The 135,117-nt window shown below is 38.6% G+C and overlaps 1 protein-coding gene and 1 non-coding gene across 4 annotated transcripts; both read left to right on the top strand.

Moving 5' to 3' along the window:
- Positions 1 to 44,101: 44,101 nt before the first annotated feature.
- On the top strand, positions 44,102 to 132,990 carry LOC150089391 (ARL14 effector protein). Of its 3 annotated transcripts, none has more exons than XM_090368561.1 (4): positions 44,102 to 44,187; positions 101,092 to 101,164; positions 118,977 to 119,098; positions 132,741 to 132,990. In XM_090368561.1, exons 1-4 carry the CDS (start codon positions 44,132 to 44,134, stop codon positions 132,958 to 132,960), a joined length of 471 nt encoding a protein of 156 aa, XP_090224687.1. In that variant the 5' UTR covers positions 44,102 to 44,131; the 3' UTR covers positions 132,961 to 132,990. The 3 variants fall into 3 exon arrangements, with proteins under 3 accessions (XP_090224687.1, XP_090224688.1, XP_090224686.1); XM_090368562.1 differs by lacking the exon at positions 44,102 to 44,187 and adding an exon at positions 44,221 to 44,634 and having other exon boundaries at positions 118,977 to 119,073; positions 132,741 to 132,853; XM_090368560.1 differs by lacking the exon at positions 44,102 to 44,187 and adding an exon at positions 44,238 to 44,634.
- LOC150089392 (Nuclear RNase P) lies at positions 84,847 to 85,153 on the top strand. The gene has a single exon (XR_016546715.1).
- Positions 132,991 to 135,117: the final 2,127 nt, after the last annotated feature.

Raw genomic sequence — 135,117 nt, 5'->3', positions numbered from 1 at the left:
ATTTTATGCCAGGTAGTTACAATCAGAAAATCGATGTGGTGATTGTTGTTGCTATTATTGGTTTTTTAGGAGCATCAGCGACTTAGACCATATAGCTCCGTTGCATATTGTGTCTACAATAGTGTGTTCACGGGCCGATAAATATGGAATAACTTAGAGGGAATCCCTACTCCCTCCGCCTGAGATCAGCTATCTACAGCCCCGATTGAAAAACCTTTAGAAATTCTTCCAGTCGTCAATGGGACTCGAACGCAGACTTCTCCGAACGAATGACAAGTGGAAAAACCATTATGGTAAAACGGAGAATATCGGGTGATTTGCGAATTTCCTGCTCTGAGAAGCAGGAAACAAATTTCCTGCTTCTCAGAGCAGGAAATTTTTGTTTTCCTTTCGAAATATTCGTGAGTTATTTTTCAGTTATGTTTCTTGCGTTTATTCTGTATAGTTACTGTGCTGTATTGCCAAGAGCATCCGGATGCCCATAGGATTAGTGAAAATTGAACCATACTCGCCGTCCATGTGCAATAAAAGAAACTACATGCACGCCAGAAGTAAACGGATCAACCAAATAGCGTAGATGGGGTAAAGGCGTGGAGCTTAGACACGTCATCATAGGATGCCATATTATCAATCAACTTGTTCATGCCTTTGCAGAAATCCTGCAGCACTGTGGTTCAATGGCAGCTGATGTAATCAGCAACTGGAAGGGTCATGGTGCTATTTACAACCAGGAAACGTTCAAGCAGACCGCAGGGTGCTCAGAAGAGTTTGATACGTAGATCTATCAGTCCTCCTCTAGTACTACCAGAAAGCAATTCAGGAAGGCCACAGCAACTGATATTAATATAAGAACGATATACAGACAACGATATACAGACGTCATAACATTGGATTTTACGATAGAGTTGCACAACACAATACACTGTGTGTTGACTGTTGCCTGCGGAGAACGGTGATTATAACCACTGCTGCCGATAAGTAGGAATGCTATATGAGCGCGGTTCAGTGTGAGAATGGCCAAGATGAAAGATTTAAATGTTTTTTTTGATTTTGGCACGGTTGTCCGTACCGGATGGTGTAAATATCTCGGAAACTACAACCGTGCTAGGGTATTTACGTACGCCTGTGTTTTCGATGTATCGAGATGGACCCAATAACATAATAACATCTGCCGAACGGTGATACCATGCACAAGTGTTATTAAATAACAAACCAGTACAATAGTGGTAACCAAAGAGACGTTTCAAAACGCACAACTCGCCGTGCCTTATCACGGATTGAGGTATCGCAGCGAATGATCACACCGGATTCCTCTCCTGTCATCAAAAAATAAGAAGGTATGGTACGATTATATTAAGGCCACCCGAGAATTACCTCATCTATCCGTGTATATTATATCAGCAAATAGTGTGTTCTCTGGTCGGTTTGCGTGTTTTGCTGGAAAAACCCGAGTTTCTGGGATAGGAGAACCTTGCTATTCTTGCTATTTTCACCTGACATTGACTAACTCAGCCACTTAAAAATACCCATAAAAATTCCTCGCGTCATTGACCGGATTCGTCAATGATGCTATATACAAGATGATCAGGGCCGGATTAAGGATGAAATGGTCCCCTGGCGCCATATTTAAATTTGAGGCCCCTTTAATAAATATATATATATATATATATCTGATAATTAAAATAAATATGATATTTAAAATAAAAACATCAGCCATCAGATATAATTAGGCATCATGTGGAGGATGTGCATTTGCTGCCTCTAATGATAGCTACATATATATATATATATATATATATATATATATATATATATATATATATATATATATATATATATATATATATATATAGTAGCGTGTTGCTCCTCCTTTAACCTTCAAAACAGCCTGAATTCGTCTAGGCATGGATTGAACAAGATGCTGAAAACGTTGTGCAGGAATGGAGTACCATGCAGACATGAGTGGGCCGTTCCTTGAGATTCGACAGAGGTGTAGTCTGCAGAGAACAGCCCTTTCCAGCTTATCCCAATGATGTTCAATAGGATTGAAATCCAGGGGACTGAGCGGCCCACTGCAGCAAAGAAAAGTCATTGTCATGTTCCTGGAACCATTCCATAATGATTCGGGCTTTGTGCACCGGCGCATTATCCTGCTGGAAGTAATCATCTGACTGGGAATAAACTGTCAACATGAACGGATGTACTTGTTCAGTAACGAAGTTTAGGTACGATATGGCATTCAGACGTGAATATATGGTATCAATGGACCCAACGTGTACCAAGAAAACATTCCTCACACCATAACACAGCCCCCATCACCTTGCACAGTAGTGGTCAGACATGACGGGTCCATGGATTCATGTTGTTTTCGCCAAATTCTGAGCGTTCCATCAAAATGATGCACCAGGAACTTCGACTGGTCAGACCAAGCAACTGTTTTCCAATCCTCGATAGTCCAGTGTTGGTGTTGCTGTGCCCACAGGAGGCGTGCTCTCTTGTTCTTCACTGATAACAAAGGTATGCGATGTGGCCATCGCTGTTGGCTGTTGTAGCCCATACGCGACAAAGTGCGACTAGTGGTCCGTTGCGATATTTTGTTCTGCGTACCAGGGTTGTATTCTAACGTGATGTGGCTCGACATTGTGGCTCGTCTGTTTGCTTGCACAATTCTAGCCATCCTCCTCTGACCTCTCTCATCAACAACCGATTTTCTTCCACAGGAGTGCCGTTGAGAGGATGTTTTCTGTTCGTTGTACCATTCTCGATACACCCTTGAAACTATGGTGCGTGAAAAGTTCAAGAGAACTGTCGTTTCAGAGATGCTTTGTCCAGTACGTATTGCACCTACTACTACTATGTCACGTTTGAAGTCCGTTAGATCACCCCTTTCCCCCATTTTTGCTATGGTTTGTACGCTTAACTGATACTAGAAAGGTTGTTCTGCTACATTTATATCCACAACTGTGGTCATGTGACTTGCAACGTTGTGTGGCAAACCATTTGTGTGCACAGCAGGGGTGTACCTAATAAAGTGGCAGCACATTGTATATATATATATATTTTTTTTTTTTTTTTTCACACATACCTATAAATACAAACATTACGTAGGTTTTTATATTTATATTGTGAATAATAATTCCTTGATAAAAATGTAAACTAAAGAGGTCAAAAATGTTTTTTGTTTTTTGACTTTAAAAATAAAGTAATAATAAAAACAATTTTAATAGAAACTTTTAACTTATTTATTGTACAATAAAAAGGTACAAGAATAAAATTGAAACACTTAAAGTTAAGTTTAAGAATGCTTTTATATTACTCGTTTACTTTGTTTATTATTATTATTAGAAATTTTTATCACTACATTGGAAAATATTTACACTAAAAATGAGGCTCCCTCTTTGGGTGAGGCCCTCGGCAATGGTCTGTTTGGCCGTAGCGTTAATGCGGCCCTGAAGATGATGATATACAAGAACTTTGCTAGCAGGTATAAAGAGGAAGATGATTATCTCATTATATAAGGCAATGTTTAAGTCGCACCTTGAGTGCTGCATATAGGTCTCAGTCCTCGTCATTGACGGGATTCGTCAATGATGTGAAGAATTTTTATGAGTCTTTTTTACAATGCGGCTGAGTTAGTCGGTCTTAGGCGAAAACAGCAAGTTCCCCTACCCCAGAAATTCGGGTTTTTCGTCTAGCAAACAGAAAACCGATGCAATTTCTTGGTGATTCCCTTCTACTTCTTTTGTTCTCTCTCTCTCTCTCTCTCTCTCTCTCTCTCTCTCTCTCTCTCTCTCTCTCTCTCTCTCTCTCTCTCTCTCTCTCTCTCAGTTGTGGTGTTTTCTGGCGCAAGGGCAACTTAGGCCATATTGCGCCTCCCAAATCAACTGAATTTACATATAAGAACTGCTTGTACAGCAGTTATAAACGGTCATACATTTAAATTTGTTTTAAATAGAAAAAGAATTCAGAGAGATTTGCTTCTTTACCTATGATGCTATTGAGAGACAGAGGTTATTTCAGATCTGAAATGAAACTAAAAGCCATTCGTCGGCGTTGTTAAACAAGCTACATTCAAGGAGTATATGTTTTATTGTAAGTGGTTTGCAAGCAGTGCACACACAGAGGAGGATCATTCCCTGTAAGCAGATATAGATAGGTGAGTGTGACCTATTCGGATTCTGGCTAAGATTACTTCTTTTCTATTTTTACGAAGGCTAGAAGTCCATAATTGTGGTTCAGGTTTTATTTGGAATAACTTGTTATTTGTTTGCATTTTCCACAGAAGTGTCCATTGTTCCATGCATGTTCTCCGTATTTTGTGTCTTAATCAGGATATGGGACTAGATCATTTGTTGAGGCTATGTTGGAAGGATGCTTTGCAGCATCATCTGCACGTTCATTTCCTGGAATACCACTGTGGCCAGGGATCCAAGAAAAGATAACAGTTTGTTGATGCTCATGAAGCTGCATCAGCTTATGTCTTCTGAGTTTTAATAAAGGATTGTTAGGCGAGGAAGTGCCTTTGAAAGCTAAAATAGCACTTTGTGAATCAGTATAAATTATACTTTTATTTATTGACAGCAGTGAGATATTTTTCAGAGCAAGCTTAATGGCATGAAGTTCAGCGGTATAACTGCTACATTCAGCTGGAAGTGAAAACTAGACAGTTGAATTAGGGAGGACAGCAGCAGCACCTACTTGATTGTCAGACTTTGAACCATCAGTATAGATCTTTGTGAATTGGGGGTTCTTTTGTGTATGAGCATAATGTAGTTGTTGTTGGATGTTAATCTTTGCTGTGGTACCTTTACCCCATTGCTCAAAGTATTCATTAGAAGAAAGTGTGAAGGTAGTCCATGGTGGATCTGGATCTTTTGATTCTCTGAGAATATTAGCAAATTGGATGTTCCAGCTTTCTGCTAGAATCTGCAGTCTGATACCAGCAGGCCGAATTGTTCTGGGTTTATTTGTATAATGGGTTTTCCACTGAGGATCATGCAGGAGTGGCTAAATAAGATGAGTAGGAGTAGATGATCCTGCACTGCATCTTTGCCCAGTGACTCCATGATTTTCTCCAGAAGTTAAACTAACAGGTCTGTAATTACTCGTGCCACTCTAAGGTCCCCCTTTGTAAATTGGGGATACATTTGCACATCTCCAGTCCGTGGGGACTTCCCCTCAGTCCAAGGATGCTTTCATAATTATTGCTAAAGATTTGCTTATTTCCTTTGCCGCCTCCTTTAATATAACTGGATAGATACCACACACCCCAGGTGCCTTTCTTATGTTTATCTTCAACAATTTCTCCTCCACTTTGCGCTCAGGTATTACAAAATCATTAAGCACCCTGTTACAATTTGATAAACTTCTGGGATTTTCCTCTCTTAATAACTCCTCATGTTTGAATGTAGATACAAAATACTCATTCAGATTATTAGCTATCTGAGCAGGATCATCAAAAGTCGAACCATCGATATCAAGTGGACCAATCTGATTCATCCCATTCCTTCTAGACTTTATATAAGCAAAGAAGTCCTTTCTATTTTTCTTAGCATCGTTTTCCAATGATTTCTCGTAATCTGCTTTCGCTTGCCTAACCACCTTTGTGACTTAATTACTGACTAACTTATATCTGCCATAGGCTTCTGTGTCACCATAATTTATATGTATCCCGTGCATTTTTCTTCTCTGCCACGAGTCTCATTAGTAAGCACAAATTCAAATTATTATATTAGGGCCACCCGTAATTTCTTACATATACCCATTTATTTATTATGTCTGTAAATTGCGTGTGTTCTCAAGTCGATTTGTCTGTTTTGCTTAACGAAAAAACCCCAGTTTCTGGCGGGGGAAAACCAAACCTTGCTATCTACGCCTGAGACCGACTAACTCAGCCACGGAGTGAAAAAAGCACATTAAAGTTCCTTGCGTCATCAACGGGATTCGAACCCGGGCCTTTTCCATCCGGTGTGGGAGGACGGTGACGATACCACTGTGCTACCCGCGCAGACCATCAGTAAGCACGGGCAGAGAAAAAGCACGACAAGAAAGCCCTCGCGCGTAGCACAGTTGATAGGATCGCCGTCCTTCCCACACCGGGTGGAAAAAACATGAGTTCGAATCCCGTTGATGACGAGAGGAATTTTTATGGGTCTTTTTCACAACGTGGCTGAGTTAGTCTGTCTGAGGCGAGGATAGCATGGTTTTTCCTCCCGGAAACTCGGGTTTTTCGTCCAGCAAACAGAAAATCAACCAGAGAACACGCAGCAATTTACAGACAATATACACAGAGAAAACATGGCCTTAGTTTCCGATGCTCGTAAAACTCAATGACAACAGCAAGGAAGAGTTCTCCTTGCCTATAATGAACCCCCTCCTCCCTTGTTAGGATTTGGGTCCTTTTCCATGCAGGGCGGAGCAATATGGCCTTAGTTGCTAATGCTCCTAAAAACCAAATAACAAACAAACAACCATGCAGGGCTCGGTTATACTGCTTCGCCTACGAACTGGCCCTTAATGTAGTGACGATTAAAGTAGCCGTAAACTGTAAATAACTAGGTAAAACTGTGTACGATAATTAAAAGTTCCATCCGTATATACAGTTTCAGCTTCGCACCAAGCATTTCAAGTGTTTTACGCAAAAAAATTACTAGCCTGCAGTTCCCATCGTTAATCATTCAATGTGAACTGCAGACTAGTAATTTTTTCGTAATGGCCCCGAGAGTCTCGTTTCGATATATTTTTTTTATTTAAGTTTGTATTAGTATAAGCCATCACCTGTCCATCTCCTTCAATAACACTGTACAACAAATTTTGGGTCATATCTTATTACGGGCATGAAAGTAAGTTTCCTTTCTAGATTTTGGGGTGCTAAACAGGGAAATAATGATTAAAATGGCAGATTTGATCTTGTTTTCGAAAAAAGTAGTTTTTTTTATATTTATACAAGGTATTTTTTATTCACATGGCAGTAAGATGTAGTTACGGACATACCTGTATCAAACACGCGACCTTTTCGCCGCTTTCGCTTGTATTCAGCTTCGGGAGCATTCCCTTTCACCATTCAACAATAATTGGCGAACATGGTGGCACTCCATTTGCTTTTGTATCTTTGTTCTGTCGTTGTGATGTCGTGATGGAAGCGTTCACCATGTTCGTCGCTGACGGCACCACAGTTTGGCGGGAAGAAATCCAGGTGTATGCGTGCAAGAAATGCATCTTCAATGACATGTTGCACTTCACTTTTTCTTAAGAAGTAATGAGATCTTCCACAAGCTGCCTGTAGTTTCCTGCTTTAACATTGCCTAAAAAACCAGTCGAAGCATTTCGAAAGGCTTTCCACGCTGATTTCTCGCTATCACTAAGGAAACATTCGAACTGTTCATCTTTCAAAAAGTTGCTTTTCACACACACACACACACACACACACACACACACACACACACACACACACACACACACACACACACACACACACACACACACACACACACACACAAGCCTGGATGATGGAAATGTATATATATATTTGTATATAAATCTATGTAAGTTTTGTATATATATATATATATATATTGAATGTATGTGAACTGTGTGTATTAATAATTGGGAAAAAAATGTGCTAAGTCTTGGGAATTTCTCTTGAAAGTGTGTGAGTTCACTTCCAAAAAAGCCTTAACGAAATATTTCATGGGTCCCAGTCTGATGTGGAGCCATGGAAGCAAAACTTTATTTGGATCTACCAGAGGTTCAAATGCTGCGTTCTTCATTCCAGGTGTTTTTGATTTTCGTTGAGGCCAACTTCTCTTCTCGTAGTCATATCCTTGGCACGACTATCCCACTCGCAGAGATAGCAACAATGCTTAGTGTTGTAACCCTTTTGTAGTCTTAATGAAATGGCGAACAGCCGGCCCGCGGGCCACATCCGGCCCGCGACGATGTTGATTCTACGCAGCGTCAAAGAGTTATTTCCTAATTATTATTGTAGCATCGATCGAACGAAGTTCCTTTGGGTTTGACTTCTTATTGAAAAAAATAATATTGGTGCGAGATATTTTATATTTTATGCCTTTTCTAATTATTACAATTTTTAATTTAATATAATTTATAGCCCATAAAATGAGCCAATTAAAAAAAAAAAAGAAAAATTGATGCCGAATGCCGCATTTTCAATGATAATTGGACATTCAGATATTTTTTTTTAAAAATACATTAATAATTTGGTAATTCAAGTAATATAACATTTTTTAGGTTCTGATTTTTTTTATTAAATCGTTCAATCTATTCCGGCCCGCATCATGATGCGAAAATTTCATTCGGCCCGCATCATGATACGAAAATTTCATTCGGCCCACTGACGAAAAAAGTTGCCCACCCCTGCCTAAGAGGATGTTCTCCATGTTTGCGTATGTTTCTTTTATTGTGGACGGCATACGCAAGAGGTATTGAAGACAGCATTGTTCCATTGTGTAATAACACAGCCTTAAATCCTTCCCACACCGGGTGGAAAAGAACCCGGTTCGAATCCCGTCGATGACGCCAGGAATTTTAATGGGCTTTTTTTTTTCACTCCCTGGCTGAGTTAATCGGTCTCAGGCGTAGATAGCAAGGTTTTTTTTGTCCAGGAAAACAGGCAAATCGACCAGAGAACACGCAATTTACAGACACAAATACAGATTTATGAATTAAATTACGGGTGACCCTAATATAATATTTGAAAATTTTTTAACCTTAGAAGCGTCTATAAATAGTCGCAATTCTTAGGGAACGTGCCCCATTTTCATTTCTGTCATTAGATTATCAACATCCTTACAAACAAATGTATTTCACCTTCTGTTTGACAGAATTTATCATAGTCTTTATTTCGAGTACGAAATGTCACTTTCGCAGAATGATCTAGAGAAGATTCCACTGTTGTAGTCTCGAGGCCAAAAGCTCTGCCTTATTTTTCGGCAGTTCGAGATCTCTTGACGTAGACGGCTGCTGTACTTCTTCGAGTATACCAAGTTGCTGATCATCAGTGTCTTCATCTTCAGTGTACAGAAAAACGGTCGGGTGGTTCAGGAATAAGCAGTACTTCACCACGAGGCACGGACGAATTGCAGACGGTATATTTGGGTACGTCACTGTCCACTTTTTCTTCATTGTCATCCCTTTTCTAATAGGAGGCACCATACAAAAGTAACAGTCTATGACGTGATTTGTTGCTCTATATCTGGGCACTTTGAAAGGCATAAAACGTCCCTTTCCATTCACCCACACGTATGTGTGGAGCCCAGTCTGATATCTTCCTGGTTATGCAGCTGGTCAGGATCTTGTAGATTGTTGGGAGGCACGTGATTGGCCTGTATTTCGCGGGGTTTCTTGTACCTTCGTCTTTAGGCTTCAGATTTGTGATTCTTTGAGTGAAAAACTTCGGGATTGTCTCTGGGTGCCTTATCATTCGGGTGAACTGCTCTGCCAGGTAGTGCTTGTGTATGCAAATGAGCTTCTTGTACCAGTAGTTGTGGACGTTATCTATTCATGGAGTTCGCCAGTTGTGAGAGTTCTTGATCGTCTGTTTTGTTTCTTCTTCTCGAATCTCCCACTCTCTCATCTCTTGTACGTCCTTGGTTTTCTTGCGTTCTAGTTCTATCCAGGGGGCTCGACTGTGATGTCTTACTTCCCTGGTCCATATGTTTCCCCAGAACTCTTCAAGCATCTTCTGCTTGAGTGGTCCGTTCCCTTCTTTCCCGTCTTCTCCGCGACTCCTGTAGAAACCTCTTTGGTCCTCATCGAAGATTCGGTTGTTTATTTTCCTTTGGGAGCTTTCTTTGTATCGGCGTAGTCTCTTGCTGAGTGCGAGGAGGTTCTGCTTCAGTGTGTCCAACTAAAAAAATAAATAGATTTTCTGTTTATACTACGGGACGACCAAATGGTCAGAGGAGTTCACAAGATAGGCAGAATACAAGAAACAGTACCGTATTCAGCAGTCACGGGCTTGAACCCCGGTCACTCAAGGCATGTGTACTTATGCACTCGCGCGCCTGACCACTAGGCTACGGCAGCCTCAAGTACTCTCCTATTCTCTATTTTTTGTCTCATGCTTGCTGTGGACGCTGTCTGTTTGCAGGGTAGCACACATGGTATCGTCACCGTTCTCCCCACACCGGGTGAAAAAGGCCCGGGTTCGAATCCCGTCGATGACGCGAGGAACTTTAACGGGCTTTTTTCATTCCTTGGCTGAGTTAGTCGATCTCAGGCGTAGATAGCAAGATTTTTCCCCTGCAACTCTGGTTTTTCGTCCAGCAAAACAGAGAAATCGATCATAGAACACACGGAATTTACAGACATAATACACAATGCACGGCAGATGAATTTAATTATTCGGGTTGCCTAAAAATTATAGTTTGATTTTTTTTTTTTTTTTTTTGTTTTTTTTTTGTGCACGCTGTCTCTCTTGAGGGTGCTCTTCATTTTTCTAATCAATTTCTTACTCCTATTATCCCGTTGGTACTGGGTCAATTGGCCTATCTTGACTCTTAATTCTTCTGCTGAGGTCTTCTTTCCGAAGCTTGCGGTTCCTTCTGTTTTCGGTTCTTCTGCTGCTGGTCTCTCGTTTCTCTTCCATTAATCCTAGTGGCTGCTATGGCAGCACAATACACGGCTGTGTGGATGGCCTCCAGTGTTGCAGCATTGTTGTCGAGATAATGTGGTATTATATGCCGATTGAGGTGGTCTGTGACTCTCCACAAGGTTCTATTGGGCATCTGCCTCGGTATCACGTGGGCAGAGCGAGACCCAATAGAACCTTGTGGGGTCCATTACTTCGAATTCTGTTGGGGCCCTTCGTCCACTCACCCTCTATTCTGGATATCATGGCATCGTCTCTTTCCACTTCAGCTGCTGTGGGTTGTATTTCTTCTTGCTCTTCTTCCTCTGGTTCGGTGGTGGTATCTTCTTCCTCCTCTGGTTCCGCATTGACCATATTCTTTATCCTTTGTAGTTGATCGATCACGTCCTGCTTGATTTTTTCCAAGATTGCAGGTGCTATCAGGTTCTTCGTGACGATGGTCCTTCTCTGGTCCGCCATTCGCCGTTCGGTGACTTGAATATCCGGGAATCATTCCAGCCACTTGGTATGTAGTCTCACCCTGTACTTTGTCACATCGGTCTCCAGCTTCGTTATTTCGTAGTATGCTTGCATGATGTACGTATTCATTTCGATGCTCCACTTCATGCGTTGGCATTTTCTTCCTTTCTGGGCGGTCACTAGCGTATTTGCGCAGGAAGCACTCCAGTTGATGGGGCTGGAGGGTCTTCCCCTTCTCTTGTGGTAGTCATACGGGGGACAGCGCCACTTGCTCCACTGTCTTCCTCAGGAGACCGTCTGTGAGTTTTCGAACCGACCCCTCTGCCTGAACGCGAGTGACTTTATCCTACGCCACACTCGATGCAGTATGCTTAATATTTCTCTGCAACATCATCCATCTATGAAGGTGGACTTGTTTAGCTTCGGCTTATGTTCTAGGGAGTGACGCCACAATCGGCCCCAGCTGCCACTCCGACCTTGGGGGTAGGTAGGTCCATTGGAGCAACTTTCACGATGTTTATTTATTTATTAATTTTTATTACTATTATTCTGATTTATTACTATTAATTAATTTATTATTATTGTGATTTATTACCATATTATACCTGTCTCTTAGAGTACTGTCTCTTAGAGTACTGGAGCCGCGTTCGCTTCCGCCAAAGTGGGACTCCAACCCAGGTCCATCAGGCTGCTAGTCCACTGTCGTAAGACTCGTAACCACTGGGCCATCGCGCCTAGTATTGTTATTATTATTATCATCAATATCATCAGCCATATGGTGCAAGGAAACCTGAGGCTTTTGCTGCACCAGCCAAAAAAAAAAAATTTCTGAGTTTCTGAGAGAGACGGCCCCGAGTGCCAAGCAACAGTGACAAGCGATTTTCTTCCTGCGAATATATAGTGCTCTCCCAAAGTGTTAGTGTTTTTTTTTTCTTTTCTAGCGTCAACTGTTCTTTTGTTTACTTCAAGTGGTTCTGTACTTTAAAGGTCAAAAGTAAGAACCGAGAAAGGAAATCCACCTTTCTTTTTTATTCTATATATTCATTACTAACCCTCTACTTACTTCTACAACCGCTTGCTCACTGGTCGCACCGCTCCTACCTCCACGTGGCAGGGCCAGTAACCTGAGGGATAAGACAACCCCTAGCACTAAAAGGAGCAGAGATGGAAACAAGTGATTTCCACGTTTAGATCCGAAGAGCTCTCAACAAATTGACATACTGACCATAACTTCTCTATCTCAAAGAGAATGAAGAAAGACACTGGCAGACAGGAATTACCAGCATTCCTGATTATACATTCTCTGTCAACGCAACCTGTCGACAAGCTCTCCCCTCTTCAGCATTCAGAGATGCCTCGAACATGTTGCAGATTCACCAAAAATGGTGAAACGTCTTCAATTCGAATATTTGTTAATAGAGACCACCAATTCTAGACACTCTGAACTACTACTACGTCTGACATCCTTGAGTGGAATCCCAGTTCAAATCACACCACATACCACCCTCAATTCTTCAAAGGGAGTGATCGCTGAATGGGATTTATTGAAAGACGAAATAGTTCAAGAACTTAAAGAACAAAACGTCACTCAAGCAAAAAGGATCATGATCCGAAAAGATGGCAATTTAGTCCCTACCCGGAGTATAATTTTAACTTTCAGTTCTCCAAACCTACCATCTTCAGTCAAGGAAGGATATTTAAACTGTCGCTTTCGGCCCTATATCCCGAACCCTCCAAGATGTTTTAAATGCCAGAAATTTGGCCATTCCCAGACAGCATGCTGTGGAGATGCAACATGTGCAAACTGTGGGTGTAAAATTCATACACAAACAGAATGTAAGGCACCAACTCCACAGTGTCCAAATTGCAAAGGCAACCATCCGGCATATTCCAAAGACTGCGACCTCTGGAAGTTGGGGGAAAAAAATACAAAAATATAAAATTGAAAATAGGGTTTCCTTTCAAGAGGCAAGAAAACAAGTAAAATTAAGTATGCCAAAACACACCTGTGCTTCTGCTACTCACAGTCACCAATCAGTAGCATGTCAGACCGAAGTGACCATTCCTCCAGACGCATCGATCTCCAACTGGGCTCGATCAGTCCTCTCGGTCAGCATCCATCTCCATCAAACGTAGTAGACCAATGCAATAATATACCACTAACAGTTCCAACCCAGAGACCGCCTCGTTGTCAAGCAGTGGATAATTTGCAGAAATCAGATCCTGTTGAGGCGAAGCAATCTCATCTATCAAGCATGGACACAGATGACATAACCAACAAAGATCTGCTTGCTTGAAATACATGGAGATGGCGATATGGAAGAAAGCAATGACTCAGAACGCCCTTATTTTTCAAGAAAAGAAAAATGAAAACTCGAAATATGTAAACAAGCTACCCACAAAAACAGACAGACTCAACTTCTACCCACAAAACTAAATAATGGAACAAATCATACAGTGGAATTGCAGAGGTTTTCGCAGCAATATTGACGATATCTATGAATTAATTCACCATTTCAAACCTGCTGCCATGTGCTTATAAGAAACGAATTTAACACAAAAAATCTCTGTTTCAGTCAAAAATTATACCATCTTCAGAAAAGATCAATCTGAAGCTAGCAGCCCTCATGGAGGGGTAGCTCTTCCCCTCCAGGCGCATTCCTTTGAAAACACCATTAGAAGCTGTTGCTACACGTATAGTTATCGGTATCACATCGACAGTAGTCTCGATATATCTTCCGCCGAACCGTGCACATTTCAGTAGCTGGAAAACCTTATTTCTCAATTACCATCTCCGATCTTATTTAGGCAATTTTAATGGACATCATCCATTGTGGGGGTTCTCTGGTCTCAGATGGACGTGGTGAACTTATTGAAATGCTATTTGATAGAGAGAATCTGACACTGTTGAATACTGGCTTACCCACCTACATCCATTTTTCTACTGGGTCATGCACTGCTATCGATCTCTCAATCTGCTCTCCGATCCTGTTCCCAACCATAGAGTGGATAGTACACGACAACCCTCTAAACAGCGCTCATTTTCCGCTGATTTGTACTATTCAAACCACCCATTCCAAATAAACAGAAACAAAAACGCAGGGGGATATTCAGGGATATTCATGTGTTGTTGTGGCGGATCCCAGGGTTTCCCCCATAAGCCGCTATTGTACTTCTTGTGTTGAAGCGTATGCCAAAACCGGCCAATTGTATGTAGTGTGTTGGACGTGTAAGTGTTATGATGTGTTCTGTTGATATGTTATCGGCCGGTGCCTGGCTCTTAGCAGGTAAGAAGCAGTAACACCTGGTCACTACGTCTCACCCCCCATCCCCGCCACGTGGAGGCGGCCAGGATCAATTATCTCCTGCTGGGCAAGCCCAGGGCATAACACCTGAGAGTGCCCGAAAAAGAGAGTGGAGTGGAAAAAAAAGGAATACAGAGGGAGAAGTTTGGGATCTGGGGAGGTAAATGGATAGAATAGAGGAGAATCAACAGAGGGACTCTCCAATAGTTAGAAGTGAGAAGAAGTTAAGCAAGAATAAAGTAGGAAGAAGTGGAGAAGTGGACTAACTTCTCTAACCATGGAGACCTATCTCATGGAAAATCCCATCCTAGGAACTAGGATCAGCAAAACATCTTAATTTACCGTTTGCCTAACCCCTTGTAGGCAGAACGTCTTCAGTTGTTGAAGAAATAATTGATCTTCTAACAAAAAACACAGTGAAAGCAAATTCCACGAATTCTGAAAAGCTCCACAGAAAGACACTATGTGCAATATGTACAATATCCTCTTCTTCAGGAACACAGCAGAATATACACTATGTACAGATTCGTCCAATGTAATGTCAGGGTAATGCCATAACCTGGCCCAATAAATAAAATGTTTCACGGTTAACGCAAAAGTAATATACATGTCCAAATCCTAGATGAGATTACATTAGGCAGGGTTCAAAATTATGTTTTAAAAAGTTCTTGCCTAAATACAATTTGTGTGTGGTATTCACTCACAAAGAAATATTAATTCCAAAAACTATAAAACGCTAAAGGCCAAATAGTATCTCGATGAGTAGAGCAAAATTCCTTATACAGTAAATACCTATTCTGCTGAAAACAGTTCCACATCAAGAACAAGTCTATTATAAAATCCAGGAAAGTATAGTGTAGCACTTAATGATACTAATCAGTTGCAAATATCGAATCCAATCAAAAATGAGAGATATTTCTTTCCTAATCCAATAAAGGATCCAAGAAATCGCAGGAACAGTAAAACTAGGACCTAATTTCGGTTCTTCTTTTAAATGCACGAGAATCAAACACATTCATAGCATTAAAAGCTGTCTGAGACTCAACCAGAATTTTATTGTTGCTGGAGTCCAAGTTAGGAACTACACTAAGTAGGTCACGTCGAAGATCGTTATAATAATGACATTGATGAAGAATATGGTTAACAGTTTCTTCCTGGCCACACAAACAAGATGTTGTTGGTGAAAGTCCCAGTTTGTGAAGTTTAGTATTTATACTTCCGTGGCCAGTTAATATAAACATACCATATAAGCCCGGCGAAAACCACTTTAACTCCTCCTTTTTAATTTCACTTGCTACAGGCAGAAAGTCCCTTGTGACTGCACCAATATCAGATGAAGACCACTCCTGCTGCCATTTTGCAATAAAAATTTGCCTTAATCTTGTCTTCTCAGTCTTAATGGGAGCACTTAGATCTAATTGGATGTTATCATAGGTCAATGGTATTTTCTTCAAAAGGTGATACTTAAGGTAGCGGTACTGAACTTCAAAATGGACAGGTAGTTTCCCAAGCAAAACCTGAAGAGCCATGGTGGAGGTAGTTCGACAAGCTCTTGACATGGTCAGGAGGGCAGCCCTCTGTGCTTGTAACAGTTGCTTTACTACAGCAACTTTATTAGCTCTAAAGCCCCATGCTCCATAAGAAATTATCGACAAAAACACACAATTATAGTGAAGTCGTAAGGTTTGGCCTCTAAGACCCCAGTCTTGTCTTGTTATCTGTTTAATTCGGCTCAGGAACAATTTAGCCTTTTCTTTCACATACTGAACATGTGGTAGGAAACTGAGAGCATCATCAATATAAATGCCTAGGTATTTGGTCTTCGATAAGTACTTAATGGATTGTTCCCTATATTTAATAACTGGAGGTCTTCGATGGTCAAGCTTTCCCTTAAGCAACATCTGAGACGTTTTTGCAATAGAAATCTGCAATTTATGTGTTGAAGACCAGTTGGAGAGTTCTAACAGCACAGCATTTGCTGATTCTTCAAGGCTTTTCCTAGAATTACCCTGGATTAATATTGTAAGATCGTCAGCGTATGCGATCATATGAACAGCTGGAAAACTCTTAACCAACCAGGAATCAAAAACAAGACATTCCAGCACAAGAGACCAAGTATTGACCCCCTGTGGACATCCTCTTGTAACTCTGCGAGAGACCTCCTCCAGTCCAGATTTGACAGAAATGGTACGATCAGAAAAATAGCTCTTTAAAAGCTTATATATATTTATGGACACTTCGGCCTCCCGGAACCTCGCCAGGGCACTTTGCCACCAAAGGGTGTCAAAGGCCCCTTTGAAGTCCACAAAGAGGCCGAGCAAATACTTGGAATCTGTATCAGCCTGAATATCTAGAAGTCTAACTAATGCATCTTCTGTCCCTCGTCCTTTGGTAAACCCATACTGGTCTCCAGAAGCAAGTCTTTTGTCGGCATATGCTGCAATTAATCTACTGGCAACAACCTTCTCTAGCGCCTTTCCCAGAACTGGGAGAAGGGCTATAGGCCTATATGATGATGGATCCTCAGCCGGTTTTTTGGGATTCTTAAGCAAGATTTTGAGCAAAGCTCTTTTCCACACTCTAGGGAATTCACCACTTCGTAGGCATGAATTAAACAAAATTAATATTAAAGCTGGTACAATTTTCCAGACTCTTTTAACAACATCTACTTCAATTTTATCATACCCAGGGGATTTACCTGAGCGCATGGATTTTATTGCGCAATAATAAAATCAAACAAAAACAAAAACGCAACGGGAATTTTCCAAAGCAAACTGGAAAAAATTTACCACTCATGTATCTTTTGATGAGGATATCATTATGTCTTCTGCTATTGACGCTGCCACGGAATATATTACAAAGCAGATACTAACAGCTGCAACAGCCGCCATCCCACAGTCTCAAATAAGAAACCATCGGCATACCAATCACTGGTGGAATGGCGATTGCAATAAAGCGAAAAAGGAAAAAAAAATGATGCAGCATGGAATACCTTCCGCAAATATCCCACCACTGCCAACCTTATTAACTGCAAGAGACCGAGAGCCAAAGCTCGTTTCATCCGGCGAAAGGCCAAAAAAGATTCAAGGGTAAAATTCGCCTCCTCGATCAACAAAGATACTGATACCCGAATAATCTGGGAAAAAATAAAGAAGCTAAGTGGAAAATATCATGTATCACCTTCTCCTATTATTAACTGGAATGGGAAGGAGATTTCCTCTCCTGGAGAGATAGCCAATGCCTTAGGAACTGTGTTCTGTGAATTGTCCGCCTCAAGCGCATATCAACAGGCTTCTCAAAAAATTAAAGCCGAAACTGAGAAAAGGAAACTGAACTTCAAAGCTACATGGCATTTACCCTATAACCAACCATTAACAATATCTGAACTGAAAGAATCTATATATACCTCAAGAAACAGTGCTCCTGGCCCTGACAGAATTTACTATATAATGCTTCAACATCTCAATCAGAAATCACTGTCTTCATTGCTTAAACTTTACAATCGTATATTCTCAGAACATATATTCCCCACTTCCTGGCAACATTCTTATATAATAGCTATACCGAAACCTGGAAAAGATCATTCAATTCCACACAAGATTTTTGGAAAAAATGGTTCACCATCGTCTCACCTGATATCTTGAATCCCGAAACATAACCAGTAACAATCAGTTTGATTTTCGTAAGAATAGATCTTCCCTAGACCTCATGACAAAAGCTGAATCAATCATAAGGAACGCATTCATCAGAAATCAACATCTCGTCATGATATGTCTTGATATAGAGAAGGCTTTTGATACTACATGGCGATACGGCATCCTAAGAGATCTCCATTCTATTTATATGAGAGGGCATTTACCACATTTGAATACCATATTTTATTCAAAGCTTTTTCGACACAGATCTTTCCAAGTTAAGTACCGGCAGGTTTTATCTCAAACATACATACAAGAAGAAGAAGTACTACAGGGCTCTGTTCTTAGTGACACTCTGTTCTCACTATGAATAAACAATATCACAAACCGCATTCCAAACACCGTTGACTCATATCTCTATGCGGATGACCTTACCATATCCTACCATTCCCAGAATATGAGCTATATCGAGAGGCATCTACAAATATCCATAAACAACATTGAATCATGGATGGCACAAAATGGATACAGACTGTCATGCCACAAATCTACAGCCATACATTTCTGCACAAAGCACAGAATGCATCCTGAACATGAGTTGCACTGGCCAATCACCCTCTACCAATCGTGAACAGTATTCGTCTTCTAGGGTTAATTTTTGATAAGAAATTAAACTTCCAGAAACACATAAAATATCTAAGAACCACGTTCGCAAAGAAAATGAATATACTCCGGGTCATCTCCAGTACATCTTGGGGTGCAGATCATTGTACCCTGCTCGACTTATATGTCTCTAATTAGATCTCGGCTAGACTATGGAGCACCTGTTTATGACTCAGCTAGGGAAAGCACTTTAGCCCGTCTTGTGGCCATCCAACATTCCTCTCTTAGGATAGTTTTAGGTGCATACAGAACATCACCAGTTCAAAGTCTTTATGTTGAGGCTCAGGAACCTCCACTTAGTATCTGAAGAAAGATGGTGCTGATGAATTACTCATTTGTACCTGGGGGAAGTGATGGCGCCTGGATGCACCATGGGACGAAAACAAACCGGTGGCGGCGGTGTCATGCTTTGGGCGGTGTTCTGCTGGAATTCCCTGGGTCCAGTCATCCACGTGCCGGGAACTCTGATGTCTACCACCTAAAGCAAATAACCTACCCATCTTCTCCAGCACTCTTTGGGAGGCGACCATTGATGTCACCTTCGCAACCAGATCACTAGCAAGACATATCTCCAATTGGACTGTACAAGACAACTGGTCAACATCAGACCACCGTGCAATCACATTCCAAATGCCAAGATCCCTACACTGCACAATCATTCCCAGACAACAAATGCAAAGATACTCTTTGCCAGTCTGGCAAAAGCAGACTGGCTCCTCTTCCGGGAAAACCTAATCGCTGGCACCCAAGCCCAAGATACACAGGCTGGTTGCCCAATGTAGGCGTACACTTTTACTCTGTGTACTATATATATATATATAATTGTTTAATTAATTTATATATATATAATTGTTTAATTAATTTATATATATATTTTTATTACCTACTGTTATTTTATTTTGGTAATTATTTGTTACCCTTGGGCCTCAGACTCCATAGGGATGTACCGTTACAAAAGTTCTTTACTAAATCTCATTACCACGAAGAATAATTTACATTTCTTTTAAGACATCAGTTGGGTTTTATCCTTCCACTGTATTGGTTAATCATGTCCTTCGCAGGTAGGAGTACCGAATGCCTTATATTTTATTCTCTTCTCCCCAGGGACTATATATCTTGGCTAGGTATAATAATCATAAACAGTACTTACAATTAATTTTCCCTTTCTCCAGGTTGGGCCAGCTCCTTGATTTTTGGGCGACTTTCCATTATGGTCTTCAAATCGGGTTCCTTTGTTCTGTACCAAAAAACTCACCAACCGACTCACTGTAATACGGCCTACTCACTCTAAAACTGCCTACTCACTTTACAACTGCCCACTCACTTAAAACCACCAACTCTCTCTCTCTAAAACGACCAACGACTATCCCGTTTTCCCGCCGAACAAATCCTTATATATCATTTTCGTCCTAAATTCTCTCCCCCCCCCATCCCTTATGTTAATATAATCCCTGATTAGTTCCAGAGTCGCCCGGAGGGATTGGGATCTCAAATGGAGAACTCCAAATCTCTTCTACAAGACAGTATTCCTACCCGCCAAAACCTACGCCGCTCCGGTATGGTTCAGAAAAGTCACGATGGCAGCAACCAAAGAAAACTGTAGAGCATACAACGCTCAATCCTATTGACCATCTTCCGGGCTTGCCACACTGTCAGCGCTCGTGCCCTCCAAACCCTGGTGGACGCCCTACCCCTGGACCTGGAGGTTGTGCGGTGTGGCATGCTCTACAACCTGACAAAAGGAAGATCGACCACCTTCATGGACCACACCACTGACCGCACAATGGGTTAGAGCGGTGCCGACCAGGTCAGAGTAAAACAGAGGAGGAAAATGCAGACATTATACTACTCCAGGAGCCATATATACATGAAAAGCTGGTCAGGGGCTATCCACTGACCTACAAAATTATTCAGAATGATGAGGATACCTTGTGGGTGGCCATACTGATCACAAATCAGAACATCACGGCCACCAGGATCACGCAGTTCTGCACGACGTGGGCCGCATGCGCACACCTTATCACAGCCCTGGGCACCTTCTACGTGGTGGCGCTATACTGCCGACCAGAAGAAGAAATAACCTTATCAATAAACTATTTACAACGACTTTTGGATACACTGCCTAACCAAAAAATTATCATCGGCGCGGATGTTAACTGCCGTTCGCCAGCATGGTATAGTGCTACACCGGACAGAAAAGACACCAGAAACAGCCAGCGTCTGGAAGACTTCCTCATGGGCTCCCAATTTACTATTCTAAACCAGCCACATCATCTGCCAACCTATTGTAATACCCTGTGGGAGGCCACGATCGACATCCCCTTGGCATCGAGAAATCTTGTTGGATTCGTTACTGATTGGAGGGTCGAAGATTCGTGGACCACCTCAGACCACCGGGTCATAACCTGCAAGATAACAAGAGTCCTAACAAGAACACCACCAGCCAAGTGGATGATAAACAGATATGCCACCATCAGTGCTAACTGGGAGCTCTTCAGAAACCTGCTGAATGAAGCGGTGGAAAGCAATCCAGGTGGTTTAAACTCACAAGCCAACACGGACGTACTGCAAGATAAGACAACTAAAATAATCACAGATATAAGCAACGAAGCTATCAAAAAGAAGAACCTGAAACCTGGAGCCATCCTGGTGGACTCCAAAAATCAATGCCCTCCGCAAAGTAGTAACCAAAAGAAGAAAGGAGTTTCAACGAGTGCGCAGGACATGGCCAGAAGCTGAAGTGGAAGCCCACAGGCAGCATTATAGGGAAGCCTGAAACCGATACACGGACGCCATCCGGAAAAAGTAAAGAACGAACTTGGGAACGCTTAGTGACAACAACTGGAAATGATGACCCCTGGGGAACAGTCTACAGGGTTATTACCAACAAACTCCCTAGGTTGGAGGGAGTTTGTTGGTAATACCACACAAACCACACAAACCCCACAAGGTCAAATGACAACAACTGGGAACAATCGGTGGACAACATCTTGAATGCCATATTCAAGGAACCGGCGGTCCCAACTCTACAAGAACAAAATCATCTCTGTCAAGAAAACCGGAACTACAACACGCAAACCACTGAGCCCCCTTCACCATGTGGATCTCAGTGCTGCTGCCGCCCGGATAAGAAACAGAAAATGTCCCGGCCTAGACATGATAGAACCCGAAATACTTAAAAAAGTAATAGAATATACACCGCAACTTCTATTGACCATGTTCAACAGATGCCTAAAGGTAGGGAAATTCCCAACAAAATGGAAAACGGCCAAACTTAGCATCAAGAGTCCGAAGCCGACTAAGAAATCAGAGTGCTCGAAATCCTACAGGCCTATCGAACTTCTTTCAGTAGTTAGCAAATTGTTTGAAAAGCTACTGCACAAACGAATCCTCCAACATTACGAAGCAGCTGGCCTCCCAGCTGGGAATCAGTTTGGATTTAAACTGGGATCCTCCACAACAGAAGCCCTCAGAAACCTACTTAACAAGGTAAAAGAATGTGACAACAAGTATTTCCTCGTAATATCGATTGACTTTGCAGGGGCGTTCGACTTACTCTAGTGGCCAAGCGTCCTGGGCACACTCAGGGATGCTAAAGTACCCATCAACCTCTATAGAGTCATAGAAACCTGCCTCTGACAAAGAAAAATTGAGATAAACACTCCATACAAAAAGATCGCAAGAACAGTGCACAGAGGATGTCCACAGGTGTCTGTATTGGACCCACTATTCTGAAACTTGGTATTTGATGAGTTCTTGAGCGGTGGGGGTTCAGGCTTCGCAGATTATCTGATTTTGACAGTGCAAGCAAACTCCAGAGCCCAACTGGGAATCCTAGCTAATCAAGCCCTACAAATACTCCAACGGTGGGCCAAGAAGAATTTCTTAACAATGTCACCGACAAACACATCGTCGGCGCTGCTTAAAGGAACCCTGCAACCAGTGGTGAGCTGTGAATATTTTAACAATGGGCTCGCAGTTTTTCCGACTTTCTACCGAGTACATTTGATCGGTCACGGAAATGACGTCATCCGCGACTTCTACTAGAGACGCTTAGCACGCTCGCACTACTAGTAGTATGATTAGAGTGCGTGACGCATTTTTCGTGACTGGTATGATATCTTGAGTCAGTGGCGGATTTAGGGGGGTGGACAGATGCGACTTATTACCCCCTTAACCATGCGTATAAGTGAATGTGTAAAACGTTCCTAGGTCTATATAAAAAAAAAAAAAATTAAAAACCTGGTCGTCATGCTTCGCCTTACGATGATAACTGGATACGACAGTGTCTGGCATTCTAACTTTTTAGAATTTTTGAATACTATGACGTCGCAATCATGCTTCCTGAAGTTACTACTGCAGTAAGTATAATTGCAACAATACAAATATTTGTCAACAATTTCTTTTTTCTTCTCGCATTTTCGTTACATTCCATTGTTAGGTGCCCCTAACAGCTGCTTATGTCGCTTCAACTACAAGATCGGTACATCAATCGGTGCTATTTTACAGAGCTATTTAGATACGTTGCACTCGCAAGTATACATCTCTTACTTTAGTTATCCTAAATCCATTGTATGTTGTCTTCCAGAAATTATGAAAACCTGTGAATGATCAATAAAATATTTACAATAAGAAAGCTCTTTATTTCGTAATCGATACATACAAATCAAAATACCTAAAAGAAACGCGAAGGATGTTTCGCATAAACCATCTACTCCGCGTGCTCGACACATGCGCAACTTTTTTATTCGTCCGATTTTTATAATGGATACCAGTAGCGTAGCTACCCTTTTTTGGGCCCGGAAGCAAAGAACATGTTCGAGCCCCTACTTAATTAACGAAAATTGCAAAAACAGAAGAGAGCCAAAGACGCCGGCCCGGAGGCAATTGCCTTGCCTGCCTACATGGTAGCTACGCCAGTGATGGATACATATTTTTTCACGATAAAATTTTAATATTGAGAATAAAAAAATAACACGAAATATTTCCCATATTACAAATAACATAAAAACTATCACAAAACATTCCACAATATAAAAACAAATATTACATAAAAAAACAAACACTGGAAAAAGTACACAAAAATCACAGATTACATGAAAAAAAAAATATTTCACAAATATTCAAGAAAATTTTATTCTAAAAATTGCCAATTTACTTCTTTATTAATATTTGTTGTCGATCTTCTGCTTTGCTCAATAGCTGAGCGATGATTACAGAGGATTGATTTGACGTAACGATCCGGATCAAATTGAAGCCTAAATGGTTTGCATTTAGATAAGAGCTAAGAAATATGGTCATTATAATCTGCAATGTGTTTAATTGTCACAATATTATTCATTACTCTGAAAGCTCACTCAGCTTCAGCACTGCTAATCGCAATGGTTTCAAAGATATTTTCTGGCTTTCTTAATTAAAAAGGGAATTTCACTCGATTTTAAAGATAAACTGTCTTCGACAAAATCTCTAAAATCATTAATTTTTATTTCATATTTTATCAGAAAACTTAAATCTCTTAGTCGGTTTTCACCGTCTTCCCACCGAGACGAAAGTTCTTTCACATTCCACGATTTCGGGTAGCATATGTTTAAAATTTCTTTCAATGGTATCGTTATTTTTTTTATTTAATTTAAAATCACTCCGTTGCATTAATAACTTATCCTTTAAGGATAAAACAATGCCTTTAATAACTTGTTATGAGATAATTTTATTACTTTAGATTTTGATTCCTTCAAATTCTTTCCTATTCAACACACTCTCAATTTTAGCTTCAGAATTTTTCAAATTAGCAATAGCATTGATAGTTCGAATAATTAATTTATCTGATTTTACCATACTGATTCTGTAAAGCTTCTGAAAGGTAAGAGAGCTCCTGCAGGATGTCGATCATTACTGCTAAATTGTTAAGAAATTCCAAATTTAAAGGTCGATTTAATAATCCAGAATATTTAACTTCTGATTCAAAATGTTTGCACAAAGCGGGAATTCCTCCAACCCACAATTGCCGTCAGCAAGCTAAAAGCTGCTCATCGTGGCCCGAACACACGACCGATCTTTATAGTTTCCGCATCACGGTCTTTAGCAATCATCCTTAATTTGCGCTAGTTTTTTTGGAGATTGGTAATAGTTTTTTTTTTTTTTTTTTAATTATTGCCTGTATGCCATTATATTTTAGAACATTTTCTACAGAGTGAAAGGCTCGACAAAGTTTCAAAATCTGCCAACATTTCATCTTCGTAAAGTTTATATAATATCTTAGTTTCCGCAATCCCCCCCCCACATTGCTACTATCACCAGTTCTTTGAATACGGTGCAAAATGTCGGAATCACACGAATATTCTGCTACTGTGACCATGTAAACATAGACAGGAGAAATTAAGTGTGGATCACTCACTTCTCCGAAAAACATACGTCCGTTTGTCCGAGTAAAGGAGAACCACAAGACACGTCGACCAGGGGCTATTATCCGTGTCGGAATCTTAATCCTCTGACTGACTATAGAAAGTATATTGACTAGCGCGACTTCTCATTATGTGACTGCGTAGGTTTTATGGACACCACTAACATTGTGAAACGGTAATCCCTTTCACCCTTAATTCGCACTTTCTAATTATCTAAATTGCCTAAAAGCCAGAGGTGAGAACAACGCGTACAAAGTACATGGAAATTTCCTTCGTTCAACAGAAACTATTTTATTTCATTTGTAAAATAAATAATCGTCTCAACAATGGGCTCGCAAATTTAAAAAAAAAAAATAATAGGCTCTCCCGAGCTCATGCGAGCCCACTATAGTTCACCACTGCATGCAACTGAGACGACCCCCCCCCCAAGTTTAAGATTGATGAGACAATAATCAAGTTCATCAGTCAACTAAAATACCTGGGTGTCATACTAGACAATAACTTATCCTTCCAACCACATCTCAAATTCCTAAGACAAAAGGTCAGAAATTACTCTGCCATGGTAAGACTGTGGTTCCAGAATGCATACTCTAGCCTTATACTACAAGAAAACCTTCCTCCCAGTAATTACATATGCTTCAGCAATCTGATACGATAAAACTGCCTTGGTCGTAAATAAGAGAACCCTGGATGCAATTCAATGTACCATCCTGCTCACTACCACCCGCGCCTGCAGAACAGTGAGTAACCCTGCTTTGCAGGTGATAGCAGCAGTACTTCCAATTGATCTTGAAATCGCAAAAACAGGACTACTACTTATCTAAGGGAATAACCACAACTTTCCTGGAATTTACAATAGACCAAACAAACAACCACAAGGCAGAAAAGATCCGACTTCAGTCTCACCTGCTGCAGGTGTTGCAGCACAGGTGGGCAGAAACAACCAAAGGAACCATCACCCACAAGTTCTTGCTGCAACTTGACAAAAATTATCCAAAATCGCTTACTTGGTTCTTTCTGGGGTTGCAAACAAAGTACTTGCTAACTGGACACGGCCCCTTCAATGCAAAGTTAATGGACTTCACCCTCGTAGAGGACCCATGCTGTACATGTGGAGAGATCGAAACTTGGGAACACCTCATGTACGACTGTCCGCAATACGAGGATCTCGAGTGCATCCTAATCACGAGTATAAGATACCTCCCTAAAGGTCCATCTACTGGATTCAGAGGAGGAATACAGAGCCCTGACCAACTTCGCTCAAGCACTCTTCTCAAGAAGGAGAACGCTGAACGCAATACACCAGGACTAAAAGACGACCAGCCAGATAACAAATGAAAACATCCTTTCGGACACCCCGAAATAATAATTATGTGGAAGATACTAGCTGTCTTGCCTAAGAATAGTAACAGTGCACTTCCTACAATGATATGAACCAACACTGGAACCAAGAAACCCTGTCTATGTACCAACAAATGTGAGACCTAAGTGAAACTGACAAATGTACTAACCGAAGATAGGGAACCAAAGACAAAGACATTCAACCTGGATGGGACAGTCCCACGAGAGACTCTACTATAGGATACGATCTTATATGACTACACTACGACTGCTGCAGCCTCGCTGCCATGTAGCCAAATGGCAATCTGTACCAGCTCCCTTGCCTGGAACCTTTTTTCCTCTTCCCAGTGGGGGGGAAGACGGTCTTCCTGTCTCCTTCCTCCCCTGCCACCCCGTATACTTCGCCTGGTGAGGCCTGGGCATTCCTTACTGACCACCTGGGTTGCCTTCACTATCGACCCCATACTTCTGTCTTTCCCCCAGTATTCAGTCTCTCCCCCTACCCTGACTAATATGCCAGCATAAACCCTACACAACTAATCAAAATTAACGATTTCTAAATTGAAACCTCAACCACATCGCTTTTCTAAGTTAAGTTTCCTCCGTGTTTTTTAAATTTTATTATTATTTTTTATTATTATTATTTTTATTTATTTATTAATTTTTAAAATTAAATTAAATTTTATTTTATTTTTTATTTTTACTTATTTATTATTTTTAGGTCCTTGCCACTGAAATCTCAGGAAATTAGGTGGCAGGACCTGCCAGAGTGAAAACCTAAAATTATTTGGTACCTGGTCTGCCTCTACGAGGCATAGTGTGGAGACAACGTTGGGCTCCAGCGACTAAATGGCCAGAGAAACAACGATATCTAACACTACACTTACAAAATTCATACACTTTTACATCTCTGGCCTTTACAGTGAACTGTTACACCTACAATGAAAACAAAGTGGAGATGGGGGAAACCCCTGGTGCCGTTAGACAAGAACAACTATACCACTAACCCCTAAAACAACCAGGAAAAACGGCGACTCTCCACATTCCTCAAACAGACCTGGCAACAACGGTGGAATGACACAACCAAAGGTGCAATAACGAAGAAATTCTTACCAGAGCTTGACAAAACCTACCCAGCACCACCACCACCACCATCCTAGTTCTCTCCACGCCTCTTCACTACTTATCTCCTGATTGGTCTTGGTGCCATGAAAGGAAAACTAATTACCCTAGACTTGACTGACACCCTGCTTTGCTCTTGTGGCCTCCTTGAATCCTGGGAACACATAATGTACCACTGTCCGCTATATGAAGACCTAACCTGCATATTTTTTTCATTATTTATTTAAAAATACAATTTTATACTTTCTAAAGATATAAGAAATATCAAAGATATTAAATACGTATGTCAGTTCCTATGTATATCAAAGATATACATAAGAACTGACATACATATTTGGGGTTAACAAGATCACATTTGCAACATTCGTATTTGCCTTATGCTATTCAGATGCATAAAAATTTATATAGATAAAAATTAGATGTTTAGCATATTTTTTAATATATAGTTACATTATTATTGGTTAATTGGCATCACATAGTACAGTTTTACCCACCAATACTCTGCGGTAAAACTGTCTCAAAATGCAGAACAAATATGTAAATAAAACTATGTATGTATGTACTGTATGTATAAATTTCTTGTTTTGGGTGGCACCTAAGACATAAGTCATGTCTCCACCTTGCAAATCTGTAGTGAAAACCATATTTTGTCAAAAAGCCTGATTGTGTTTGTATGCATACTCATCGCAGCCATCCACTATCTTCTAGAATCAAAGGAAACATATATTAGAAAAGCCTTTGATACTGTTGGACATGGAAAACTGCTGCACAAGTTGGAGCATGTGTCATTGGAGGCAAATTGCTGCTATGGATAAAGGGATGGTTGAGTGGGAGAAGACAGAGAGTGGTAATGAATGGACACTGCTCTTCGTGGACTAATGTTATTAGTGGAGTCCCTCAGGGTTCAGTGTTGGATCTATTGTTGTTTTCTGTATTTATAAATGATATTTATAATGGTATATCAGGCTTAATGTCCAAATTTGCAGACGATACGAAGGTTCGCAGGGTTATTAATAACACTAATAACAGTACACTGCTGCAACAGGATCAAGAAAAGTTGAGCAGATGGGCTGAGAGGTGGCAAATGAAGTTTAACATTGACAAATGAAAAGTACTACATATGGGAAGCAGTAATCCCAGAGTAACGTATCAACTCTGTGGTACCACAAATAGGTAGAGAATGAAAAGGACCTTGGGGTAATTGTGCAGGCAGATATGAAGTTTTCTGAGCAGTGCAGATGGTCTGCAAGAGTAGCTCATGGTGTCTTGTCAATGATATACAGGAATTTTTCTAGCAGGGATAAGGAGGTGATTATCTCCTTGTATAGGGCAATGATCAGACCACACCTTGAGTACTGTATAGAGGTCTGGAGGCCTCATTTTAAGAATTATGTAGAGCTGTTGGAACGAGTACAGAGAAGAGCAACAAGATTAGTGAATGGAACAAAGGGTTGCTCTTACAAAGAAAGGCTTAAGTTTTGCAAATTACAGTATCTGGAGACTAGGCATCTGCGAAGTGATGATTGAGGTGTATAAAGCCTTGAATGGTTTGAGCATGCTCAATGCTGACGGAATTCGTCCTCTTTCCAACAACGTTGGAACGTACTCGTTCCAACAGCTCTACATAATTCTTAAAATGAGGCCTCCAGACCTCTATACAGTACTCAAGGTGTGGTCTGATCATTGCCTTATACAAGGAGATAATCACCTCCTTATCTCTGCTAGAAAAATTATTCTTGCTCAGAATAATCGCCTGAGAGGGCATAAATTCAAATTGAAGAAAGACGGTTGTAGGATAGATGTGCGGAAGTTAGCCTTTACCCAGCGGATGGTTGATTGCTGGAACAAAGTTCCATCTGTCATTGTAGAAGTTTATAGCTTAAATAGATTCAAGGGAGAACTTGACAAACATTTGGAGCGAGTGGATGGGTGAAATAAGGGGTTTTTTTTTTTTTTTTTGGCTGATGCTATATAAGCTTGTTTTCTTGCATCATGTGCCTTTGCTAATGCTAATACTAATACAACGCTAATGCTAATAATGCTAATACTTCACAAAATTCACCCATGACCTGTTTGAGAGACGAAGAACAAGCCTACCACCATAACATGACTCTCCCAAAGGAAAAATCACCACTCATAAGACAAAGGAACTGACCATACCAAACTAACCGGTAGAAATCAACCACGCCTTCATGACTATGAATGTCGGATGGGATTCCTCCCAAAAATGATCCAAATATCTTGGAAACCAAAATTGGAATGCTGTGGTAGCCAGCCACGCTTTTTCTACTGGCTGTCAACCGACGGCTATTGCCAATGTGCCGTACAGGTGATTTGAGCCGTATTCCTTGGCGGCCACTATTACTCCCCTTCCCTGAGCAGGGGGAGTAGATGGCCTCTCTATCCCCATCCCCTTCTGCTGCCACCACTTTCCCCTCCGGACATGCCCCACTCTAACTGGAGTTGTCTTCCCTATTGGCTCCATATTTCTGTCTGTCTACCCTTCAGCCCCAGGGGCTATTCTGGGGTGCATATAGTGCGAGTTATCCGAGTGATATATAGATTTGATTGTGAATTAAGTTAATTTGCTTTCTTGTTTATTTACTTGTAGAGTTTGCCAAGGCCAGTTTAGCAAGTCCTACTTCCTCGTAGTCTGGGGTAGGCAGTCGGGGAGAATTCCCCGGCTGGCTAAACGGGCTAAATTGATTGTTAGATTTGGGATTTTGGAGAGCTCGTTAAGAGCATTTCCGTGCCCTTGATTTTGTTCCTGGGACCACAACCCGTTTAACTTGGGTTGTGGACGGTTTTTATTGGTTTCTGATAGATTTCGGAGATCTTTTAATAAGTTCATTCAGCAGCTGTGTTTATTGTGCAGGACTCTTGAGCCGTGTATATATTGTATATGTAGTTGTTATTTCTCATTGTTGAGACTTAACTTTTAAATTGTAAATAGTTGTTTTTTATTGTATACATGGCAAGTATAGAAGAATCAGATTCAACATCAAGTGAAGAAGAACTGGCGGAAGTAATATCTGAGGCCACAGATGATGAAAAGATGGAGACCGGAAAGGTTCCGTCTAATCAAGTCCAAGAATTGTCAAAGACGCAGGTTTTTATTGGAAGAACACTGTTACGGACTCCTCTGGTAATAGTGCTGAACTGGTAATAGTGTTGAAAAGAATAATCAGGAAAGTGCAAAGAAAACTGGTTCTCATAAGAAAAGAAGAACTGATGGGAGCAAAGAAAGATCCAAGTACGAAGGATTGGAATATGTTAAAGAAACAAGAGGTAGGCTTAGGACCTACTTACATGATACGCAAAATAAAGTTCCCACAACAGCGATGAAAACAATCTTACACCTATGGGATATCTTGGAAATGAACGCTATGGAAATAGAAAACTTGTTATTAAAAGAAAAGTTAGAGGGAAAGAAAAAAGAAAAGAAAAGCTATGCTTATGTAGCTCAAGAACCAGTGAAAGATACCAAGAAATCATCAAAGTGTGTATTGATTAAAGCAGTAGATGAAAGATTCAAGACAAGATTCAAGACAATGATGTAAAAATGGAAGTCTTGAAAGAACTTAGACCAGTTCTGAAAGAAGTGAAAGTAAAAAATATAAGAACAATGCGAGACTGCGGGATTCTGTTGGAGGCGGAGGGAGAGGACGATATTAAGAGGATAAGAGGATGTTCGAAGATACAAGAAGTTAGATTAAAATATGTTATTCCAAAGGTTGTTCATCCTAGAATTGTGGTTTTGACATTGAAAAGGACATTCAAAAAGATGATTTTCTGGAGCAGGTTTGGATTAAAAATTGTAAAGAATATGGGGTTTCTAGGAAAGAATTCAGTGAAAATGTTTAAGTAGTCTCTATAAATAGTGTCAAGAATGGCAATGTGTCAAATTGGATATTGGAGGTTAGATCGAGGCTTCTGAATATAATAAGACAGAAAGAAAGAATATATGCCGATTGGATGGCATATAAATACAAAGAAATATTCTCTGTGGCTCAGTGTCACAAATGCTTAGGATTCGGTCATGTATCTAAGTATTGTAAAAGAGAAGCTGTATGTGGACATTGTGCCCAGAAGGGCCATGCATACAGGGACTGTAAAAATAAGGCAGAGGGACCAGTCTGCTGTAACTGTAAAAATAGAAGCAGAAAATTTGATCACATTGCTGCTGATAAGGATTGCCCTGAGTACAAAAGAGCTTTGGAATTATATAAAAATAAGATCAGTTATGGCTGAAAAACTTAGTGTGTTGCAATTAAATGCACAACGAGCAAAGGCGGTAGCAGCTCAAATACATTTGGAAATGGAAAAGAAGGGTATTGACATAAGTCTATTGCAGGAGCCTTATGAAGTAGGTGGCAACGTACGGGGATATCCAAGTAATTACAGGATTTTTGCAGACGGAAAAGTCCGAAGGTTGCGATAGTAGTGAGAGGAAACGATCTTGTGGTTACTAAGATCACAATTCTATCCAATGAAAATATGATATGTGCTGAAGTTATTGGAGCAATTGGTAGAGTGTATATGATCTCATTATACTGTCAGCACTCAGTTGATATAAATCCTTATATTAATTACTTGGAGAAGATAAAGGACGTACTCTGATATGGTGGTTGTCAATATTCCTGGCCATATACCAACATATAGCTCTGTACACGGGCAGTCCTATATAGATGTTACAGTATGTACTGTGTCAATTCTCGATAAGATACATGACTGGAAAGTAGTTGATTACTTAACTACAAGTGATCATAATGGTATTTTGTTTAAACTGAGTTAGATAGAGAAAATACGGCAAATAAAGGAAGCAGAAAGGTTTTCTTTCAAAACAGTTAATTGGGAAGGTTTTGATCTGGCCTTCAATGACAAAGTAAATGAAATAAATTGGAATTTACTAAGTCCTGAAGAATATGTATGTAAATTTCAGGACATAGTTTACGGAGCTTCAAACTTTTCAATGAAAAAGAAAAAGCTTGTATCCAGACCTGTAATATGGTGGAATAGAAATTTACAACAAATGAAGAAAGAATTGCGAAAAGCCAGGAAAAGATTTCAAAGGTATAGAAGGTTGGGGGACATTGAAATGACGGAATTGTATAAGAATACGTATAGGAATCTGTGTAAAAATTATGTTAAAGCAATTAATGATTCGAAGCAGACTTCTTGGAAGTCGTATGTGATGGAAAAAGGCTCGAGAGATCCCTGGAACACTGTTTTTAAATTAATTACTGAGAAGTATATTTTTAATTCTATAAATTTTACTGTTAGAACAGGAGATATGGACACTTTAGGATGGAGTGAATCCATGGATATGATCCTGGATGAGTTGTTTCCTGATATGGACACACAAGAACTAAGCCAAGAACAGAAGGAAATGATACGAGGCAATGCCACTCAAAGTTCCAATATATGTGAACAAAATTTTGCCATGGAAGAGGTCCAAGATGCTGTTGCACAGGCAGTTGACGACCGGTCGCCTGGTCCTGATTTAATAGAAGTTAAGATAATGAAAAGGGTTTTTAATATAAGACTCGATTTAATAGTCAAGATGTTTAACAAATGCTTGGAGATGGGTTCGTTCCCTGAGGTGTGGAGAATGGCCGTTTTGAATCTGATTATCAAAAGTCCGGATAAACTACCACGTGAAGCAGGTTCGTATCGTCCCATAGCATTGTTGTCTGTAATAGCTAAAACTTATGAACGACTGTGTATCAGTCGGTTGATGATTAAATATGATGAGAATCAAATGTCCTCTGATAACCAGTATGGTTATAAAAAAGGTAAGTCTACAGAGGACGCTATTTATCAGATGACAACATACGTTCAGAGCTATGAGGGGCGTTACGTTCTTGGAATTTTTGTTGATTTTCACGGCACATTCGACATGCTTTGGTGGGAGGGAATCCTTTCCAGGATTAGAACCATTGGATGTTCTGAAAAATTGTATTTAGTTTTTAAAGAATATTTTTCAAATAGAAAGATAATTATCAGGACAAAATATACTGAAGTAAAAAGGAATGTTAAACGAGGTTGTCCACAGGGCTCGGTGATTGGTCCTCACTCCTGGACAATAGTTATGGATGACGTTTTGAGAAGAAATCACATTGGTGTGAATGTAGTGGCATATGCCGATGATTTGTTAATTCTGGTTTATGGCAGCGCAAGGTCCCAACTAGAGGCACGTACCTCTCAAATAATGGAGGAATTGATAGAGTGGTCCAGATTGTATAAGTTACAGATCTCAAAAACAAAGACTGTACAGATGCTGCTTAAAGGACGACTGAGTATGAATAGAAATCCAGTTGTTAAAGCATTTGATATGTCAATTAGGTATGTGATGACTTCTGTAAAGTACCTTGGTGTGTGTGTGTAGGGGAGAGGATGGCGTTTTTGGAGCACATGAAGTACTTAAAAAATAAAGTTCGAGTGCTGTATGCCAAGCTGAGAAGCATGATTAGAACTGATTGGGGGATAAAAGGAAGAGCACTGAATCTCCTTTATGACTGTGTATTTGTCCCCATAATCACATATTCTTCTGTGGCTTGGTTGCACCAAATAACTAATAGTGTTGAAAAGAAGTACTTGCTCCAAGCGCAGAGGTTCGCTCTCCTATGCACAACACGGGCCTGCAGAACAGTGTCGACAGATGCTCTGCAGGTCTTGGCTGGGCGATTTCCGGCTGATTTGCAGGCCATCTTGTCGGCGTTACTATACTGTACTAGAAAGAACATAAGGAAAACTGTGTTGGGAGTTTCTTCTTGCCCAGATCTAAATAGGATATACTCAAGATCTGATTATAAAGAAGAGAAGGCAAGAATTAAAAATGAACTGATGGCTGTATGGCAACAGAGGTGGGACACGAGTGAAAAAGGACGTGTCACCCATATGTATTTACCGAGAGTTGACATATTAAATGTGCGGGCAAATCCTTGGCAGCAATTTGGACTACATGTCGCTTTTCTTATTACTGGACATGGAGTGGCAAAAAGACTCCATGAGTTGGGACTTGTGGAAAATGATTTATGTTCTTGTGGGTTACAAGAAACTAGTGTCCATATTATGCTCCATTGTGATCAATATGTTGATCTAAGACATGAATTGGAGATAAGTCTAGGTAAACTTGAACAACAAGATCTTTGGATCATGTTCATGGATAGGGCTCTCCTATTGTATTTTAATAATTTGTGAGTCTAGTTTTTAAACGGAGAGCAAGGCTAGATAGTAGTTCCCGCCTCTTCGTGGCTGGGGACAGTAACACAGCCAATTAGGATATGCAAGACAACGATAGCTAACACTATATCCTTCTTGGCTGCGGCTAAGAGGATTAGTGCTTTCCTAAGATGTGTTGTGATGTTGAATTTTAAATAGTATTTTTTATTTTTTTATTATTATAATATATTTTTAAGAGCAGCTTAAGATAATATCACTGAAGAAGCATAATCCACATATAAGCCTAGGCTTAGGAGGTGGACTTGCCGAAGGTGAGTTGAATGAATGAATGTCTACCCTTCAGTCTTTAGTCTCCTCCCCTACTCTACCTGCACGTAAGTGAATGCCCCACACAAACTAAATTCAACAATCTAAAATCAATTTCGCCCAACATTTTTGGCTTTCTTCTAACGCTACCCCGCTAAACTAGCGATCACTTTTTTTTGTTTATTTAGGTCGTAGCCACTGAAATCTCAGGAAATTAGGTGGCAGGACCTGCCAGAGTAAATCTTAAACCACTATGTACCTAGTCGGGGCGAAATTGAGGCAACTTTGGGCCTCAGCAAAGGCCTGGCGGCTAAATGGCCAGAAGAACAATGGTACACGACACCGCACACTTCAAGATCCATACACTTTTAAATCTGGCTTTAACAGTGATCTGTATTACCACACAATGTAAACTATGTCCAGATGGGGGAAACCACTGGTGCCGTCTGACCCTAAATACACTTTACACTTTACCTAAACATCACATATTATCTCCCCCATTGGGTGCTTTCTTTGTGGTGTCTCTGTACTGCAGGCCGGGGGAAGATATAACGCTCGCAACTAGATACCTCCAGACCCTCTTGGACACATTGCCTAATCAGAGAATCATCATAGGGGCAGATGTAAACTGCCACTCCCCGGCCTGGCACAGCATGACCCCAGATAGGAGAGCCACGAGAAATGACCAGATACTGGAAGACCACTTGGTAAACACTACGCTTGAGATCCTCAACCTGCCACACCAACTGCCGACTTTCTGTAACACTCTGTGGAAGGCCATAATAGATGTATCACTCGCAACTGCGAACGTCGCCCGATACATTAAACACTGGACGGTCCAAGACTCCTGGACCACGTCTGACCACAGAGTGATTACATACCAGATGCAGAACCAACTCAGCAGAAACTCAGATGATAAAAACATCACTAAACCGCTTTGCAGTTAATAAGGCAAATTGGCGAAATTTCAAGGAAAAACTCAATGCTGAGGTTGGTGAGTATTCCCAGACTGCGAGCCGACCCAGAAATGCAAATGGCCTGCAAAGAAAAGTTATTGTAACCATCACAAGAGTTAGCGAACCGGCAATAAAAAGGAAAATCCCAAAGCCTGGCGCCATGCCCTGGGGAACCCCCGACATTCAAAACCTGAGAGAAGAAGTAATGAGACGACGAAAGGACTTCCAACGTGTCTGGCGATATTGGCCGGTCCCTCAGGTTGCGGCCATGAGGGACAGGTATAAAGTTGCAAGGAATCGATACAACAAATTGATAAAGGACACCAAGCGCAAAACTTGGGAAATTCTTGTTTCTACAGCAGGGAACGCTGACCCCTAAGGAGTGGTTGATAATGTAATCACTAACAGACACCCCAGAGGAGAAGTTGCAGAAGCAACAATGACCCCGCTGGGTTCCCTGACCACTACTTGGGATGACTCGGTGACCAATATTCTAAACACCATCTTCCTGGAACAGGTAGCCCTACCTTCCCGGAACAACTGTGGATCTGTCAAGAAAATGACATACTTCACTGACGAACAAGAAACACCCTTCACTGTGGATCAGTTGCAAACGGCCGCCATGCAAATCAGAAGAAAAAAATGCCCTGGCCCAGACATAATTGAACCGGAAAATTTGAAGAAAACGGTGGAATACACTTCGGATCTGTTGCCTCACGGTATATAAGACCTGTCTCCAAGAAGGAGACAGTTGTTTTTTACTCCCAGTTGTAAGCAAACTATTTGAGAGAATGCCACACAAGAGGCTCCTCCACCATTACGAAGGGGCAAACCTAACAAACAGAATACAATTTGGATTCAAACCTGGCCTATCCACGATCGAAGCTCTCAAGACACTAGTGGATAAAGTAGAAGCCTGTACATTTTTTTGTACTAGCAAATATTTTCTTGTTATCAGCGTCGACTTCGCGGGGGAATTTGACGCCATCTGGTGGCCGAGCGTCCTCGGGAGACTTAGGTGGGCCGCCATGCCTCTAAACCTGTATAACACAATCAGGAGTTACCTAAAACAGAGAACGATCGAAGTACATGCACTGTATAGGAAGCTACCCAGACAAATCCACAGGGGGTGCCTGCAGGGCTCCGTCCTAGGACCCATGAATCCCTGGCCCTTGATATTGGCGAAGTCGGCGCCCAGGCCTTCGCCGATGATTTGATACTAACTTGCTGCTGACTCACGAGCGCAGATCGAAGAAAAAGCTAACGACGCGAGAGGAATTTTGCAAAACTGGGCTACAATCCATTGCCTGCGGATTTCGCCAAGTAAGACCTGCTCAGTATCCTGAACGGCAGACCCGACCTTGCCAGACAACCGCAAGTGAAAATCCAAGGCACTACAATAAAACTTGCTACAGAAATCAAATATCTCCGAATTATCATAGACAAAAATCTGTCTTTCCAGTCCCATCTAAAGTACATTAAACAAAAGATACGGAAATATTCTGCATTGGTCGCAAGAGTGGCCAGGACGGACTGGGGGCTAATCTAGCGGACCCGGTCTCTCTACTACAAATCTACCTTCATCACGGTCATCACATATGCTTCACCAGTTTGGTACAAAAAGGTAACAATAGTGGTAAAAAAAAACCTTGGACAGTATCTAGCGGTCAATAATTCTGACAATCACTCGAGCTGTCTCGACGGTCAGCACGCACCCACTCCAGGTTCTGGCGGGAGTCCTCCTGCTGGATTTGGAATTCATTAGATTCCCCTGACATATAATGTGGCAAAAGAAATATCGTGTACTGTCCTGAATATACGTTGGACCTTGTCAACAACAGGAAGCTTGAAAAGATCAGACTGCTCGATCACCTCCGACAGGAATGGCAGGATCGATGGACAAAATCCACTAAAGGAGAAATCACCAAGAAGTTCCTCCCTAGCGTAAACAGAGTCTTTCCAAAACCTCCGAGTTGGTTCCAACCGGGGCTCCATGTCACCTTTCTGCTTACCGGGCACGGGCCATTTAATGCAAAACTGTCTAGCTTCCGAATCACTGAGGATACCCATTGCCTCTGTGGCTGCGAGGAGATATGGCAACATCTCATGTATGACTGTGACCACTATGAGGACCTGCGATGTATGCCCACCACTGCTATCACCTTCTTCCAGAACATGGAACAGCACCTTCTCGACTCGGAACATGAATACAAAGCCCTTACCGACTCGGAACATGAATACAAAGACCACTTAGAGAGTCAGAACATAATTGCCGAGAAACTCTTCTCTTTGCACAGAAACTCTTCGCTAGAAGGAGACCACTTATATAGCAAACCATTATGCACAGCACCTGTAAGCTGATGATGAATCATGAATCTAGGACTGGAGAAAACTGGAATACACAATAAAACTGTACCAAAATAACCTACAACACGAATATTATAATCATCTATCCTTGTTCACAAGGAAACTGCCAACCATGAAGACAAACCAGTTTGTCTGAACCAGACAAATTGACACAGGACTTGACACGAACTGGATACAAATTATTCGCACTGGATGGCTAAACCAAATGGCGAACGAACTAAGAAAATGATATCACTAGGACCCAAGGCAGCATCCTTATAACATGCACACTGGGCGACCTGAACAGGCTACATGACCAACCATAGGTCGAGACTTGCCTCATGACCTCATGACCTTACGACTGGATTTTACTCCTACATTGAACATGATCACCAACGAAGATCCGGTTCGTATCGCTTGGACTCTTCACGTGCCCTCTACTGCCAATGTCTGATGGCGATCTGTACCGGGCTCTCTTGCCTGGTACCTTTACTCCCTTTCCCCTGGCGGGGAGAAGGAAACATCCTTGTCTCCTCTCCTCCCCTGCCAACCCTTATTCTTCTCCTGGTGGGGTACGGGCCTGCCTCACTGGACATCCTGGGGTCGCCTTCTCTATCGTCCCCATACTTCTGTATTTTCCCCAGCTTTCAGTCTCTCCCCACTCTGCCTAATACACCAGCATATAATCCCACACACACTGGAAAAACTTAATTTCGTCCAAATTAAACCGCATAAACCCCAATTGGCTTTTCTAGTTCCAGAGTTCACCCTTACCGAGTTTTTTTTTTTTTTTTTTTTTTTTTTTAGGCCCTAGTCACTGAAATCTCAGGGAACTAGGTGGAGGGCCTGACAGAGTACAATTTCAAGCTACTGTGTACCTGGTCTGCCTCCACGAGGCCAAGTGTGGTCAACGTTGGGGTCCAGCAGCTAGACGGCCAGATGAACAACGATACGCAACACTACACATATACAAAATCCACACACTTTTAAATCTGGCTTTCCCAGTGAACTGGTACACCAACAATGAAAGCAATGCGGAGATGGGAGAAACCCCTGGTGCCTCTAGACATCAATACACTTTATACTTTTCACTTACCTAAATATCTTTGCTGATGAGGTACACCATTTCATGGCAATGGTCTTCCCCTCTGTCGGTGCTGTCTTTCAGCAGGATAATGCGCTATGCCACACCGTCCGGATTGTTTGAGACTGGTTCGCGGGACATGAGGCGGACATTCAGGTATTACACTGGCCTCCGAATTCCACAGACATCAATCATCCCTTCGAGTATCTGTAGTTTTTGTTGTTGCAGCAACTCCGATCTGCAGCGTCTCAACCATGGAATTTACAGGAGTTAAAGGATCTGCTGCTTACGTGTTGGTACCAAACACCAGAAGACACATTTATAAATCTTGTAGCCGCTATACCTCGCCGGATACGAGCTGTTTTGGCTGCATGTGGAGGACCAACATCATATTAGGTAGGTGGTCATTATGTTTTGGCTCATCGGTGTATATTTTTACATAATAACAAAAACTATATTAAGACTTGGTTTATATGTATAAATAATATATAAAAAAAATGCAGACTCATGACCAAATACCCCAGGAGCTCGCATCTGGTGAGTATGGGCTTGGCACACACACAGGTCCTGAGCTGGATATCATCATTCTCCTCTTTTTTGGTGATTCCTTTCTACTTCTCTCTCTCAGGGTAACTGGGAATTTTTTTTTTTTCCTAGTGCAGCATAAGCCTTAGGCTTCCTTGCACTATATGGATAATAATAATAATAATAATAATAATAATAATAATAATAATAATAATAATAACGCTGGAGGCTATGCTGCAACGCTGTAACGTTGGTGCAGCACAGTACACAGCCGTATACTGTGCTGCCATAGCAGCCACTAGAATTAAGGGAAAAGAAAAGAGTGACCAGCAGCAGAAGAACCGAAAACAGAAGGAACCGCCAGTTTCGGAAAGAAAACTTCACCGGAAGATAGAAAAATTAAGAGTCAAGATAGGTCAGTTGACCCAGTACCAACAGGGTAATAGAAGTAAGAAATTGATTGGAAAGGTGAAGAGCATCCTCAAGAGAAACAGCGTCCACAGCAAACATGAGACCAGAAATCAGAGAATAGGAAAATACTTGGACACACACTGAAGGAACCTCCTCGCACTCAGCATGACACTATATCGATACAAAGAGAACTCCCAGAAGAAACTAAACCGAATCTTCCATGAGGAGCAAAGAGCCTTCTATAGGAAACTGGGTGAACATGAGAAAGCAGAAAACTGACCACCCGAGAAGAAGACAATCGAAGAGTTCTGGGGAAATATCTGGAGCAGTGAAGTAAGACATAACACAGAGCACCCTGGATAGAAGTAGAACGGAAGAAAACGAAGGACATACAAGAGATGAGAGAGTGGGAGATTCGAGAAGAAGAAGTAAAACAGTCGATCAGGAACACCCACAACTAGCGAATCCCGGGAATTGAACAAGAAGCTCACCTGCACACACAAGCACCTAGCAGAGCAGTTCACTCGAAAGAAAAGCAACCCGGAGACAATCCCGAACTTTCCCACTGAAGGAGTCATATATCTGAAGTTTAAAGATTAAGATACAAGAAACCCGGCGAAATATAGGCCAATCACATGCCTCCCAACGATGTACAAGATCCTCACCAGCTGCATAACTAAGAAGATATCAGACCACTTAGAGAGTCAGAACATAATTGCCGAACAGCGGAAAGGATGCAAGCGGAGGGGCAAAGGATGCAAGGAGCAATTAACCATAGATGCCTCAGTTATGGAGAAAGCCTTCAAGAAGCACCGCAACCTATGCACGGCCTACATCGATTACCGCAAGGCCTTCGACTCAGTACCTCATAGCTGGCTAATAGAGACCCTGAAGATCTACAAGGTCAATCCAATAGTGACAAACTTCTAGGAGCAACAATGGCGAAATGGAGTACCACCATTAAGGTCGAGAACATCACAACTAGGCCAATCCCCATTAGAAGAGGAATCTTTAAGGGGGATGCTCTGAGCCCACTATGGTTCTGTCTAGCACTCAACTAGCTATCCACCATGCTTAACGGTAGCAAGTATGGATATAACCACAAAGAAGAAAGAAAGAACCTGTACACCCACTTGATGTACATGGATGACATCAAGCACTACGCGGCAACCCAGAAGCATCTCCAGCAACTACTCCGGATCATCGAAGAATTCAGCAAGGACATCAGGATGGAATTTGGTCTAGAAAAAATGCAAGACCCACACACTGCACCAGGGAAAACTTGGCCAAAACTACCAGCTGCTGACTGGTAAAGAGATCGAAGTTATGACGGGGAGACCTACAAATACCTAGGGATGATGCAGGCTGAGCTGTTAGAGCACAAGGAAATCAAGAAGTGCCTGACCGAAAAATATCATCAGAGACTCAGAAGCCTGCTGAAATCAAAATTGAACGGAGGGAACACAGTTAAAGCCATAAACACCTATGCAGCTCCAGTAATAACATACACATTCGGAGTCATAGATTGGACTAACACCGAGCTAGAAGATATCATGCGAAAGACAAGGACAATGATGACCAAGAGTCGCCAACACCACCCGAAGTCAGCAGAGGAGAGAATAACAACACCTCGGAAAGAGGGAGGAAGGGGCCAGATAGGACAACAGAAAACAGCGATAGTTATCCTGAAGGATTACTTCGAGAACAACACAGCACCATTCCACCAGGCCGTAAGAAAGATAAGAGGTATATCCCACTCAACCTAAGCGAGGAATCCCCTTCCGTCCAGACAGTACAAGAAACGAAGTTAGAAAGATGGGCAAAGAAGACACTCCATGGCAGAACTGCAATGACCTCCATCAAGATCACATCGACATCATTGCTTCCAATGCATGGCTCACAAGCTGGACGCTCTTTCCCGAGACCGAAGGATTCATGCTGGCAATTCAAGACCAGGTAATCAACGCCAAAAACTATAGTAAATACATCGCAAAGGAGCCCAGAATGTCAGATGACACATGTCGACGATGCCACCTGGCCTCAGAAACGATCCAACACATCACCGTGGGGTGCAAGGTGATCATCCAGACTGAGTACTCTCATAGACACGACCAGGTAGCCAGGATAATACATCAGAAGCTAGCGAGGAAATACCAGTTGACCAAAGAAAGTGTACCATACTACAAGTACGAACCCCAGGCAGTACTAGAGACCCGAACCCACAAACTGTACTGGGACCGCGCCATAATAACGGATAAGACCATCCCGCACAACAGACCGGACATAACCCTTGTGGACAAGATGGAAAAGGCTACCTAACTGATTGACATAGCGGTGCCGAACACTATCAATGTCTATAAAACCCACGAGGAAAAAATTAGGAAGTACACGAACCTGAGACATGAGATCAAGGAGATGTGACATATGCAAGAAGTATCCTGAAAGAGGCCTCTGAGGTCGGGAAAACTCATGTCTAAAAAATATATAAATTCATACACCGACCATTGAATAAAATTTGAAATTTAATATGACTACAATCTTTACACAAAAATATTTACAATAAACTATTGCGGAATGCTAAAAACTGTAATAAAAGATCATTTACAATAAAATTTGCTAAAATATAAACCATTAAAAGCGCTAAAAACCTGAAGCTTTCGAGAGCGTCAGCTCCCTTCTTCAACAGTGACATGACTTCCTGCAACATCTCCTTAAGTAGCAGGCCCACGGTACCTCCACACGTGGTATTTCTCCACGTGGTTCAATCGGCACATGGTCAGAACTGGAAGCGGAAATGTCTCGGGAACGTGGCAAAGAAAATCGTTCATCCGACCTTAATATAATTGTTTCAAAGATAGGATTAATACGTATACCTCTATCTCTATTCATGGTATTCCTACTTGATGAACTAATCCGTAAACCCTCGAGCCATTTACGCTCCCAGTATCCATGTGCACGATCCAAAATAATAGCGTCCTCCGGGGAGATTTGATGCTGCTTCTCCCAAAAATGTTCGGCCACAGCAGACTTGTTGTATTCAGCGGTTTAAGGTCGGATGAACGATTTTCTTTGCCACGTTCCCGAGACATTTCCGCTTCCAGTTCTGACCATGTGCCGATTGAACCACGTGGAGAAATACCACGTGTGGAGGTACCGTGGGCCTGCTACTTAAGGAGATGTTGCAGGAAGTCATATCACTGTTGAAGAAGGGAGCTGACGCTCCCGAAAGCTTCAGGTTTTTAGCGCTTTTAATGGTTTATATTTTAGCAAATTTTATTGTAAATGATCTTTTATTACAATTTTTAGCATTCCGCAATAGTTTATTGTAAATATTTTTGTGTAAAGATTGTAGTCATATTAAATTTTAAATTTTATTCAATGGTCAGTGTATGAATTTATATATTTTTTAGACATGCAAGAAGTATCAACCATCCGAATCATCGTGTCAACAACTGTATGGTGCCAAAGTCTCTACATAGCAGCCTAGCAGCAATAGGTCTCGTAGAGAACACCTACAAGGAACTTGAGAAAGTCGCAATCCTGAACACCTGTAGGATAGTCAGAGATTTCCTCGACCAACAGTAACACCAGACATTACAACCACTCTGGGTACTTGGTTACAGTACCCAGAGTGGTTGTAATGTCTTCGCTGGTTTTCGCTGTAAAACCAGCGAAAGGTTTCATAGAGGGAAAATTTATATTACTGCCTGGAGAACAGGCTCTCTTCTGCCCTCTTTCGGTATGTAATTTTTTTTTTTTGTTTAGACCTTCAGCCTGAAAATGGCTCGTAACGGAAGCTTGGACGTAGCGAAAAAAATAGCTGTAGAGGCGACACTGTTAGTTACCCATTCATATTTATATTTTTGATTACCTTCTATTGAAAGAAATACTTTTATCTTTTCAGACACTTAAATATATATATTTTTAATACTCTGTTAAGATAGTTTAGTTTTTAAGAAGATGAAGGGGGACGGGACCAATAATGCCGGTGATATCAAAGCGCAACCCAGCGGTTTGTCTTCACCAGTTCTGTCTCTTCTGTTTAGATATTAAAATGTGATAAACAGCTGGCTAGAGAATTGTAATTTTGTTTGAACCACTTTTATATTTAGGCAGAACTATTTAATGTTAATATACTGCAAATCCTTGTTTTCGTGGTAACGAGTAAAATGGTGCAGTGCTTCGTTTTTGGTTGTAATCACCAGAGTCTGAGAAATGACTGTCGTTTTTTTCAGTTTTCCGTTGGATAAGACAAAGTTTTACGAGTGGGTACAACTGTGTCGGTGAGTTTTTTTCTTTTATTTAATGTTTGTGTATATCAATTCACATTGTTGCTTTCCTTTCTCTCAAAAATGACGGCGTTCTGACTTGTACTGTCATTAGTCTTTTACATTATGACAATTTCCTTTGCGAAAAAATGGATCAAACTTCATTACGTGTGAATTTTGTGAAGCAGGTTGAACCAAGTTGTGCCTTTTGCGTAGGCCTTGGCTCGTCGATCAAGGGGAAGACACAGCAATCTGGCAAGCATGATTGGTTCTGCTTCTATAATCCAGAGAATTGCGAAACTACAAATTCTCTCCGCGAGGTTCAGTAACTACCCTCCATAACTAGAGAGCTTTTTTTTTGGAAAATATAAACTTCTAGAACGCAGAGGTAGTACCTCTGGAAAAGAGGGGCATCCTTTCCCCCAGGGCAAAGATGCCCTTCTTTTCCAGAGGTACTACCTCTGCGTTCCAGGGCAAAGATGCTCCTCTTTTCCAGAACCTCTGCGTTCTAGAAGTTTATATTTTCCAAAAAAAAAAATCATTTGGGGGTTTTTACAAAGTCTTCAACAGTTTTGAATTTTTTTGAGAATTGCTTCGGGTTGCATTACTATTAGAAATATATTGATACTTCCGAAAACACAAACTGATTTTTTAAACCAAGATATTGTATCTTAGTTTAATAAATCAGTTTCAGTGTTTTGGGAGGTATCAATATATTCCTAATACTGATTTTTTTTTTTTTTTTCTGAGATACCAAGAAAAAATATATTTTATCATTTTGGTTGCTCGCCCTGCACTTTCACTTTTTTGTTGCAGTGCATTTAATAGTCACATTTTCTTTTCTTTGATACTTCAATAATATCGCACTTACGCGTTGTTTATTCAGTTGATTGCAAGTTACATATCAGTTACGTTCTCATTCTCTAGTGATATTTTTAAATAATGGCATCATAAGCGCTAGTTTGACATTGCAAATTACAAAACTAATTAATAAAACTAATTTAATAGGTATTATTAGTTTATTATTCGAAATGTTTTTAGGAAGATTTCCACAGTTAAATTATGTTATCATATTTCTTATTGCTATTTCTTTTTTTATTGTTTATGTCTTTGGCTGCATGATAATATTGAATAAGTCATGATTTTAGCATTAGTATTAGTTGAGGCATATGATGCAAGAAAGCAAGCTTATAGAGAATCAGCCAAAAAAAGAAAAAACCGTTCCCATTTCACTGATCTGGTCACTCCAAATGTTTGTCTAGTTCAGCCTTAATTTTATTTAAGCTCTCAACTTCCACAAAAACAACAACAGATGGAAGTTTGTTCTAGCAATCAACTACCCGCTGGCTAAAGGCAAACTTCTGCACATCTATTTTACAACTGCTTTTCCTCAATTTGAATCTATGCCTCTTCAGGTCCTTAACCTCAGCATTGAGCCTTCTCAAAACCATTCAAGGCCTCAATCAGATCACCTCGCAGGTGCCTAGTTGCTGCAACTTACAGAATTTAAGCCTCTCCTGGTAAGAGAACCCTCTTGTTCCTCTCACCAATCTTGTTGCCCTTCTCTGTACTCGTTCTAGCAACTCTGCATCCTTCATAAAATGAGGCCTCCAGACCTGTACGCAGTACTCACGGTGTGGCCCGACCATTGCCTTATACAAAGGTATAATCGCCTCCTTGTCTCTGCTAGCAAAATTCCTATATATAATTGACAAAAACTCCATCACCTGCTCTGGCAGGGCATCTACACTGCTCAGAGAACTTCATATCTGACTGCACAATTATCCCCAGGTCTTTTTCATTCTCCATCTCCCTGAGTGTAGTACCACACAGTTGGTATGTTTCTATTGGATTACTACTACCCATATGCCGTACTTTGCATTTGCGAATATTAAATTTCAGTTGCCACTTTTCAGCCCATCTACCTAACTCTTTTAGATTCTGTTGCAGTAGCATACTGTCTTTACTATCATTAACAAACCTGCCAACCTTTGTATTATCTGCAAACTTGGACATCCTCTGTTGGATGTCCTCTGATGTTAAAGATTTGCTTTGATTCTTCATCATTTTGAAGCCCAACAATTTCTTCTTGCAAATTAGTTCCTGGTCTTCTGCTTTGCAAAAGAATGGATTTGTTACCCAGACAGGTATTCCCAAATCAATCAAATCTTTAAAGCGATTCTCAAAGTCACTTGCACATGCTTCCCTAAAGTTTGTAGTCATGCCAATGCCACCCTGAAAGGCTGTAATTCCCCCCCCCCCCAGGAGAGTGCTATCACCCACGTTGGGAATTGCTGGTTTAGAGCATTTCACTTTGGAAATATTTTCATTATGGATAATTCAATCACTTACTAGTTTTAGTCCATATTTTTTCTTGCTCACATAGAATTTTTTTTTCACCCTTAATCTGTCTTGGATCACTGGTGTAATAGGGTGCCCCCCAATGGGTCAAAACCTCCCTTTTTTAAATTTCTGCATACAGCCCTGCCACAAATAGCAAGAAATTTCATTTCTTAAAAAAATTGCATGTGCAATCAGTGTAATGCCTAGGAAGATTTCAGCCAGTATTCAGAAGAAAAATCTGCACACATAAACTTCATATTTAGCTACTTAACGAACACCATTCTTCACTCTCAGCTTGAAAGTAGTATGTGATGGTACAGGAAATTGTCGTTTTCCCTCGGTCAATAAACTGGACATTGCTATTGTTAAAGAAGTCATAAAAGTAATGTCGAGCATCACATAGCCTTTTTATCATATGTAGAGGGTGTTCACAAGCCTCCTTTATGCTAAAACATTATTGTGGGAGTAGGGTATATGATACAAATCTGAAACCACTTCCCAGTGACAGATTATTTTCAAGTTTTTATTCACCAATCAGAAAATATGCACAATGTAATAAATGGCAATATATTTGCAAAACTGTAATCTTGGAGAAATTTTCCTACAAAACTTCATCCTCTCAGTTTTGTCACTGATCAGTGGCTCTGTGTGAGCTGAAACTTCTTTGGTTTTGCCCCCAGATGGCAATGTAATGTGTTATACACTGTTAACTTTTCCATGTTAAGCTCGTGAATAGCGTGTCATATTGGTTTTTCTGGAACACCTCCCCAAACCATCTCCATTGCTATCTCACTAACTTTTGTCCAGCCACCATCTCAGCTAGGATAATTACACAAACAGGCATCTTTTATGAATTTTCCCTGTCACTGCAGAACTTTGGGCCTATTCAGTGGCTTCTTTTAAAACTGTGTTTGAAATTTATGCAATAAGGGTTGATCGCAGCCTGCGCCTTGTTGAACCCAAGTACTATGCCTTTTCAGTGTTGGTAATTCCACCATGATTACGGTGTTGTGATTATGCTGCAAGCTACTGTTGTTATTTGGTTTTTAGGAGCATTAGCAACTAAGGCCATATTGCTCCAGGGATATGCGGTGGTCATTCCCTGACCTTTCTGCATCCTCCGTATTTGGTGGCCATGGGCTCGAACCCCGGTCTAATTAAGAAACGTGTGCTACGCACTGCTGCTCCTGCCCACCTGGCTATGGAGGTGCCCCTGCAAGTTACTTCAGAGCCACATTTTCCAGTTGGTGATGAATAAAAACTTGAAGCTATTGTCTATCATCTTTCAGATTTGTATCATGTGCCTTATTCAAACAGTGCTTTAGTTTTGTAAAGGAAATTTGTGTATGCCCTTGTACTTGTGGATGCAGAAAATCCTCATGTGCTGTGGGTCAGGATTAATGCAGTCCATATGTAGAGTGTTTGTTTTTTGCATCATACAGCCCAATTAAGTTTGTAAACATTCCTTATCAGCAATAGTAAGTTTATTAATGACACTGTGCCATCTGCTCCATGAGTAATCCATGACCATCACAGGTCTTATTAGTGCAGTATCTTTGACCTTCATTGCAAATGCCAGTTGACCAACAAAAATTTGTATGCGTGTCAATTGCCCTTGAAAGTGGTCCCATCTAGGGAGGTTGAAAATGCCAAAAGGTGTTCGATTAAAGTGTTCTGCATCTACATTAGAGCGTACCTATTTTGGAAAGGTCATCTAACATGTAATTTCTCATGCTTCTGACAAAAACCCAAGCCTGAGTGTTCAAAACAAGTGGTGCCCATTAAGGGAGGTTTTGCTGATCCTTAGTCAGCACCTAGTTGAGGATTTTTGGGTGCCTTTACATTCTGTGACACTTTGAAATGAATAACACTCATCCAGATGTTTCAACAAAGAAGGGGACAGTTAGAGACTATTAGAGGGCACCAATTTATATGATTATTATAAATGTGATGTGTAGCATGTTGGGATAAGTCAATTAAAAGCTGTATATGAGAAATTACTAGTTAAAGGAGCTAAAAATGGAGACTGAGTTCTACTTGTATATGGATACAAAAGGAAAGAGAAATGAATCAGATAGTTCCCTTATTTGATGAAAGTGGAACAATCATAGAAAGACCAGTAGAAATCACAACACGAATTTGTAATTTGCAGTGATATTTTCAGTTGAAAAGCCATTTAAGCTTTGAGGTAAAAAAATGGCAGGGATTTGGATAGCTGTAAAATAAATAATATTGCAATCTTGGAGAAGAATCCATCAGAAAAGAGGGTGAGGGAAGGTAGCACACATTAGATGGATGGTATACATTGTATTATGCTAGGGAAAAAAAGGGGGGGCTGTATGTGAGTGTGCATTAATGAAATCATCATTAGAATGATTTCATTAATGCACACAGGGATGATCCTAGACTGCAGAAATGCTAACGTTGCACAATTCCATAAAGGAGGTTTAAAAAACGTGATGGCAGACCTGCAAATTTGACTTCAGTGGGTGTTAAGATCATGGAGGGTGTAGTTCATATGTTAATCGCCGTGAGACAATATTCGTGTCACTTTTTTTTAAGCATTAGGTCATGTGTCACAACCTTTATTCATAGTTTACTTTACTATTTGAGTTGCATGACTGTATGTAGTGTCACAATATTCTTTAATGTAAAATAAATCTTGATAGCGTGGTATACTGAACATGATATAATTATCTTTTCAAAAAGGAATATATTTTGGCTAGGAGGAGAGATGTGAACCAGGAGGATATGGGGGGGGGCACAAGTATACATCTTTGAGAGTAACAGCAAGCTGGATCTCATAAAGTTCACATTTAGGCAGTGTGTTGCAGATTATTTGAGTAAGTTACCCATCAAGGTGACCGAGGCAGAGAGTTTGCTAACTGACTAACTGAGATCAGGGTTAGTTCGGACTTCTGATTTGTTCGGATTTTTGAACTTTTCAAAATTACTGTTCTGGAGACTAAAAAAAAAAAAGGCTTACTAAGTTTATAAAAAAAATAACTGCATTATATTTAAGTAATATCACTAAGGTAAAACAAATGGAACTTTTACCATAATAACACAGGCTTTAATGAAAATAATTACTTATTTTTTTGCTGCACCATTTTCAACTTCCTTTCTCTGCTCTCTCTCTTTTCAGCAAGAGTAGTTGAGTTGGACAGCATTCAGTTTGTTGCTCATACTAAGCCATCGCAGTCTCTAGTGTGGCGAATGCCTCAGTATGCGTAGGCCCGGTATTGATGTTATTTTCTTCGTCGTCGTCGTCTTTGTCCATATAATTTTCAGGAGCTCCAGTTTCTTTTAAATTTACATTTCATTTAAAACAGGAAACCCTGTAGCATCAGTATCATTTTCCATCCATGCCCTTGCATCACCTTCATTGCAATCATCAACCCCAAGGATTGACTGAAACAAGTTATTGTGTTCATCTCCTACGATTTCTTCTCAATAGGCCACTGTTTTTTCCAAGCATTTTTTAAATTCTGCACAGTTAAATTCCGACACATGAGCTAATATGTAGCAGCTGTCCTTGAGAGCTTTTTCAAAAAAGCTACGATGCTTTGTTCTAAAAGTAAACCATGAAAGACTTGTTTTTCTTGTAGATTCTCTTCAACCTTTCAATGACTCCCTGGTCCATTGGTTGGAGTGTGGTAATGTTTGATGGAAGAAACATGACCTTCAATCCAACATCTATTTTGTTTAATGTTTCCACTGAAGGATGTGATGGCATGTTGTCTAGGATAAGCAAGACCTTGCCCAGTTTGATTTCTTGTTCACTATACTTCTTGACATTTGGAATAAAATCATTGGTAAACCATATCAGATTGTGTGAAATATCAACCTCATCAAAGTGTGTGAAATATCAACCTCATCAAAGTGTGTGAAATATCAGATTACAGAGTGTGTTGAATAACGGTTACAAAATAACGGTTAGTTTTTGTGTGTTTTAATTAAACTATGTACATAATGTAATTATTTTACATTATTTTATGGCACTACCTTAAAAAAAAAATAAATGCTGGCTCATTCGGATTTTCGACACTACTGTATATACTTAGTCAGACTGCTGTATAATGAAATCGATCGTTCCCTTGAAAAAATTCATTAAACAGAAATTATGTTATAAAGAAATATGACCTTTTCAACAATGAAAAATTCTGTAAATTTAGAGATTTGGTAAAAGATTGGAAATAAATGGGAATGAACAAATTTTCTATCTTTCAAAGTAATAAATTTATTAATACATATATATTAAGAAATGGTAAAGGTGAAGTGCAGCCATTATCAACCCACTGCTGGATGGAAGCCTCCTTACCAATTCATGCTGATGTGCACAATGTATTAGTACCCTTTTAAGAATTATTTCGTAAAATATTTGGGTATTTTTTTTGTACACTGCATTCTACTGTACACCGTTCATAAAAATGTTTGCATTTGTTTAAACACTCAAAATATATATTCTGTTATATTTTTTCCCACTGAAGGCCTCGAATCAAAGTTTCAAATGCTGCCAACATTTCTTGTTTGGAAAGTTTAATATTGCCCTCATTTTCATCCATTGTCGATATTTTCATTAGTTCTTTGAATGCTCTCCAAAATGTTATTCACTCGGATATTAGCTACTATGACATCATTATCAACTCCTAAAAATTCGTCAAGAACAATTTCTCCACTGATCGAACCTCGATTGGAACTCTTCCCAAGATTGCTCGATGTCTTGTAGTAGTTCATTTCTCTCTCTCTCTCTCTCTCTCTCTCTCTCTCTCTCATTGCTCTTAATTAGCGTTTTGGCAAAACATTACTTTTGCAAAACAATTCTTAATCGTTGTTTCCATCACATCTTTACTCCACAATTTCAACAACTCTGATATGCACATCCGCAAATGCATAGGTTGGTTGGTTTCTATTCTCAGTAGACTTTTTTTCAGTATGCATTTTCAAATCCTTGACTCATTAGCTGCAGTTTAGACGAGGTATTCAGATAGAAGAAAACAAACTTCACACTTGTAAGTTTTGAAATTACCTAGTGAAGATGGGCAGGGCAGTTGTTGACAATCAATGCAATTTTTCTGCTTTCTTTCATCATCTTTTTATCGAAATTTAAAATCCACTGTTCAAAAATTTCATTTGTCATCCAAGCTTTTTTCTTGCGGTTGTAGTCTAACTCTAGTGACTTCACTCCTTTGAAACATTGGGGTTGTTTACTTTTGCCTCTTACCAAAAGCTTCAGTTTTTAATTACCAGCCATATTTGCACCAACCAGGAACTAATTCTCTCCTTACTATTTTTACCACCTAAGCATTTATAACCTTTAAAAGTCAGTGTCTTTCAGCAAACATTTAAAAAATTGACGTTTCATCAACGTTGAATATGTATTTAAGCTCGTAGTACTCCATAATTTTTTTTTCGAAACTGTTTCTTTCCAATGGGGGTGCAGTCTTCAATTGCAACTCCACTTTCATCAGAAATGTAAGCCATGGTGCTCTTTAAATTTGTCCAGCCAACCAGAACTGGCTTGGAATGTTTTACACCCTAGAAAAGATGCATACTCCCTAGCCTTTTCTTTTATTAATGGCCCTGATATCGGCACCTTTTGGTCTCGAATCAACTTCATTCAATTAAAAATTGCTTTATCTACATCTTGTGTTTGAGGAATCGGGACCCGACTGGGTCCCGTTTCCTCAAACATGTTGAAAATCGAAACATAGTTTTTCAGAATGGTTAACACCCTGCTGGCAGGAATACCAAATTTTAAAGCAATTTTTTTTTTATTTATTATTATTATTTTTTTTTACAGAGAAAGCAGGTTGACCAAAAACAATGTCCATGTTGGGAATATGTCTTAATCTTTGCCAATGGCTGTGGACACAAATTGACCAGCGCAACTTCTCGGTACAGTATTGTTAGGTTTTACTTCTTTTTAGCCATTGCTAACCCACTGCCTCTTCCAAAACCTTCCATCTTTTTCTATCCTGCGCCGTGATTGGCCAGTGTCCTCCTGCAGGGTTTTAGAGGAACCACTAAATTATAGAATGTTTTAGCTCTTAAAATTTAAAGGAATTAATTCTTAATTCGTGCTTTCTACAGCATCAGCTTTATTGCCTAAAGGCCAAAGGTGCGAACAATGCTTACCCAGGTCTCTTGAAATCAGTTCCTTATATGGAAATTTTCTTTGTTATACAGAAACTATTTTCAATGTAATGACCAAGGGGAAATCAAAAAAGTTTGCTACATAGAAAAATTCACTATATGGAAGTTCATTAATGAGAGGTCCGACTGTGTGTGTATATACAGTGAAACTTCTAATGGACACCTCTCTTTAATGGACATCTCTCTACAACGGACATTTTCAAATTCCCCAACTCTCCTCCATTGGTTTTAATGTGTTTTCAGCTTCTATCTAGCAGACATTCTCTGTAACGGACGTGGACAGGCAATCTGCATTGTTTTGTTTAGATTAGCTCTTAATTTGATCTCCCCATAATGGACAGCGGGCGAACCACGGCCCTTTTTCTAGGAACGTTTCTTCCACATATTGCCTCAATCGTGTGTTTATTTTCTATTTCCGATTCTCTGAATTTTATCAAGGTTTACGTCTCAGTTCTAAACCCTTTTTCAAGAATTGTAAGGCACGTGTAAAACTTCTGATGAATTCGGTATGTGCAGGGGGGGAATTTTGTCGGCCTTTAGTCTTTTGAGTTTCAGTTTTCAGTTTTGTTCAGTGTTGTGTGAAGTGCACAATGTCTTTTCATAAACATTTAACTTGAAAGGATAAAGTCAAACTCATTAATGCATATGATCGGCAAAAAAATAGTGTTCGCAATCTCGCTGCAAAATTCAAAATCGGGAAGACGCAGGTAAGCGACATCCTAAAGAAAAAAAATTAACTGCTCAAACAATTTTGGCAACATGTAAATGATCAGGTTCAAAAATCATTCCCGAAAACTGTTGGACTTCAAATTGACAATGTTATGTATGAGTGGTTTTGGCGTGCACGTGCTAAAAAAATTCCCATTAATGGGCCTATTATTAGGGGAAAGGCTTTGGAGGTTGCGAAATCTATGGGAGTAAATGAGTTCAAAGCTTCTGTGGGATGGCTAGACAAGTTCAAAATTTGGCATAAAATTTCTTGGAAAACCGTAAGTGGTGAAGGTGGATCTGTTGATACTAGGATTGTAAAAGAGTGGACTGTCAAATTGGAAGATTTATGTCGTGATTTTGAAGCTAAGGATATTTACAACTGTGATGAAACAGGGTTGTTTTTTAAAGCTCTTCCTGAAAAAACAATGAGTCTAAAAAACGAAAAGTGCCAGGGCAGAAAAATTTCTAAGGAACGCTTGACTCTACTATTGTGTAGAAATATGCTGGGAGACTTTGAACAACCTCTTGTTATAGGATAACCACAAAATCCTCGTTGTTTCAAGGGCATAAAGTTGAATGTTTTGAATGTTGACTGTAAGTCTAATAAAAAAGCGTGGATGACACGAGATATCATGAGCGAATGGATAGGTCAATTTAACCAAAACATGATTCGTCAAAACAGAAAAATTATTCTTTTCATGGATAATGCTGCATCTCATCCGCACATTGAATTGTATCATTCAAATCATTTTTCTGCCACCAAACACATCTGCAGTGTCAGCCCTTGGATCAAGAGATAATAAAAAATTTTAAACTTCACTACAGAAAACATGTTTTAAGATATCTCATTGCAAACATGAATGATGTAACCTGTGCGAGTGACCTTGCAAAGAAACTCGGCATCCTAGATGCGAATCAGTGGATTTCCTCTTCAGTAAACGCAATTAGAAAACAAACTGTCGTGAACTGTTTTGTAAAGTCTGGCTTCTCAAACACAAAAACTGAAGTTGTGAACAGCAATGTGGAACACCAAGAAGAACTTCAACATCTATTGATAATGTACGATACTTCCGCTACAAGTGACCCTGGCTACAAAGATATAGACTCGAACCTCACTACAGAAAATGGTGCTCTAGATATCAACGACATTATCATCGATATTTTTCAAGAAGTTCCTCGTGAGGATGAAGAAATGGAAGGAGGTCATTCTGTCGAAAAACATATTAACGACGAACCACCGATGAAAATAGAAGCAGCGCTCATACAAATAAATCATTTAAAAATGTTTTTCGCCGCTGCAGAAGATACTGAAGGACTTTCGATGGTTTCTTCACTCCAAACAAATGTTGAAAACAAAATTATCAACCCGAAGAAGGTGCAGAAGAAAATAAGTGATTACTGTATGTATTTTTCTTAATATAAAGTCATAATATGCATAGCACAATTATATGTATATTATTTACAAATTTAATTTTACATTAAACGTTTAATGATTTTTCTTTATCTCTTGTGTATGTAATTGAATATTATTTACAAAAATATTGTTCAAAATCTGTATATATTTTAATTTAATTTTACATTAAACGTTTAACGATTTTTCTTTCTTTTTTTTTTCTCCCTCAGACTTCTTGTTAGTGGACACTTCTCTCTAACGTACACATTCTCGTTCCCCATGGCTGTCCGTTAAAGGGAAGTTTCACTGTATATATTATTACCAGATAATTGTAATTTTTTAATTATTATTTATTTATAAATTATATATGTAAATTAATGTAATTTATATATATAGAAATTAAAATTAATTGATATTATGAAGAAAAATAAAAAGGCAAAAGAAATAAAGCAATAGAAAAAGAAAAAAAATAAATTAGCATTAGTAGAGGCATATGATGCAAGAAAGCAAGCTTATGCAGCATCAGCCGAAAAAAAAAGAAAAAAAAAACACGCTCCCATTTCACCCCTCCGTTCATTCCAAGTACCTGTTCAGCTCAGCCTTAAATTTATTTAGGCTATCAACTTCCACAACAAAAGATGGAAGTCTGTTCCACCAACCAACCACCCGCTGGCTAAAGGCAAACTTCCACATATCTATCCTACATCTGTCTTTCCTCAATTTGAATTTATGCCCTCTCAGGTGATTATTCTGAGCAAGAGGAAGAATTCTATCAGCATTGAGCATGCTCAAACCATTCAAGACTTAATACACCTCTATCAGATCACCTCACGGGTGCCTAGTCTCCAGACACTGTAATTTAAAAAATTTAAGCCTTTCTTCGCAAAAGCAACCCTTTGTTCCATTTACTAATCTTGTTGCCCTAATCTGTACTCGTTCCAGCAGCTCTACATCCTTCTTAAAATGAGGCCTCCAGATCTGTATACAGTACTCAAGGTGTGGCCTGACCATTGCCTTATATAAGGGGATAATCACCTTATCCCTGCTAGAAAAATTCCTGTATATCATTTACAAGACACTATGAGCTACTCTTGCAGACCGTCTGCACTGCTCAGAAAATTTCATATCTACCTGCACAATTACCCCCAGGTCCTTTTATTTCTCTACCACAGAGTTGATACGTCACTCTGGGGTTGCTGCTTCCCATATGTAGTACAGGAGTCCTTTGATTAGTGCGGTTAATGAATCCTTGAAATGTACTGCACATATTAAAACCGCACTAATCAAACTGAAGAAAGAATGGGAATAATTATAATGAATCCTTGAAAATTATAAAATTGTAAAAACATTTTTTCACACTCAATATGCACCTATAATGCACTGCATAGTTCTTAAATTATTAAGGAATAAATTTAAAAAAAGATAGTATGATTTAAATTTTATTTTTTGCAAAAAACTTATCTAACTTCAATTGAACAGTGGTAGCTTTCTTCCTTTCCTTCATGATTTTGCAATAACAATCAATTTGCTTATCTAACCCTCGACGAACGTTCATGCTTCTCTCTGCATCTGGATCACTCTCTAGTATGAGTTCTTTTGATTTTTCAAGTGTATTAAATAGTTCTTCAAGTTTTTTGAATGAAATTTCTTTGGGAGCAATTTGCTTTTCTTCTGCTTCATTTTCGTCTTCTTCCTCGTATGCATGTTGATGCTCAATTTCAAGATGATCGTTGTTACTTAAGTCTTGAATGAGATTCCAATAATTCTCTAACATTTTCCGGATCTACTTCCTTTGCCGACCGGGCCAGCCAGGTGGGTAAGGTGCCTGCTTAGCAACCCAAAGGTCGTGGGTTCGAATCCTGCCTCGGGTGTGGATCAGAGTAGTGCATTATGGCCACAGAAGCCGATGTAATAACAAAAAAAAAAAAAGAAGAATCTACTTCCTCAAAGTCGAGATCTTTTCCAATTGTAGTAATTTCATCAATAACTTTGTTGACAGGATTAATGAAACCACAAAAATCATTTGCGCATTCAGGCAAAAGATTCTGCCAGACTGCTTTCATGCAGCTGTTCGTCATTTCTTCCCATGATTTGTGTATGTTCTCAACTGCTTCTTTACCCACTTGGCTAGCCCGGTCGGCAAAGGAAGTAGATTCGGAAAACGTTAGAGAATTATTGGAATCGCATTCAAGACTTAAGTAACAACGATTATCTTGAAATGTCTTATTATGGGCGATTTCAATTTCCCTCTAATTGATTGGAGTAAATGGGAAGGAAACTCGACATGGGGAACAAAATTTTTAAATCAACTAGATGACTGTTATTTGTATCAACATGTCAGGGAAAGTACTAGAGAAAAGAATATCCTAGACCTCATCATCACCCATGAATCAGATGACATAACAGGGTTGACAGTAGAGAGGAACCAGTAGCAGGAAGTGATCACAGAGTTCTACGGTGGATGATGATGAGAGAGGTAGCAGAAGTAAAAGGCAAAGGAATGGGTTTTAATTTCAGAAAAGGAAATTACGATGCCTTAAGGTACTACATAGCCTCTATTAACTGGGTAGATATTGTACAGAAAATGAATACATTTGAACTGTGGTACGCTTTTAAAACATTAATCACAGATGCCTTGAATGCGTATATACCATTAAAAAAATACTCCACGAGGAGGGTTCCAAGTTGGATGAATGGTGAAGTTGCCACATTACTTGAGCAGAAAAAGGTGGCATGGAAAGGTTACAGAGCAATAAAAAGTATTGAAGCCTATAGAGCAATAAAAAGTATTGAAGCCTATAGAGCAATAAAAAGTATTGAAGCCTATAACAGCTACAAGGTGATGTGTAATAGAGCCACAGAAAAGGTTCGACAGGCAAAGCCAGTTTATGAGAAATCACTAGCAAACAGAGGGGGATAAAGAATTCTTCACATATATAAATGCCAAGAAGAGCAGGACAAACCAGATCGGAACTTTACGTAAGGGAAAGGGGATAGTATTAAATACACCAGCTGCCGTTGCAGATGAACTCAACAGTTATTTTGCATCGATATTTACAAATGAAAAACCTTTTGTGGCAATGGGAAATTGTGGGAGCGAAGTTAAAAAATATGTAATTAATGATATTGAAATTTCGCAAGGTTATTTAATGAAAAAACTTTCAAGCCTACAGGCCAGTAAGGCTCCTGGAGTTGATGGAATATACCCTATAATCTTAAGGGAGGCGGCAAGCGAGTGCATTGAACCATTGAGGATAATTATGCGAGCATCACTAGACTCTGGGGAGATCCCTTGGATTGGAAAAGTGCAAATGTATCTCCCATACATAAGGGTGGCTCTAAAAGTGAAGTTGGAAATTATCGACCTGTCAGTCTGACTTCAGTAGTAGGGAAAATCATGGAGGCAATGATCAAGAGTGGAATTCAGAATCATTTGGATCGAATTGAAATTCTCAAGGATACTCAGCATGGTTTTGTAAAGGGAAAATCGTGTTTAACAGATCTGGTTTCGTTATTTCGAAAGGGTCACTCACGAGCTGGATTTAGGGAATAATTTCAACATAGTTTATTTAGATTTCAGCAAAGCTTTTGACTCAGTCCCACATGAGTGGTTGCTTTATAAGCTGGAACAGGTTGGAATCACTGGGAAAATCCTTGGATGGATAGAAGGATGGCTTCAGGGCAGGAGGCAGAGGGTTGTGATAAATGGCTATTCCTCAGATTGGGTTGTTGTAAGAAGTGGGGTTCCCCAAGGATCAGTATTAGGACCACTGTTGTTTTTAATTTTCATAAACGACATTGATGAAGGGATAGAGGGCGTGATGTCTAAATTTGCAGATGATGTTAAAATTGGTAGAGTAGTTAATGATCACTGTCAAGCTGAGCTTCTTCAGAGAGATCTAGATAGACTTCAGGAATGGTCAGAAAAATGGCAGCTATGCTTTAATCCAACAAAGTGTAAGGTATTACACCTGGGAAACAGTAATCCCAAAATAACTTATTTGCTTGGTGGAGTTCAACTAAACCCAGTACTGGAGGAAAGGGACTTGGGTGTTACGATACGGTCAGACATGAAATTCTCTGAGCATTGTAAACAGGTTGCAAGGAAGGCCCATGGTGTCCTATGGATGATCTATCGAACTTTTGCAAGTAGAGATAGGGATGTGATAATCCCATTATATAAGGCTTATGTTAAACCACACTTGGAATACTGTGTTCAAGTATGGAGACCGCACCTAAAGAAAGACATCGAGCTTCTTGAAAGGGTGCAAAGATGGGTAACTCCCCTGGTGAGATAGGCAAAAGGGCGTCCTTATGAAAAAAGACTTCGAATATGTGGGTTGCAGAGTTTGGAAACTAGACACCTTAGAGGAGATTTGATTGAGGTGTTTAAGGCTCTGAGAGGCATCAGTAAAATGAATGAGGACGAAATTTTCAAGATTATAAATGATGCTAGAACTAGGGGACATAAATTCAAGTTACGGGGGGAAATGTTTAGATTGGACTGCAGGAAGTTTTATTTTAACCAGCGAGTTATAAATTACTGGAATAAGTTGCCTTCATGGGTGGTAGAGGCCGACAGTTTGGGGAAATTCAAAATTCAAAGGTCATCTGGATAGTACTTTCAGGTAAGGAAAGCGCATAGGATGATAGGTTTAATTTCCTGTTTTTTTTATTAATTATTATTATTTATTTATTTTTATTTTTTTGTTTTTATCATTGTTTTGTTCGGATTTTTTTTTTTTTTTTTTTTTTTTGGCTGGTGCAGCATAAGCCATAGGCTTTCTTGCACCATGTGGCCATTACTAATACTAATATCGTGTTTTTTCCAAAATTCATCGAGAGTGATTGCGTCATCTCCAGTTGTAGCTTGAATTGCCTGAGCAAAAGTTCGTCTCAAATAATATGCTTTTAATGTAGAAATAACTGCTTGGTCAATTGGCTGGAGTAAAGAAGTCGAATTTGGTGGTAGAAATGTAACCTTCACATTGTTATTTTAATCATTGAGTGAGGTAGGATGCCCAGGGGCATTATCTAAAATTAAAAGAACTTTGAAATCTAAATTAATTGCCTTGCAGTATTTTTCGACTGCAGGACAAAAATGCATAGTGAACCATTCTTCAAACAACTGCTTTGTCACCCAAGCCCTTTTATTTGATTTCCAAATTACTGGAAGGGATTGCTTGTTACAGCCTTTTAATGCTCTTGGGTTCATTGTACGATAAATTAGCATTGGTTTCAATTTGCAATCTCCTTCACCTCCAAATAGAAGTGTTAATCTATCTTTGGATGCTTTATGACCTGGTGCGGTTGCTTCCTTTCTTGCCAAAAAATATTCTCGTTGGCATTTTTTTCCATAAAAGGGCAGTTTCATTGACATTAAAAATCTGACGATAATCATACCCATTTTCTTCAATTATTTTCTTCAGTTCAATGGGATATTTGGCTGCTGCATCTTTATCGGCACTGGCTGCTTCACCTGTTAATTTAATATTTTTTATGCCAGATCGAGCTTTGAAATTTTCTAGCCAACCTTTACTAGCCGATAATGTTGAAGTATCCCCTTGATATTTGTTTTCTTTTAATGAAGAAAAAAGGCTCAAAGCTTTAATCTTGATGTTATTTCCATCAATAGGAGTGCATTTTTGATTACAATCTTCTAACCAAATAAAAAGCAAATCTTCCATTTCAATCATTAATGCACTTATATTCCTAGTGCATTGTATATTTAAAGATGCAGATGCCATTTTGCCTTTATCCCAGTACTCACCTGCTTTGTTCAAGACGGCGCATATGGTTGACTCACCAAAGCCTAGTGCCGTATCTATGTTTGCTTTGTTTTCGCCATTATCAAATCTCTTAATGATGTCAAGTTTAGTATCCAAAGTGATGACTTTTCGTTTATTACCCTTTTTCAAAGGGAAATAAACGAAATTTACGAATAAGAATAATTTAAGGGTAATAAACGAATAAGGATGTTTTTTTTTGTGTTTTTTTTTGTGTTTTTTTTGGCTGATGCTATATAAGTTTGCTTTCTTGCATCATGTGCCTTTGCTAATGCTACACCAATATGTTCGACGGGCAACCAGAGGGAATAATACCCCTGATCTGATTATCAGCAGTGATGACACATGCATTAGGAATTTGCAGATAAAGGAACCACTAGTTGACAATGATCACAGTGTACTAATGTGAGATTTACTTAAAAATGTAACTACAATCAAGGGTAAAGGGAAGGGTTTTTGTTTTCGTAAAGGTGACTACAGAGGTCTCTAACAGTTTTTGAATTCTACACAGTGGGATCAACTGATGATGTTACTAACGGTGAATTCTAAATGAGAAGCCTTCAGGGACTTAATCTTGGAGGCTACTAGACTTTTCATACCAACTAAGAAATACTGTTCAAGGTTCAGGCCTAAATGGATGTTGGATGAATTAATGAGGCTCATGGTAGAGAAGAAAAATGCATGGTATGCATATAAATTATCAGGCGACACAGAAGCCTATGACAGATATAAGCTAGTCTGTAATCGAGTCACAAAGGAGGTTAGGCAGATTACAAGAAATATTTGGCAAAGAACACAAAGAAAAACAGCAGAGTTCTTGACTAATGTAAATTCTAGAAGGGAGGGGACGAATCAGATTGGTTGACTTAACATAGATGGTTTGACTATTGATCCTGCTGATAAACTGAATGAGTATTTTGCATCTACATTCACACGAGGGGTTATTCAAGGAAGGGAATGCCAGAAGTTTATAAAATTCCAACAGTGAGCTAAGTGATTTTGTGATAAGTAAGAGCAAAGTGGAGGAGAAATTGTTGAAGTTAAACATAAAAAAGGCATCTGGGGCATATGAAATCTATCCAGTTATAATAAAGGCAGCAAGGGAAGTAAGCAAACCCTTAGTCATAACTATGAGAGCATCCTTAGAGTCAGGGAAGGCCCCCCCACGGACTGGAGATGTGCAAATGTATCCCCAATTCACAAAGGGGGTTCAAAGAGTGAGGGACACAAATAATTATAGACCTGTTAATTTAACTTCTGTTCCGGGGAAAATAATGGAGTCGCTGGTTAAAGAGGTGATACAGGATCATCTAGACAAGACAGCAATAATAGCTCAGACCGCATGGGTTTGTTAAGGGAAAGTCTTGTCTGACCAATTTGATTGGATTCAACCATGTGGCCACAAAAGGACTGGATGCTAAAAATAATCTTGATATCATATACTTGGATTTCAGGAAAGCTCTTGATACTATTGCAAATGGAAGACTGCTGTACAAATTGGAGAGGTATGGCATTAAGGGATGGTTGAGTGGGAGATGGCAGAGAGTGGTAATAAATGGACACTGCTCTACGTGGACTAATGTTATTAGCGGTGTCCTCCGGGTTTCGGTGCTGGGCCCATTGTTGTTTTGTGTATTTATCAATAATATCGATGAAGGTATATCAGGCTTAATGTCCAAGTTTGCAGATGATACAAAGGTTGGCAGGGTTGTTAATGACACTAAAGACAGTATGCTACTACAATAGGACCTAGAAAAGTTAGGCAGATGGGCTCAGAAGTGGCAACTGAAGTTCAACATTGACAAATTCAAAGTACTGCATATGGGTAGCAGTAACCCAAGAGAAAAGTACCAACTCTGTGGTACTACTCTCAGGGAGGTGGAGAATGAAAAAGACCTGGGGGTAATTGTGCAGTCAGATATGAAGTTCTCTGAGCAGTACAGACGGGCTGCCAGAGCAAGTTATAGAGTTTTGTCAATGATATATAGTAATTTTTCTAGCAGAGACAAGGAGGTGATTATTCCTTTGTATAAGGCCTTATAGACCTTATACAAAGACCTTATATATAAGGTCTTTGTATAAGGACCTATATAAGGACTTATATAAAGACCTTATATATAAGGGCTGCCAGAGCAAGTTATAGAGTTTTGTCAATGATATATAGTAATTTTTCTAGCAGAGACAAGGAGGTGATTATTCCTTTGTATAAGGCCTTATAGACCTTATACAAAGACCTTATATATAAGGTCTTTGTATAAGGACCTATATAAAGACCTTATATATAAGGCCTTATACAAAGGAATAATCACCTCCTTGTCTCTGCTAGAAAAATTACTATATATCATTGACAAAACTCTATAACTTGCTCTGGCAGCCCGTCTGTACTGCTCAGAGAACTTCATATCTGACTGCACAATTACCCCCAGGTCTTTTTCATTCTCCACCTCCCTGAGAGTAGTACCACAGAGTTGGTACTTTTCTCTTGGGTTACTGCTACCCATATGCAGTACTTTGAATTTGTCAATGTTGAACTTCAGTTGCCACTTCTGAGCCCATCTGCCTAACTTTTCTAGGTCCTAACTTTTCTAGGTTCTTTAGTGTCATTAACAACCCTGCCAACCTTTGTATCATCTGCAAACTTGGACATTAAGCCTGATATACCTTCATCGATATTATTGATAAATACACAAAACAACAATGGGCCCAGCACCGAAACCCGGAGGACACCGCTAATAACATTAGTCCACGTAGGGCAGTGTCCATTTATTACCACTCTCTGTCATCTCCCACTCAACCATCCCTTAATGCCATACCTTTCCAATTTGTACAGCAGTCTTCCATTTGCAATAGTATCAAGAGCTTTCCTGAAATCCAAGTATATGATATCAAGATTATTTTTAGCATCCAGTCCTTTTGTGGCCACATGGTTGAATCCAATCAAATTGGTCAGACAAGACTTTCCCTTAACAAACCCATGCGGTCTGAGCTATTATTGCTGTCTTGTCTAGATGATCCTGTATCACCTCTTTAACCAGCGACTCCATTATTTTCCCCGGAACAGAAGTTAAATTAACAGGTCTATAATTATTTGTGTCCCTCACTCTTTGAACCCCCTTTGTGAATTGGGGATACATTTGCACATCTCCAGTCCGTGGGGGGGCCTTCCCTGACTCTAAGGATGCTCTCATAGTTATGACTAAGGGTTTGCTTACTTCCCTTGCTGCCTTTATTATAACTGGATAGATTTCATATGCCCCAGATGCCTTTTTTATGTTTAACTTCAACAATTTCTCCTCCACTTTGCTCTTACTTATCACAAAATCACTTAGCTCACTGTTGGAATTTTATAAACTTCTGGCATTCCCTTCCTTGAATAACCCCTCGTGTGAATGTAGATGCAAAATACTCATTCAGTTTATCAGCAGGATCAATAGTCAAACCATCTATGTTAAGTCAACCAATCTGATTCGTCCCCTCCCTTCTAGAATTTACATTAGTCAAGAACTCTGCTGTTTTTCTTTGTGTTCTTTGCCAAATATTTCTTGTAATCTGCCTAACCTCCTTTGTGACTCGATTACAGACTAGCTTATATCTGTCATAGGCTTCTGTGTCGCCTGATAATTTATATGCATACCATGCATTTTTCTTCTCTACCATGAACCTCATTAATTCATCCAACATCCATTTAGGCCTGAACCTTGAACAGTATTTCTTAGTTGGTATGAAAAGTCTAGTAGCCTCCAAGATTAAGTCCCTGAAGGCTTCTCATTTAGAATTCACCGTTAGTAACATCATCAGTTGATCCCACTGTGTAGAATTCAAAAACTGTTAGAGACCTCTGTAGTCACCTTTACGAAAACAAAAACCCTTCCCTTTACCCTTGATTGTAGTTACATTTTTAAGTAAATCTCACATTAGTACACTGTGATCATTGTCAACTAGTGGTTCCTTTATCTGCAAATTCCTAATGCATGTGTCATCACTGCTGATAATCAGATCAGGGGTATTATTCCCTCTGGTTGCCCGTCGAACATATTGGTGTAGCATTAGCAAAGGCACATGATGCAAGAAAGCAAACTTATATAGCATCAGCCAAAAAAAAAAAAAAAAAAAAAAACATCCTTATTTTACCCATCTACTTGCTCCAAATGTTTGTCAAGTTCTGCCTTGAATCTATTTAAGCTATCAACTTCTACAACGACAGATGGAAGTTTGTTCCAGCAGTCAACCACCCACTGGCTAGAGGCAAACTTCCACACATCTATCCTACAACTGTCTTTCCTCAATTTGAATTTATGCCCTCTCAGGCGATTATTCTGAGCAAGAGAAAGAATCCCATCAGCATTGAGCATGCTCAAACCATTCAAGGCTTTATACACCTCAATCAGATCACCTTGCAGGTGCTTAGTCTCCAGACACTGTAATTTGTAAAACTTAAGCCTTTCTTTGTAAGAGCAACCCATTGTTCCATTCACTAATCTTGTTGCCCTTTCTCTACTCGTTCCAACAGATCTACATCCTTCTTAAAATGAGGGCTCCAGACCTGTATACAGTACTCAAGGTGTGGTCTGACCACTGCCTTATACAAGGGGATAATCACCTCCTTATCCCTGCTAGAAAAATTCCTGTATATCATTGACAAGACACTATGAGCTACTCTTGCAGACCATCTGAACTGCTCAAAAAACTTCTTATCTGCCTGCACAATTACCCCCAGGTCCTTTTCATTCTCTACCTCTTTGTGGTACCACAGAGTTGAAATGTTACTCTGGGATTACTGCTTCCCATATGTAGTACTTTTCATTTGTCGATGTTAAACTTCATTTGCCACCTCTCAGTCCGTGGGGGCATGGCAATTTTGATCAGTACAAAGTCCCCGACCAAACAAATTATTTTGCAAACTGAAATTGAAGTTGTTGCCGTACGTTTAAAGCCCAGATTGCTTTAATGTTAGTATCAATCTATCTCCCACCAAGTCATACCTTCTCTTACCAAGATCTTGAAAATATTCTAATGCAGTTACCTTCCCCTGTCTGTCTCTTGGGGGATTTCAATGGCCACCACTCCTTATGGGGATCGACTAAATTAGATAGACATGGCTGACTAATTGAAACCTTTCTGGAGATTCAAGCCCTTACTGTTCTTAATACTGGTGCACCCACTCACATACAGTTACCAACTGGACAAACTTCTGCAATCGATCTATCAATATACTCTCCAATTCTGTTTTCAATCATGGAATGGTCCGCTCTGGATTGATCCCATGGGAAGTTACCATTTTCCAATCGTTTGCAAGCTGCTTACTACCCAACTACCATTATCACAACTCTGTAGGAAATGGAAATTCTCTCAAGCCAACTGGGTCAAATTTCAATTAGCTATCACTCTGGATGAGAAATTTATATGAATGCAGCCGATAGATGAAGTCACAGATTATATCACGTCACACCTATTATCTGCAGCTAAATGCTCAATTTCATTGCCAAATCCTCCTTCCCGGCAGCACCATAATTATTGGTGGAACTTTTGCCCTTCTTATAGTTAAAAAGATTAACTGTGGTTGGAATTCTTTTCATAGACCTCCAACCACAGTTAATCTTTTTAACTATAAGAAGGGCAAAAGCATGTCTCACAAAAGACAAGCCAAAAAGAATTCCTGGATTCGGTTTGCCTCTACCGTAAACAAAAACACTAATTCCAGGTTAATATGGAAGAAAATTAGGCAGATTTCCAGCCACCCCCTTCTCCAATTCTTTCATGGAATGCACAAGAGCTCTTTGCTACTGAGGACATTGCAAATGCCTTGGGCACAACCTTTGGCCAAGTTTCAGTGCCATCAACTTACTCTCTGGATTTCCAGAAAATTAAAACCATGTTTGAACAGCAATCCATCAACTTTTGAACCTCTCTACTCCTTCCATATAATCAGCCACTTTAATATTCTGAACTACTACATGCTATCAGAACAACATGCAATAGTGCCTCTGGGCCAGATGGAATATATTATATTATGTTACAACATCTTGAAGAAAAATATTTAAAAATACTGCTGGTCTTCTATAACCGAATATTTCTTGAAAACCTTTACCCCACCTCTTGGCACCATGCCCCATTTCTGGCCTTTTTGAAACCTGGAAAAGATCCTACCAGTCCATACAGTTACAGACCAATTTCCCTCTCCAGTTGCCTTGGCAAGTTACTTGAAAAAATAATCCATAATCGACTTGTTTGGATCATAGAAATGCAACATCTTCTGAGTAATAATCAGCATGGATTTCACCAGAACAGGTCCTCCTTAACAGAAGTTAAACTCACATGATCTCATGTTCAAAACTGAGTCTGCAATTCGTAATGCCTTTGTAAAAAATGAACACCTTGTTATGGTTTCCATAGACATAGAGAAGGCATTTGACACTACTGGCGTCATGGCATTCTCAGTGACCTCCATGTTCTTGGTCTACGAGGCAACCTGTCTATATTCATCAGGAACTTCCTCCAGAACCGTTCATTCCAAGTTCGATTCTACAGCTCGCTTTCTATGACCTTCTTACAGGAAGAAGGAGTACCTCAGGGATCTGTATGGGGTCTTACGCGGACGATCTTTCTATTTCTTGCCATTCTTAGAACATGAGATCCATTGAATGGCAGTTACAGATGTCCCTGAATAAAGTCCAAAGGTGGGTAGTGTGCAATGGCTATCGTCTGTCACAGCAGAAAACCTTTACAATTCACTTTTTCAATCAATGTAAATTACATACAGATCCTGAACTTCAGATATCAAACTCTACCATTCCAGTGACCCACATCAGATTCTTGGGATTAATCCTTGACAGGAAGTTAAATTTCTTTGAGCACATTAAATTTATGTATACTACCTGCCTCAGAAAGCTGAATATACTAAAAGCTTTATCTGCCCTGTCTTGGGGAGAAGACCGTACATCTTTGCTGCTCCTATACAGAGCATTGATCAGATCCCATTTGGATTATGGTGCTCCAATCTATGATTCTGCCTGAAAGAGTACACTCTGCTGGCTGGAACCTATACAACATAATGCATTAAGGATTGCCCTTGGTGCTTTCAGGACATCTCCTACCCATAATTTATGTATTGAAGCTCATGAGCCCCCTCTCTGCCTCCACAGGAAAACACTACTTTTTAAGTATGCAGCCCGAATACAAAGTTGTTGTCAGCATCCTATTGAGCCATACCTCTGTAATTGACCACTACAAAACCTCTATAGAAATAAACCCAGCAAAATAAGACCGGCAGGCTTACGCCTTATTGAATTAATGCAGAGTTGGAATGTTCCTGTTTTCAACAGACAACAATTAATGAATTACTCCCAACTGCCTTGGACTCCCCCTCCTCAGTTATCTTTCGATGCTTATCTTCACAAGTGGCAAAAGAATCGTCTACCGACACTCAATGTGAAACAGCTCCATGCGAGCCATATTCAGAAATACACTGATTTTTTGTCAATATATACTGATGGCTCCAAATCACATTCAGCCGTTGGCGCAGCAGCAGTATTTCCCCCTACTATCATTTTGGCTGCCCTTCCACCTGAGTATAGCAGCTTCTCTGCAGAACTTCATGCAATAAAATTAGCTGTACAAAACTTGAATCTCTACCTATCTCTAAAATACATTGTATACACGGACTCTTTCAGATCAATTACAGCAATGCAAAACTCCTCCTACAAGGTTCACCCTGTGTTAAATCAAATTAGAAGACTCCTATTACAAATTGAAGAATGTCATCAATCAGTGACCCTTTGCTGGATCCCCTCGACGTGGGCACCTGTACGTGGTGAGGGGACCTCCCAGTGATGCTGCTGGGTTTCCAGATTAGCATCACTGGGATCTAACGCCCATACCTTGGTTCCAGGGTTACATCTTTGGAATCCGGCGTGTGCAGCCATGCGCCGCGACCCGTGGAAGCGGAAAGGGGGATCCTGGTGGTTGAGGGGCCCAGCCTTAATACACCACTTTGGCCCCTGCTTCGACAAGACGGGCGGTCCCGGACCGGCTCGACTGGGATCAATCGGCGGGTGGTTTTATACTGCTAGGGTCAACTGCGTTCCAATAAGTCTCCCTCCCTATGGTCCTGGGACGGGATAAAGATTTATTGGTAACGTGGGTATGGTGTTCTAAGCGAACTCGGCGTCCCATTCGTGTACGCAGTACCTGCTAGTTCACGAGTGGGCGCCCCCTCGTAGGGCTCCGTGGTGGGTGAGGTACTTAGGCATCAGACACTTTCTCTTTACTCATATGAGTAATTTAAATCCCCTTTCTTCTGGGGCCCCAACAAGGCCCCTACCTAATCGAGAAGATGAAAAAGAAAACACCTCTGCAAAAAGAGCCAGAACTGAGGATACACCAACACCATCAGTGACACCGCTCTTCCTCATTCTCCATTCCATCGGAGAACAGTCAATTGGAAAGATGTCACCCTTCTTTATCCAGAAAGGATTAGAAGGGTTGGCAGGTTCACCAAAATCCGTTAAACGACTGCGTTCTGGCGATCTTTTAGTTGAAGCTTCCAGCACAAAACAAGCTGAAAAATTCTTGAACTCTACATCCATAGGGGGAATACCTATCACCATAACCCCCCACAAAACTCTGAATTCTTCACGTGGTGTTATATCAGAGTGGGACCTTCATGTTTCTGAAGAAGAGATCTGCTCTGAATTGAAAGACCAAGGAGTGACAGCTGTGAAAAGAATATCGATACGAAAGGATGGGAATCTCGTCCCTACCCGAGTTCTTATCCTCACGTTCAATACCCCAAGGCCTCCAAGTTCCATCAAGGCAGGCTATCTAAACTGCCCAGTGAGGATTTACATCCCAAACCCACTGAGGTGTTTTAGATGCCAAAAATACGGCCACTCACAAACATCTTGTCGTGGTAACCCTGCCTGTGCTCGATGTGGTGTTAAAGACCACGAGAGCAAGGAATGTTCAGCTTCAAAACCGATTTGTATTAATTGCCAAGGAGAGCACCCCGCCTATTCTCGAGCATGCCAGCGGTGGAAGGATGAAAAAGAAATCCAAAAACTGAAAACAGAGCTGAATATCTCCTACCCAGAGGCCAGAAAACGTATCGAACCAATAAATAGCGGGAAACCTTCCTATGCTCAGAAGGTTTCTGCCAAGTGCACTATCGGTACTCAAACTGAGATGACTATACCACCGAAAGAGTCATTCACTCCGATTGCACGCTATTTATTAAATTCACAAAAGCCCACCAAAAAAACACAATCAGTTGCCACTCCTATATCCGTACCTCCTAGTGCTCCACCACTACCAAAACCAAGTAGTAAAAAAGAGCAAAAACGTTCTGAAGAGTCACCCGTAATACCAGAAACAATGGATGTAGAGAACAAGGAGGTACAGGATGAATCAGTCTTGGAACTCTTTGCGGAGGAAGAAATGGACACGGGACATCGTCCATTCTTCCCCAAAAAAGACAAAGCCAAGACTGATAAAAGTAAGCCCTCAGCACCTCGGAAGCCGCCTGATGGACCCACCAAGCCAAAATAATGGCTAAATTCCTACAATGGAATTGTCGTGGATTCCGGCGAAATACTGATGACATCAAGGCCCTCCTGCAAAAGCACGAGCCAGTTTGCTTTTGCTTGCAGGAGACTTATCTAAAGGCAAATGATGATCCCACCCTGCATAACATCACAATCTTTCGTAAGGATCGAATTGCGGATGGTCCTGCTCATGGAGGAGTGGCTATCCTTGTGGGTAATCAGACCCCAGTTCAGCCCTTGCTAATTACAACCAGCATAGAGGCTGTTGCAATTCGCCTTACAGTGGGATTTTTAATAACGGTCTGCTCTATTTATTTGCCACCTGGGACTGATATCTCCCAGGAAGACCTTGATGATCTTGTAACGCAGTTGCCTCCCCCTTTCTTACTTCTCGGGGATTTTAACGGACATAACACCCTGTGGGGTAGTGCTAACATCAACGGAAGGGGACGAGTCGTAGAGCGTATGCTCAATGACAATGACCTTTCCCTTCTAAATACTGGAACAAACACCTTCTTCCATATGCCTACCCGTACTTTTTCTGCCATTGATCTCTCTATCTGCTCCCCTTCTCTACTCCCTTCACTCACCTGGGAAGTGGAGGAGAATCCATACGGAAGTGATCACTTCCCTGTGATAACCTTGTTACACAGTGGGAGACCGTGTCTTCCTTTTAGGTTACCACGGTGGAAGTTTGATCAGGCTGACTGGAATGCCTTCCAACATCAGGCAAATTTTGAACTCAGTACAGTCAGTCAGGAGCCTATCAATGACGCAGTAACGTACATCACAGAAATCATTGTCCACGCAGCTGCTAATGCTGTCCCAAAAACATCAGCCCGGTTTCCACCATTTCCCAAACCTTGGTGGAATTCACAATGCACAACAGCAAAAAAGGCTCAAAACAAAGCGTGGGGGATATTTCGCCGATATCCTACCACGAACAACCTTATAGCCTTTAAACGTGCACGAGCCAAAGCACGCTACATCCGTCGTCAGAGTCAAAAGGAATCGTGGATCCGTTTTACATCATCTATTAACCAGTCTACCAACTCTAAGGTAGTCTGGGATAAAATCCGGAAAATGAAGGGAAAATATACATCCCACCCTTCTTCAATCTTAGATTATAATGGATGCGCTGTTGCAGATCCAACTGCAATAGCCAATGCTCTTGGGGAAACATTCTCTAACATCTCCGCAACATCCTCGTACTCCCCAGAGTTCTTGGTCCTGAAACATAAACTGGAAAGAGAAGCACTTAATTTTAAGTCCAAGGGCCTCTATCCCTACAACGGGGATTTTACTATTCAGGAACTGAAAAGAGCCCTCGCTCTTTCCAAAGCAAGTGCTGTTGGACCAGATGGCATCCATTATGACATGATTAAACATCTTTCACCAAAATCTATGGATTGTCTGCTCCTTCTGTATAACAGAATCTTTACTGAAGGGCAGTTTCCGGATTCCTGGCGAAAGGCAATCGTTCTTGCCTTCCCTAAGCCAGGAAAGGATCCAAAAGTCACCACCAACTATCGTCCTATTGCTCTGACTAGCTGTCTGTGCAAAATCCTGGAGAGAATGGTTAATTCTCGTTTAATATGGTACTTAGAATCAAATGACCTTCTCTCCAACATACAGTGCGGCTTCCGAAGGAACCGGTCCACTTTGGACCATCTTATTAGATTGGAAGCATCCATCCGGGATGCTTTCCTAAAACGTGAACACTTGGTGTCGGTGTTCTTTGACATGGAGAAAGCGTATGACACAACTTGGAGATTTGTTATCTTAAAAGATCTGCATAGCCTTGGCCTTAGGGGGCAACTCCCCATTTTTATTAAAAACTTTTTAGCCAATCGATCTTTCCAAGTTCGTGTGGGATCCTCACTCTCTCGTTCCTTCAGCCAAGAGGAGGGAGTACCACAAGGATCAGTATTAAGTGTCACGCTTTTTGCCATCAAAGTGAATTCCATCACAGAACAACTTCCTCCAACTGTAAACTGTGCCCTCTATGTTGATGACTTTAGCATATTTTGTCAGTCATGCAACATGAGGGTTATTGAAAGACAACTGCAGAAAGCTATTGATCGCCTCAACTCCTGGGCTCTTGCTAATGGCTTCAGGTTCTCGCCGGAGAAGACCGTTTGCGTACACTTTTGTCGTAAGCGTAATCTTCATCCTGAACCTGAATTAAAGCTCGGACAAAATGTAATTCCAATAGCAGCGGACGCAAAATTCTTGGGACTCGTATTCGATAAAAAGCTGACCTTTCTGGATCACATCCGTCAACTCCGCACAAAGTGCACAAGAGGGCTAAATATTCTGCGCTCTCTTTCCTCAACATCTTGGGGTGCGGATCGATGCACCCTACTACGCATCTATCGTGCACTTGTACGATCCAGACTGGATTACGGGTCCCTGGTATACAATTCGGCCAGAGACAGTGTACTTCGTTGGCTCGATCCTGTCCATCATCTGGCTCTCCGTACCGCTATTGGAGCATATCGCACATCTCCTGTCCAGAGCTTATACGTCGAAGCAAACGAACCGCCATTATTGCTTCGACGTAAGCAGTTGTCTCTAAACTACGCTCTAAAACTGAAATCCCTGCCAGACCACCCTACGTGGCTAACTGTTTTTGAGCCACGATGGGAAAATTTGTACAACACCCGTAAGACTGCCAATCGTCCTTTTGGTATTCGTGTCCAAGAGCTACTCAAAGAACTTAATATAAAGGTAGACAGGGTTGCCCAAACACCAAAGCAACCCGTTCCACCCTGGCATGCTCATGTCCCGGCATGTGACTTGTCCCTTAGAAATTGGGGAAAGTCGGACACTCCATCGTCTGTCTACCTGCAGCTTTTTTCAGCACACCGAGCTGAACATTCTGACTTCGCGCCAGTCTACACAGACGGCTCGAAGGCGGAATCATATGTGGGATCTGCTGCTGTCTTTAGAGACAGCACTACATCGGAGCAGATTCCCTCTGAATGCAGCATATTTACTGCAGAGCTGCACGCTATAAAGTTAGCCTTGGATCACATTAGTGAATGCCAATACCATCGGTTCATTTTATATTCTGATTCTCTCAGTGTGTTACAGGCTTTAATATCTGTGAGATATAATGATCATCCAGTTCTGTCTAGCATTCAGCAGAAGATTCGCGTTCTCCATGAACGTGAATATGATATCCGCTTCTGCTGGATTCCCAGCCACATTGGGATTAGGGGAAATGATTTGGCTGACGCCGCAGCCAAATCAGCAATTCCCAATAATAACCACTGCCTGTTAGTCCCCTATACAGACTACAGGCAAATAATACACCAAAAGATACATTCCCAATGGCAGGATTCGTGGAATAGACAGACTGCGAATAAATTATATCATATAAAACCTGTAATTGAACCGTGGCAGTCTAGTCTGCGCGGGAATTGTAAGGAGGAAGTTGTTCTTGCCCGGACCCGCATAGGACACAGTCATTTAACTCATTCGTTTTTGCTGAGGGCTGATGACCCTCCTATGTGTGTGTCCTGTGGCACAATCTTAACAATCAGACACATTTTAGTTGACTGTACCAGTTTTAGAAATGCTCGTTTTACCGCTTTTAACCATCTGACTGAGCCGTATACACTCAGTCAGATTTTATCCGACAATGACCATGTGTCTGCTATTTTTAATTTCCTAAAATCAGTAAACCTTTTTAATCATATTTAAAAATCTTATTATTTTAAGATTTTCCATTGTTACTTATTTACTGATATTTGTCTGTTACAGTTTATACTTGTTTTTATAACCTGACGTAGTGACCTAATTCAGTAGGTCACTGAAACTTTTTTACTTTTTATGACAAGGTTTTGGCGCATTATAGCCATAGTTGCTGATGCGCCAATAAAACTCAACCAACCAACCAACCTTTTGCTGGATCCCAGCACATTTGGGGATAAAGGGGAATGAACTTGCTGATCAAACTGCTAAAAGTCCATCAACCTTTGATTTAACCACCATTCCGGTTCCAGCCTCTGACTATAGTCACATCATACAAACAGCATGTCTCGCACAGTGGGAAGAGTTATGGCACACCCAAACCAATAATAAACTCTACCAGTTGAAACACGATCCAAAGCATTGGCACTCTAGCACCAAAACAGTGCAAAGAGAAGAAGTGGTACTTTCATGGGCACGTATCGGACACACATATCTCACTTACCTCCATCTACTCACAGGCGAAGATCCTCCTCAGTGTCCATACTGTTCAGAAAATTTAAGTCAAACATATTCTGATTGACTGCCCTCACTATCAACAGGACAGAACATCCGTTCTGTATTCCCTTAGAAATGTACGAGAACAAATGACATTACAACATATTATTGGAGATGATGCAAACATAGTTTTTCTCTTATCTGAAAATAATTGTACTATATGATAAATTCTAAAATATCTCTGTAAACACAACCAAGTGGTTATGCCTAAATTTTCTTTTTAGCATTTTCCTGTGAATAGGCGCATTATAGCAACAGCAGCTTATGCGCCGTTAAACCCCCATAACACACACACACTGTCCACCTGTGTCAACTAGATGCACTTCCTTAGATTTTGTGTTTCTTAACTAACAGCATAACCCCTCCTCCCTTCCTACCCTTTCTGTACACATTGTACTCCCCCAAGTTCCAATTCTGCACTGCTTATATCTGTGTGACACCTTGTCTCTGATCTCCCAACAATATCTGCCATTGATGTCTTGTTCAGCACTTCAAATTCATCAGTTTTATTTACTATACTTCTAGCATCGGTGTACATGCATTTGTTCTTACTCTTAATTACCCTAACACAGCTCATGAATTTACTTGTTCCATGATGACTCCCAGCAGCTCTTGAAATCCCCAGCAACTTGCTCTCTAGACTGCTGCTCATTACAGTAGAAGCAGTGCAAGAATCACTCTCTTATGCCTGTGTCTGATTTAACTGTGAATCCCAAATATGCTTGCACCCTTTCTGTTTAAGTGTATCCCATCCCTGTAGAGCAGTCTCTCCTGTTAGCAAGCTCAGACTGCGCCGAAAAAAATTCTATCCCATGAGCCTTGCAGAATCTCTCCTGGGCTGAATTGATTGACAAGACTCTTATCATATACTCGTTCCTGTCGTGTCTGGGCAGAATTGCAGACACTTTCAAATTTAACTCTAATTCGTAATTTTTTTTTTTTTTTTCATCATTGACCTGTACTTGTTAAGTAAATCTGCAGATCTCTTACTCTTAATATCATTAGTGCCAACGTGTAGAACACGTTGATCAAACTGATTTTTGTGCACGTTGATTTTGTGCCCTTAAAAGATATCTGCTACAACTTCATCAACTTATGCCCTAGCAGACGTACCCTGGTCCTGTTCCACCTGTCCTTTTTGCATACTATATTCACCATCTCCCTGACAATAGCATCACCGACAATAAGTAGTTCCTGTGGAACCAGCACATTCTGCCTGGAGATTGCCGTTGTGGTGCCTGATGCACAGGAATGAGCTCTGGTGTTGAGTTGGGCAGCTGAGATCTTGATGGGCTCCTCATATTAATTTCTTTGAGGGCATTTACCCTACACGTCAAACTCTCATAGACACCCATCAGAATGCTGAGTTGGCACCTAATTTCTTCAGTCTCTGCACCTAGCACACACAAACACATCCTCCTCCTCCTTGGCTAGATCATGTATATGTGGTGCCTCCGTAGCCAGGTGGGCAGGAGCAGCAGTGCGTAGCACACGCTTCTTGATTAGACTGGGGTTTGAGTCCATGACCGCCAAATACGGAGGATGCAGAAAGGTCAGGGAATGACCACTGCATATCCCCGGAGCAATATGGCTTTAGTTGCTAATGCTCCTAAAAATCAAATAACAACAACAACAGCTAGATCATGTCCTGTTCTAGACAGATCTGTATACATTTTGCGCATTGTTTTAGACTGTGATGGGTGGGAGAAAATGGCCCCTTCGGTTCTTTCGCGAGCCACAGCTCTGGCTATTCTGTCAGTGCTGCTTTTCTGCTCTAGTCTGGGTCATGATTCCATTTAAGTATAATTTAATTAACAATTAAATTTAATAAGATGAATAAATTTTATTGATAATACTACGGAGGGTTGATTCAGCCTTTTCATAACGATTTTGACATTAATCCTGCTTGTGACATATGGCAGGAATGTAAATTTTTTTTTTTTTTTTTTCCCCCACAGGCACAGTCCCAAACCTTATGAACAGTTGTATCAGTTATAGAAGTTGTTTTAATGTCGACATGCCTCGGAAATTGGATCCATGGTTGGTAGGTTACATAACTGCACTTTTCGAAGAAGAGTACAGTTATGCAAAAATTATTGATAGGTGCAAGTCGAAAAATTTTAGTCTATCAAAGTTCGTTATCCGTAATTTTTTGAATGGCAAAGGAAAATTCCGTGAAGCTGCTACAAGTGGGCGGAAAACATTGAAGAAACTGCAACCTGCTCTCAGACGAATGATGGAGGTAGTACGAAAAGTGCAGTCACTCGTTGTCGGTGAAAATCCAAAAAACCCAAAGAGCTATAGTGTCGTGTGTGGGAACATCCCGGTCAACCGTCTGTTGCATAATCAACGAAAATTTGCAACTGGAGAAGAAGCACAAGGCCCTCGTACACCACCTAGGAGCAAGGCACATTGCAGAGCGGCAGGTCAATGCTTGAAAACTCTACGAAACATATCTGGCATCTGAAATTTGGAAATTCGTAGCAACATTGGATGAAGCCTGGGTGTACCTCTCCTATTGCAACAAAAATTTGGGCAATTTATTACTATCACAGGGTGACAAGGCCTTTCCAACACGGGCCTTGTCACAGGGTGACAAGGCCCGTGTTGGAAAGGCCTTGCAAGGAAAGTTTTGGCTGAGGTTTTATGGTTTTATGGTTGTTTTATGGTTGCTTTTGTTATAACGGCAAATTTTAGTTGCGTAGAGTTGCTAAAAACGTGAAAGTCAACTTAGTGTATTACCAGACTGAAGTTCTACAGCCGTTGTTTGAATGTGATTGCACTGTTCTGACACTGAAAAGGTCTGGGTGCACCAGAATAAGACATCCAGCCACAGTCATGTTCCACCCATGTTTTTTGCGGAGAATGGAAGCGGTGACAGGTATTCGTTCTATCCCGTTTGAAGATATACCTGTAAAATCACCTGACATCGCACTCATGGATTTTTGCTCATTCAGACTTTTGAAAAGAGCTCTTGGAAACTGCCGCCCCAGAACTGTTGAAAGTTTGTGGAATGTCTGCCAGCAGGAATGGGACAAGATTGACTTGGCAGTTTTGCAGTGGCTTTACTTCAATAGAAATTGCGGTGCCGTGCGATAGTCCATGAGAAGGAAAAACAAATAGAACACAACCGGTGGCACGGAATTTCATAGTTTTAAAGGACTCAAAATCATTATCAAAAGGCTGAATCAACCCTCCTTATACTAATGTAACAGATTTCTAATACACTGCTACGTATTTCGCTGTCTAGTTTTACAGTATTCTGTATTGTATAACAATGGCGGCAAGTTACGAACATAAAATTTACGGGCACTGAGTATTGACTTTCAAAATTGCTATCTAAATTCAAAATAAACCATGGAGTTTGGCTAGAACTATAAAGCTACTTATAGAAAATAATTTAGTATAACTGTTAAGTCAATAAAATGACTAAATATAAATGAAAACTTGGCATTTGCCGGAGTTGCAAAAATCTTAACCAACGGGGTAGTAACAAACTTATACAGCATCAGCCAAAAAAAAAAAAAAAAAAAACCCTTCACATGTGAACTGTCCATTCCCTGCAATAGTTTTGTCTAGTTCTTCCTTGAATTTTTTTTAAACTGTCTACTTCCACAACAACAGATAAAATTTTGTTCTGTGAGTGAGTTACCCATTGGCTAAAGGCAGACTTCTGCACATTGTTCTTCAACCATCCTTTCTTGGTTTGAATTTGTCCCTTCATGTGCATATTCTGAGCAAGAGGAACAATCCCATCAGCACTGAGCTTGCTGAATACATTTAAATCCTTAAACACTACAATCAAATCACCTCACAGGTACCTAGTCTCCAGATGCTGCAATTTGCAAAACTGAAGGCTTTCTTGGAAAGGGCACACTTTTTTCCTCTTACCAATCTTCAGACCTATATTCAGTACTAAAGTTGTGGCCTGACCATTGCCTTATACAATGGAATAATCACCACTTTATCCCTGCTATCAAAATTCCTGTATATCATTGACAAAACCCTATGAGTTGGCCTGCCTGGTCTTACTGCATAATTACCCCTGCATCTTTTTCATTTTATACTACCCTGAGTATAGTACCACATAGTACGTTACTCTGGGATTACTGGTATCCATATACACCTAATTCTGTTTTTACACGATAGATACGTTCCTGAAAAATACGTGTAAAAAAAAATTCGTGTAAAAAAAGACATTGTATTTATGGAAGAAAAGAAGATTGGTTCCGGATCTAAAAAAAAAATCAGTAAAAATAATTAAAAAAAAAAAAAACACAAAAATATTCGTTTTAAGCTTATTATTTTATTTAAACAAAATACACATGCAATAATATGTAATTAAAATGTATTAAAATAAATTTGTATGCATATGAAATGAAAAAAAAAATTCTTCATGAACAAAAAAAATCTGTTTTACACATAACAAGATTTTATTCATTTTCACTTTCTGATAATAAAAGGCGCATATGTTTGCGTACGACTGGAATATCACTGCCATCACTAGAAATGTTGTGGACATCGTCTTCTTCCTCTATTAATGAAATTCTTTCTGTGATCTCTTGAGCAAAATCAGCACGAGTCTCCTCTGGTGCTGATGTTTCACCGGTTTTACGAACGAATTCAGTTATTAATCGTTGTGTTCGTGTTTTGGTTACGCCGTTATATAATTCTCTGTAAGAGGCTGTCAACAACTTCAGTTCACGTTGAAACTTCCCAGCGCGTTCCTCATTAGGGTCATTTTTGACAAAATGATTACCTAATTTTCTGGCCAGTTCCAGACCTTCTTTTATTAAATCTGCATTTAGAACAGGATCATTTTCTTCATTATCACTACGTTCTGTGGGATAAGGAGTCCCAAGGACAACCTCTAATATTTCATCTTCGCTTAGGGCTTTGTTGGTTAACAATTCATCAATATCTTCAAACGATAGATCATCGAATCCTTCTCCACCAATTTTGTGTGCCATTGTAATGATGTTGGGAAATTCGGTCGTATTAGGGATGATGGGATCTTTGCTTTTTACACATTGTGGCCAAACCGCTTTCCAACACGCATTTAAAGTTGCTGGTTTTAATTCAGTTAACGCTAATCCAACTTGATTGATACAATCCATAATTGAGAATTTCTTCCACACATCAATGATTGTTAGTGTTTCATCATTCAGTTTGTCCAAAACATGTTGGAATGTTCGTTTTACGTAGTATGTTTTAATTGTCGCAATTATACCTTGGTCTAGCGGTTGTATCAAAGATGTAGTATTAGGTGGCAGAAATAAAATTTGTACGTTTGGGTGGTCCAAGACAGGATGGCCGGGTGCATTGTCAAGAATCAGAAGAACTTTAAATTCGAGACCTTTCAAATTCATATAAAGTCTGACTTCTGGGACGAAACATTTGTTGAACCATTCTGTAAAAATAGTAGTGGTTACCCAGGGCCTTCTTGTTTGCCATCCAGTGAACAGGCAGTTTATTGATATCTACACCTTTCATTGAACGTGGGTTTAGGGCTCGATTTACCAGCAGTGGTTTCAACATACGATCTTCTGAAGCGTTGGAGGAAAATAATAAGGTCACGCGATCCTTAGCTACCTTAAAACCACCAGCAGTTTTCTGCGATTTGGCTACATACGTTCTGTTGCATTCGTTTCCAGAAGAAACCAGTTTCATCTGCATTCCACACTTGATCAGGAGTGTATCCTCCATCTTCAATAATTTTTGCAAGTTCCTGCGGGAATACTTTAGCAGCCGATTCATCTGCAGATGCAGTTTCGCCTTTAATTTTTATATTATGAAGAGCATTCCTTTTAAGAAACCCTGTCATCCAACCTGTACTCGCAGAAAATTCATACTTTCTGTTTAACTGAGATGAAATGCTTGGCTCCTTTTCTTTAATCTGTCTGTAAATTCTTAGTGCTGTTTGCTTGATGGCATTTCCATCTACTGGTACTCTTTTTTGTGACTGATCTTCTATCCATATTACCAGAGCCTTTTCCATTTTTTCCTTGACAATATCTCTTGTATATGATGATGAATTAACACTTACTTTTGTTCCAGAACATACCGACTTCCTAATTGCAGCTTCATTTTTCTTAATAGTTCTTACGGTAGCTTCATGTACACCAAAATGCTTTCCTACAGACGTAGCCACTTGTCCAGTTGCAAGACGATCTATAATTTGAATTTTAAGTTTCAAAGAAATCGTTTTCCTTTTCATTTTGGTAATAGGCGAATTATTCGACATTATATAAGGGCTACCGAAAAATATCTCAGTTATAATTAATAAAAAAAGTATGAAAAATTTGTAAACTTACAATTTATTGACTATCGGCAAAATTAATAAATTTATATGTGCACAAATTTCACTAAAGATTCTTTCACTTTGAAATAGAGCTTATGTCTTCCGAAGGTACAATGCACGAATACCGTAAATGTGCACCAAATTCAATAAAAACGTTGATGATTCATAGATACCTAGACGTACACATTGGTAAGCAAAAGCACGCGTTTCAAAACGCACACACTAGCTGTTATCCAATCTATTGGTGCGTGTAATATAGAAATGATACTAATATGCCACAAATAAAAAAAAAATTCTTACAATTTAGGCAAAAAAAATTCATAGAAATCGTGTTAAATCAAAATGACTCGTGTAAAAAGAGAATGAAATATTTATTTTGAATTCGTGTTAAATCAAATTCGTGTAAAAAAAGTTCGTGCAAAAACAGAATTAGGTGTACAGTACTTTGCATTTGTAAATGGTAAACTTCAATTGTCCTTTTTCATCCCATATACCTAACTTTTCTAGACCCTGTTGCAGTAGCAATTGTCATTACTATCTTCCAACCTTTGTGTCATTTGCAAACTTGGACATTAAGCCTGATATGCCTTCATCAATATCATTAATAAACATAAAAAAAAATGGGCCCAGCACTGAACACTGGGGGACTCCACTAAATAATAATATTATTCCAAGAAGAGCAGTGTCCATTAATAACCACCTTGCTGCAGCAATTTGCCTTTAATGCCACACTGTTCCAATTTGTACAGCAGTCTTTTATGTGCAACAGTATCAAAGATTTTCCTGAAATCCAAGTATACGATATCAAAATAACTTTTTGCATCCAGTTTCTTTGTGACTGCATCATGGTATCCAGTCAGTTAGGTCAGACAAGATTTCCCCTTCACAAAACCATATTGTGTCTGAAGTATAATAACTGTTCTGCTGTCTAGGTGGTCCTGCATTACTTCTTTAACCAATGACTCCATTATTTTTCCTGGAACAGAAATTAAGTTAACAGGTCTGTAATTGCTTGTATCACCCTCTGATCCTCCTTTGTGGATTGGGGATATATTCACACAGAGGGGCAACAAGGTTAGTGAATGGAACAAAGGGTTGCTCTTACGAAGAAAGGTTTAAGTTTTGCAAATTACAGTGTCTGGAGATTAGGCACCGGTGAGGTGATCTGATAGAGGTGTATAAAGCTTTGAATGGTTTGAGCATGCTCAATGCTGATGGGATTCAGTCTCTTGCTCAGAATAATCACCTGAGAGGGCATAAATTCTAATTGAGGAAAGACAGATGTAGGATAGATATGTGGAAATTTGGCTTTAGCCAGCAGGTAGTTGGTTGGTGGAACAGACTTCCATCCCTTATTGTGGAAGTTGATAGCCTTAAAAAATTTAAGGCTCAGCTGGATAGGTATTTCGAATGAACAGAGGGGTGAAGTGGAAGTTTTTTTTTTTTTTTTTTTTTTTCTGGCTGATGCTGCATAAGCTCATATGCCTTCCATCATATGCCTCTACTAATGCTACTGCTAATCTCCAGTCTGCTGGAATTTCTCCTGAATTCAAAGTTCTCTTATAATTATGGCTAACAGTTTGTTTGCAGACATGCTGCCAGGGCAGGCCATGTAGTTTTGTCATTGATATATAGGAATTTTGCTAGCAGGGAAAAGGAGGTGTTGTCCCTCTGTATCGTGGCGGTCAGGCCATGCCTTGAGTACTGCGTACAGGTCTGGAGGCCTCATTTTAGGAAGGATGTAGATTTACTTGAGCATGTACAGAAAAGATTTCCCCTTCACAAAACCATATTGTGTCTGAAGTATAATAACTGTTCTGCTATCTAGGTGGTCCTGCATTACTTCTTTAACCAGTGACTCCATTATTTTTCTTGGAACAGAAATTAAGCTAACGGGTCTGTAATTGCTTGTATCACCCTTTGATCCCCCTTTGTGGATTGGAGATACATTCACACATCTCCAGTCTGCTGGAACTTCTCCTGAATTCAAAGTTCTCTTATAATTATGGCTAACAGTTTGCTTGCAGACAGGCTGCCAGGGCAGGCCATGTGGTTTTGTCAATGATATATATAGGAATTTTGCTAGCAGGGAAAAGGAGGTGATTGTCCCTCTGTATCGTGGCAATGGTCAGGCCATGCCTTGAGTACTGCGTACAGGTTTGGAGGCCTCATTTTAGGAAGGATGTAGATTTACTTGAGCATGTACAGAGAAGGGCAACAAGATTGATGAGGGGAATGAAGGGATCCTCTTACCAAGAGAGGCTTAAATTCTGCAAATTCCAGTGGTTGGAGACTAGGCAACTGCGAGGTGATCTGATTGAAGTGTATAAGGCCTTGAATGGGTTGAGCATGCTCAATTCTGATGGGATTCTTCCACTTGTTCAGATTACGAACCTAAGGAGGCATAAATTCAAATTAAAGAAAGACAGATGTAGAATAGATGTGTGGAAATTTACCTTTAGCCAGCGGGTGGTTAATTGCTGGAACAAACTTCCATCTGTCATTGTGGAAGTTGATAGGCCAAATGAATTTAAGGAGGAACTGGACTAACATGTAGTGGGATTTGTTTTGAAAAAAAAATTTTTTTTTTTTTTTTTTTTTTGGTTGATGCTGCATAAGCTTATACACTTGCTTATACACTTGCTTGCATCACATGCCACTACTACTACTTACTCCTTAGCTGCCTCCCCTAATATAACTGGATCGATTCCATCCACCTTAGCTGTCTTTTTTATGTTTAACTTCAACAGTTTCTCCTCCACTTTCCTCTCAGTTATTACAAAATCATTTAGCTCCCTGTTAAGAGTTGTATAAATTTCTGGCATCTGCTTTCCTAAATAATTCCTTGCGTGTGAATGAAAGCACTTATTCAGTTTGTCAGCCATCTGAGCATGATCATTGGCAGTTGAACCATCGATATTAAGTGTTGTACATGGAAGACTACTGTACAGATTGGAGCAGTATGGCATTAAGGGTGAGTTGCTATAATGGGTGGTTGAGTGGGAGAAGACAGAGTGGTAATCAATGGACCAAGCAATGTTATTGGTGGAGTCCCCCAGTGTTCGGAGGTGGGCCCATTGTTGTTTTCGGTATTTATCTATGATATTGATGAATGTATATCAGGATTAATGTCTAAGTTTGCAGATGATACGAAAGTTTTCTGGATTGTTAATGACAGTAATGATAGTACGCTACTGCAGCAAGATCTGGAAAAGTTGAGCAGACAGGCTCAGAGATGGCAACCGAAGTTTAACCTTGACAAATATAAAGTACTGCACACGGGTAGCAGTAACCCCAGAGTAATGTATCAACTGGGTGGTACTACAATCGGGTAGTGGAGTGGAGGATGAAAAGGACCTGGGGATATTTGTGCAGTCAGATATGAAGTTTTCTGAGCAGTGCAGACAGCGCCAGAGCAGATCATAGGTTCTTGTCAATGATATTGAGGAATTTTGCTAGTAGGCTAAAGGAGGTGATTATCCTTTGTATAAGGCAGTGATCAGGCCACACCTTGAGTACTGTGTACAGGTTTGGAGACCTTATTTTAGGAAGGATGTAGAGTTGCTAGAATGAAAGGCTTAGTTCTGCAAATTGCAGCTTCTGGAGACTAGGCACGTGCAGCAATGTGATCTGATTGACAAGTTCATTGCTGATGGGATTCTTCCTCTTGCTCAAATTACGAAGGTGACATAAATTCAAATTGAGGAAAGATAGTTATAGAATAGATGTGCGGAAGTTGGATGTGGTGGTGATGTTCGCATTAGGGATTACTTACTGAGTATTGATTACTCCGCTTTCCTTGGGAAGGTCTGAGAGAAAGGCCGTTTGTAGACTCTAGCAGGGTCCTCTCTTAACGGGGAGGTGAGTCACGAGAAATTCGCCTGTTGAGGAATTATTGGCATGTGGTACCGCTACTGCCATCTGGTGGCATCGGTAGATGCTACGTTCCTTCAGCAGAGTTGGGAAGGCTCATGGCCGGCAATCGAAGCACGATATGCAAAGTGACATGCGTAATGTGTCATAACTCAATTCAGACTACTACTCCATCACCGCATCCATTATTTTAACCCCAGGGGCTCACATCTGGTGAGTATGGGCATGGCACACCCAGGGTCCTGAGCTGGATATCATCATTCTCTTTCTTGGTGATTCCCTTTTCTCTCTCTCTCTCTCTCTCTCTCTCTCTCTCTCTCTCTCTCTCTCTCTCTCTCTCTCAGGGTGGCTCAGGAATTTTTTTTTTTTTTTTTTTGGCTGGTGCAGCATAAGCCTAAGGCTTCCTTGCACCATATAGCTAATAATAATAATTTGCCTTTAGCGAGCGGGTAGTTGATTTCTGGAACAAATTCCAGTCTATGTGGGGTTGATAGCTTAAATAAATTCAAGGAAGGACTAGATAAATTTTTGGAATGAATGAATGGATGGGTGAAATGGGAAGGGTTCTTTTTTTTTTGGCTGTTGCTGTATAAGCTTTCTTTCTTTCATCATATGCTAATGCTAAGCAGACCAATATGATTCATTACCTTCCTTCTAGTGTTCACATAAGTAAAGAAGTCTTTGCTGTTTTTCTTTGCATTCTTTTCTAAAGAATTTTCATAATCGGCATTAGCTTGCCTAACTTCTTTTGTGACTTGATTACAGACTAGTTTATATCTATCTAGGGCTTGCATAAAACCGAGAAATTTCAAAACCGAGTTTAACCGAAGTTTACTCTTAAAACCGATTTTCTCAGACTTAGGGAAAATAATTAAAAGCTTATAACACAGGTATTTATTTAACTTGGGTAGATTGTACAAATCGTAATCAAATCTTTTAAACAAAATCTATCACCTCTTATAGTTAAAAAAATTAAAATGCTCCAAAAAAGTAACCAGCTTGAGATTATACAAAATTAGTTTTTATTCAAAGGATTTGAATACAATTTGTATCTTCTTGTATAGTAAACAAAAAAATAATAAACCCTATAATAATAATAAATAAATAAAAATAATGTGGAAAAAAAACAGCTTGGGGAAATTACTTTACTATTTATTACTCAGCTTTTTTCTGAAAAACGATCCTTTAAAAATCACAGTATATTAAGCATTTTTCGTGATAGACTTGACCTTTTTTTTGTGTTAAAGAGACCAGTGATCGAAAACACTCTCTCAGATTGGACACTTGTTGGTTTAATGGTCAGCAGTGCTCTATAAACTTTCTCTAGCTTTTCACTTCTACTGCTAGTTGCCTCCAAAATTTTAAATTCTTTGCTGATTTCCAATTCACTCAGATATTTTGAAGGCTCTTCAGTTAATCTCTTTATTACACTACCATACTCTCACATGAGTGTATCTCCAACATCGGAACTAGACGAGTCTTTGTTTTCTTCTAAAAGAACAGTTTGTTTATTTTCAGTTTCTTCATTCAACGCTAAGACTCCTTCGGAATGTTTTGCAAATAATCTTTGATAAATCTCTTCGGCACCCTTTTTCAAAACTTGCTTACTTGGAAAATCAAAAGTTCTTGAACCTGAATCTTCTTTCCTAAACTTTTTGGGGTTGTTTAGATAGCTCAGCAAAGCCACAGTTTGGCAATTTCGTCTTGCATTGTAACGCTGCAAAAGGCTTTGGTGAAACTTTAAAGCAAATGGGTTTTCTGCTGTATCAAGCTTAGCAAGCAGAAATTCTATCGAAGACTCTGCTTTAAGTAAGTCTGTATCTTCTGAGGTTATAGCCTTCAGAATCATTTCAACTGGTCGCAAAGTTTCACATAGCAATTTAAGTGTTTTCCAGTCATCGTCAGACACAGCTTCAGTTGACAGTACTGCACATGGAGCATTTGGAATGCAATTTTTCAATTTCAAAAATCTCTCAATCATATAGAATGTGCTATCCCATCTAGTCTTGCAATCTAATATAAGTTTATATTCTTTCCCATTAAATTTTGCTTTAACAAAATTTTGTAATATGTCATTTTTGGTAGGCGATTTTCGAAAAAGCTTGCAAATTTTTCTGACTTTGTTAATAGTTTGTGCAATATTGGCCATTGGATTGAAGAAATAAATGAGCTCATCGGTAAAGTCGGTTTGATAAAACATGCCTTTCTGTCTTTCTTCAACATCACTACTTTCTTATTTTCATTTTCTTCATTGTCTTTGGGAGACTCAGAGACTGTGGCACCATAATTGATTGCTTTTTCATAAAGTACATCTATAACTGACAGATGTATACAATGGGCTATACATCATTGCTGCTCCATCGGTGGTGCAGGCAACAATATCCTCATCCAAGTTCAAACAAAATTTCTTCAAGTGCCCATTCACAATTTGCTCAGTTCTGCTATCAAGTGAACCATTAATCTCAATAAGACCTAACGACCAATGATTGTCTTTTGAATGCACATTTATATTCATATACCTTTTATTTTGTATAGACGTATATTCGTCTAGAGTCAATGAATACCATGCACCCAAAACCAATGAATTTTTGAAATGCTGAATGAGTTCTTCTTTCTTAGTTTTATAATAATTCAGAACCACATTTTTAACTCCATTCACTGAGGCTGGTGGTAATTTATTATTTATTTCTCTGAAGGTGAAGGTTTGATTGTATAAACTCAGTCTTGGCAATTGAATTAAAAGAAAATCCATCTAAAGCAGCTAATTTTAAAATCTCTTCTTCCATAGATTTTTTAACGATAAGGTTTTCTGTTCTTACCATTTTTACGGGAGGTTCACTGTTATCTTGTTTAATGTCAATCTGATGCATTTTCTTTAAATGCAACATCAAAGATGATGTAGATCCTCCAGATGACTTTATTATCTTTTGACGTTTCGAACATTGTGCTTCATCTTTGCTTTTTTGAGCAAAATAATTCCATACATTTGATTTCATCTTAGACATTAAGAGTAATAAATATAAATATTTGAATCCGGTTTTAGAAACTCGGTTTTGGTTTTAACAACTCAATATGAAAACTGGATTTAACCGGTTTATAAAACCGGTTTGCAAGCCGTATATCTACCACAAGCTTCTGTCATCTGATAATTTATATGCATCCCATGCATTTTTATTCTTTGCCAGGAGTCTCATCAGTTCATGTGACATCCATTTAGGTCTAAGTTTTGAATACTTTCCATTTAGAATTTCTTGATGCCATCATCATCAGTTGGTTCTGTTTCTATTATAGAATTTAAAAACTATCTGAGACCACTGTAATCACTTATATACAGGAACTCCCTGACTTATGTAATACTCAACTTACAGAAATTCGACTTTATGTAAGTTTTTGCCTGTCAGTGCAAACTTAAAAAATTTGTGAAAACGTATTTTGTGTCCTGTAGGAATAAATTGAGGTATCGTGAAAATATCGTAAATGAACCCAATAACACATTGTTTGTGCGTGTGTTTTTTTTTTTTGTTTTTTTTTTTGTAATTTGTTCCAAGTCCTTGGAAGTTTAAACATTTCGCTATATTACTAGGCTAGTTATCTCTCGAAAAGTCATATTTATAATGGAAATTGCACTACCCTTTTATCGTTATCTTATGTTCCCGTTATAAGAATCAGTTATAAACGCCTTTGTGATATTTTTCTAAAGCACGTTTCTGGAGGTCATGACCATAAAACAATAAAGACAATTTGCATTTTCCAGTTTATTGGGCTTGAAAAGTCATATTTATAATGGAAATTGCACTACCCTTTTATCGTTATCTTATGTTCCCGTTATAAGAATCAGTTTTAAACGCCTTTGTGATATTTTTCTAAAGCACGTTTCTGGAGGTCATGACCATAAAACAATAAAGACAATTTGCATTTTCCGGTTTATTGGGCTTTTCTGTTAGTGCATCTAACTATAAACAGGTAGTAAACTCGATCTTATTGCATATGTAATAACACTGATAACTGAAATTGTGTGGGTTTTTGCACTGTTATGGTGAAATGTGTTCCCTTCACTGAAACCTTCAATCATATAAAAAACAAATTTTCAGAAACTTCTCTTCATTCCTATTTATGTATTACAATGATGAAGGGAAAGAATACAATGGAAAGTGCAAATGTTGGCAGTTCTAGTAAACGAAACAAAATTGATTTAGAAACGAAGACGAAAATGATCAAGAAGTACGAAGCAGGGCAAAGTTTGTCATATATTGCAAGGGAATTAGGTCTCGCTGCTTCAACAGTGAATACTATTTTAAAGGACAGTGCGCGTATAAAAGAACATGTCAAAGAATCGATGCACTTAACATCAACAGTGATCACAAAACAGCGTTCAGGTGCTATATCGAAGATGGAAAAGCTGTTAATAATATGGATGGGGTGCCTCCGTAGCTAGGTGGGCAGGAGCACCAGTGGATCACGGGGGTTCGAACCCGTGATCCACCAAATACGGTGGATGCGGAAAGGTCAGGGAATGACCACCGAATATCCCCTGGCCTTAGTTGCTAATGCTCCTAAAAACCAAAAAAAAATATATATATATATATATATATAGATAGAAAATCAGATTCAGGAGCAAGTGCCCCTGAGTCTAATGACCGTTCAAGCTAAAGCAACAAGTATTTATAAAGATATTAAGGATAAGTACGGCGAATCTCAACCCAAGTTCGTGGGAAGCAATGGGTGGTTTAATAGGTTCAAGCATCGCGCTGATTTCCACAACATTAAAGTAAGTGGTGAAGTCGCCAGTGCCGATTCTGCAGCTGCAGAGAAGTTTTTTCACGTGTTGGAAAAAATTATTTATGAATGCGGCTATTCAATGCAGCAAATTTTTAATGTTGACGAGACTGCTCTGTATTGGAAAAAAAATACCGGATCGAACATACATTGCCAAAGAGCAATGACAATGCCAGGTTTCAAGGCTTCAAAAGATAGGGCCACGCTCTTGCTTGGGGCTAATGCAGCGGGAGATTATAGATTAATACCACTGCCTGTGTGCCGTTCTGGAAATCCTCGCATTTAAGGGCATCAATAAAGCCACACTACCCATGCATTTCCGATCAAACCAGAGAGCATGGATAACAGTATTTCTTTTTGAGGATTGCTTTAAATGCTGCTTCATTTCCAAGGTTGAAAAATATCGTAAAGACAACTACGATGTTCTTTTCGAGATTTTGCTTCTATTAGATAATGCTCCTGGACATCCTACGCATCTAGATGATTTCAATTCGAAAGTGAGAGTCATATTTCTACCACCAAACACGACATCACTCATCCAACCTATGGATTAGGGTGTTATTTCGAATTTAAATGCATACTATTTATGCACAAGATTTGCTCAGGCATTGTCTGCAGTAGACAGTGAGAAAAATTTTACATTAAGAGACTTTTGAAAATCTTACGATATTTACCAAGCCATCTTCACCATTAATAAGGCCCGGGCAGAAATTACTAAAAAGTTGTTTAAATGGCACATGGAAGAAAATATGCCCATGGCATGTAAAAGGCTTCGAAGGATTTGAAAAAGATGAATCATATGAAGAGGTTACAGATAGAATTGTAAAGTTTGCAGAGCTACTTCAGTTGGATGTTGATGCCAGGGAGTTAATAGAGGAAGAAGAGAATTAATTTTCTAACGAAGAACTTATTGACTTGCAGGCAGCAATAGTGAAAGAAGAAAATGCTGATGAAGCTCAAGATGAACCAAATGAGGAACTGAGATGCTTCATCACCAGAGAGATGGCAATGGCATTTCGTGAAATTGCATCGGCAATGGCGAGGTTTGAGAAAATGGATCCTGACAGCGAACGATTCTTAAAAGTTAACAGACAGGTGAATAATATGCTTGCATGATACAAATAAATCGACGATGAAAAGAAAAATTCCACTGTCCAGTCATCCGTTAATGTTTTTTCTTAAGGTTGAGCGGCCGATCCCTTCTAAATCTCCCCAGCCCTCAACCTTTGCAGCTGCGTACTTATCGGTGAAGACGTCATTTCCAGCGACGATGCTCGAGAGGTGTCTTTTTTGTAATTTTATAATTTTGAAATTTTTTTAAATTGCATGCTTTTGTAATTTTTCCTGCGCATGAGAAAAAAATTTGAATAAATACAATAAATAATTCTATTTACATGTTCGTCAACCATTTCTGTTTTTCAATCAATTCAAGCGAGCAGAGTTGCGAGTGCTGCACAAGCATGGGGGAAATTCCGACTTACATAGCATTCCACGGAATGCAACCCTTACGTAAGTTGGGGAGTTCCTGTAAAAGCAAAACCCCTTGCCTTTACCCTTGATGGTAGTTACATCCTTATGTAAAGCCTAATCAATACACTGTGATCACTGCTACCTGTTGATTCTTAATGCTTGAATCATTGCTGCTAACACTACTCTGTTTTGAAAAAAATCACTGATGTTTCTCAGAAAAAGTTGTTTCTGAATCATTTTCTAATGTTAATGTCGAAAATGACATCCGTTAGTTTTTATCACATAAGGTTTCTTCAAAAATCTTGAAAAAAAAATTTTTTACATATTTTTATTAATTTTGGCAAAATTCGTTCACTGAAATTATAACAAAATGCTACTTTTACTAGACTTCTATATTTAAATACATGTCAAAAAGTCTATTAAAAAGGGCAGTGTGGTAAAGAGTCCACTAAACATTCACCTCTCATTTTAAAAACTGATATAAGATGGTCAAATTTTCTTTTCTTTGATTTTCTTTCAGCTCCTCTACTTTATAGTCCCTCTTCAGCATCCAGCATTAGTCATCCATCATGTTGTCATTCCACCTCCTCTGGTACCTCATCTCCATATCTTTAATGTTCTGGTGATATCTCCCAGCCTGTTCTTCACTAACGCTTCCTGGGTTTTCTGTGAAGTGGTCAATGTGGTGGTGTAAAAACTGTACCTTGAAACTCATGTTGCAGCCTAGCTTCTTAAAGTTTGCCAACATATTTTTAACTATATTCTTGTAGTCTGGACCCTTGCTGTTCCCTAAGTTCTTAACAGACCTGAAGTTTATCCATATCTGTTTTCTCTTTTATTCGTACTTCCCTCAAAATCTTGGTCCCTCATCAGTTTGCAAATTTGAGGTCCAACAAAAATACTTCTTTTAGTTTCTCTTGGGTGATTGATGGAATTTAGTACAAATTAGTTGAAGCAGGGACCTTTCTGAGGTAAACCTTTTGCAAACTGTTTCATCAAAACCAATTTTGATGTTCAAAGGTTGAAGGAGAACAGTTTTGCAGTCTATCATTGGTTTATGAACTATGATCCAGGCAACAACCTGCTCCAAACAGGGGCAGTTTGTTGCCTGGATTCAAAAGTAAGGGACTATTTCTCATTCTCTGTCTGTACCATGATAAAAATGTCCCATGTGCTAGAATATTTTTTGACTTAAGTCTAGAATCAAGGAGTTCTGCAGATACTTTGGTAAATTTAAATCTTTTACCAGCTCATTGGGTTCATGCCGTTAAAATGGTTGAGGACTCAATATCTCCAGGCATATTGACTTCAGTTTTATCTTCAAAAGCTTTACTCTCAGCACTCTGCTGCCACATTCTCCAATATAAGTGGAAGATATGGATGGAATCAGCAGCTTTTCTCCATGTGGGACTGGTCTAATGGTAGATAGAATTTTAGATACACACTGCTCTTCTTTCTCTTTGCATTGTATCACTCTACATTAACTAAGCAGAAGTAACCATCATCATAGTGGTTTATAAGCTCCTGTTAAATAATGGGATTTGCAAATGACATTAGCCTTCTTTTTTACCATTTTTCCACAATCTCAATGCTGCAGCACAGGTTCAGCAAACTTTGTGGATAACTTCCACAAATATAACAAAATAAGTTCAAATTGAGTAAAATTGAGCAAAAATGAGTAAAATGTCTTGCATGAAGACATTTTACTCATTTTTAAGCACAAGTTTGACACAACCTCAAAAATAAACAGAGCTCACATTGATAAACACTGCTACATAGAGCTCTCAAAGTCAAGAAACAAAGGACTGTAGGCAGTGTTGTCAACATGTGAAGATTTAGTTTATAAATTTCCACTATTTACTCTTAACTTAATACATTTAATAATACAACTTCTGACATCAACTTAAGTGATTTGTTACAAAATGGTACATGATAACAAAAAAACGAATAACATTTCTTAAATCAGTATAAAAAGAGTTATAAACAGCTTTTAGTTTTGAAACACTGAAAACTATGCAGAGTGGTGTAATCAGATCAAGTGTATTACTTTCTTATTGCCTCTCTAACATGCTGCTGTAGAAAACAGTCATCCAATAAATCAACAGAAGTCTCGCTAGTGTGCGAATGACTAATCCATGAGTTCCAGTCAATATCTGGAAAGTTCAAATCTCCCCATTATAAGACATTCCGATTTACTGGCCCACTATTTCTCTGTACAGTTGTTGTACTCATCAGATTCATTAGGCCTATAACACACTCCCACTCATTTTTTCTTTCCCACTGCTTATGTCACACCAGACTAAGTCAACATTGCACTGGCCACCCCATGTCGACTGGATGCACTGCCTTAGATTTTGTTTCTCCTAACTAAGAGCGTAAACCCGCCCCCTCTATCTTGTCTGTCCTTTCTGTACACATTGTACTCTCCATATTAAAATTCTGCATCGCTTATATCTTGAATGATACCATGTTTCTGATATCCCAACATGTCTGCATTTGATGACTTGTTTGGATAGGTCTCAGTTTGAGTCCCATCATAGACTGGAGGAATTTCTAAAGGTTTCTTCAACTGGAGCTATAGTTAACTGATCTCAGGTGGAGGGAGTAGGCTTCCCTTATGAGTTATTCTGGGTTTTACAGCCTGCACAACGTGTAGACTGGCTCTTGAAGATATGTTTGTTTACACACAGTGCACATGGCACAACATGGTCTAAGTTGCTGATGCACCTAAAACCTTACAACAACAACCCTATGTTCTGTTAGCAGCCACACAATACCTTCTACTGACCCATGGCCAGCTTGAGAAAATTTTACAGTGTGAGAAAAAATTATTATAATTTTATATTAATTAGCAAAAAATTTCTCATCTTTATGTATTTAATTTTTTAAATGTAACCAAATTTCTTTTTTGCATTAAGTTTTGTTTTCTAACTCAATCTATGAAACTAGTCTACATATATTATTAAATGCATAAATAAATAAATAAATACTTTTTAATATTTAAATTAAAAAATATAAAATTCTATAGTCTCACCAGATCTTTGAACTGCATCAAAAAGTTGCCTACTCAATACACTAATTGAATAGCCCTGCAGTAGTCAAAGAACATCATCTACCTTGGACATGCTCATATACACTGTGGGACACAAATAAATCAGTTGGACAGTATGGCCTTCAACATGTGAAGGCCATACTGTCCGGATTGGCACCTCCGTAGCCAGGTGGGAAGGAGCAGCAGTGCGTAGCACGCGCTTCTTGATTAGACCGGGGTTCGAGCCCGTCGCCACCAAATACAGAGGATGCGGAAAGGTCAGGGAATGACCACAGCATATTCCCGGAGCAATATGGCCTTAGTTGCTAATGCTCCTAAAAGCCAAAATAATAACATAATAATAACATAACTGTCTGGATTTGCTCCGGACAGTATTGCTCCAGATTTTTATTGGATACATGTATACAACAGTTGTTCTTGACAAAAAATCAGAGTGTAAACTCACCTTATTGAATTGATGAGACTAATTATGCTAGAAGGGAACATGACAAAGTCATTGACATTGTGTCAAGTTCCATGGAATTATTAAGATATCTGAAATGTTTTGAGATTTTTACTCATGGATAAATCAGTTAATTATATTTTTAATTCTTATTTTGATATAACAAGACATTATACCACGTTTTTTCCCCCCACCACATGTGTACCACAGTCTGTTATACAGATAATTGGATAGTGGACATGGAATGAGAATATGCCAAACATCCTCAACCTTCAGGAGCTTTTGGATTATGATTGACAACTTTACTGACCCGAATATTCATGCATTAGTCCATTGTCTCACAAACTGTGGTTGATGGACACAAACTTCCAGGGATGTGGTGTCTGTGAGAGAAGGTGGTGCTCATTATGTGGTTTTTGAATGGGTTATACAGGCAATCCCCATATAACATGGTATTCTACAACATGGTTTCACCCTAACACGATTGATAAATTGCGACAATCCTCGCATGACATGGTACTTCTACAACACAGTTTCGCTCTAACGTGGTTAGCGAATTGTGACAAACTTTGCATAACATTAGTATTTTTGAGCTTTTGTGCAGGGAAAACCCTGCTATTATGTTGGATGTAATTTTTCAACATTTCCATTCTTTTTTGTGAATCCCCTCTGTTGACTCCCTAGTCATTGTGCAAAAAAAAATTATTGGGAAATCCCCATATTTTATTTTGTTGGGAAATCCCATTGTTATGTTCTGTGCTATTGAACTTGTGCTTGTTGAAAATCTAAATTTCAAAGTTCTGTTACTATTGGATAATGTGTCAGGCCATCCAAAAGATTTAAGTCATCCAAATGTTGAAGTAATGTTCCTACCACCTGTTACAACTTCTTTAATTCGGCCATTACGTCAAGGCATAATATTTATATCTACCTTCAAAACTCATTACATCAGAAAATTGTTACAATGGATTTTGGAAAAAATTGATTCCGAATCTATTGAAGTGATGGAGGCATGGAAACATTTTTCAATTGTGAACTGTATCGGAATCATAGCTTTATTGCTCAAAGAAGTAAAACTATCAACTTTAAATGCACGTTGGAAAAATGTATGGCCAGAGTCAGTTCATTCAGGAAATATGGTTGGAACTGGCAGAAAATGAAATTCATGCAATAGTAGAACTTGCTAAGGACGGGAAGGTTTTGATGATATGACTACTGAAGACGTTCTAGAATTACTTGAGGTTTTCCACATTCACTCTCTTATAGTCTTCTTTTCCCATCTCCAGCCTTCTACGAGTGACCTGTTTTTTCTTTCACATTCTGATTGCTGCAACAAATTGAACGAACAGCCCACCATCTGTACTGTCATTGATATCATGATCACGTCACTTTCAAAATCCCTTAAATTATTGTATTTGTATATGAATAATACAGGTCAGGTTTAGGTATGTTCAAGGGCAACAACAACCTAGCTTTAAATGCTGGTTACACCACCAACTTGAAGAGATTCTTATTACACCGGCAACTCTTGAGGACCATAGGCTGCACTAGCAAACCTCAGAAATTGCAAATTTCTGAGTTCTTTTTTATAAATATACTAAATATTTTTATAAATATGCTATATAAGGAATTATAAATACTGACAGTTCTTGCTTTGAGTTTTTGCTTTACGAGTTCCCGGGTTTACGAGATTTTTATTTTTTTTTCAAGTATCAACAAAATCAAAAATATGAACATTAATTCCAAAAATGAACGTTAAACATTCATTAATACCGCATATAAAACCATGCTCATAGCTAAACAATGCAGTGTACCCCTGCTTTACGATATTAATCCATTCCAGAGTCACCATTGTATTGTGAAAATATTGTAATGTGAGCCTAATAATGCATTGTGTCTTGGTTATTCCAAGATCTCAGAAGTTGAAATTTTCGATATATAACTAAGCTTTTTATCTCTCTAAAAGGTCATTTTTATACTGGAAATTGTATTAGTTACCAATTCAAAGTATTAAAATGCACTACCCTTTCATCGTTATCATATGTTCTGTTATGAGAATCAATTTTGAATGCCTTTGTTATATTTTTCTAAAACATTTCTGGAAGTCACGACCATAAAACAGTAAAAACAATTTGCACTTTTTGGTTTATTGGGCTTTTCTGTTAGTGCAATGAACTATAATCAGATAGTAAACTCAGTGGTATTGCATTTGCGAAAATACCGATAGCTGGAATTGTGTGGGTTTTTACGTTATTATGAAATGTGTTTTCCCTTCAATGAAATCTTCCATCATATAAAAAACAGAAATGAATTTTTAGAATTTTCTCTTCATTCCTTTATTCCAAGATTGGTTTTTGCATCACTTTGTGCCTGAATTAAAACAATATTGGGAAGATAAAAATATTCCTTTTTGGGTGATTCTGAGTTTAGATAATGCACCTGGCCACCCACCATTTCTGCAACATCACCACCCTAATGTTAAAATAATTTTTTTTGCCACCAAATACGACGCCACTTTTGCAGCCAATAGACCAGAGTGTTATTTCAACGTTTAAAGTGCATCTTCGGGAGACATTTGATATGCTAATTAATGCAACGGATAAGGAGAGAGAGAGAGAGAGAGGTCCAACTCTTAAAGAATTCCATATTTTAGATGCAATTAAAATAATACAACGAGCCTGGGAAAAAAATACAGATAAGAACATGAAGGGTGTTTGGAATAAACTGCGTCCTCAGTTTATTGATAATTTTGTAGGATTTCAAGAACCAGCAGAGTTATACAAAATGAAATTCGTTACTATTGATAACCAATTGCAGCTTGGCGTTTCTATAACTGATGTCAGTGATCTGCTTCAAGCACACAGTGGAGAGCTCACAAATGAAGACCCCTTTGAAATGGCAAATGTGAAGAAGCTGAGGAAGAAAATTTGACAGCTGAAACTTCTGTTTGTTCCTTCACTCTCAATGGGCTAGACCAGTGGTTTCCGACCTTTTTTTAATAACAGCACCCTTAAGTAATTTATTTTATTTTCTGCCACCCCTACTCAATTTTCTGCCTGTTAGATCCGATTCTCTCTCTCTCTCTCTCTCTCTCTCTCTCTGTGTGTGTGTGTGTGTGTGTGTGTGTGTGTGTGTGTGTGTGTGTGTGTGTGTGTGTGTGTGTGTGTGTGTGTGTGTGTGTGTGTGGTAGTAATATTAAACTGTTAAGAAGTAGAAAAAGGAAAATAACAAAAGTTATATGTCTAATACTCCAAAACGTGCAGCACAGCAGTAAAGGAAGCAAAAGGATATAAATAATGTGTGGTTTGTAACATAAAGTGTCTGTGAAAATGGAAATGAAAAATACACAAACTAAGAGAAATTTAAGGGATAATAGAAACTGGAAGTGAAGTATTTGAAAAACATAGTACAAAAATTAACTGGGACTGAGGAAGCAAACAATATACAAAAATAATTTTATACAAATAAATAATAAATAACAAATAAATAATTGTATTCAGATATGGGAGGGCAATTTTAGCAAGAGGTCGAATCAAGGGATGGCAAATATGCAAAATCTGAATACAGTAAATGAAAAGATGATACATAGCCAGGAATTTCAACAGGGGACTACTCCTGACCATGTATGAACATTGCGTTACCGAACTTGTGTATAGTATTAGAAAAAGGGTGGGGGCAAATATGCAGCCTTTATCGTAATACTAACAGACAAAGTAGTCCCTACGCAGTGTAAAAATTAAGTTAATAATGTAATTTTTTAAATTTAATACAAATTTACAAAAGTGTAATGTGAAATATAATACAAATGTTTGTACCGTGTTTTTAGGCCATCTTTCCCACTTTTTTTTTTCTACAATAGAGGTCATTACTATCTGTATCTCTAAATCTATATAACTCAGTGACTTGTAATTGTTTCTTCTTTTGCATCTTGGCTGTGTATGTCTCTCCTCCGCTTGACTTAATGACTCTGGGTAACACCCACTTTTAGTATTGGTTTTGATTTCCCTTCTTCTCTACAAGTCTATGGTATTAACACCTATTTTTACTAACGCTTGCCTATACCAGAACCCTTTCTATAAGGTTGAGCCTTACACACCCAGTAAGTTCAGTATTTTTAATGACTTTTTTCTGCACTTTTTATCTTTATACTGTCTTTTTCTATTTTTTTCCCCGCTCATAAACTATTAGTGTAATATGAGGGTGATAAGAATGCTCCGACTATTCTGCATCCTATTGCTATTTTCGCCTTCTTTTGACCATCTTTTTCTCCCATTCCCCAAGAATTTTACCATTCTCTATACCATTTGCTTGTCCACACTTTTTGATCAAATTTCTCTGCTGTATATTTGAATTTTTACATTTTTTAACCATGTTAATTTAATTACTTTTTATCCCTTCTGCATAGTACAAACATTTGTATTATATTTCACATTACACATTTGTAAATTTGTATTAAATTTAAAAAATTACATTATTAACTTAATTTTTACACTGTGTAGGGACTACCTTGTCTGTTAGTATTACAATAAAGGCCGCATATTTGCTCCCACCCTTTTTCTAATACTATAAACAAGTTTGGTAACACGGTGCCTGATACATGAAATTCCTGGCTATATATCATCTTTTCATTTACTGTATTCAGATTTTGCATATTTGCCATCCCTTGATTTGACCTCTTGCTAAAATTGCCCTCCCATATCTGAATACAGTGTTATTTATTTATTTATATATTGTTTGCTTCCACAGTCCCAGTTCATTTTTGTACTAGGTTTTTCAAATTCTTTCACTTCATGTTATATGATAGTTATTATAATAATACAGTTATAAACAAAATTACAATTCATAATACAAATTATATACAGGAATACCTTGCACAGTGTGGTTAATGCATTGGAAAAAAACTACTGCACTGACTGAGCACTAAATCAGCACTAAATGGAGAATAGTTTCAATGGGAAAAATAATGATACATGGGTATCATAAGGATTTTTTTATATTAGAAATAATTATGCATGATTAGTTAGAAAAATAATAAATACAAATAGTAATGAGGTAGAATAAGAACAAAATTAATTGATAATCAATCTCAGTAGGAGATTGTAAACCGCACTATAGTGAATCCTGTACTGATTGAAGCTGCACTGTGCAAGGTATTCCTGTATACTTATACAATAATTTTATTCTTTATATAGAGATACTAATTATAGATCACCACAAAGTTAAAAGGATAGCACACAATGGATGCCGTACACCTTTTTATAATGAAATAAACATATAAATTTAAAAAAAAAAAAAAAGTTTAAATAACCCAAATTACATGGCACCCCTTGAATGTTGTTGTGGCACCCTAAGGTGCTGCAGCAGCCTGGTTGAAAACCACTGGGCTAGATGAAGCTTTTCAACACACAGAAAAAGCAATTGAGATTTTCGTGTCACAATATTCAAATTTGGAGCGTACCAGGAAAGTTGCTACAGATTTAAAACTTGCTTATGCATGCTATTGTGAAATTTATAAATAAAAGAGAAGATTGTTTTGGAAACAAATGCCTCTTGACGCATTTCAAGAAGATTCCTTGTGCTTCCCTTCCAACAACGAATGCCGAGCCGACAATAAGTGATCAACGGATGTGCATTTAGTCGATGATGATGAAGAATAAATGTTCTTTAACATTTGTAAGTCATAAATAATATCTTTATTTTTATAATTTGCTTTATTTTACAGACTATGTTTTCATTTCTTTGGATAAATCAATCATTGTTTAAGCATAAACTAATTAGCTAACTAATTTCATTGTTGAGAACGTAACCCCTGTTTTTAACATTAAGTCTATGCGAAATAAATTCCTGCTTTACGCGCATGCGCTAGGAACGAATTAACTCGTAAAAGCGGGAACTACCTGTATAATAAATATTTTAATGTTATTGCCTTTGCACAAGAATATGCAATTTGCTTCCTAGCAATAATTGTAGAGCTTCATATAATTTCTGAATTTTATTTGATATATTATAAAATTTATGATATCTCCTTTAAGTTCTGCCATGTACTGCTGATTATACATAAATATAGTGTTATAAATTTGCCCTGGTTGACAATGCTTGGGCTGTACAAGGGTTAGATTTTTCGCATATTTGAAACCCTTCCCTCCACTGTCTGTTTACTACTGAGGGCCATATGTTTGTGATGATACATTGCATTATTCATAGCAGCACTGGTGCCGCTATGAATAATGCAATGTATCACTGCTATATGCATACGTATTTCCAGACAGGAGAGTATGTAATCTCTCTCTCTCTCTCACTTCATATCAGTAATGTTGATGTATTTATTTATTATTATTATTATTTAAAAAAAAAAAAAAAATTGTTGTTATTCTAGTGGTAGGCCTCGTACTCTGTCAAATTCTGAAGAAGGACTTGTGTCTGCCTCAGATTCAGTCCAGGAGAGTCTTGTGAGTATGTTAAATCATGAGAGATGTTATTTAATTTTTATAACTTAATTGATATAGATTTTGTCTGGCATTTGGTGAAGCTTACATTTCTTTCTCTTTTTGTTGTTATCTTTCACTAAATTACATTTATCTTATTAGGTTGCACTTTTCTTATTATTCCATCTTTTTTTCTTTAAGATGGAAATTCTTATATGCACTCCCAGATCAAAATATTATAAAATGTACCCAATATTACATAAGTTCATTTTTAGTGGCAATGAAAGCAGCAATCCTGCATAACCTGAATTTGACTAGGTATGTACAGCTGTCTCCAATATTTCTATTTCATTTCTATTTGAAAATGATGTCTCAACCTGTTAGATTCATAAATTGCTTAGGCTTATCATCTAGGCTACCTCACTCCAGGTGATTACAGATTATTAATGTGACTGATGTCTGGCAACTGTGAAGACTATGGCATATGCTGCATATTGCTCGAGTGCTTTGCATATCATTCCTGCACAATTTACATCCCATGGGAAATTACAGTATTATCATTTTGGAACAATACATAACAATCTAGGTTTAAGAATTATGGAATAAACCAAGTCCACAAGAATGTTCACTTATACTTCCTCTTAGTGACAGAGCCCTCCAGATTGATGATGGAGGCTCCATGCCAAATAATGTATATGATCTCCCATATGAACATTGCCACCAACCACCAATAGCTTATACAGAGGGGATGGTATCTTCCTCTCAATTCCTGTTTATTTTGAGGCCTGGGTTGCATCATATGGCTAGTACTTTAATGTACTGAGGATCCAGAGCTGTTTTATTTTCTTTGTTACATCCCATGAAGTGTTGTTACCTTTACAAAAAATTTTGTAATAATTTTTGTATTAATATTTACAAATTGTTTTGGATACCAACTTTTATAATCTGGTTGAGACTTCAGGGGGGGGTTGCAAGAGTAAACCATAAAATTTTTCATGTAAAATACACATTTTTATGCTACTTCCTACAAACATTTATTCTTTTTCTATATTGTTTATTAGGAAAAAAATTACTGAAAGAACTTTTGTGAAAGCTATTTATTCGAATAGATTTCTTATTTTCAGTTTAGGACTTTATCAATTTTGCTATTTAAAACATCACTCAGAAAATTATTAGTCATGGCCCATAGATTAAAATAAAAATATAATATAATTTTCTGAACAACACTAATGCCAGAAATCTCATTAATTGCTTGCCTGATTTAGTTTTTTAAGTTTATCTCAAATTTTTATGTAGCTGATGTGTTTTAATAATTAATAAAATTTTAATAATTCTACAACTAGTATATCTGGTGAATATGGGCTTGGCAAACCCAGGGTCCTGAGCTGGATATCATCATTCTTCTATTTCTTGCTTTCTTGGTGATTCCCTTTTACTCTCTCTCTCTCTCTCTCTCTCTCTCTCTCTCTCTCTCTCTCTCTCTCTCTCTCTCTCTGGGTAATGTTGGAATTTTTTTTCTTTTTTTGGCTGGTGCAGCATAAGCCTCAGGCTTCCTTGCACCATATGGCTAATAATAATAATAATATTTTATTTAAAATAGAGATACACTTGTAAAAACTGTGATTGGTCGATCTTATGACCTTGTTTATTTTTTAATTAGTTCATATAGTGAGAAAGGCCTGCTGACTCCTGGTTAAAAATATTGGTACATTTTGATACAAATGTTAAATAGTTTTGTTTTATATGTTACATGAAAAAAGCATTTTATTATTACCATAAAAGGCTAAATATTTTTGTGCATTACACTTCGTTCATTGTGCAACAATGAACTCTTTGCAACAATAAGAACTTATCTAAGCTGTCATGTTGGCCTCCCACAATACATAATGTTTGAAGATTGTTTTTTGGTTTGTGAAGCTTTGGTTGACAGGATGGTTTCTTTAAAAGCACAAGTTGAACTATCAGTTATTTGAATGTTATTTTAAAATCTTTTAGATATGAGAGAGAGAGAGAAAGAGAGGAGAGAGAGAGTGACTAAATATCCTGATGAAAGATAAAGTAAATAGCCAAAGAATGGGGCATTGGTTGCAGTATTAAAGTCTGGAAAAGACGAAATAGTTAAGAACTACAAATGCACAACAAATGAGATAAGATTTCAAAACATCAGTATAAGACGAGGAGCTAGTATAGCCAGAAATTCAAATCAATTAGAATTAAGTACAGGCAACTCTCAGTTTACAAACGAGTTCTGTTCCAAGACTTTGTTCGTTGTATGTCTCTTGCATTCCTGAGCTTTTGCTTATATATTGTATACATTAGCAGCCATTTTAAAGCATTAAAACCGTGTACTAAACATCGAATGGTCTATACAATATGTTTTATTATAATGTATGTATGCATTATGGTTTATCGTATACTAGGGCTTGCATAAAACCGAGAAATTTCAAAACCGGCTTTAACCAAAGTTTACTCTTAAAACCGGTTTTAAAACCGATTTTCTCACTTAGGGAAAATAATTAAAAGCTTATAACACAGCTATTTTTTTTTTATCTTGGGTAGATTGTACAAATCGTAATCAAATCTTTTAAACAAAATCTATCACCTCTTATAGTAAAAAAAAAATAAAAAAATAAAAATGCTCCAAAAAAGTAACCGGCTTGAGATTATACAAAATTACAAATTGTATTCAAATCCTTTGAATAAACTATCTTCTCGTATAGTAAACAAAAAAATAATAAGCCCTATAATAATAATAATAAATAAATAAAAATAATGTGGAAAAAAAACAGCTTGGGGAAATTACTTTACTATTTATTGCTCAGCTTTTTTCTGAAAATGATCCTTTAAAAAACACAGTATATTAAGCATTTTTCCTGATAGACTTGACCTTATTTTGTGTTAAAGAGAACAGTGATCGAAAACACTCTCTCAGATTGGACACTTGTTGGTTTAATGGTCAGCAGTGCTCTATAAACTTTCTCTAGCTTTTCTCTTCTACTGCTAGTTGCCTCCAAAATTTTAAATTCTTTGCTGATTTCAAATTCACTCAGATATTTTGAAGGCTCTTCAGTTAATCTCTTTATTACACTACCATACTCTCACATGAGTGTATCTCCAACATCGGAACTAGACGAGTCTTTGTTTTCTTCTAAAAGAACAGTTTGTTTATTTTCAGTTTCTTCATTCAACGCTAAGACTCCTTCGGAATGTTTTGCAAATAATCTCTGATAAATCTCTTCAGCACCCTTTTTCAAAACTTGCTTACTTGGAAAATCAAAAGTTCTTGAACCTGAATCTTCTTTCCTAAACTTTTTGGTGTTGTTTAGATAGCTCAGCAAAGCCACAGTTTGGCAATTTCGTCTTGCATTGTAACGCTGCAAAAGGCTTTGGTGAAACTTTAAAGCAAATGGGTTTTCTGCTGTATCAAGCTTAGCAAGCAGAAATTCTATTGAAGACTCTGCTTTAAGTAAGTCTGTATCTTCTGAGGTTATAGCCTTCAGAATCATTTCAACTGGTCGCAAAGTTTCACATAGCAATTTAAGTGTTTTCCAGTCATCGTCAGACACAGCTTCAGTTGACAGTACTGCACATGGAGCATTTGGAATGCAATTTTTCAATTTCAAAAATCTCTCAATCATATAGAATGTGCTATCCCATCTAGTCTTGCAATCTAATATAAGTTATATTCTTTCCCATTAAATTTTGCTTTAACAAAATTTTGTAATATGTCATTTTTGGTAGGCGATTTTCGGAAAAGCTTGCAAATTTTTGTGACTTTTTTAATAGTTTGTGTAATATTGGCCATTGGATTGAAGAAATAAATGAGCTCATCGGTAAAGTCGGTTTGATAAAGCATGACTTTGTCTTTCTTCAACTTCTTCATCATCACTACTTTCTTCATTATTTTCATTTTCTTCATTGTCTTTGGGAGACTCAGAGACTGTGGCACCATAATTGATTGCTTTTTCATAAAGTACATCTATAACTGACAGATGTATACAATGGGCTATACATTGTTGATGATAGGCGTAATTTGCTTGCCAAACTTAATCATCATTGCTGCTCCATCGGTGGTGCAGGCAACAATATCCTCATCCAAGTTCAAACCAAATTCCTTTAAGTGTCCCTTCACAATTTGCTCAGGTCTTCTGCTATCAAGTGAACCATTAATCTCCATAAGACCTAACGACCAATGATTGTATTTTGAATGCACATTTATATTCATATACCTTTTATTTCGTATAGACGTATATTCGTCTAGAGTCGATGAATACCGTGCACCCAAAATAAATGAATTTTTGAAATGCTGAATGAGTTCTTCTTTCTTAGTTTTATAATAATTCAGAACCACATTTTTAACTCCATTCACTGAGGCTGGTGGTAATTTATTATTTATTTCTCTGAAGGTGAAGGTTTGATTGTATAAACTCAGTCTTGGCAATTGAATTAAAAGAAAATCCATCAAAAGCAGCTAATTTTGAAATCTCTTCTTCCATAGATTTTTTAACGATAAAGTTTTCTGTTCTTACCATTTTTACGGGAGGTTCACTGTTATCTTGTTTAATGTCAATCTGATGCATTTTCTTTAAATGCAACATCAAAGATGATGCAGATCCTCCAGACGACTTCATTATCTTCTGACATTTCGAACATTGTGCTTCATCTTTGCTTTTTCGAGCAAAATAATTCCATACATTTGATTTCATCTTAGAAATATTAAGAGTAATAAATATTAATTAGAAGGAATTTATATCGCCGACAATTTTAAATAAAAATATTGAAGATAACAAAGGCACAATACTATGCATCACTCCCGAAAGCACCGAATGAAGAGTCTAAACGAGGCACGTTTCAAAATTTTCACGAAAGAAAATTTTTATTTATTTACTTGCAATTTTTTTTCCCCAATTAAATCTACCGTATTTTCAAAATTGCATAAAAGCTAAATTTGGTGAAGCTGCTTTTTTGGAGAACATTTGATCGCAAATTTAATAGGAATAAAGAAGCAAAAACTTTCTACAATCGAAATTTGATGCAATGTTCAGTGAATCTGTTTCAAGTGGGTAACCATCAATAAGGCGCATTCCATAACTTGCCTGGCGAACAAGATAGATGGAACGGAGAAATGTTGAGCATTTTCTTTTACGCTATCGCTCCGACTCACTCAGTCGTAAATGAGTACACCTACATCGTGCCATGATACAGGTGGGAAGATAAAAAGGTACCCCTCCTAGATTTGGGCCACTTGCCCATGAGATTCGTATCTAAACATAAAATAAAATAAAAAACATGTTTAAAACATAAAGCAGTTGAACGATCAAAGCAGTTGAACGATCCAGACAAACGACGAAACAAAAGAAAATGTGCATAACAATAAACTATATTCTAGGGCTAACTAAGAAAATATTCGAATCCGGTTTTAGAAGCTCGGTTTCAGTTTTAGCAACTCAATATGAAAACCGGTTTGCAAGCCTGGATTCTAGCCTTTACTTCTATCCTGGTTTTATTGTTGAGCCTAGGTATTTGAGCGAGGTTACATTTTTAAAGTTCAAATTATCAATTATAAAATTCATGTCTTGGTTATTATCACTTCTTGCAACTTTTAAATATTCAGTTTTTCTTGGTTAATTTGGAGTCCAATTTTTCCAGCAGCTGTTTTTAATTTTTTAAATGTATTTTTTACATTTTCTGGATTGTCACTAACTAGATCTATATCATCTGCAAATCCTAGGATCATTGCTATCTGTATCCTCTTTGTTTATTTTCCTGATACATTTCTCTAAAGCAAGATTAAAAAGGATTGGTGAAAGGGCATAATCCTGTTGTGATATTGAATGCTTCTGATTTGGTTCCATTAGAAAGAATAATACCCCTACTACCATCCACGCACATCTTTATCAGATCTATCAATTTTTGTGGAATACCAAAATCTTTTAGAATATTCCATAATCTTTCTCTTTGGATGCAATCGTAAGCTTTTTTAAAATCGATAGAAAGGTTATGTACTGGTTGATTGCATTCCCATTTCTTTTCCAAAATTTATCTAAAATAAAGATTTGGTCGATAGTAGATCTATTCCTCCGGAATCCTGCTTGGTATTCCCTATGTTATCTTCAGCAAATGAGGTCATTCTTTTTAGTAGGATGCTTGATAGAATTTTGTAGCATGAAGAGAATAGCAATATTCCTTGGTAGTTATGGCATTCCTGTATATTTCCTTTTTTATAAATTGGCTGTATTAGTGAGTCCTTCCATTCCCTGGTATTTCTTCCTTTTCCCATATTAATATGATTAATTCATATAGTTTTTTAGTTAGTTTTCCCTCCATTTTTAATTAATTCAGAGGCAATTCCATCCAGGCCTGGGGCTTTATTATTTTTTAACAGTTCGTTGTTTTCTTGTATGTCTTCCAAAGTAAGTATAGGTGTTTCTACATCACAAGTATATAAATGGCTCTGCTCAATGGTTAAAGTAGGCTTTTCACAATTTAGCAGTTGACTAAAGTATTCTTTCCATCTTTCAGCAATATTGTCATCAGTAAATAGTATCTGGTTCTTTTTTCCTTCATTATAGTAGTTAGCATTTGGGTTCCTGATTTTTGTTTTTTAACTGCTTGATAGAATTTCCTTTGATTATTTGAAGTGTGTTGATTTTTAATTTCCTTCAGTTGGTCTTGTTGAAATTGTCTTTTTTGTTGTCTAATTACCTTCCTAGTTGCCTTACAGCTGTCTCTGTATCTTTGTTCAGCTTCGTTATCTAATGGATTTTGGAGCCACTTTTCAGAACCACTTCACAGAAAGGTGATTCTGTCACCTTTCTTTTTATTCACAGCTTGTTCACAGATATTGTTAAATGTATTTAACAATATCTGTGAAATGTTATTTTTCTGCTTTCTTTGGATTCCAACGATATTTTCTGCTGTTTTTTGGATGCTACTTTTAATGTAATTCCAATGTTCTTCTACATCTTGGCCCATACCATTTATTTGGGCATTAAGTTTTTTTTTACTACTCTTATGTAGGTCTTTTTAACTTCTGTTAAATTAGTTTATTTATATTAAATCTCTTTTTTTTTTCATACTTGTGAAAAATGTCTTATTTAGCTTTATTTTCAAAAAAGCTGCTACTAAGAAATGGTCAGTATCACACTCTGCTCCTCTGTTGCCTCTTATGGACTGAATATTATTTCTGTGTCTTCTATTGATTAGGACGTAATCTATATGGTTAAACGTTAGACCATCTGGTGATTTCCAGGTTTGTTTATATATATATTCTTTCTCATGAACGTTTTACTACGAAGTAGCATATTTTTTGAGATTGCCAAATTTATAAGCCTGAGTCCATTTCCATTTGAGGTTTCATGAAGGCTTTGTTTTCCTATAGTCAGTCTGAAAATATCCTTTCCAATTTTTGTGTTAAAATCCCCAAGGAGTACAATAATATTATTTTTTGAGGTATTATCAATCATTTCTTCTAAGACCCCCCCCCCCCTTAGAATTCATCTTTTGCTTCTTCCTCTGTAATTTCTGTTGGCATGTACATTTATTAGTGTGAGGTTAAACCATTTTGTCTTCAAGCTTATTCTGCTGATTCTTTTGTTTATGGCTTCAAAATTTTTAGAGAGTTTCAGAGTTTTTTTGCTAACTGCAAATCCAGTACCTAGTTCGTGTTTATTGGAGCTAATCCCTCCATAAATAATCATGTAGTCTTCTTTCTTCATGTTTCTGTCTCCTGTCCATCTGATCTCTTGAAGGGCCACAAGGTCCATTTTTATATTTGCTAAAGTTCATTGGTTAGTTCTTGAAGTGCTCCTGATCTATATAGGTTTCGAATATTCCATGATCCTAATCTTAGTCCATTATTCCAAGGCTTGGGTCAATTTCCATTTAAAGTTGTCTGGTAATGAGGCTTTTGTGCTTGTTTCGTAACGAGAAAGGTTTTACAAGAGGAGGTTGTTAGCCTCCTGCTTAACCCCCAACCTGGAATGCCAGGTACTTAAGATCAACAGTGATCATGCTTTTTTGTGATCACTGTTGATCTTAAGTGCATTGATCCTTTGACATGTTCTTTTATACATGCAATGTCCTTTAAAATAGTATTCACTGTTGAAGCAGCGAGAATTTTTTCCAGCACATCACAAAATTTCTCTGCAGCTGCAGAATCAGCAATGGTGACTTCACCGCATACTTTAATATTGTGGAAATCAGTGCAATGCTTGAACCTATTAAATCACCCATTGCTTGCCATGAACTTGGGTTGGGGTTTGCCATACTTATCCTTATTATCTTTATAAATACTTGTTGCTTTTGCTTTAATGGTCATTAGACTTCTGAATCTGATTTTCCATTCATATTTTTAACAGTTGTTCCATCTTCAACATAGCACCTGAATGCTGTTTTGTGATCACTGTTGATCTTAAGTGCATTGATTCTTTGACATGTTCTTTTATACGTGCACTGTCCTTTAAAATAGTATTCACTGTTGAAGCATCAAGGCCTAATTCCTTTGCAATAGATGACAAACTTTGTCCTGCTTCGTACTTCTTAATCATTTTCATCTTAATTTCTAAATCAATTTTGTTTCGTTTCCTGGCACTACCACCAATTGCACTTTTCATTAGTCACCTTCCCTTCATCATTGTAATACATAAATAGGAATGAAGAGAAGTTTCAGTAAATTTGTTTTTTATATGATTGAAGATTTCAGTGAAGGGGGAGTATATTTCACCATAATAGCATAAAAACCCACACAATTGCAGTTATCGGTATTATCGCAAATGCAATAAGATCGCATTTACTACCCATTTATAATTAGATGCGCTAACAAAAAAGCTCAATAAACCAAAAAGTGCAAATTGTTTTTATTGTTTTATGGTCGTGATCTCCAGAAATATGCTTTAGAAAAATATCACAAAGGCGTTCAAAATGATTCTCATAACAGGAACATATGATAACGATGAAAGGGTAGTGCTACTTCTATTATAAATATATTACCTTTTAGAGAGATAAATAGTTTAGTTATATAGCAAAATTTTCAACTTCCAAGGACTTAGAACGAATTACAAAAAAAAAAAAAAAAAAAAAAAAACAATATGTTTTTGGGTTCACTTTACGATATTTTCACGATACCTCCATTTATTCCTACAGATGCAAACTATGTTTGCATCTGTAGGAATAAATGGAGCCAGCAAAAGCTTAAGTAAAGTTGAATTTCCGTAAGTCGAGTATTATGTGAGTATTAAAATAAGCTTAAAATGATTTAACTAAATTTGCATTTTTTACTGTCAATTGTTAAGATTTTTTCTATATAAACCTGTATAACCATTTTTATAATTCTAAATTACTCAGTCGGACCTCTGTTTAATTATTTTGAATTCCCCTTGGAAGTTACACTTAAAATAGTTTCCGTTGAGCTAAGAAAATTTTCATATATCGAACGGATTAGGAGAGAATTAACTCGGTACAAACTGTTTGCTTTTCTGGTCTTTAGGCAATTAGTGCTGCTGCACGAATTAAGAGAGCTGAAGGGATTAGCATTCTATAACTTAGTGGTACATGGTAAAACCTATCCGACCACCTGTCCCACACGGCGAAGCTGTGCTGGTCAAGAGTGAGCAGATCAAGGTGTATTCCCAATGGGCCTGGCCACCTTCCAGTGGTGTCCAACCTTTTTCTGTACAGGGGCCATATTCAAAAAAATTCAAAGTTAGATTTCTTTAGTGTTGTTACATTTTCGATATTCTGTTGCAAGTAAAATTGAAAATATTCAAAAATTTTATTAAGTACAATACACAATTACATTTACTGAACAAAACATTTAATTAGAAAATGTTTTTGATAATTAACAAAATTTAAAATGCTGTTTTAGTTCACTTTATCCATGGGCCGTAGGTTGGACACCACTATGAATCAACTGTAAACAAGTTCAAGAATTAGAAAAGTGATTTTCTTTTACAGCGACAAATAATCATCTGTTGTTTTGCAGAAGTGCGTTATCCACATTTTTCCGTAAATTTTCCCTATCTCTGTTTACATGGTCACAGCACCTGAATATCCGAATGACACTGATATTTTGGACAGTTTAAAAAAAAAAAAGAAGAAAAGAAAAGATTCAAATTTAGGAACTAATGAAAATACCGATGACGAGAGGAGGACAACAAAGGTATTAATCCTTCTAAATATGAATTGTTGGCATTTGGTGAAAATGAAGTTAGAAAATTGTCAATTACAGTTAAATGCAATTTGTGGATACGTAATTGGTAAGAAAGTTTCGGAAGAATTGAAGCATTTGATGAACGCTCTGAGTACGATACCAATTTCACCGTGTGAATGTGAGCAAGCATTTTCACAAATGGATCTGATTGCCAGCCCAACCAGCGCTTCGTTGATGACAAAAACAGTTTCTTCACTACTGTTTCTTAAAACTGCAGGCCCACCGCTGTCCTGCTTCGATCCAGCACAATATGTCGATTCGTGGCTACTTTGGAAATGTCATTCAGCAACTGACACACCAAGAGGAGGAAAAGAAGTCGGCATAGCATGTCGGATGAGAACTTAATAAAAATTTGGAATATTCTACAAAAACTTTATTATGAAATTATTTTTAATTATTTTACTCACAGTTTACTTATTTTTTTATATACTTGAATAATAAATTTATGCTTAATAAACTTTGTTAATATACTTGAAGAATTTAATATATTTGAAGAATATACTTCAAGTTAATATACTTGAAGAACAATTTGTTGTTCTTATTCTAAAAACATTACTACTAAAGTAACAATATCAGGGGGAAAAAAAATTTAGAGTGCTTTTCATATCCTTTTAATTTTCAATTTTTCCTGATAGCAAAGAATGAGTAGTAGTACCTATTTACACACACACACACACACACACACACACACACACACACACAGTTCCCGCTTTGAGTTTTCGCTTTAGGAGTTCCCAGATTTACGAGTCCCCCCCCCCCCAAGTATCAACAAAATCGGAAATATGAACATTAATTGCAAAAAATGAATGTTAAACATTCATAAATATTGCATTTCAAACCACGTGCATAGTTATACAATACAGTGTACCCCACTTTATGATATTAATCCATTCCAGAGACACCATCGTATCTTGAAAATATCGTAATGTGAACCCAATAACACATTGTTTTTTGATAATTCATTCTGCAACCTCAGAAGTTGAAATTTTCACTATATAACTCTGTAAAAAGTCATTTTTATAGTGCAAATTGTATTAGTTACCAATTCAAATCATTAAAATGCACTACACTTTCATCGTTATCACATGTTTTGTTATAAGAACCAATTTTGAATGGCTTTGTGATATTTTTCTAAAGCACATTTCTGGAGGTCATGACTTTTATATAAAACAATAAAAATAATGTGCATTTTCCAGTTTATTGGGCTTTTCTGTTACTGCAAGCCAATGGGTAGTAAACTCTACGTTGTTGCATTTGCAAAAATATTGATAGTTGGAGTTGTGTGGTTTTTTACGTTATTTTGGTGAAATGTGTTTCCCCTTTACTGAAATCTTCTCTTTGTTCCTTTTTTTTAAATCTTCGTAAACTTGTTACTCTGTGTAAATCGTGTTAGTTGCAATTTGTGCATTCCATTAAAAAATGCTTATGCATGCTATTGAAATTTATAAAGAAAAGAGAAGATTATCTTGGAAATAAATGCCTCTTGAAGCATTTCTGAAGAAGACGACTCCTTGTGCAACAAACCAATGAGTGCCGAGCCAATAATGAGTGATCAACGAGTGTGCATTTAGTCGATGATGATGGTGAAGAATAAACATTCTTTAACATTTGTAAGTCATAAATAATTTCTCTATTATTATAATTTGCTTGATTTTACAGGCTGCTTTTTCATTTCTTTTGATAAATCAATTATTGTAAACTAATTAGCTAACTAATTTCATTGTTAATAACGTAACCCCTATTTTTAACATTGTCTATGGGAAATGGGCACCTCCGTAGCCAGGTGGCAGGAGCAGCAGTGCGTGGCACACGCTTCTTGATTAGACCAGGGTTTGAGCACGTGACCACCAAATATGGAGGATGCGGAAAGGTCAGGGAATGACCACCGCATATCCCCAGAGCAATATGGCCTTAGTTGCTAATGCTTCTAAAAACCAAATAACAAACAAAAAACAACTATGGGAAATAAATTCCCACTTTACGAGCACGCACTAGGAACGAATTAACTCGTAAAGTCGGGAACTACCTGTATACACACAGGGTGTTTCAAAATTATGTATACAAACTTTAAAAATTTATATTTTAATGAACTAGGGGGCTTCGTCCCCTGCTTGCTTTGCTTGCCAACCCCCTGCATGCTTTTCTATGTAAAATGTAGAGGTATGACGGAGTAAGTTAAATCTTTTCTACTTAAAAGAGACACCTGTCGAAATGCTCCGATCGATATCTAATCAGGAAATGACCTATGTAATTATTTACTTGTGCATTTGTAGTTATGTAACTGCCCCGCCCACTTGTACTACATTACCTGAAAACTTTTCTTCCGTTGGCTACCCCACCATTTTCAAGGTGGAATAAATATCATTATATAATTATATTTACCCTGCATTTATATAGGTCACTTGGGAAAAGGTCTTTTGCTGCGCATTCCATAATGCAAGAGGAATATTGTTGCATCCAAAAGAGCCTAAAAAAATATTTAAAATATTTACAAAATACTAAACTATTTTGACAAATATACAAACTATATCGGATCCCTTCATCAGCTGACATTACAGTGGAACATCAAATGATGCCAGGCATTGGTCATGTATTAAACAGTGAAGCAGTGCACAAGGTTGGTGAATGTTATGTAAGCAGTTGTCTTTCAATGGAAACAACAATGTAGTTATTTACCTGTGGATTTGTAGTGACGTAATTGTCCCGCTTTCTTCTCCCATTGGCTTGAATAAATATCACTAGGGGGAAACCGTTTTTAATGTATAAAGAGATATGCAGCAATTTAATTTTCTTAAACTCATTTTGTAGCTACCCTTACAAATCCACTCTACCATGAAGGAAGACTACAATAGTCTTCTCCATTAGTGAAGCGTTACTTATTCGAGGTTGTGCAATATTATGGTAACTTATTGTGAAGGAACTCACAATATGAGATACAATTAAATCGATGCCTTTTACATTACTGTTGTAGTTCACTACTACAACAAAATATTGTGTATACACACTGGCAGTTCTGTAGTGAATTTCGAATTTGTGTTTATTACGGCTTGTGCATTTATTTTTCTAGTACACACAGTTTTCAGTTGAGTTTTACATTGCAGTTGTGTGCAGTACTCAAAATTCAGACATATTCCGATTTTAAACATGAGGAAAGGCAACTAGTTAGGGATAAGGTCAGGAATACCAACTACATTAGATAAAGGAAGATTATTTATTAATTTTTATTTTATTTCTTTATAAGAAAATAAAACAGAGGAGATGAGAAGGTGCAAAGTATGATTCAAAGGCCACTGGTGAAGACTGTTTATCATTCCCACGAACATAATTGAGCAGAGATTGTTTGGATAACTAGGCTTTAACTTTAAGTTTACAGTTTTATTGGTACATTAGCAACAAAAGCTGTTACGTGCTGAGACAAGGTTATAAACCATTAGAAATAAGTTCTGGTAACCTTTGAAAGATGTTACCTTGTCAAAGGGTTATATAAGTAAAAGGGTAAAAGGTAATATACAGATAAAAAATATATGTGTATAAATTAATAAGTTCTAAGAATTTAAAAACAGCTGACACGTCATTGTTGGATAAAATCTAACCAAGTATATAAGGCTCAGTCATGGTTAAAAGCAGTAAAACATGTATCATTAAAATTTGAATAGTCAGTTAAATATGTGTAAGAGATAAAATGGTGTCACAGGACTCACATGGTCATTGGCTTTCAGCAAAAAATATGTCAGATGACTCTGTCCTATGTGAAGCTGAGCAAGAACAACTGCTTCTTTATGATTCCTGTGTAATTTAGACTGCCATTGTTCAATTGTAGGCTTTATCTGATGTAATTTATTAGTAATATCTCCATACCATGAATCCTGTCCTTTGGAAACTTTTAGGGGACTTACAGGCCATGATTATTAGTGGAAATTTTGATTTTGCTGCAGTATTAGCCAAATAATTTTGACTAAACCCAATATGGTAAGGAATCAAGCTCCTGTTGATATCAAATTTATGTTCATAGATAGTGTATATCTTCTGATTTATCCAAGGCTAACTGTATAGCATGCAGCTCTGCAACGTATATGCTGCATTAAGGGAGAATCTTGGATATGGTAGTGTCTGGAAAGACAGCAGCAGATCCTACACGATTCCAAGATTCCAACTTCAAGCCATCTGTAGAAATTGTCAAGAAGCCAGAATGCTCAGCTTGGTGTGCTGGATAGAGCTGCAGGTAGATAGACGATGGAGTATCAGACTCTACCTAGTTCTTAAGGGAAAAGTTGCAAGCTAGAATGTGAGCATGCCAAGGTGGAAGGGTTTGCTTTGGGAAACCTTGTCTACAGTGATATGCAAATCTTGGAATAGTGCTTGAACACAAATACCAAAAGGATGATTGACAGTCTGACAGGCATTGTACAAATTTTTCCATTGCGGCTCAAAAACAGATGTTCTCATAGGATGGTCTGCCAGGGATTTCAGTTTTAAAGCATACTTCAGAGACAGCTGTTTACATGGAAGCAAATGAACCACGGTTCATTTGCTTCTATGTATAGGCTTCCATCTCAGGACAGGAGATGTTTGAAATGCTTCAGTAGTGATATGGATAGCCTGATGATGGATGGGGACTGTTTCAGGCTGATTTATAGCTTGAATCCATAATCTAGTGTAGATTGCACAAGTGCATGGTAGATGTGTAGTAAGGTGCACTGATCTGTACCCCAAGAAATAGAGTATGGGAATATTGAAGCTTCCTGTGCACTTTGTACAGAGTTAATGGATATGTTTGGGAAAGGTCAGTTTTTTTTATCAAATATGAGTTCCTAGAATTTTATGTCTAGCACTACTGGAATAACATTTTGTCCAAGTCTCAATTTATGTTCAGGATGAAAATTATGCTTACAACAAAAATATACACAGTCTTTTATGGCAAGAACCTGAATCCTTTATCTAGTGCCCAGATCAGTGGCTTGTTGCAGTTGTCTTTCAGTAACTCTCATGTTGCATAACTAAGAAAATAGGCTAGTCATCAACATAGAAGGTGCTAATTACAGTTGGATGAAGTTGTTCTGTGATAAAGCATAACACTTAAAAACTGATCTTCCTCTTGACAAAAGGGACAAGAGACTGTAGATCCTAAATGAACTTGGAAAGTACATGATTTTCTCTTAATTTTACCCTTCATTTTTTGGATTTTATCTCAGACCATCTTAGTGCTGGTTGACTGAGTAATAGATGATGTACAACAAATCCATGATTCCTTTTGACTCTGACGATGAATGTAGCATTCTTTGGTTTGTGCACATTTAAAGATTGTTAGATTAGCTGGGTTAGGTATCATCAGACTATTCCCCAAGCTTTGTTTTGAGCTTCTTTTGCTTCTGTGCATTTTGCATTCCACCATGGTTTGGAAAGTGGTGAGCACTGGATAGATGTTTTCGGAATGGCAATTGTAGCTGCACAAACAGTATTTTCCGTGATGTACATTGCTGCATCATTGATGAGTTCCTTACTGACTGCAGTGATTTTTAAACATCTTCCAGATGTTTAAAGGCTTTCCACTCAGCCTGATCAATCTTCAACTGCAGTAACCTAAAAGGTAGTCTCCTATTAAGTATGGTGGTTATCACAGGAAATGATCACTTCCATATGGGTTCGCCTCCACAACCCGAGTAAGTGAAGGAAGTAGAGAAGGGGAGCAAATAGAAAGATCAGTGGTAGGCATACAGAAAAAAGGTGTTAGTTCCCACATTTAGAAGGGAGGGGTAACTGTCAGAGAACATATGCTCTATGACTCATCGTCCCCTTGCATTAATGTCAGCATTACCACACGGTATTATGTCCATTGAAATCCTCTAAGAAGTAAGATTATCAAGGTCTGTCTGGGGGATGCTGGTCCCAGGCAGCAAATAGGTGCAGCAGATTATTATTAAAAATCCCTACTGTATAGCAAATTGCTACTGCTTCTGAGTTGGTGGTAAGCAGTATAGTTGGAAATGGAGTCTGGTTGCCCACAAGAAGAGCAACTCCTCCATGGGTAGCTTGATCTCCAGATCTGTCCTTACATGAGATTGTAACATTATGCAAGGAAGGATTTTCATTTGCCTTCAGGTACGTCTCCTGTAAGTAAAAGCAAGCTGGTTCATGTTTTTGCAAGAGGGCTTTGATGTTGTTAGTTCACTGGAATCCATGACAATTCCACCATAGGAATTTAGCCATTATTTGGGCTTGGTGAATCCATCAGTCGGCTTCCGAAGGCTTGTGTTTCTCAGCCTTGTTTTATTTATTTTTTTTGGGGGGGGGGACGTATGGACACTGTCCTGCATCCATTTCTTACTCCACAAAGAGTTCCAAGACTGAAGCATCTGGCACTTCCTTCACCTCGACATCCATTTTTTCTTCTGTTTCACGTGGCACTTTGAGTTTCTTTGACTGTTCACTGCCAGTGGAGCATTAGGAGGTATGGATGTGGGAATAGCAGCTGATTGGTCCTTCGTGTGAGTTTTTTCAACTTAGTAAATTGCATATGATGGGAGTTATTCCAGCTTGAGTTCCAATGAAACATCTCCCTGCTACCTTCTGAACATATTGAAGGTTACTGGTTTTACTGCCTCCTGGTTTATGTTCCATTAGTCTGTTTCTTTATGTTCCTTCCTTCACCTCTGGCATGCTCATGAGTAGGTGGGTTTTGTAGCTGAACATGATATTTCTTGGTCCTTTGTAGCTAGCACATTGGGTGCATGCAAAGACTCCATGACAGGCTATTCGTGAGCATCCATATTTTTGGCACTTAAAGGATGGGTATAGAGGATTTGGAACATATGGATGCATTGGACAGTTAAGATAGCATTGGTGAATTAAGTGTTTCCTCATGTTCAAAATCAGAACGTTTGAATTTTGAGTACCGCACATAACTGCAATATAAAACTCGACTGAAAACTGGTGTGTGTGTGTGTGTGTGCGTGTGCGCGCACGCGCACTAGAAAAATGTAGAAGTGACTTTTTTTCTGGTGGAACAAGATTCCCACATGAATATTCGTTTTGCAGCTATCACTCCTTGAGATTTTAATTCAGAACAGATTTCCCATTCAGTCACTTTAAGGAGATCCCATTTTGAGATGACATCTTAGAATGAATTCAGTGTCTTGTGGTGGGGGTGTGGTATAGTGTGTATTCCTCCAATACATGTATCTCAGACGAGCTGTTCTGATCACTTCTCGTTTATGCAAGATATCGCCTGAGTGAAGCCATTTGACTGATTTAAGAGAGCCTGCCAAACCTTTCTGAATAAAAAGAATGACATTTTTCCTAGCAACTTCTAACTAGTAGAGTGAATTATCAGGTATTAAGGTGTTGGACCTGATATTTCTTCAGTTTGCTTTGTCTTTGCTGAAGTGACTATCTGGTCCATTGACTGAGTTTTCTGGTAGGGACTGTGTTGGGGTCCCAGAAGAAAAGTTTTGATTATCAGGACACGTAACAATTTTTATTTCACTTAAAAACAATCAGAATTCAGTTATATGTAACTTAAATTTTAAATTAAATTAATTTATTTATTGAGATTTTTTTTTACTTCATGATATTTTAATTAAAGTGAAATATGTAGACAGATGATATATTTCATTGTTATTTTAATAGCATGAAAGCACAGTACAGTTTGACAAATTGTCCTTGAAAAATAAAAAGTTTTTGAAGAATTGGCAACCTGAAACAAACAAAAGAAAAACCAGAAAAGGTAATCAAAAAGTTTATAGTGAAAGGTAAGTAAAACCATTTTCTATGAATGAATTTAAAACAAATCAAAGTGCAGTAAAACCTCATAAATCCAAAAATTGCTGGGAATTAGCCCCTATGACATTTTTGGAACCTAATATTGTATAAAACTACAGATATATTTCATATGCCAGTCCATTTCATATGCACAGTTATTGTAAAACAAACTATGCAAAGAACTGATGGAGTGTTAAAGCCACGAGTAGGTCTGCCCTTCATATTTGGGGAACGAACAGTACAGAAAAATTTATCTGAACACCCTCTTCCCCCTCCAAATCTGGCCTTTGGTGAAGAAACGTTACCATTACTGCATCAGTTATGGTGCATTAATCACTTCAGATTAAAAACAGAAAAGCTTTAGTAGCAGTTCTAGAAAAATTTTTCAGAAGCAATATATTTCTCAGTGTCAGTCAAAATCACACTACAATTGCCAGTCCACAATCTGAACTGGCTCCTGTCAGAAAACTTTACGTTGTGGGTGGGGAAGTCATCTGTGAGGAGAGACTGGGAATATACAGTAAACCCTTTAAAATTTGGCATCCTTTGGGATTGAGAAGTATTGAATTTTAAAGTTTTCTGGATTTTAGAGAGGTATACTTAGTGGTTGTGAAGTTTTAAAGAAGCATAGTTCACTGAATATTAAGCACTAACAATGAAATTTATTTACATATGTAAACATTCATAACAATTTCAAAAAGTAGTGCTAGTGATTACAAATGTAAATAATAGTTCAATTTGTTAAGTATAAACAAATGACAATAAACAAAGTGATCTTAAACATTGTCATTTGTTTACACTTAACAGTTGAACTGTTATTTACGTTTGTAATCATTAGCACTACTTTTTGTAATCATTATGTTTACATATGTAAATAAGTCTCATTGAGAAAAATAATTTTTTAAATATTGTCTGAAAAAAAAAAAATATACTTCTGAAGGAATAATTATAATAAGGTATGCAAGATTCTTAAATTACTTGACATTTTGATTTTAATGATGTACTGGGAGATATTCAATCAGTTTTCTATGCCTGATAACAAAGATTGCTACAGGCAACCCCCCCCCCCGTATAAAATGGTACTTCTACAACACGGTTTTGCTCTAACATGATTGATAAATTGCGGCAATCCTCGCGAACACGGTACTTATGTAGTAGTAGTAGTAGTAGTAGTGGCATGTGATTCAAGAAAGCAAGTGTATGAGCTTATGCAGCATCAGCCAAAAAAAAAAAAAAAAAAATTGCACCATTCCCTCCAAATGCCTGTCCAGTTCCTCCTTAAATTTATTCAACCTATCAACTTCCACAATGACAGATGGAAGTTTGTTCCAGCAATTAACCACCCACTGGCTAAAGGCAAATTTCCGCACATCTATTCTACATCTGTCCTTTCTTAATTTGAATTTATGCCCCCTTAGGTTCGTAATCTGAACAAGTGGAAAGATCCCATCAGAATTCAACGTGCTCAACCCATTCAAGGCCTTATACATCTCACTTTGGTACGTTGGTACCAAATTGAGGTGTACAATAACACAGTTTGTACGTTTCTCTGGGGTTACTTCTACCCATATGCAGTACTTTGCATTTGTCAAGGTTAAACTTCAGTTGCCACTTCTTAGCCCATCTGCCCAAATTATCTAGATCCTGTTGCAGTAGCACACTGCCATCACTGTCATTAACAACCCTGCCAACCTTTGTATCATTTGCAAACTTCGACATTAAGCCTGATATACCTTCATCAATATCATTGATAAATATACAAAACAACAGTGGACCCAACACCGAACCCTGTGGGACTCCACTAATAACATTAGTCCACGAAGAGCAGCACCCATTGATTACCACCCTCTATCTTCTCCCACTTAATCATCCTTTTATCCATTGTAGCAACTTACCCTTAATACCATTCTGCTCCAATTTGTACAATAGTCTTCCATGCGCAAGTGTCAAAAGCTTTCCTGAAATCCAAATATATGATATCAAAATTATTTTTTGTATCCAGTTCCTTTGTAACCACATCATAATATCTTCAAAAAGGCCTCTAAGGTTGGGAGAGTACATATCCAGAATTTAAAACAAATACACCAACCGTTTAATTAAAATGGTTTAATACCAGAAACTAAAATGAACCAAACGATATTACACTGTAAAATGATATATGCAAGATTTACAAAATAAATATATACGATGAAACTTTAATATACAATAAAATAAATAAAATATTTAAAATACAATAAAGCTAAAAGCGATAAAACATTGACTGAAGCTTTCGGAGGCTTCTGCCTCCTTTCTCAACAACAATGATGTTAAATCAACACATCCTTAAGTAACAGGCTCACGGCACACGTGGTTGACCAGGCGCATACTCAATACTTCTTCCATACGATCCAGAACCGGAAGCGGCTCGGGAGCGTGGAAATATAAAACGCTCGTCTTTTGCCAGGACCACAGCTTCTAGTAGGGGGTGAAATCGAACACCCCTGTCCCTATTCATATTATTGTTCTCAGACGAGCCTATCCACAAACTCTCTAGCCACTTACGGTCCCAGAACCTATGCGCCCGGTCAAGGATGACAGCATTCACCGGGGAGACCTGATGATGTTTCTCCCAATAATGCTGAGCAATGGCGGACTTATTGAACTCTGCGGTCTGTATAGCTCGCATGTGCTCCCCCAGACGGTCTTTTAGTCGCCGTCCTGTCTCACCCACATAACATTCCCCACAGTCCGGGCATTCGATCTCATATACGACCCCACTACTGGAATCCCCAGGAATGGGGTCTTTGACCTGAGACAACACTGTGTGCAACTTCCGACCAGGAAGCTGCACACAGCGTGTCTGAAAGTCACGTAGCATTCTTGAAACACGATCTGACAAGCCCGGATAGTAGGGAATATAAACTGTGGCGACTGGAACGGACGATATTTCATGATTAGGCTCCACGCCTCTATTATATTTATCAATCACCCTCTGGGGGTAACCGCATTTCATAAGATCCGCCCTAACTCGCCCAATTTCTTTCTCTCTCTCCTCAGAGGTGCTACAATGTGTCCTAACCCTACCCAAAAGTGCCCTGGCCACGTTGTACTGGCTCCTACACATAGGCTTCCTAAACACTGTAGTACTAAGCTTGGAGCCTTCTCTACTCACCATTACGTCCAGGAATGGGAGGGAACCATTCACTTCCACCTCTGAGGTGAACTGTATAAAAGGAGAGAAATCATTGAGAAAGCCAACTACATCCTCTTCTCTCCCCTTTTGCACCAAAGTGAACGTGTCATCCACGTACCTCTTCCACTTGCGCATAGGGAACTCCAAACTTGTAAAAACCCTATTTTTTCCATTGCCTCTCCCAACCTTAGAGGCCTTTTTGAAGATATTGTCAGTGTTTATGGCCATACAGTTTTGCAACACATCCGGCAGTTTCAGAAGTGCAGCATAGGAGAGGTTAAGCAGCAACAACACCTAAGATTTGCGTACCGTTGTAGGGAACATGGACTCATTCCGCATGGATTTAGGATTAAAGCACCGTTTGAGGATGTGCGAATGATGAGGATTATTACATGGTATCAGAAGAAGGTGTTGAACACTTGGATACAGAAATTACATGATGACTTAAGATGCAATAGGAGATTGATTGGTGTATCTCTAGGTAATATTAGTAGTAGACTATCCCCTTTACATTTAACATGTGTCAGGACGTTAGTTCATAATAGGGTTGGTAGGATTGCACATTTATATAAGATGAGGCACATTAGCAAATTCAATACGTTATTGGAAGAACAGGCAAATATGTATAGGGCTAATAAATCTAATTTTATTCATAATCTGAGTGGTAAACCTCTCACAACAGAGCAAGAGGGGCTATTGGCTTTAGGGCCTAAGTTTGCCTTGTTACCCCCTAAACCTCCGATTACTGAGACAGCTATGGGTATTGAGAGGGCAATTCGTAAATTGCCAGAACCCATTGCTAATCGTATTCGGGTAAAAGCCTCAGCCATCCTATGTCAGGCCAGAAAGGCTACTCCTAATCTCACCCGTAATCAAATGAAAGCATTAAAGGAACTTAAGCAGGATGAAGATATTGTGGTTCTGCCGGCAGATAAGGGTAGATCTACAGTAGTATTAAATAGTGATGATTATCATAAAAAAGCACTAGATTTATTACAAGATGATAATACATACAAGGTCATCCACAGAAACCCTCTAGCCGGTTTAGAACAACGTGTTAATAAGATTTTACAGCTCTGGCTAAAAACGGGTAAGATTTCTAAAGAAAAGTACTGGTCTATGCATGCAACGGGGTGTCAGCTGCCCAGGTTTTATGGGCTGCCGAAAACACATAAGGTGGGGGTCCCGTTACGACCCATTGTTTCTTTTGTTGGGAGCCCTACCTATGCTTTGTCAAAATTCCTGGCGCAGCTGATTTCTCCTATAGTGGGACGGTCCATGTTTGTGGTTAAAGACAGTGTAGATTTTGTGAACTTCGTTAAAAATCAAAACGTAGGGGAGAATGAAATAATGGTGTCGCTGGATGTGGTGTCATTATTTACTTGTATACCCATAGCCCATGGGGTGGAATGTGTAAAGGTGGCACTGCAAAGAGATGATACCCTAAGTGCTAGATCGCACCTAAGTGTAGAGGATATATGCTGTGGTGTAGAGTTATGTCTTTCGAGTACGACTTTGCTGTATAAAGGAGTGATGTACAAACAGGTTCACGGCACAGCTATGGGTTCTCCTATTAGCGCCATTGTCGCAAACCTGGCAATGGAAGAGTTAGAAAATAGGGTTTTTACAAGTTTGGAGTTCCCTATGCGCAAGTGGAAGAGGTACGTGGATGACACGTTCACTTTGGTGCAAAAGGGGAGAGAAGAGGATGTAGTTGGCTTTCTCAATGATTTCTCTCCTTTTATACAGTTCACCTCAGAGGTGGAAGTGAATGGTTCCCTCCCATTCCTGGACGTAATGGTGAGTAGAGAAGGCTCCAAGCTTAGTACTACAGTGTTTAGGAAGCCTATGTGTAGGAGCCAGTACAACGTGGCCAGGGCACTTTTGGGTAGGGTTAGGACACATTGTAGCACCTCTGAGGAGAGAGAGAAAGAAATTGGGCGAGTTAGGGCGGATCTTATGAAATGCGGTTACCCCCAGAGGGTGATTGATAAATATAATAGAGGCGTGGAGCCTAATCATGAAATATCGTCCGTTCCAGTCGCCACAGTTTATATTCCCTACTATCCGGGCTTGTCAGATCGTGTTTCAAGAATGCTACGTGACTTTCAGACACGCTGTGTGCAGCTTCCTGGTCGGAAGTTGCACACAGTGTTGTCTCAGGTCAAAGACCCCATTCCTGGGGATTCCAGTAGTGGGGTCGTATATGAGATCGAATGCCCGGACTGTGGGGAATGTTATGTGGGTGAGACAGGACGGTGACTAAAAGACCGTCTGGGGGAGCACATGCGAGCTATACAGACCGCAGAGTTCAATAAGTCCGCCATTGCTCAGCATTATTGGGAGAAACATCATCAGGTCTCCCCGGTGAATGCTGTCATCCTTGACCGGGCGCATAGGTTCTGGGACCGTAAGTGGCTAGAGAGTTTGTGGATAGGCTCGTCTGAGAACAATAATATGAATAGGGACAGGGGTGTTCGATTTCACCCCCTACTAGAAGCTGTGGTCCTGGCAAAAGACGAGCGTTTTATATTTCCACGCTCCCGAGCCGCTTCCGGTTCTGGATCGTATGGAAGAAGTATTGAGTATGCGCCTGGTCAACCACGTGTGCCGTGAGCCTGTTACTTAAGGATGTGTTGATTTAACATCATTGTTGTTGAGAAAGGAGGCGGAAGCCTCCGAAAGCTTCAGTCAATGTTTTATCGCTTTTAGCTTTATTGTATTTTAAATATTTTATTTATTTTATTGTATATTAAAGTTTCATCGTATATATTTATTTTGTAAATCTTGCATATATCATTTTACAGTGTAATATCGTTTGGTTCATTTTAGTTTCTGGTATTAAACCATTTTAATTAAACGGTTGGTGTATTTGTTTTAAATTCTGGACACATCATAATATCCTATCAAATTTGTCAGACAAGACTTTCCCTTAACAAACCCATGCTGTGTCTGAATTATTGCTGCAGTCTTGTCTAGATGATCCTGGAATGCATCTTTAACCAGTGACTCAATTATTTTACCCGGAACAGAAGTTAAACTAACTGGTTGTAATTACTCGTGTCACCCTTCGGTCCCCCTTTGTGAATTGGGGATACATCTCCAGTCCGTGGGAACTTCCCCTGAGTCCAATGATGCTCTCATAATTATGGCTAAGCGTTTGCTTAGTTGCTTTGCCGTCTCCTTTAATATAACTGGATAGATCCCATCCACCCCAGGTGCCTTTCTTATGTTTAACTTCAACAATTTCTCCTCCACTTTGCTCTCAGTTATTACAGAATCATTAAGTATCCTGCTACAATTTGATAACCTTCTGCCATTTTCAAACCTTAATAATTCCTCATGTGTGAATGTAGATGCAAAATACTCATTCAGTTTGTTTGCTATCTGAGCAAGATCATCAACAGTCAAACCAGCGATGTCAAGTGGACCAATCAAATTCACCCCCTTCCTTTTAGAGTGGCCCCGAGTGCCAAGCAAGTGATCATAGTGATATTTCCAAAGTGATTTGAAAGCTTTTTTTCTCTCAGCGACAGATTGTAGAGATTGTTAAAACCGTCTTTATTTATAAAATTATTTAATTTTGGCTTTTTCTAAATAAAGAACTAAGCTTCGTATCAAGGAAGGAAAGACACCTTTCTTTTATATTTATATTTATATATATATATATATATATATATATATATATAACCAATTTCTCTAACACACTAACCACTAATCTCTTATCGCTTGGTCACTGGTGGCACCGCTCCTGCCTCCACGTGGCGGGGTTGGTAGTCTGAGTATTAATCTAATACTCAGGGCGAAAAGTAGCAAACATGGATCCATTAATATCACCGACTGTAGAGCCTATGTGCTCGCATGAACTTGAGTCATCTCAAGCAAAAAGAATCAAAAAAGATGATTCTTCACATGACCTACCTGCTTTTTTAATTGTACACTCGTTATCAACGAAACCTCTTAGTAACTTATCGCCATTTCTTGTGCAGAAAAGCATAGAGGCTGTAGCAGGTACTCCCAAAATTGTCAAACGCCTTCGCTCAGGAGATCTTCTTATAGAGACTTCCAATCCCAGTCATTCTAGACAACTCCTGAAGCAAACGACCTTCGGAGGCCTTCCCATTTCGGTAACCCCGCACAGAACTTTAAACACCTCAAAGGGAGTCATCTCGGAATGGGACCTCCTTAATGTTTCTGAGGAAGAAATTGCCGAAGAACTTAAAGCACAACGTGTTGTCGGTGCTAAGAGAATTATGACCAAACAAGATGGTGTCCTTACACCCACAAGAAATGTTATCCTTACCTTCAGCAGTCCGAATCTCCCAGAATAAGTAAAAACTGGCTACCTTTCCTGTAAGATCCGACCCTATATACCAAATCCACTTAGATGCTTTAAATGCCAGAAGTATGGTCATTCTCAAACAGCATGCCAAGGTAAGACAATCTGTCCCCTGTGTGGCTCATCAGACCATTCCCAAACTGAATGCACAGCAGCAACAACAAAGTGTCCCAATTGCCAGGGTACTCACCCCGCATATTCTAGAACTTGTGAATTATGGAAAATGGGAAAGAAAATAATGAAGTACAAGGTAGAGAAAAATGTATCTTACCAAGAGGCACGTAAACAGATATTAAATGTGATTCCTGCCAAAACATATTCCAATGCAGTCAAAAACACTAAAAAATTTTCTACACAGACTTATATTACTATTCCTCCTAAATTATCTCTTATTCAATGGGCTAGATCCATCCTTGCGGATGATGAGACACTGACAGCAACAAAGACAGAGTCCATCAAATTTTACTAATACAAAGCCATCCAAGCCACAACAAGACGTTCCCAACTCAGGCACATTATTGAAGGAGAAAGATTCTCATCGTGCACAAAATAAACCAACTGAACGAACTGTGGAAATCGATGAGAAGTTAAATAATGAAGATCCTGTTCTCATGCTTCATGCTGATGATGAGATGGATATTACTCGCCCAGTCTTTTCAAAACGAGAGAAATATAAACAGGATCGAGGGAAAAACAAACGATCAGACCAATCCACCTAACCTAAACCCAAGTAATGCAGAAAATTATTCAATGGAATTGTAGAGGACTAAGAAGCAATCTTGACGAATTAGAGTACTTAATGCACCAGCATGATCCTGCATGTATTTGTCTACAGGAAACTTATTTATCATCAAATTATACCCCATACTTCTCACGGTATACACTATATAGATGTGACAGATGTTCTGAGTCTCCAGCAAGAGGAGGAGTAGCAATATTAGTTTGTAGTAATGTACCATCGAAACTCGTTCAGCTTTCCACTAATCTAGAAGCAGTAGCCGTTCGTATTGCTCTTGGAATTAATCTCACTCTTATTTCCATTTATATTCCACCAAACGCTTCATGTTCCATTGCAGAACTTGACAATTTACTTAATCAACTGCCCCAACCTGTATGTTTTCTAGGTGATCTAAATGCTCATCATCCTTTGTGGGGTTCCCCGAACATAGATCGTAGAGGGAGGATGATCGAAACTGTACTTGATAACCATCACTTAACACTATTGAATACCGGTGTGCATACTTATATCCACTTGCCTACAGGTTCTAGCTCTGCTCTGGATCTGTCCATATGTTCCTCGTCCATTTATCCTAGCTTTGATTGGACAGTATTAACTGACCTTCACAACAGCGATCACTTTCCTATAATTTGCAAAATACAGACGGTTACAAACTACATCTAACCAAAAAATTACGTGGAATTTTCACCGAGCTAACTGGGAAAAGTTTTCGAAAACAGTGCAATTTGATAACCATTTGATTCTTACTGCATCTATTAATAATGCCACTAGACATATAGTAGAACAACTACTTGGAGCTGCTACCAGCGCAATACTGAAAGTTAACCTTACGAAACAAAGGTATAATAATTGGTGGACAAGGGACTGCTATCTTGCCAAAAGGAAACAAAACGAAGCTTGGAACACTTTTCGCCGAAATGCTACAATAGAGAACCTTATAAACTGCTGAAAGCTGAAGCACGCCGAATTCGTAGAAAAGCTAAACAGGATGTGTGGATTCGATTCAGTTCTACCATCTGCAGAAACACTGACCCCAGAATAATTTGGAGAAAGATCCATATCCTCAGTGGAAAGTGTCAACAAACCGAAGCCCCATTTTTGACCTGGAAAGGAATAGATATTTCTTCTCCAACTGATATTGAGAGGCTTTAGCGAAAACATTTGCAGTCACTTCATCATCTCAATCTTACGAAGACTCATTTAGACGCAAAAAAATGTCCATGGAAAAATATAAAATTAACTTTGTTACAAAACAACCTCATTTTTATAACCTTCCGTTCACTATGAATGAACCCAACAAAGCTCTCCAGAATTCTAGAAATAGTTCTGCTGGACCAGATGGCATTTTCTATATAATGCTTTGCCACCTCAACTCAAACTCAAAATCTATACTAATTAAATTTTACAATAGAATCTTTGAGGAGAATGTTTACCCTGATACATGGCATCAGTCAGTTGTGGTAGCCATAGCAAAAGCCGGGAAAGATGCTTCCTCTCCCAATAGTTATCGTCCTATATCTTTGACCAGCTGTTTAGGAAAGATAATAGAAAAGATGGTACACAAGAGACTTGCTGGATTGTTGAAGATCAAGATGCTATATCATGCCATCAATTTGGTTTCCGCCGTAACAGGTGTACAACTGATGTCCACATCAAGGTTGAAGCTCACATTCGAAATGCTTTTCTTAAAAAACAGCACATGGTAATGATAACTTTCGATATTACCAAAGCATTCGATACAACCTGGAGATATGGAATCCTCCAAGACTTATACAAACTTGGACTTAGAGGTAACCTGCCTAGATTCATTCAGAATTTTCTTCACCTCAGGACCTTTCAAGTAAGATTCCAGAATGAGCTGTCCAAAATTGACACACAAGAAGGAGTACCTTAGCGATCGATTTTAAGTGCCACACTCTTTGCATTACGTACCAGTAGCATTATAAGAGACATCCCATCCACAGTAGAAGTTTATATGTATGCAGACAATCTTGCTATTTCCTGTCAATCATCGAACATGGCTACCATTGAAAGACAACTACAGATAGCAATAAACAAAATTGAAACTTGGACAGAAAGCAACGGCTATCAATTAACCGAGGGGAAAACAGCAGCAATACACTTCTGTAAATTACGATCGCTTCATCTGGAACCGGTATTAAAACTGAAAGGCAGAGAAATACCGATGACAGACTCCATAAGATTATTGGGTGTGAATTTAGACACCAAATTAAATTTTCATAAACATGTGACCAATCTACGAACTACGTGCCTCCAGAAACTAAACATCCTTCGTGCAGTATCCTCAACATCTTGGGGTGCTGACAGACAGTCATTGCTGAATTTGTATCGTGCTCTAATCCGGTCACGATTAGACTATGGAGCTATAGTATATGCATCAGCTAAAAAAAGCATCTTACGGTCTGTGAACACCATTCAACACAGTGCCCTTCGATCAGCACTAGGCGCCTACAGAACCTCGCCTGTACAAAGCTTGTATATAGAAGCACACGACCCTCCGCTTTATCTTAGAAGACAATGCGTACTCTGCCAATACGCTGCCAAAATAAGAAGCTTTAAAAAAAGTGGAAACTCGATCTCAATAAAATTGCGGAAAGTGAAAATATGCTTTTACCTCCATGGAATAGACATCATATAAACATTGATCTTTATTTCGCTCAGTGGCCAAAAAATACCGTTCCACTATGTAATATCCGACAGTATGCATGCCAACTATACTTTGCAACACACTGGGAAACTCATAATCTATACATCTTGAAACTGGGAATAGAAAAAGCGAGTCACGGTTGATATTCAGTGAAACGTTAGGAGTGCTATGTGTAGTTTGCTGTTTTGAAGGTATTCACAACACCAGCTGCTCATCTAGTATAGCCCTTAGAGAGACACTAAAAGGTGTGCCTCTTAAGACTAATAGTCAGACCTCTCTTTAATGAACTTCCATATAGCAAATTTTTCCATGTAGTGAACTTTTTGTGAGTTCCCCCTGGTCGTTACATTGAAAATAGTTTTCATATGACGAAGAAAATTTCCATGTAACAAACTAATTTCAAGAGACCTGGTGGGTACTATTGTTCACACCTGGGGCCTTTAGGCAATAAAGCTGATGCTGTAGAAAGCACAAATTAAGAGCTAACTTCCCTGCAGGAGGGAACTGGCCAACCATAAAAAAAGATGGAAGGTTTTGTGAGAGGCCTCTTTTTAGCCAGTGCTGACCCACTGCCCAGCAGTGGGTCAGCACTGGCTAAAAAGAACTAAAACCCATACACTACTGTACAGAGAAGTCTTGCTGGTCAGCTGTGTCCATTGGCAAAGATTAAGGCGTATTCCACTGTTTACATGGTAGGTACAGGTGGTCCCAAATTCAGTTTTGTTTTAGCTGTGGTGCAAGTAATCTGTCTCTAAGAGGTCTCCTTGAGTGTAGTGTGAAAAAAGTGAGTGCTTATGGCATTAAAAAAAGGAAATGCTTTAAAATTTGGTATTCCTGCCAGTAGTGTGTTGACCATTCTGAAAAACTGTTTCGATTTTCAAACTGAGGAAACAGGACCCAGTCAAAAGCAAAATTATGCCTGTATGAAGATGTAGAGTTTTCGATATCAGTGCCATTAATAAAAAAGATGTGTATGGAATACACATCTTTTATGGGGCATAAAACGTTCCAAGACAATTCTGGTTGACTGGACAAATTTAAAGAATGCCATGGCTTACTCGGAAATGTTATTTCTGATGAAAGTGGAATTGCAATCAAAGAAGACTATACCCATTGGAAAGAAACCGTTTTGAAAAAAATTATGGACTACAAGCCCAAAAATATTCAATATTGATGAAACAGGTCTATTTTTAAATGTTTACGAAACAAGACACTGACTTTTAAAGGTTATAAATATTTAGGTGGTAAAAATAGTAAGAATTTCATTACCAGCCCTATCATTGCAAATATGAAAACTGAAGCTTTTGGTAATATGCAAAAGTGAGGAGTAAAGCAGTTAGAGTTGGATTACAACAAAAAATCTTGGATGACAAAGTGAAATTTTTGATCAGTGAATTTTAAATTGATAAAAAGATGATGAAAGAAAACAGAACAGGTGCATTGATTGTCGACAACTGTCCTGCCCGCCTTCATTCAGAAATTTCGAACCTTACAAGTGTGAACTGCAGCTATCAGAATTGGCAAAAGTGTAGCCAAGATGTGAGGGAAACGATTAAGAATTGTTTTGCAAAAGCAGGTTTTGCTAAAATGCAAATTAACAGTGTTGAACTACTACAAGACATTGAGCAATCTTGGGAAGAGTTCCAATCAAGATTTGATCAGTAGAGAAATTGTTCTTGATGAATTTTTAGCAGTTGATGATGCCATAGTAGCTGAATATCCGAGTGACTCCAACATTTTGGAGCATGTTTAAAGGACTAGTGACGATGAGCTCGATGGATGAAAATGAGGGCAATATTAAACCTTCCAAACAAGAAATGTTGGCAGCATTTGAAACTTTGTGTCAAAGCCTTCAGTGGGAAGGAAATGTAACTGAAAATATATTTGAGTGTTTGAACAAATGTGAACATTTGTGTAGTGTACAGTGTATAACAAAAAATAACCAAACATTTTATGACATAATTCTTAAGTGTACTAACACAGTGTGTGCATCATGGAAGTAGTCACCTTTGTATTAATAAATTTTGTTTATATGTTAGAAATTTTATTTATTTCTACTTTTGCTATATTCCTGAAAGTTAAATTACAGTAGTTTTCATTGTTGAAAAAGGTCATATTTCTGTTTAAGAAATTTTTTCAAGGGAATGATCGATTTTGTCGTATAGAGGTAGCACCTCAAGCTGTATAAACTTCTATGACATCGGTTAGTGCAGTTGCATTCATCAATTTTTTAGACAAAGCAAAGTTTGTACATTGCCATAAATATTGTAACATATATTGTGAAATCCTTCTAGTCTCCTCATTCCTCAAATAAATAACACGTCCCATTATTTTTAGTTGAGCACCACCACTATTTTGTTGTAGTGATGTTGTCTTTTTTGTTTTCACTGTTAACTTCATTTTAGCAATGTTTTTACCAATGGCAGCAGTGTACATCTAGCTTTTAACATTTGTTTATTTCTGATAATGCCTAACAGAATCTCTTCTAAGCATAGACTCGCTAAAGGAGAATTTTATAAGTTGGCAGGGTACTTGATTACAGCTGTGGCTTCAGTGTAAAATATCTGGTTTGTGCATACTGAAAGTTTAATGCATATTTCCCTAATTTATTTTGAAGGAATCATTGAAAGAGGTATGTTCAGTTATTTAATAAAAAGTTTACATTTTATGCAAGAACTTAAGCTTTCTTTGTCCTCTTATTATTCCACCTGCAGCTCCAGAGCCTATACTTACACCAGTAAGGGAATACATGTGCAGAGTGGGAAAGACATATGTGATTGCTTAGATGATGCTTGCCCTGGTTGCCACATCCCATGCTCAAAGTGTGGTTCTGCAAAATGCTGTCACGAATGTCGAAATAATCGACGCTGGACTTATGAGCAGATTGAAATAGAGGGTACTGATATTATTATTAAAAATTCACTGAAGACTTAGCTGCAATTTTAAGTTATTTCTGTCTTGTTTATATTGTGAGTGAATGTGTAATAAATTCTAAACATTTGCGAATTTTATTTGTTGAAATTATGCCAGTTCTTTGATAGCATTAGGATGTGGACTACTTCTGTTTGGATCTTTATTTGCCTTAGAATAGAAAGCAAATAAAAGATCATGGTTGAAGTATTCCATCAAATTTCATGATAATATTTAGAAGTGCTAGTTATAGAATAGATTGGGCCACAAATAAGTGCAACTGTTAAATAATCACTGTTCCAATAAAATAAATATAATGAAATATTTCTTACCTTACACATTAACCCTTCAAGATAATTTTGCCTTGGGCTTGTACACTGTTCCAAGTGTCTTCCAAGCACAGAAACATTTCTGGAATCCATGTTTTGTGGGCTGTTTTACACAAATGTGTTCAATGAACTGAAAAAGAGTTCCCTCAAATACACCTAGGGAAATGTACCAATTTAGGGTTTGTGCAGTCAGATATGAAGTTTTCTTAAGAATGGAGACAGGAGGTGATTATCTCTTTGTATAAGGCAATGGTCAATCCACACTTCCAGTACTGCATACAAGTCTAGGAGTAAAAAGAAGGGCAACAAGATTGGTGAGGGAAACAAAGGGGTGCTCTTACCAAGAAAGGTGTAAGTTCTGCAAATTGCAGCACCTGGAGAGTAGGCACATGTGAGGTGATCTAATTGAGGTGTATAAGGGCTTGAATATGTTGATGAGATTCTCTTGCTCAGATTAAGAACCTGAGAGGGCATAGATTAAAGATTAAAAAAAAAAAAAAAATTGTACATCTATTCCCTCTAGCCAGCAGTTGGTTAATTGCTGGAACAAGCTTCCACGACAGATGGAAGCTTGTTCCAGCAATTAACCACCTGCTGGCTAGAGGGAACAGATGTGCAATTTTTTTTTTTTTTTTTTTAATTTTTATTTTGGGTGCTTCTATATAAGCTCATACTCTTGCATCACATGCCTCTTACACACATACAGTTTCAAGAGAAAAAGTCACACGGGCCTAGGTCTGGGGTAGGGTGTATGTTCACACAGGGATTTGTTTTTGGTCAGAAACTGGTGAACAGAGAATGCACTGTGTGCTGGACCACTGTCTTTATGCAGCTTCCACAGTTCAGAGTCTTCCTTTGAATCTTTTCACACAGCCTTGTCAGAACTTCAGTGTAGTATGTTTGTGATTGCCAGTCTGATTTGGTGGGATGTATATTCAACCATACTAACTCCTTTAATATCAAAGAAAACAAAAAAAACATGGTTTTCATTTTTGACATTTTTTCAGTATGAGGGATTTTGTCTTCCATTTCATTGACTGTCTTTTAGTTTCTAGGTCTTACTGGAACAGCCAACTTTTTGCAAGAATTACATACTCAGCGTGCCTGGATCTTAAATTTTTGGCACCATCTTTGCCCACTTTTCTCATGCCTAAAAAAATTTATTTAAAATAATGTCTTAAGTGTTTTTTTGTCCATCTAATGTAACTATTCTAATGCTTAAAGGGCGATCACTTCTAATTGATGTCCTTATCCCAGTCCACATTTCATCAGTTTTCACAGACACTGGATGGATCTTCGCTTCCACATTCCCTCTTCCTTCTAAAAACCTTAGTGAAATTAAAGTATATATGGATGCGGATGCACTTAAAAAAAAGTTCCCCGGTTTAGGAAGTGTTGATGTGGACTTTCAAGTTGACAAAAATTTGCTATTTAATCAGTTTTCATTGCTTCAATTTGATTACAGAAGAATTTAAAGGAAGGAATGACAAGTGGCTTAACAGATCTTGCTACAGTGGTCATATCAAAATATGAATTTCAGGAACAGACTTCAGCATTTGAGAAATTGTGTGTGTGGGGGGGGGGGGGTTGTTTGCCATTCCCGCACACAGTGGAAATTTGGAAAGAATATTTTCACAAATAGAAATCACTTAGATTAATTCCATATTGATGGGTATATTCAACTTGAATTTAACATGTAAACGTTTCTATGACACGATGAAAGGTTGATCAATTAATTTAGAATATTATAGTAGTAGTGGTGGCATGTGATGCAAGAAAGCAAGCATATGAGCTTATGCAGCATCAGCCAAAAAAAAAAAAAAAAAAAATCACACCATACCCTCCAAATTTA

The sequence above is a fragment of the Mastigoproctus giganteus genome, chromosome 2 (genome assembly GCF_048544385.1).
Source record: "Mastigoproctus giganteus isolate SK-2022 chromosome 2, ASM4854438v1, whole genome shotgun sequence".
In the NCBI taxonomy this organism is placed as follows: domain Eukaryota; kingdom Metazoa; phylum Arthropoda; class Arachnida; order Uropygi; family Thelyphonidae; genus Mastigoproctus; species Mastigoproctus giganteus.
This window is presented reverse-complemented; position numbering and strand designations above follow the sequence as displayed.

Excerpts from the sequence above, each read along its gene's own strand:
- LOC150089391 (XM_090368560.1), top strand. The coding sequence starts at position 44,567 with ATGACTGTCGTTTTTTTCAGTTTTCCGTTGGATAAGACAAAGTTTTAC. Across the intron at positions 101,165-118,976 it reads ATTCAGTCCAGGAGAGTCTT|CATGAAAGCACAGTACAGTT; the intron begins GTGAGTATGTTA and ends TTATTTTAATAG. Across the intron at positions 119,099-132,740 it reads CAAAAAGTTTATAGTGAAAG|CTCCAGAGCCTATACTTACA; the intron begins GTAAGTAAAACC and ends TTCCACCTGCAG.